Source organism: Scardinius erythrophthalmus (assembly GCF_964197995.2).
Source record: "Scardinius erythrophthalmus genome assembly, chromosome: 15".
Classification (NCBI taxonomy): domain Eukaryota; kingdom Metazoa; phylum Chordata; class Actinopteri; order Cypriniformes; family Leuciscidae; genus Scardinius; species Scardinius erythrophthalmus.
In genome coordinates, this window is record NC_138235.1 from 30,206,874 (window position 1) to 30,349,651 (window position 142,778).

Here is a 142,778-nt window from a genome sequence, read left to right on the forward strand (position 1 = left end):
AAAAGATTAATAAATAAGAAATAATAATTAAATCAATACATTTGTAAATTCTAGGGGTTATAAATAATGTATAAGTAAATCAATAAATTAGATTCAAATAAATAAAACATGATTTAAATATTATATATTAACAAAATTTCAATATTAGTTATTAATCTCTTAAATAGATTGAATAAAATTAAATAACCAAACAAATAAAAACTACATTTAACAGTATAGTGAGTATAAGAAAATATATAATAAAGTTACATTTTTAGAAATGTATTAATTATAAATTTTTCAGTGTATAAATTGGGTGTTTATAAAAGATAGATGCCTTTTAAATTTTAGGAAGTCCCTCACAGGAGGATAATCATATTTGGGGTCTCCTGGCATCTAAGATTGAAAACGTTATGTAATATAAATACTTAATATAAAGTGGGACCAGATGTTTTAATGCTTTTGGAAATAAATGTTTTGAACGAAATATAATTTTCCTCCCATCTCATTGCTTGTCACTTTAGGGGCTTCATAAACACTCACGCGTTCAACAGTTTTCTCTGCAACAAACAAACCTCTTAAAGGAGAACTCCGGTCAATTTTAACATTGGGCTAATTTTTTTGTACATTTGGAGTGCTGTCAATACAGAGAACAACGACAAAAATCGGTGTTGCCTACACCGTGTTATCCTCTTTTTAAAATTTGCACCCTGTTGACTTCAATGGGGCAAGTTTTAAACCTGCTTTTAGCCTCTTAACATCCTTGATGTGTCATTACAAGTGCCCAGCCATGTGAGTGATTCCTTCAGAGTGATCAAGGGTGAATCTGACTGCAGTAGATGTGAAAGATATGAATAAAAATGATGTTAATTCAGCCAGCGCACATACCTGTATTTACATCCTTTTTTCGGTCGAAGTCCGTAGTAATCGATTGTCGAGTTCACACGCATAGGTTTAGTTACCTATGATCACACGCGTGAACTCGACAATCGATTACTATGGACTTCGACCGAAAACAGGATGTAAATACAGTATGTGCGCTGGCTGAAATAACATCATTTTTATTCATATCTTTCACATCTACTGCAGTCAGATTCATCCGCGTTCACTCTGAAGGAATCACTCACATGGCTGGACACTTGTAATGACACATAAAGGATGTTAAGACGCTAAAAGCAGGTTTAAAACTTGCCCCATTGAAGTCAACAGGGTGCAAATTTTAAAAAGAGGATAACTCGGTGTAGGCAACACCGATTTTTGTCGTTGTTCTCTGTATTGACAGCACTCCAAATTTACAAAAAAAATTTAAATTGACCGGAGTTCTCCTTTAAAAAATAATTTCAGCGAACTCATTTTCACTTTTCTTCTGTCTTGTTTTTATTATTGCTGACTCACTTCTACATTCCCTATCACTCCTCCAGTAAATGATAAAGTCACTCCACAGCACCAGTCAGCAGTCTGCTCTTTTACCACTGTTTTACGGCTGATCACCTCTGGATCTTCTTTATACAAATGCTGTGGTTTGGCTGACCTTCATCGATCAGTGCAGGCCTTTCTTATAACAGGCTTTAGAACAGGAACACGAAGAAAGAAGCAGAATTGGGGGTGGGAAACAGCAGAAGCATTGTCTCCTCGGTCACAGGCAGCACCTCAGCTTCAGCTTTTGGTTTTGAATCCCACCGACTTTGAACAGGCAAAAATCTAAAGAGAGATAGCGACCGCAAACACATGACTTGCCACAAGAACCCTTCCTTGTTCTTCCTCTGCACAGGTCATGCAAATGCTGTTTGCATCCCAGCGGTGACATCACCAGCGGTGGTCCCCGTCGCCCGTGTCGCGTGTCACCAGCACAGGATTCCTCAGTATTCTGGAGCGCTGAGCCAGAAGCCGATTTGCATGTGCTTTCGCGGTAAACAGACACAACGTGTTACCCTACGCTAGGCAAATCGGTGGTACAGGTGGGCCGAGGATACTATTCCCCTCCTACTACCTTTTCCTTGAAATGCAGTATCTTAGCGTCTGGGAGACACCTGAGCATGTAGGTGGGGATTCCCGTATTACTATCGGCTCATCGCAGTCGCTGGGCTTGCCCCGTGCGTCTGTAGGTGTGTGACATGTAAAACTCACGGATTTCCCCCGCTAAACCTTCACAACTTATCCAAATGCACAGATCCACAGTGTTGAACCTGCTGAGCTTCCTCGTGACTGATGCGCGCACCTTTTCCCTGTTCACCTGTGTGGTTTGTTGTTATCCAACAGGTCAGAAGAGAGGATTCCCACGTTAATCTGCATGTGGTTAGATTGATCCTATAGTATTAGGATTGCTTCCTCGCAATAATGATGCAACTTCACGCCATTTTGTCAGAGCATCAAACTTTAATGTTGTGCTCGTTACATGCTTATCATATGTTGAATACACAACGGTGGCTAAGCAGTGAGGGCCATACTGCCACAAATGCAACTGTAAATGTTGTTTCCTTGAGTATAGATTGATGTATGTGGCTGGTTGACCTGCATATCATACTTGATCAGCCACCTGAGACTTTATATAGTAGTCCATAAATGATTTTATGACTGATAAGTTATCTTGTGCAAGTCATTTTAATTATACCAGTGCAACAAAATGACTGTCATGAACTCCATAAACTTGTGTGAAACCTATTGATCATGTTCTCCAGCATGACTTGAAAATGATCCGAAATGCAAATGGAAGCATCTGTACACATTTAGGAAAATGTAAAAAATGTAATATAATTTCTTATTCATTTTACATTTTTTTATTGTTTTTTGTTGTAAATTGTAAAAAAAAAAAAAAAAAATCTAAACATTTCAGATTATTTCCAGCTTTAAATTAGAATTTGAATCCTTTATTTTCAATGTGGTCTCAGACTTTTGTTCCCCAATCTGCATACTCTCAATTTTGTATTGTGAACAAACATGATCCATGCAGACATAATGTGATAATAATGTGTGTTTACCTTGGCATTTACTTCAAATTGGAATGTTTCATGAAATGATGAAATAAATAAATACAGGAAATCGAATATAACCAGTGCTCAGCAAAAAAACAACAACTAACCAATGAACTAAGTAAAATGCTTCAAGGGAAACCAAATTTTGCACAATCACACATTATCACAGATCTTTGTTTTGCATTTTTGGCGAAAATGAAATGATAAATGCAGTAACACAGTTCAGATTAAACTCAAAACAGATGTGTTTTCCTATTGATTCTAACACATCTTAATAACTGCAGTTACCCACGTTATATACTAGAACACTGACAAAAACAATCTGAATATTATAATTCAGCACTATCATGTTTTGACTCCACAGTGGCAGAGCTTGTTGTGGGATTATGCAAAGGGATCCTTAACACAAGTAATATCAGCGGATGATAATTGGCACATTGTCTGTTGCAATGTAGTCAAAACGTCCTTAAACTTGATAAATCTAGAAAGTATTTTGATGAAAAGAAATTACAGACATAAGATTGGATTAAAAAAAACACACACCAAGATTGAGTAAACCTGAGCATGGAAGGCCTTTTTTTTTTTAAATAATGTACTTGAGTCCAGTGCAGTTTTGATTCCTTAAGTCTCTACGGCTTTGGACCAAGGAAGCATCATGTGGAGAATAAAGGAACTTCAGTCATCTCATCTCCATGATGCTACGTCCCCTCCATGAATGGATCATATCAGTACTTATTTATACCAAATAGACGAACTCCGTGAAACTGAGGCAACTTTGGAAGGAGGACGCTTAGTAGCGAGCCCGTGTTGACTAGGAAATGGGTGGTATCATATTTAGTGTAGAAGCTGGCCAAGATGTACCTATGAAAACATAACAACAATTATTGTAAATTGAATGATTATACAGTTAAAAATGATATATAATTGAGAATGTAATAACATCATAAAAACTGAATTTCTTAATACATATAAAAAATTGTTTATGTTGTATGTTTAACATTTATGTTATATATATACAGTGCAATGCATAAGTTAATACACCCATGCTAAAGTTGACTAAAAAGAGGAATAAAAAATCATATTTTGGAAATTGAACTTAATGCCTTAATTTAAAAAATTAGGAAAAATCCAACCTTTTAGGACACCAATTTTCTTTGTGAATGAATAATGTATCGTAAATAAATAAATGTTCTTCCTTAAAATACATGGTGCATAAGTGTGTACATACAGGTGTATGTACACACTTATCTGACTTGCTTATCTTATCTTGACTTACACTTATCTTTGTGCACTATCATGCTGATACATGGCACCCCACTTCAGGGTACAATATATGAACCAATAGGTGCACATGAATGTTTCGGTAGTCCCTGGCAGTGGGCAACAGTAGGGAATGCCATGATATTGCAGCCCAAACCATCACTGATCCACCCTGTAACTCACGGATATGGGAAAGACAGTGAAGGTGGACCCATCAGAGAGCAATACATGTTTCACATGGTCCACAGCCCAAGATTTACACTGTTGGCGCTAATTAAACCTACATTTGGCATTGGCACGAGTGACCAAAGGTTTGGCTATTGCAGCCAATGAATATTAACTCAGTGGAGTTCCCGACAAACAGTTTTGGTGGACACAGGTGAGTGGAGGTGCGCATTTAATTCTGCAGTGAGTTCGGTAGATGGGGTTTTATGTTTTTTGGATACAGGTTAGTACCAGGACATCCCTTTCAGACAGCTTCCTATTGCGTCGACAGTTACTCCTGTTGGATGTGGTTTGTCCTATGTGGCGGTTTGCCAATATTACCCTGGATGCCATAGCTCTCGATACACCACAAAGACTTGCTGTCCTGGTCACTGATATGTCTCCTATTATGTTGTGAGGATTGCAGTGGTTTATGTACATCTGTGCTATTGCTCTGCTAATTCAACCTTCACACTCTGCTCTACCAGGCTGCACATATATAGGTGTGAAACCTCCAACACTATATTGGCCAGTGTTTTAGTTTAATTGTCCAACTCCTGTATATACACTGCCTGGAGTCGCAAAACTGTAGAACTCATGGCTGTGTTTCATAGTGAAAGTACGAGTATTTCCACATGCACAATGTGAAGGGTGCATTTCCACATGCACAGAGTGATGGGCGCATCAGGGTAAGAAGAGAGGCGCAGCAATCCAACTCTCCCATCATCAATACAAATCTTGGCGATAAATTAATGCAACTCTGGACAGAAATAAATGCTCTGATATTGCATAAGCTAATCGAAACAATGCAATGGTGAATGCGTCCCGTAATCAAAGCAAAAGGTGGCCTAACGAAATATTAGAGTCTGTGACCTTTTTTGGCCAGGCAGTGCATGTGTGTGTGTGTGTGTGTGTATACATTATGTGTGTGTGAGTGACTTGTCACAGGGTGATGTGATGCGACTAGTGCAGCAGTTGCTGCCACTGGCTAGCCTTTATGGTGAACAGGGAAGCAGCCTATTAGTCTCCCCCTGCCAGTACATAGCCTCTCCATTTCCAAGACTCCCACCAGGCCTCCTCGTGGCCACACACGGAAACTGGGTGCTTCGCGGCTCCAGGCTAACTTGGTGGGGGATCTCGGAGTTGCAGTGGTCCCCAGAGGTCGTTCATGGCCAGCCACTGCCCTGCTGCCTTGCAGGTTAGTCTATTGAGATCAAGGCTACGGGAGCATACCCTGAGAGGAAAAAGCATGTGTCGGAGGCGCACATTAGGCTGTCTCCTGACAGTCGGAAGTTCCAGCAGCCTCCTGCAACTATATTTTGGAACTGGTCGTCTTGGGTCACCCATGCCACCGGGATATTCCAAACTATGGTGAAGATAGTGTTACTGGGGCCTGTGCACCCCCTATGGCACTTTAAAAACTTTCCCTTTGCGCAGGTCTCCACCTCTGACCACGGTGTAAAATACTCTGATCTCATATTTGGTTGAAGTCTGGCGGCGATGGGGTATCTGGTGACGGGAGCAGGGAAGAATGGCCTGGAAGCTTCTAGCTAGAACTCTACACGGCAGCGGCATGGGGTATATGGTCGCTAGCAGCTTGGATTGAGTGGATGCTGCTTTCGGCAGCCCCCCGTGCGACTGAGCAGCCCTATTTAGGGGCCACACTGCTCACCCTATTTGGGAAGGGCCTAGAAAAGGTGGCCTAAAAATTGCCCACTCTACAATCTCCTGGGTAGGTTACCGCGCCTACTGGGAATTCCAACTTGCGGTCGAAATAAGAAAATAATTCCTTTTAAATTGGCAACATGGAATGTCAGGACTCTCCTGGACAATGAGGGTAACAGACCTCGTAGGAGGACTGCACTGATCTCTGAGGAACTGAAGCGCTATAATGTGGATATCGCTGCCCTTAGTGAGAGGCTGCTGGGTGAAGGCTCGCTGAAAGAAGAGAGAGGAGGATAGCGTCTCAGGAAATCCACCAAAAAGCAACTGAATTGTGCTATGCTAAAGTCAGCTTCACCAAGGAATAGGCTCCGCCGTTCAATAGGTATGAGGTCATCAGAGTGTGAGTCCATTCTGTGTTCTGATTACACCATAGATCAGAAATGGGCATCCATTGCCTTAATGTTACATGAAACGGCAGTCGATTCTATAGGCTACAAAACCAGAAAACATCAGGACTGGTTTGATGAGAACTCTGATGCCATCATGTCCATGCTGGAAACTAAGCGCAGAGCATACAGGGCTTTCATCAGCTGCCCTGCATCCACCATCCTTCGGCAGCAATGGCAAACAGCACGCAAGGAGGTACAGACAACTTTACGTACTCTACAGAATTCATGGTGGTTGAACAAGGCTCAAGAAATTCAATCATATGCTGATAAGAATGATATGTATAACTTCTACAACTCTTTAAAAGTCATATATGGACCTAGGAATTGTTCTATTACACCTTTAAAAGCAGCAGATGGACTAACAATTTTAAAATGATTATCTTCCAACATTTCTAGAGGTGCTAGCAGCGATCAACTCCCTCAAAGATAATAAGTCCCCTGGCAATGATGGCATCCCATCGGAGCTCCTTAAACAGGGTGGCTACCTGTGTACCAGGATGATTCATCAGGTCTGGGAACAGGAGTGTGTCCCTCAACAATGGAGAGATGCAAACATTGTCACTTTATATAAAAACAAGGGTAAAAAATCTATTTGTAGCAACAGTCGAGGTATATCGCTGCTAGCAGTCGCAGGTAAGGTCCTGGCAAAAATCATGCTACGTAGGCTGGTGGAAAACCTAACCGAACATTTGTTGCCAGAGTCACAGTGTGGCTTCAGAAAGAATCGGAGTACTGTGGACATGATTTTCACAGTGAGACAGCTCCAAGAAAAATGCCGTGAACAACATCAGGACCTCTTCATGGCATTTGTCGATCTCTCCAAAGCATTCGACACTGTGAATCGAGAGCTGCCCTGGGACATCTTAACAAAATTTGGCTGTCCAAAAAAGTTTTGTAACATCCTGTCACAGTTCCATGAAGGGATGGTAGCTCGTGTGACCACAGGTGGTCAGGAGTCAGAACCTTTTGGAGTACGCACTGGGGTAAGACAAGGATGTGTGCTGGCACCGGTACTTTTTAATATCTACCTCCTTTGTGTCACAAAGCTTCTGTGCGATAAGCTTGAAAGCAGTATTGGGATCACGGTTGACTTCAGGTTGGATGGAAATCTCTTTAATATTCGAAGGTTCCAGGCCGCCACTAAGATCTCAGTAATGCGGGTCCTTGAGTTGCAGTATGCTGACGACTGCATGTTCGTGGCACATACCCCAGAAGACCTGCAAATTATCCTTGATGCTGCTGTGAAGACCTATAGCAGATTGGGTTTGTCAGTTAATACCACCAAAACTGAAGTGATATGCCAATGGAGGCTTAACCCTCAACCTACCATGCCTGTTTTTACCATAGAACAACAACCACTTACAATAGTGCCATCCTTTAAGTATCTAGGCAGCATTGTATCAGAGGACTGCAATCTCGATTACGAAATAAATAATCAGATAAGGCAAGCTTCTGCAGCCTTTGGCAAATTTCGACGCAAGGTCTTTCAAAATAAGCACCTTCAATTGGGCACTAAAGTTACCATCTATAAAGCTGTGTGCATCACCACTCTTCTTTACAGCTGTGAAGCCTGGGTCATATACAGCCATCACCTAAGGTTGCTGGAGCGTTTCCATATAAGGTGTTTGCAGCGAATCTTGGGGATCACATGCTATGACCATGTACCACATTCTGAAGTGCTTGCTAGAACAAACTGCAAGAGTATGGAGGCAACAGTCACTGAACATCAACTACGCTGGCTGGGGCATGTTATTAGGATGCCTCAAGATCGTCTACCACGATAAATACTTTATGGTCAGCTGCACTATGGCCGCCGTTCTGCAGGGGGTCAGAAAAAGCGGTACAAAGACCAACTAAAAACATCACTAAGAAAGTGTCAAATTAATCCATCATGCCTTGAAGAATTCGCAGCAAACCGAACCACCTGGAAACAGCTCTGCCACACAGGAATAGTGCAGCTGGAATCGGAGAGGAATATAAGGAAACAACAAAAAAGACTACGGAGACATGCAACCATGTCTGCCTCTACAAACTCAGACTTTACATGCCCAATATGTAATAAAATTTGTGGATCAAGGATTGGACTCTACAGTCATAAAAGAGTACACCGCAAATGAAGTGGAATGTCATCATCGGATACGATGGACTACCAAGAGAGAGTGTATACATTACCGGTCAAAAGTTTGGAAACATAACTATTTTTAATATTTTTAAAAGAAGTCTCTTATGCTCATTAAGCCTGCATTTATTTGATCAAAAATACAGAAAACAAACAGTAATATTGTGAAAAATGTATACAATTTAAAATAATGCTTTTCTATTTTAATATACTTTAAAATATAATATATTTATATGATGCAAAGCTGAATTTTCATTAGCCATTACACCAGTCTTCAGTGTCACATGATTCTTCAGAAATAGTTCTAATATAAGAAATTTATAATTTTTATTTGTCAATGAATCCTGAAAAAAAATATCACAGGTTCCAAAAAAATATTGAGCAGCACAACTGTTTCCAACATTGATAATAAATCAGCATATACGAGTGATTTCTGAAGGATTATGTGACACTGAAGACTGGAGTGATGGCTAATAAATTCAGCTTTGCACCAAATAAATAAATTAAATTTTATAAAGTATATTAAAATAGAGGGCCATTATTTTAAATCGTAATAATATTTCACAATATTACAGTTTTTTCTGTATTTTTGATCAAATAAATGCAGGTTTGATGAGCATAAGAGAATTCTTATTAAAAAAAATTCAAAATAGTAATGTTTCCAAACTTTTGACCGGTACTGTATATACACACACGGATGGATGGATGGACAGATGGACAGACGGATGGATGGATGATATGATTGGATGGATGGACGGACGGATGGATGGACGGATGGATGGACGGACGAATGGATGGAAGGATGGATGGATGGACGGATGGATGATATGATTGGATGGATGGATGGATGGATGATGGACGGATGGATGGATGATATGATTGGATGGATGGATGGATGGATGGACGGACGGACGGATGGATGGATGATATGATTGGATGGATGGATGGATGGATGGATGGACGGGTGGATGGATGGATGATATGATTGGATGGATGGATGGATGGACGGATGGATGGATGGATGATATGATTGGATGGATGGATGGATGGATGGACGGATGGATGGATATGATTGGATGGATGGACGGATGGATGAATGATATGATTGGATGGATGATATGATTGGATGGATGGATGGATGGATGGATGGATGGACGGATGGATGATATGATTGGATGGACGGATGGATGAATGATATGATTGGATGGATGGACGGATGGATGGATGATATGATTGGATGGATGGATGGATGGATGGATGGATGATATGATTGGATGGATGGATGGATGGACGGATGGACGGATGGATGATATGATTGGATGGATGGATGGATGGATGGAATGATTGCCAGTGCATGTTGACCCATCTCTGTTTCGGTCAGTATTAAGAGAATTACGATTATCACTCACAGCACAATGGGTGAGATGGTAAGGAACTTCCTTGATGCTGTGAACTGGATGCCGTAGTCCATCTGTTCCCAGTGAGTAAGCAAACGTGCTTTCCCTTGGTCAGGCGTCTCAAACGGTGTGCCTTTGACGGTGTGCAAAAACAGATACATCACCTAAATGGGAGAGAATTGCGTTAACAACAGACCACTAAACATAGGATACAACTTCTACATATTTTCATGACGTGGCTTTATTAATTCTACTAATTAAGCGATTTTTAAATGCTCACCAAGGCTGCATTTATTTGATCAAAATTACAGTAAAATTAGTAGAAATTCTGAAGGATAATGTGATACTGAAGACCATGGGAATAAATTACATTTTAAAATATATATTTTTAATTGTAATAATACATTTCACATTTCACAATATTAGTGTTTTTATTTAATTTTGTATCAAGCAAATGCAGCTTCGGGTGAGAATAAGAGACTTTATTTTTAAAATAAAATAAAAATCTTGATTATTCCAAACAGACCAGGTTGTGTATGACATTGGTGAGCGTCCACACCACAGGCACACTGAGGAAAGGGATGCTGAGTAAGACTACATGCAGGGCAGTGGTGAGCAGCAGGTAGGCCAGCCAGATCCCCCGGCTGTTCATCACCCGTGTGTTTGGGTTCACCTCGCTGTGAGCAACGCCCACATTCATCCTGCAGAAAAACAACAGCCGTAACATTCTTCACTCAAACACCCAAAGCCATTAAAAAACAAATAAGGATGCCCTTTAACAGGGTAGCAGTACACACTCTTTACAATGAATCACATGCGTTATCACGAAGACATTACAATAACTTCCCCGACGACAACCTGTTAGTGGTTTATTTAGGTGTGTATACCACGGACCGAGACTAGTGTGTACTTTGCGGGGTCTTAATGCGTAGTATGTACAACATCCATGATGATTTAACATCTGAACACTGTTAGCTATCCAGCTAATGTAGTACAATCGCTGCTGCTTATAAAAGCTGAAGAAAACCCGCCATGAAATATAGTGAGGTTTAAAGTCAAAATGAAGCAAGCAATGAACACAGCACAAAATACAAGTTAAAGAACGTTAAAGTTTTGTAAATAAAGAGCTAATGTTGTCACATGAGCCACCCACCTTGCGAAGTAACCAGGAAATAGAGCGTCTGCGGCTAGGTTTCAAAACCTAGCGAGTTAACTACGTAGACAGCATCCCGTGCGCGTGTAGGGCAGTGCGCGTGTGCGGTGACTAGCGCACTAGGTGTTGAAACACGGCCTCTCTCCGCCCTCTGACGGATATTTTATTTTATTTATGTATGTATTTCTTAAACTTCTGTTACCAGTGTTTCTTTTTTTGTTTTGTTTAATTGAGTTTATTGGATTTGTCTCAGCCAGCTTGTTGGGAATGTGTAATTAATTCTTTTATTTTCAGTCATTAGGGCCCGAGCACGCTCCGTTTATTCTTTATTCTTTTCTATAAATTAATTGAAATAAAATTGTAATAATCTAATTAAAAATCTACATTACAGTTTATATTGCTTTATTTGTATAGCTTGTGTGTTTTATTAAGTTTCAACAAGCACTGCAATTGTTGTTGTGGGTACATTTAAGATATTAAACTTCATATAGGCTGTATTAAAAATATTTCATGAGAAGTTATCAGAGATATCTAGAGGTTTAGGTTCTCTGGTATTGGCAATAGTCCTACTTCCTCTTCACATATACCCTGACCACAGGAAAATTTTGCACGTTTGCCATACTAATAAGAGTGACCGTATAGTTAAATAATTTAGAAGTGTAGTGTCAGAAAATGTCTGATGATGATGCACTCTATTATATTTGTAATTATTATTTTACTATTTCTTTATTGTTTTTGCCTCTTCCGTCTTTCCTGTCAAAAAAAACAACAAACTGTATTATCTGAAAAAGTCAATAACGTGTCCTCTGTCTTTGCTTGTCTTGTGTGTTTGTTGGTAAACCAAGTTCCCTTTTGTAGCTATGACATCATCCTTATGAGACAATACACGCATTCCTGAGAGAGCTGAGTTGTGGCAGCATCTGAGTTTGGGACATATTTTGCAGGAAGCTTCATGCCACCATAAAGAGTGTGAATGTTTATGGAAATCACATCTTCCCTCTCCTTTTACAGAGAGCTGTTGACTTCAGACTGGGAAATTTGACAGCATTAACTCTGTCATTTCCTTGTTGATTAGAGTTCTAGTACTAGTAAAAGTAATTAGCTCACATGTTAGTTCTTCAATGAATTTCTTTGTTCCCTTAAAGAACAATACGCAACAATGAAGACAACGAATACAGAGTTCTGAAATACTTGTTCATATATTTATTAGATTACACACCTTCTTGGAAGTTACGTAAAATCAACGAACAATAAATACAGAAATAAATAAAAACACAATAAATAGTTCTATAAATATATGTCACACATGAATTCTTAATGTTAATGCAACTTTGAGTTGTTATTAAATCTGTATTATTATAACACAGGAGAACCTTTGTAGAATGCAGCAAAAGCTGTTTGAACATTTTGACCAACATGATCACTACTAACATGTAGGTTATACCTCTCTTTCTTTCCTCTCAATCTAACACTGTTTCATCTCAACCATCGGAGCTACTGGGGATGCCAGAAAAGAGAAGACGCGTGCAGATATGATAGAGAAGGAGTAGAGCCTTTCCACACTGTCCAGGCACAGAGCGTTGTCGTACCATTCCACTGCAGTCAAAGGAACATCAACCACTGGTTCCTAATCATCAAGACAATAATGAAATTAAAAGGGTTTACTAGAGCAGTTGATAAAGTAACACATTTACATATGAAACTTTCCAGGAGGATAATAGATACGGATGTGGGAATAACTCTTTGCCTCTAGTTCTATGAAACGAGAAGGAAGTACATGAAACGATTTTCTAGCAAAGATTTTGAATAAAAACACACATACCTTAAGCACCCGCAGGATGCCTCTGGTGACATCAGAGATTGTGTTGGCCTGCTCTCTCCATCCACTGCAAGCTGGATTCTTAAACACACCGTCCTTGTGAAAAATTCGGGTGTAGTTTTTCAGAGCCAGAATAATTCGTGACTGACAGGTCTGAAAAGCAACAGACAGATTACAACATTTGACAACACTTTTATATAAGCACACTCTCAGAACAAATTATACAAAAGCGGTAGCCTACCCTTTAAAAAGGTTCCATTTAGGTACTAATATGAACACATTTGGTACCAATATGTACCTTTAAGGCACTTTTTAGGTACAAATGTGTGCCTTTTTTGAAAGAGTACTGCCCTAGTGACAGCTTTTGTAACTTTTTTCTGAAAGTGCAGTGCAGTGCACTATAAAACGTATGATCTACAACATGTGGAATCATTAATAGACCAATAAGAATGCATCTAAATTATCCTGTTACCTCTTTGTTGTTTTGGAGGCTCAAGGGATCACATGTGTCAGCTGGTCCTATAGACACTGGGGCGTCATCAATGATACTTGCAATTTTAGGAGATTCAACCTGCACAGAGCATACAATTGCTTTATTATAATCAACAACAACAAAAAAAAATTTTGCTTAAAAGGGTGTCTGAAACACTAAATAATGAATTTAGAAATTAAGAAAAATTTAAAATATATTTATACTGAATGTAGGCATTCGTACCTTGTTGTATAAATTCCTCGCCATCTCAGTTAGTTTCATAAAAAGCGCTCTACACTCCTTGTAATTCACTTCCCCAGATCCGGGACCAGGAGCTCCACTGACTAATGCTGTTATGGCCACGCAAATTATCAATAATGAAGAAAACATTCTTGAGGCGAATGTCTTGTGCAGTCCTGTTAGAGTTATCCTGACTTCTGAAGTGTTTGGAAGGTAAAGCTAGCCAATTGTAGTGACATTTATATAGGCCTAAATGTGAGTCATCAGGAGTTTCCCCGCGATCTCAGGTAAAGATCTAAGTGGTTTCGCTTTCATTAAAAATATTATTCCTCAAATACCAGTCTCCAAGATGCTCAACATAATGCTCGAGAAAACGCATTATTATTTTTAAAATCTTGTAAGTTATTAAAATAATAACTTACTATGCCTGATTTCGTTAATGGAAGGCCAAAAAAATAATGCTGGTGAATCGTAATAAATAATGACATACTAAGTCATAATTATGAGATAAAAAAATCGACATTTTGACATATCGAGTCATAATTATTACATTCTTAGTTATAATTCTGAGAATAAAAAGTATGACATAAAAATGTAGGCTATGGCATATATGCTACGAGGTCATATTGTCTAGTAAATTTCAAATAACAAAATTAAACATATAATAAAATGATATACCACGTTAAATTATGACATTCTATGACTTTGAATGTCATAATTTCTACTTTTTATGTCATAATTACGATTTACCAGCATGACCATGTGATGGAAAAAAATATGAAATGGGAGGGGGAAATGGAATTCAGTGCTTTTGCGTATACTCAATTTATTTGTTTATTTATTTATTGCAGTTTTCTCACACCTTTTGCAATCCCTCGCAAAATATATGACTTCTCCAGCAAAACCTTTGCGTTTCCCAAGAAACTTTGCGTTAGTTAGCAAACACCAATGTTTTTGTTTATTTATTTTGCTAGCGAATTAAAAGTGGGGAACGCAGACATTTTACGAGCGAAGGAAAAGTTTCTTGGAGAACACAAAACATGTGTGAGGTAGGCTACGAAAGCATAGCAAAATATTTTTTCCCCCATCACCATGTCCATGTTCCTAGGAGCTCCGTGACATTACCCGTTATTGTAATGAGTGCGCTTAACAGATGCATTCAAACAGAAGTCACGCAAACTAATTTCAGAATTGCTTGTGAGGCTGAATCATCTACAACATAATATAGAGAGACCTTTGATGAAAACAAAGGAAATATTTAAATACCATAGTAGGCCTAATTTCTAGCGAGAAATGACATAAAATTGGAAAAGGTTAGTAAAAATGTAGGCTACATTTACACAAACTGACCACCAACTTTCAGATGCCATCTTTATTTTATTGCTTAACTGTAACAGAATGCGGTATATCAAAGGTAGATCTATGCTGCCTAAAAAAATTGATCAGATGAAGGTATCTCAGGAGACGGGAAGCTAACATTGGATTCGGACGTGCCTTGATGCTTTAATTCCAGAAGCAGTTTAAGGCTTCAAATGCAGCAATACACAGACAGTCCAGTTTGCACTTGGTGTAAGCTTCCACGTTGGATTTACATCCAGGAATTATGTATCAATTAGTACTTTGATTCATTTATATATGTTAAAGTTAATATATAGGCTATATAGTTTTTTATTTCTCTGACAGAATCTTTTCCCCATGGTACTTCATGCTGATTGTGCCGTGAGTTTGTGGAATTTTCTTGAAAACTTGACCTCTGATTGATATTCTTACACATATTATGAGTCAACAGCTTCCTTTTTAGTGTGAAATGCAAAGAATGTCCACTATCGGTAGATAAGCAAACTTTGTGATGTACTAAAAAGAGGGCCATAACAAAAGCGTTACGGGAAGTGTGATGATGTAATAATTTGTAAATGTAATGCACCCAATGCTGAACCATTGCATAGTAACGTAACTAACAAATAACAAACTTGGCAGTAGCTCCTCCTGAATTTCTCATGATGTACTACTTCTGAACCAAGGTATTTTTGGAGTGCAACTCCATATTGCTGTTAAAAGTCACCATTACATTACTTAGAAGTCAGTATTATTTAGTTGCAGGAATTTTCTTCCACCTCAAGCACATAAGACATTCGTGAGAATTTGAGGTGGTAAATCTCTTCTAGATCTTCCCATTCACAATTTTTTCAGCATTTCATTGACATACGATGGAGTGAAACACAATTCTCCTATTTAGACAATCGAAATGATAGAACTTCCAAAGCTGTAAACCTATAACCACTCACTGTTCTTAGAATCCTGAATGAGATAGTTCCCCCATTTGAGAGTTTTTATTAGGCTATTAAAGGAAGTGAGACTATGTCCGCAAACCAAGCCTTCTGTCCTGAAGATGGCAGTCTGTTGTGGTATCATTTTTATGGATTTTCTGGTAATGTTTGTTCTGGCTTTACCTCAACTCACCACCAGACCTACCTCATTTCTCTCACTTTTTCATGAACATCATATTATTTAATTTTAGATGTCATGTTTTTTTTAAATAAGATGTCCTATGTCCTATGTATATCTTTTTTTTTTAGATTAAATTGTATTAACAAAAGACTCTGAGTCTACTGAAACAAAACATAGAGAAAACAGAGAGAGAGAGAGAGAGAGAGAGAGAGAGAGAGAGAGAGAGAGAGAGAGAGAGAGAGAGAGAGAGAGATAGATAATAGTAATAATTTAAATATTTTTCTACAACTTTTCCATAGCGGAACATTTACTGTTATTTGTTTATTTTTTCAGAATCAAAACATATTTCATTGACAGGCAGACAGACGAAATTATATTTTCATTTTAGCCACCGTTTTAGAGCCGATGATAATCCCGGATGCAGTTCGATCTCACCCGGAAGTGCGTGCTTGTTTTTGTTTTGACTGAAGGGAGTAGTGTGCACATGGATCCGAGGATAACTGTAGTCTAAAGGTATGATTTAACCTGTTAAATGTTCAAACTACACATTTTAAGGCCCTTCCTGTTACGCTGTCAAAAGGACTTTTTGCTATTTGAAATCGAGAGTGTAACGTTAGATGTCAGACGTTCCACGCAAAGAAAACAAATAGCGTTACTCTTTAATTCAGATGTTTAATGCACGCCCGATTTAAAACGATGTTCATATAACATTTGTCTTGTTTGCACTGCGGTAGGACACCGGAAAACTTTCGCAGACGGTAAAATAACGTCCCGTTTATTTACGCAGAGTCCAACAGTAACTTACTGTTGTGTTTCAAAACCTACAGAGCTGTCTAAGTTACCTAGACTGCCGTATTAGGTGTCATAGGGGTTTCACTCGGAATTGGAATGCGCTTATTGAACTCATGGTGCCCAAACATGATGTCTAGATAGGCAGCTCACTGTAGGGTTTGAAAAGAAGCACTTACGTCTCCACAACTGGGTCCATTATCTAAAAGGGTGCCTTTCCATTTTGAAAAGGTGATTTTAAAAAGTAACATTTCAGACATTTCTGGCTGGATGAAGGACCACCACCTTCAACTTAAGCTTGCGAAGACAGAGCTGCTTGTGTTCCCGGCCAACCCAACACTACACCACAACTTCTCCGTTCAGCTAGGTTCATCATCCATAACTTCATCAAGGTCAGCCAGGAACCTTGGAGTTGTGATTGATGATCAATTGAACTTCACAGACCACATTGCCAGAACTGCCTGGTCCTGCAGATTTGCCTCATACAACATTAGGAGGATCAGGCCCTTCCTATCAGAGCATGCTACACAACTCCTTGTTCTATCCAGACTGGACTATTGTAATGCTCTCCTGGCTGGTCTTCTAGCTTGCACTGTCAAACCTCTGCAACTGATCCAAAATTCTGCAGCTAGAGTGGTCTTCAACGAGCCGAAGAGAGCGCACGTCACTCCTCTCCTCTCAAAATTGCACTGGTTGCCAGTTGCCGCTCGTAACTAACGTTTGCCTACTGAACAACCACTGGCTCTGCTCCCTTTTACCTAAACTCATTACTGCAGACTTATGTGCCATCCAGAAATTGCGCTCTGCAAGCGAACGTCGTCTTGTGGTGCCATCTCAAAGAGGCACAAAATCTCTTTCTCGGACCTTTACTATGACTGTTCCCTGCTGGTGGAATGATCTGCCCAACTCAGCCAGAACTGCTGAATCCGTGGCCATTTTCAAGAAACGGCTGAAGATAAATCTTTTTCGGCAACACTCTTCTATTTTATATCTATTTATAAAAATTAAAAAAAGTACATGTACTGCGTTAGATTAAACTGAGAAGGGTCATCATAGCACTTGCATATTGTTGTCCTATTGTTAGTTTCACTGCTTTATTGTTCTCATTTGTAAGTCGCTTTGGATAAAAGCGTCTGCTAAATGAATGAATGTAAATGTAAATTTCTTTACTAACCTGATCAGTTTCATGACACTAACTAAAAAAAAATTTAATGCTAATTAATATTAGCAAAATATTAAATAAATTGGTAAAATGTATATATACAGTACAGGTCAAAAGTTTGAAAACATTACTATTTTTAATGTTTTTGAAAGAAGTTTCTTCTGCTCATCAAGCCTGCGTTTATTTAATCAAAAATACAGAAACAAATGTAATATTGTGAATGTGATATATTATTACAATTTAAAATAATTGGTTTTCAATTTATTATACTTTAAATTATCATTTATTTCTGTGATCATTACTCCGGTCTATCACATGATCCTTTAGAAATCATTCTAATATGATGATTCATTATCAAAGTTGGAAACAGTTCTGCTGCTTAATATTTTTTCATAACCTGTGATACTTTTTTAGGATACTTTGATGACTAAAAAGTAAAAAAAAAAAAAAAGCAGCAATTTTTTTAAAAATAGAAATCTTTTGTAACAACAATATACACTACTGGTCAGTAATTTTTTTTTTCTTTCTTTTTTTTGAAATAAATCAATACTTTTATTCAGCAAGGATGTGTTAAATTGATAAAAAGTGATAGTGAAGAAGATTTATATTATTAGAAAATACTTGTTTATTTTGAATAAATGCAGTTCTTTTTAACCTTTTATTCATCAAATATATTAGGCAGCAGAACAGTTTCCAACACTCATAATAAATCAGAATATTAGAAGGATTTCTAAAGGATCATGTGATAGACTGGATGTCGCATGTGACTCTGAAGACTAGAGTAATGATCCTGAAAATTCAGCTTTGCATCACAGGAATAAATTATTTTTTAAAGTATATTCAAATAGAAAACTCTTATTTTAAGTTGTAATAATATTTTACATTATTACTTTTTTTTCTGTATTTTTGATCAAATAAATGCAGCCTTGATAAGCATTAGAGACTTCTTTCAAAAATATTAAAAAAATGTAATGTTTTCAAACTTTTGACCTGTACTGTATATCAAATAAATATGAGCATTAAAAAACGCAAGGGGGGGGTATGATTTTATCATTCTTGATTTTAAGAAGAAATTGGATACATAGAGCTGGGAAACCGTGAAGCCATTTCATTAAGGAGGAGGATGAAAGTTAAATAAAAAGTTAATAGATTTTTTGTTGATGTATTAAGAACAATACCCTTAATAACACAGAAAAAAAAAAGAGTTAAAGCTTTTTGTTAAAGTCATTTTTCATAAGGGACACAAAAGGCACCCTTGACCTCATTCTGCTGTCCCTCTAACCCAGCATCACCATCCTCATGATGAACTTCGAGGGTCTGGACCCGGGCTTGGGCGAATACGCGCCCGGCATGCACGGCAGCCTGGAGCCCGGCCTGGACTCTTCCCTGGACCCGCGGCTCGACCCCGCGCTGATGCAGGGCGTGGAGCTCGACCCCGATGCGTTAGCCGTGCCGGTGTCCGACTCCGTGCACATAGTGGAGGGCATGTACTCGGAGCTGCACAGCGTGGCTGCTGAGGTCGGGATCCCTGTGACGGCCACACACTTTGACCTGCAGGAGGAGCTCCTGTGGATGGGGAACCACCGGGTGAAGTGACGCATTATATCTGCATTTATGTCATTTACCGAAAAAACACACTAAGCAAAACAACGAGACTACATCCAACATAGAAAGTGTTTTCACCAAAATTTTTGCATGAATGGATAAAGATTTCTATTGAAGTTGGGAGATTTAAAGCTAAAGTTTAATCTCGCTCCAAAAATTCAGCTGTGCTTTTGATAGTGATCGAATGCAGTGTCTCTGATGTACTTCCACATTGAGATGATGTCATTGTATTCACAAGCCTGAGCCGCATTACTGACGGTGTGTGTGTGTGTGTGTGTGGTTGTTCTTTCCTCTCTTTCATAACAGGGACATGCAAGTTCCTTTTTTGGTCCAACAATGGGCCGCTACTCCTCTTTCCAGGTACACATGACTGATGACATTCGCCACATCCAGAGTATGGACACGGGAGTGCTGTTTCTGACCAAAAACAACCTCAAATGCCTCACACGAGGAGGTTTTATTATGTTTGATTTTCCGTGAGTTGCACATCTACATATACTACATTTACATGTACAGATAAGCACTGGTGTGAGTCATAAGTCCTCAAAATGGGGTCATACAGAAAATACTGTGAATACTGTAATAAATGGTTTTATTTGCTTGTGTATGCCTTATGTGTGGGTGTTCATTCTATCATTTTGTTTTCAGAATGGAGGAGGGTGCAGATATGCACAGTTTGATTCTGAACGATAACAACACATTGTTAATGGGGGGTCTGCAGAACTATGTGGTAGAACTTGACCTCACCACAGTACAGGAAACACAAAAAGTAAGGTGATACAATACCACTTCGGTAATACTTTACTAGCTCTACCTATTTTTATAAAGCATTTATAAATAAACTTTTTAAATAATTTTTTTTTTTTACATTTTATAGGTAGTTAAAATAATGTATGTATGAAGAGTTCAGATGCAAAAGCCTCTAAGTGCCATCTGACATTTTCTTCTTGAATGATAATTTTTATCAAGCTCATTTATTTAAGTTCAGTAATTTCACTTAAATGACAATTAATAGGTCATTTTCATTGCCATTTAAGTGAAATTGCTGAACTTAAATATACAAGCTTCATAAAAATGATCATTCTTGAAGAAAATTTCAGATGGCACTTTGAGGCTTTTGCATCTGAACTCTTCATATATAATTCTATATTTTATTGATTTTTTTCTTATTGATCATTAAACAAATACAATCTCTAGAAAGCATATTTTCTTTGTTTCTTTTAGAAATAATGATAAAAAAATATAAAAATAAATTTTTATATTTTATAGTTCAGCTTTGTTTATAACTTTAATTTTTATCGTTTTATTGTTTTTTTATCTATATTTATTTATTTAATTTAATTTATATTTATTTTTAATGGCATTAATTTCATTCTTTTCAATTTATATTATTTTGTATATTATTTTTTAAATACTTTTTTTTAGATTAATACATCTATGGACGTTTTCAAGACTCATTTTACAACATTTATGATCTGATGTTTCAGAGATCTTTTTCTAAAGTGTTCATTTCATTTCTACTGTCATTCTAGTTTACCGTTGAAGTGCCTGGAGTCGCCATCATGAGACAGTCCAATCGCTTCTTTTTTTGCGGTCACACATCTGGCAAGGTGAGTGAAGGAGTAAAACGAAAATGGATGTGGAACACAACACACAGTTTCCTCCTTTCGCTTTTCCCACAGAAATAGAGGGATGTGGTGTGTGAAAAGTTTGCTGTTATCTCATGTTTCCCGTGCTGCCTACACTTAAGCTATGAACACGGGTAGAATACATAGGGCTTTTTCTTTTTGTTCATTCATACATTCCTAAATTTCTCACATGCAGATCAGCTCAGACTATTTGGTAGTTGGAATTTTCAGCTTGTCCACAAAATTAAGTGGAAGAGCTTTATGTGCATGGATCGATCTGTCTCACACAACAGTTTGTGTGATCACATTGCAGTTCAATGAAAATATTTATTTCGTTAGTAACTACAGCCATTGTCATTTGACAACATTTCTTTAAATATAGTATTTTAAGCAACATTTTTCTTAAAGTTTTTTTTTTAATCCATGCAGTTTTATGAATGAAGTACATATTTGTATACAGCAATAAAACTAAAAGGTGACTAACCTAAAATCTTAATGCTGCAAATAAATTTCATTTGTTTCTGGTGTAGATTTATAGATAATGAACGATTCCTCCAACCATTATTGTTGAATGCATTCATCAATATGCATACCCTTAATTAACGGTATATGTAAGTATATGGTATATAAGTATATGGTAAAAAAATATATAGTAATCAATGTTAAATTAATCTTTCCATTTTCATTTCTGAATTATTTGTCACAGGTGTCTCTGCGTGATGTACGTACATTTAAAATGGAGTATGAGTTTGACGCGTTCTCCGGAAGCCTGTCAGATTTCGACGTACACGGTAACCTGTTAGCGGCATGTGGTTTCTCGAGCCGTGGCCTGAATGGACTGTCATGTGACCGGTTCCTCATGGTGTATGACCTACGCATGATGAGGGCCATCAGCCCACTGCAGGTCCATGTGGACCCCGTTTTTCTCCGCTTTATCCCCACATACACCTCCCGTCTGGCTATCATTTCACAAACAGGTATGATGCACGTGTGTGTCTCAGAAGTGCTAGCACTGGTATTTACCTAACTATTACCACTAAAAAGAAAGCATTAAGTGGTTGCCACACCCCAGTCAACAGTCAACTGTCAAAAGCCAACTGAAATGTTGTGGGACTTTAATTTGCAACTTGCAAATGATTTTCATCAACCTATAGTGGTCTTCTTTGGGCTACCGTTGTTGTTCCCAGACTCATGTTGAATCTAGTTTTTTTTTTTATGAAGCTTGCTAATATTATATCTCCATTAGGTGCAGTTTTTCAGCATTTAAAAGTCCCACCTTGCTTTCATTTCCCTTTTTTGGTGGTTGTCATGTTGTCCACATAGATTTTCAGTCGGTGTGTCACATGAACTAATCTTGCTGAAGCAGCTCAACAGTGTCCCAGAAATGCATCGTAATGTCCTTGACTTGAAGACATTCTTACACAGCATAATGTGATGTATTTTCTAGTCGAAAAAGAACAATGTTGGCTGGAGTTTGATTTCTATCCTTTGGGGTTTGGTTGAAATCAGAAAAAAAGGAAAGAAAAGTTGTTAGAGAAGCAGAGTTCTTAAATATTTTTTAAAGATTGCACAGAGGTTAAACATATGACAATATGTGAGTATTTTGAAACTTGTTGCACAACTTACTTGCCTTTACAGTGCTCCAGACAGGTCGCAAATGTGCACAAAAAAATTGTGATAAATTAAAATGTATTTGGGAGAAGTCCATGTGTGGTTTTGTTAGATATCATCTCGCTAGAGTTTGCTACTATATGAACTATATGCAGATATTTTTATTCAGTTAAACTATACTGTATTTGAGAGAAAAATTAATTGGTTTGTAATTAAAAGATAAAAGATTGTAAAAACAAAGTAATTGATAACACTCTTTTACTTACTCTCTCACATACTGTACATATAGATGATGTGATGAATCTTAATCAGCATCAGTTTGATAAATATAACCTTTTTGAATGAGAAACATGGGAGGAACAGAATCTGATGGCGAGTAATTTAGCTGTTGAAAACCGTTTAGTTTTTTTGTGACTTAGAAGTTATTGATTCTATGCGGTGTGGGGATGGATCTTAATCAGTAACCAAACGCCTCTCGGGTTCTTTTTCATCTTAGTCAAAAAGATTCAAACAAAAAAACCCTTTGGTTTTTTGGTTTTGAATCAGGTTCCAAATAGACTCACTGATTTTTGAGATTGGTCACTTAGTGACCAATGAATCATTCAGAGTTTTTCCATTATATCATTTACTGTGATGTATTAGTCTATTAACTCACTAGTTGTTCATATGACAATGTATGATTGAAGATATCTGTTTACAACAGAGTTTCGGAAATTAATAATGGTATTCTAAAAAAATAAATTAATTAAATATTGCACAAAAATATTATTGCTTATTATTTGTCACTGAGGTCCTGATGTGTGTGTGTCGCTGTAGGTCAGTGTCAGTTCTGCGAGCCCACCGGCCTGGCCAGTCTGGCTGATATCTTCCACGTCAACACTGTGGGGCAGCTGCTGATGAGCTTTGATGTGTCGTCCAGCAAACAGGCGCTCTCCTTTGGGGACTCTGGTGGCGGTGTGCACCTGTGGTCCAGCGCCCCAGAGGTGTCCTTCAACAGTTACTCCAGGGAGACGGAGTTAGCCCTGCCCTGCCTGGTGGACTCCTTGCCCCAGCTGGATTGGAACCATGAGCTGATGCCTCTGTGCCTTCTGCCAATGCCCCTTACCAGCACAGAGCCCCTGCTCTCTGATTGGCCCACCGCCCTTATCACGCCCAGCCCCAGGTATGACTGAGCCTCATTCTGCCTTATATACGCTAATGCTCACCAAGGCTGCATTTATTTGATCAAAATACAGTAAAAACATTAATTTCAATATTACAATTTAAATAATAGTTTTAATACATTTTAAAATGTTAATTTATTTCTGTGATGGCAAAGCTGAATTTTCAGCATCATTACTCCAGTCTTCAGTGTCACATGATCCTTCAGAAATAATTCTAATATGCTGATTTGGTGCTTAAGAAACATTTTTGACTTTGGAAACGGTTGTACCACTTGATATTTTTGTGGAAAACATGCAGATTTTTGTCATGGTTCTGAACAACATTTATTTGAAATAGAAATATTTCTATAACATTGTAAATGTCTTTACTGTCACTTTTAATCAGTTTAATGCAATTTAATGCATCCTTACCAAATTATTTCTTTCTGACCCCAAACCTTTCAATGATAGTGCATATATAAATATTTAGAAATATTTTGTAAAGGATATAATGCTTGGATCCATGAGAATAAGGTTATTGTTTATATATTTATTGTTATGTATTATTTTATTATACATGTATTTATTTATATTTTTGTGTATATCATATATAAACTCTTATGTCACATTTCTAATCCAATTTTGTAGAAACATTGCCTGTTCAATCAAACTATAAGTAAAACAAGTTGGAAATTAAAGGTTGAACATACTTCATTGTGTTCTTTTGTATACTGCATGTTTTGGCAAATGTAGTAGGTCATGTTGGTATTCTATGCATACATCTATGCATACATTCAGTTCGCATACTGTGCACAATATGAATACTATTTTTTGCAGAATGTCATATAGTAGTATGGTATTTTGCACACATCCCCTGTGTTATTGAGTAATACTGCCCCCTTCAGTATGTCTCATTCTAGGTCATGACCATAAATACTAGAACTGGGTTTGTTGTGATATTCTTCAATTTGAGCAAAATTATATCTGGTATCTCACACTTTTTTTTTATTGACATCAATTTTATTTAGGTAGTTTATGAATATCAATTCCCTCCTCAACAAATGAGATGTGTGGCGGTTTGGTGATGTTGATTCTTTTCACTGTGTCAGACGAGCCCCTGCGGTAGATGCAGAGATCCTTAGGACTATGAAGACTGTGGGCTTTATTGGATATGCCCCCAATCCTAGAACCCGTCCCAGAAACCAGGCAAGCATGTGCTCTTTTCAAACTTGATTCTAGTTTATGTTTGAATCATCTAAAGATGGCAAAATGCCAGCATCATTTCAGCATCATTAAATGTGTAAACATGGTTACTAAACAATCATTGAGTAATTAAAATGAATCAAGACAAACATTTTCCATATTTTGTAAGAGTTAAGTAATATCTTACATTAATGTAGCTGATCCAGTGTCTTTGGTATGTTATTTGACAATGTGTCAATCATTTCAGTTCAGTAATGCTGTATAACCGGTAAATTCTTTACACATTTTATCTCTGTTTTCCCAGGTTCCTTATAAGATAAAAGACGTAGAACTTGAGTATGACAGCTATAATCAGGTCCCGGAGTCTCCTATTGGTCGAGATGAGGAGCCGCATCTTTACATGATTCCAAAGAAATACAGGAAGGTAGTGATGAGCCATTATTGTGCATAAACCAATGATCTTGGTGATGTTTTGTTATTAATTACATACCACTTGAGCTATTTTGTCCATTACAAATGTTTGCATGCAAATTCCTTTTAGATGAGATGATGTTATATATATTGTTTTTAGTACAAAAACTGAACTGAAGTCAAAGAAAGTTTGCTGCAGTTGAATAATAAAATATTAATAATTAATCACAATGCTCTATTGTGGGATCCGTAGTGATTCTCATGTTTATTAAATATGCCTGAAACACTGGCATAAGGCTGTTCTGATTATGTGACTTATGTTTATGTCAGGTGACCATTAAATATTCCAAACTGGGACTGGAAGACTTTGATTTTAAGCACTATAACCGGACTCTGTTTGCTGGTCTGGAGCCTCACATACCCAATGCTTACTGTAACTGCATGATCCAGGTGAAAACACACACACACACACACACACACACACACACACACACACACACACACACACACACACACACACACACACACACACACACACACACACACACACACAAACACACACTCTTTTACTGCAATATTATTATTATTATATGTATTAATAATTAAATATAACTATTAATCAATATACAAGTACATACATATTTTAAAGTAAAGTAAATGCATACATATTTTATATATTATATGTTTTAGTTATATATTTTAATTGAAATGCAATTTGAAGTTTGTCTGATGAATCTGAAAAAAAAAAAAAAAAGAAAAATCCCAATACGTCACATGCCGATTACTGTAAAAAGTCCTTGGGATTTTTTTGTGCTCTCTAAGGAATTTTGTGAATGCATAACTTTCACTTTGGATGTATTGGCCCTCTAGAATTGTATTAATAGTTAACCCTGTGTGTGCTGTGACAGGTGCTGTACTTTCTGGAGCCAATCAGGTGCCTGGTACAGAATCACTTGTGTCAGAAGGAGTTCTGCCTGGCCTGTGAGCTGGGGTTCCTTTTTCACATGCTGGACTTGAGTAGAGGAGACCCCTGCCAGGTATACGATAGAGCTTGTCATCCAATCAGAGTTCATCACCAGCTTTGGTTGCATATCTATTCCATCAGAGCTGTCAGTCATGCATAGCGTATGCACATGCACAGCGTATGCACATGCACAGAGCATTTGTTTTTTTTGTTTCCTTCACAGGCCAGTAATTTTCTCCGGGCTTTCCGGACAATTCCAGAGGCATCAGCGTTGGGTTTGATCCTGGCTGACTCTGATGAGCAGACAGGGAAAGCCCGTCTGGGACGTCTCATCCAGAGCTGGAATCGCTTTATTCTCGCACAGCTGCATCAGGAAACACTGGAGCAGGAAGGACCGCAGGCGTACAGAGGAGCCAGCAGCAGGTGTGGACTCCACAGTGGAGCTGCATCATTCATGAAACACAACCCCCATCAATTCAATGCAACAGATTACACAACACTGAGTTAAGAACAATTTGTGTTTTGTGTCACTGGCAGTGCGCTGGGTTCCACAGGCGAGTCTGTGATCGGTCGGTTGTTTGGCTGTGAAGTGGAGAACAGCAGTTTGTGTCGCTGTGGAAAGGAGACGGTTCGCGCTTCTTTGACTCTGCTGTTTACCATGCACTATCCGGAGCACAGCTCTCAGGGTCAGAACCACCACACATTATATTCACACATCTATATAGACCAGCATGGGCATGAATTACAGATGTTTTGCTAGAGTTTTTAAAGGTTTTGTGGAGAGTGGTTTGATTTAGATTTTTCTTGTTCTAGAAACTGAATGAATTAAATAATTGGATTGCTTTTTTAATTGGATGTGGACAGATAAGACGATAGAGGAATATGACTTCGCAGACATCCTGAAGAAGAGTATCTGTCTGGAACAGAGCACACAGGCCTGGTGTGAGAACTGTGAGAAATACCAGCCAACAGTAAGTCATTCCCTCTTTCTCTTACAAAATTTGATGAATGATTACAATGATTCTGAAGGATCATGTGACACTGAAGACTGAAGAAATGAAAAATCAGCTTTGCCATCACAGGAATAAATTACATTTTAAAATGTATTAAAATAGAAAACATTTATTTTAAATTGTAATAAAATGTAACAATATTGCTGTTTTACTGTCAAATAATTGCAGCCGTGTGTGTGCATAAGACACTCCTTTCAAAAACATTCAAAAAATATTACCCGAACGGTAGTGTACATACAGTATATGGCTAAATACTAAATGCATATCTATTTTTAGGTGCAGACCAGGAACATTCGCTGTCTGCCAGATGTTCTGGTGATCAACTGTGAGGTGAACAGTGCTAAAGAGGCAGAGTTCTGGAAGGCACAGACTGAGGTCAGACCCATATCCTTTTCTGTTGCCAGAATATATATTCATGTATTTACAGCCATAAATCTGCCCTTAAATGTTCTCTAATTCTTTACATATCCACTTGCGTCGTGAGTTAAAAATCCTCATCAGCAATGCAACAGCCTGTTCATTCTGCTGATTGGTGTATAATTGGTGTGAAAAACTCTAGGCACATTGATTTATCTTGATTTTCCATTCATTCAGCAATGAATACTCTTTTTGTTTATAGTATGCATTCAACAAAGCCCTGAAGAAAGAGGCTGCTGAACCTCACAAACCCAAAGAGCCTCTACCGACAGAATGGTGTTTAGAGTAAGTGTGATGATTGGAGAAACGCATATATATATGTGTGTGTGTGTGTGTGTGTGTGTGTGTGTGTGTGTGTGTGTGTGTGTGTGTATATGTATGTGTGTGTGTGTGTGTATATATATATATATATATATATATATATATATATATATATATATATATATATATATATATATATATATATATATATATATATATATATATATATATATATGTATATGTGATATTTTAGTTTTCATGTTATTTCTGGTTTAATTTTGTTTAATTTTGTCAATGTGCATTATGTGCATTTTAATAGTTTTTTTAAATAATACTATTTATTTGAATTATTTCCAGTTAATAATTTTAGTGCTTCAACTTAAACTTGCCAATGCAACATTTAAAATTTTCATTTAGATTAAGTTTTTCAACTAATGTTTATATTTTATTTCATCTTTATTTCAATTAACAGAAATATTGAAATAGTTTTAGTTAATGATACTAACCCTGATACATATATATTCTAATTATATATATGTGTGTGTGTGCACGTGTTGTGTACAGGGAAGAGCTGTGCAGTGTGGAGGGTTTGACATTTGACTCTCAGGCGGAGGACATGAGGCACGTGTGGATCCCTCTTAGTCTGAAGATGTGCATTAGTAAGTCTCAGGGCCTGGAGGTCAGCTGCCTGTCTGAGGGAGAGGAGGTGAGGAACGCCTTTTCACTCTTTCCAACAGAGGAACTTCATTAACCATATCAAAGATTGTCAAACCTCAGACAGATGACATTGGAGGTTATTAAAAGAAAACTCTGCTCAACCAAATTGTGACTTATTTCTTCTCATAGCTGACTGAAAGTGCAGAGGCAGATGGGGCTTCCGTCTATGACTTGGTCGTCACTGTGTCTCATATCCAAGATGCTCGGACCGGAGGAAACCTGGTGGCACACATCAAAGTGGGCGAGACCTACCATCAGAGGAAAGAAGTGAGCAAAGTCTTTTAAGCACTTATAGATATTCAACATGATATGTTGGACATGAACTGAGTTTTCTGTGTCTTGCTTTCAGGGAGTAACACACCAGCAGTGGTATCTGTTCAATGATTTTCTGATTGAGCCGATTGACAAGGTAAAAGTACCAAACATCAGTCAAATTTACACTTTACACACCCCATGTAATGTATTAGTTCAGTAAAAACTGTTTTTTCATTTTGTTTCATTTTATGACACTGAATTGTTTCACGAAATATATCTTCATTAGGCTGAATCAGCACAGTTTGATGCGAACTGGAAGGTTCCGGCTGTACTTTACTACATCAAGAGGAACTACAACGCCAAGTATGATTTGCGAAGTATGTGATACTTTATCTGATTTTAAATACATCTTCTGTTTAAATATGTATCAGTTATCACACACACACACACACACACACACACACACACACAAAAAACACATTTTGCTTGCATTTTATTATAATTATGTAACATTTGTATTATACATAGCAAGGATGCATTAAATCAATCAAAAGTGACAGTAAAGACTTATAATGTAAATCAATGCTTTCTATTAATCAAAGAATCATGAAAGATAAAAACAAGAATCCACAAAAATATTAAACAGCTCAACTGTTTCAACATTGATACAAATAATAAATGTTTCTTGAGCAGCAAATCAGTATATTAGAATGAATTCCCAAGGATGATGAAGACTGGAGTAATGAAGCTGAAAATACAGCTTTGCATCACAGGAATAAATTACAATTTAAAATGTATTCAAATAGAAAACGTTTATTTTTTTCATTTGTTATATTATTTCACAATATCACACAATAATTCAACTGTATTTTTGACCAAAAATACAGCATTGGTGAATATAAGACACTTTCAAAAACATTAAAAAACCTTTTGAACTGTACTATAGTGTAATCTTCTCAATAAAAATGTTTTAATGTTAGCACAAAAAGGTTATGAAGTTTGCTTGCATTTTATTATGATTATAAACCTTTATAATACACATGTATATTGTTTTTTTTGTGACATTTGTTTTGTTTTTGTATCATTTTAATTATTCCTGCATCTACTCCATTTCCTCATAGTTAAGAACCCTATTGAAGCCAGCGTCCTGCTGACGGAGGCCTCGTTGGCACGGAAACAGAGGAAGAGTCACGCCACCTTCATCCCCCTAATGATGAGCGAGATGCCGCAGGCTGGAGACCTTGTTGGATTAGACGCAGAGTTTGTCACACTCAACCAGGTCAGTAGGAAACACTAATATTCGGTAATTACTGACATTTTTTTAAACATTTTTTCCTACCCCAAATATTTAATGCTTACGTGTGCTTGAACAGGAAGAGGCAGAACTGCGCAGTGACGGGACCAAGTCCACCATTAAGCCCAGCCAGATGTCTGTCGCTCGTATCACATGCGTGAGAGGTCAGGGTCCCAATGAGGGAGTGCCGTTCATTGATGACTACATATCTACACAGGAACAGGTCAAGACTCTGTCAAAACATTCTAAGGACCTGTACACACTGTAAAGTTTCAGGAGTGACAACCGCATTTTAATATGGGAGTGAATCCCCTAAATTATCATTGTGTTTGTGTGTACTGAACACAACTCCTGAAACTGTGATGACACCTTGGTAATCATAGCAACAGTCTGGTATCTGTTATTTTACAAAAATAATGATATTATAACAACAAAAAACTCATTGGCTGTGTCCAAAATCACGTGCTCTCTTGAGTAGGCACTTATTTTGAATAAGTAATTACCTCACGACCACACAAAAAAAAATACGTTCTATATAGTATGAGTGTATTTAGTGTAATCTGGACTTACTACATTCGCCATGTTGTCATTATCATGTGACCTAACAGCGTCAGTTACATCTCTTCCGAAGCTCTCCAGAATAAGTATGTAATCCGAGAATTTTTTTGCCTACTCTTTCATGAGTACTGTGAATTGACATACTTTTTTTTTGTTACATACTGTTTTTTGCCTACTGTATATTAGGGAAGTTTGCGATTTCGTATGCAGCCGTTGTGTTTTGCAATTGAAACTGAACCACCCCCGACAGAGGTGTCGTGTTCACAGAGCGCTCTCTTGCAGTGTTGCCATGTCCACTTATTATAAGCGTTTTTGGGGTTGTTGTTTAAGCTTGGCTCATAAAACGTTCAAGTTTATAGAGTTATTAAAGTGGGAAGGTGAGAGTCACGACATTTTGATCTTATTTTCAATATAAAGCATTTGGATTTATTTCGGTTCATTATGAGCTTGTTTCTTGTTCAGTGTTTTTTTCCAGTCAAGGCCCATACTTCTTTCCCTGTGACTTTCCTGCACTGCACACATACAGAAGAGTAACGTGTGCGTTTAAATACAGCAGTAACAACAACTGTTCAGTTCGGTTGCGTACAAACTGCACATTTTTGTAAATGTGGTTGTCACTACCTGCATTTTTCTGGATTTAACTTGACTGTAGAATGCGGTTGTCATTCCTGTAAATTACTAAACTTTGTGTGTACAGAAAATATTTAAGCACTAAAAGCTGATTTTGTGTGTATGTGGCCAAAATGTAACTCGCATAATAGGGAAATTACCTTTGGAAATGATAAGGGCTTTTTAATGACCTCATAAAGTGAGAACCTCAGTTTTGTGCGTTATCAGGAGAGATCTGTTACCGTCACTATACCGGTCATTGTTTTTGAATAATTTAAGTGCAAGGTGAATCACTGTACTCGACTAATGACTAGTAGTTTGCTTTCGGTATTTTTTGTCAAAAACATGAAATCATGTTCAAAATGTTGGGAAAACACTTTCTGCTTCTTACTAGTTGCTTTGCATGTACAGGTGGTGGACTACCTGACTCAGTACTCTGGTATCAAACCTGGAGACCTGGATGCAAAGATTTCATCCAAACACTTGACTACTCTGAAGTCTACGTATCTTAAATTGCGATTTCTTATCGACACTGGCGTTCGCTTTGTCGGCCACGGCTTGCAGAAGGATTTTCGGGTCATTAACCTGATGGTGAGTTGAATTTGTGTAAGTTAATATATAATTTAGTATGTGGAAAGTAAGTTTAAAATGGAAACCAATATTAAGCCCCTCACATTTTTGTAGGTTCCAAAAGACCAGGTGATTGACACCGTCTACCTCTTCCACATGCCTAGGAAACGTATGATATCGCTGCGTTTCCTGGCATGGTACTTTCTAGGTGGGTTTCTCGCATTAACTTCCCTTATCTCCTGACCTCATATGTCATTTTCCGTGTATCAGCGTTTTATGGCTTTTTGAATATTTGTTTAGATCTGAACATCCAGGGTGAAACTCATGATAGCATTGAAGATGCACGGACTGCCCTACAGTTGTACAGGAAGTACCTGGAGCTGAGTCATAACGGAGGAAAGGAGGAGTTCCGGAAGGTTCTCAAGGCTCTTTATGAGAAAGGACGCAAGCAAGACTGGAAAGTCCCAGACATTGACTCTGCAGACGGTCAAGGTAGCCCAAAAAGTACGAATCAGTGACATGGCAGTGACATTATTTCACATAATATATATCATTGCTGATGTCTATATACAATAATATTTTTAGAGGGTGGTAAACTGTTTAGAAGTAAATATTTTGCAATGCATTCACAGTTGACCAGTATGGGTTTATCAAATGCTAATACTGATATCTTGTGAGCTAATTTGCTAATATACTGTATACATAATACAATGAAATACATTGAAATAATAAATGCACACTCATCTTATTTACTTACACGTCACATTATTCCTCATTTAAATCATTTCAGCCTAAGGCATACATGACAAAAATGGTCATAGTCAATTATCTTTCGGTAGATTTTTATATCTGACACAACGAGGAGGTAAATCTTCTGTAAACCGCCCAAAAAGGCAGAATATTGACCAAATATTGGCCAGTTAAACAAAAACCACATAACAAAGCATGTGCTTGTCTTTTTTAAAAACTCATTTCTTTTGTCCTGTTTGTCATTTTTATGTGTGCACAAGTTTAACAAATGTTGTTAGATGGACTTCTGATGCTCTTTTCCCTCTGCAGGAACAGCCGTGTTTCCCTCGGTTATGGGTTTATGATTCGACTCTCGTGTTGGTTATGTTCCTGCCAAACAGATGCCAGCTCACGTCATTTCTTGTACAGCCTTTCAGTGTTCACCATCATGTCTTGAGCCAAAATTGCCACTGAATAAATATATTTAATGTCATTAGGTAGCAAATCTGAAATAAGGCATGTTATTCTGTCATATAAAAAGTCTGTTTTGCCCTTTAAAAATTGGGGAATCAAAGGAAATGTAAAAAAAATGTCATCATGTTAGGGGGTTTCTCCACAGAATTGTGTATCCTTGTGGAAGAATATGAATAAGGGGGACAGATTTTTTTTTTCCAGGACTGAGACTTTAAATTGTGAATTTAAAATGTATGAACCAAGTGTTGACTTCTCGGTGGCCTTTTGCACCAGGGTATTTATATCGAGTCAGAAACTTCACTAATATGAATTACTGCACACAGACTATGGATGAGGCTCTCAATGGATTTACTGTTATTTTCTACTTTGTATCTATGATGTACATTTCCATGAAGTGGCAGCTGAATAAAGACTTTTGGGTAAATCTCCGAGTCCATCTGAGGGCTGATGTAGTTCTCAAAGTAAAAACCAAATGAAAATCTCTTTATGTTATAGTTACAGTATGTTCTCAAAGACCATATGCAAATGAAACTTACATTGCTTACATAAAACAGCAATAGAGTGCAACAATCGAGTTAAAATTGTTTTCCCGGCCTGGTTAAGTCACAATAATGAATTTTAAAAAAGTCATGGCAATTTATATAATTCATATACATTTTCTGGATATGCTCTGCTCTCTAAAATACTCAATAAGCTGGATATCATTCTTGTGCTGTGTATATTATGCTCACAAGAAATACTGATTTAGGAGTCAATCATTCTCTTGATTTTATCTCTCTCTTTTCAAATAAAGTAATATCTTTGATTTAGCAATAATTTATGATGGGCATGTACAGTACATGTTTCTGGTCTGGTTTTCTTATTTTTTGAAACCTGCTTACTGATCATCTTCTTCAAGTACCATTCAAAGTTTAGCACATTGTTCAATGTTGTTAACCAGAATTGTACTGCAATTTGCTTTGCTGCTGGGGAGATGTGAAGGATGTGAATATTTTTAGCACTTGACAAGATATGTTCTGCAATCTTGCTCTTAACTAGAGTGTAACATGGCAACAATGATATATTATTTCTGTATTATTGACTGAAAAATGCATGCATAATCTATTCCTTACCGGCAAGAAACTCTGCGATCTCAGTATAGTCTACACTAGAGACATTTATTTTCTTAGTCTATCCATATAATGTTCATTATGCCAACTAACAATCCATATTACTACACAATATTTAGTATGATTTTTTTAGTCTTCTATGCTTTATTAAACATGATTTGCTTGATTATCATGTTTTTTTGTTTTTTTTTTTCTGTGTGTTGAAATTTAAGTAAGCCATTAAGTACTCACAGGTAAGAGATGGTTGTTAGTAATTATATAAAGGTAAAAACTAGATGTGAGGTGTGCATATATATTTTTAAAAGACAACATTACACAATTACTGTAACCTTGCTTTAACATTCTCTTGCATTGATGCAAGTAAAAATAATTGAAAATGTCAAGAAAAAATTGTTTTTAAAAGCAGTCTTTGGCACAGCAAGTGTGATAGCTTTGTTTTATTTTGTTAAAGTCAAATAAATGCTATTATATGAATTTAATAGCATTTTTACAAATATTCTAAATGTGATTATGTCTGTTTTTAAATTAGTTAGTTTTCATTATCCACATTGAGAATATGAATATATAATTCTCTACAATACAGTAGTCAACATTTGAAGTGGATCAAAAAAGTTAATCAAAGTTGTCCTAAGACTTCAAAATTCATGTATAACTTTGATAAAAGGTTTTGATCCACTTAAAATGTTGCCTACTGTATATTACTTTAATTTATTCATAAAATAAATTATCATAATTCTTATAATAAATTGTTTACACTGGCTGAGCTTCTTCAATGAGCAATTACCGACTATAATAATATAACAATTTAAAGAACTTTCATACACAAATAATGTCTCTTGTCCTGACTGCTTTTTCTTATGCTACGTTCAGTTTCTTATAAGACTTTCCCGGATGCTATTGTTGCTCGTGGAAAATTATTTCATGATGGAAACTAAAACGCTCCATTGTGAAATGGAAACAACGTACGTTAGACTCATTAGGCTACATATATTCAAAATAAAAACGAAATTGTGCTAAACCTTACCTCAGAACAATTCATAATGAATTTAAAATGGAGGGAAACGTTGTGGTAAGTTTGTCATATTCGTTCCCGCGTGTAAAAGTTGCACTTGGTGCAACACACCTTTGGGACGTTGTAAATTAGTCGAATGATTATATATTAATGGTATCTTGTCAAATACAGTATTATTACTGATAATAATAAGATGGTAGCTAACTTATAAGTTAATTTTCAGAAACTTTAATTGTTCTTTATCTAGTAGCCTATAAGTTGAACTAGGCCTCCTTACTGTTTTTGAAAATTGCTATTTTGATTTGTTTTTTTAGTTTATTTATAGAACTCAAGGTAACGCCATGTGAGTGTTTGGGATATTTTAAATGCTGAAAAATAAGAGTGAAATCCAACCCTGAAAGTTGGCCAAAGTGGCTGACGTCACGTTCCCACAATGCACGCGCCCATCAAACTCGAGCTCGAGCGCTCGCCGCCGCTGTGTGTTTAGAGGGAAAGAAACAGCAGGCCCGAAAAATAGACACATTATTGAAAACAAAAATAAAGTATCCACTGCGAACAGTTCTCGAGAATTCATCGAGATATGGCTGAGAAACGATTTTTTTTATTTGCACCCATGTGAGATGTAGAATGGAGAATGCATGTGAAATGCAACTTTTGCGGGGATCAAAAGTTTCTGGTGAGCACAATACTGTTTTTTATGCAAATGTTATGTGTGAATTTAGGACCGCGTGGACTGTTTGCATTGATGTCCGAATGTTTGAAACCCTCATAGAGTTTCGTTGATAGTATTTTTAGACTTTTGAGAAGACAAATGTGTGTCATTTACCCATTTAAGAGGTTTAAATGTTGCGTGCATGAGCAAACAACATTAGCTACGCGACACTGTTAGTGCATTTAATGTATTTATTTTTTTAAAATGGTTTAACATGATGGAAAACGTGAATGGATAGTCTGATTTGTGTTGCTCTTAATTACGGATCCTTTCGATTTGACCATTTAATCACAATGTTCCGCGGTTCTTGAGAGATTTTGGTGAGCGAAACGTGCCACGGGTTTCTGACCTCGAAACGTGTCAGGAGTAAATATACAAAAAGATGCCAGTTAAATCTTTTTTTTTAAGTTATTATAAAATAAGACACGACTTTATATATCACTATAATAATTTTAGTGCAATTTGTTTGATATAATTTTAAATTAATCAGATTTACCACAAACATGTCATTTGAAAATATGTCATATTTGCATGAAACTGTGAAACGAAATGGGGAAATACTATGTAATTATCATAGCTACTTGATTGTAAGCCATTTGTGATTTTGGTAACACTACAATAAGGTCTCATTTGTTAATACATTACCTAATATGATTTAACAATAAGCAATATATTTTTACATAATTTATTAACCTTTGGTAATGTTAGTTAATAAAAATGCTCATGTTAGTCCACTGTGCATTAACTAATGTTAACAGATACAACTTTTGATCCTAAAAATGTAATAGAAAATGTTGAGATTAATAAATGCTGTAGTATTCTTAGTTTACGTTAACTAATGTGGTTAACTAATGTTAGCAACTTAAACCTTATTCTAAAGCGTTACTGTAATTTTAAATATTCAAAACTGATAGGCAAACATAATTTTTTTTAGTTATTAATTATTGTATTATGGTAATTATACTCTCTATCTACATGAACAGTTTTGTTTGAAAGTTAATACATAGAAGAAGCACATTTTGTCCCAACTGAACTCTCAAGCACCTACATTTATAACATTAAAACTAAATCTGAATATTGAAATAAAATAGTGTGGATTTATGCACATTAAAAATACTTGAAATGATTGCTTGAATGATGTCCATCCATTCTCTAAAAGGGAGGGAGTAATAGTGGACATGCATTATCCGGAGGTCTGTCAAGATAATGAATGTGCTTTTGTGAGAGTCGAAACAGGTAAACAAACCCTTTATAAATGTCACTAACCAATCATCATGACGTCCCTTCAGGGTGTTTTTAAGTTTCTTGTGTTGAAATCTGCTGCCATTCAGAAGCAATTTGGTTCAAAGTCTGCACTGCATTGCCATCAAGCACGTCAAGGTTTTGTTTAATTTGTATAAAAAAATACAAAAGGTTTTATAAATGAATACAAAGGTCTTTTATTGTTCAAATAAATTTTTAAAATGACACAAAAAGAGTAAATCAATTGCAAATCCTTTGTCTGTAATATTTTTTTTACAGATTTATTAAGCGAAACAAATTATCTTCATGATTTGAATTTTTTTTATAATTCTTTACCAAATGAAAAAATTCCATATCAGAAATTCTCAAGTGGACCTTTTTACTTTTCAGAAATGTGTTCTCTAAATAATATTTGTTGAAAGGAGACAATAGAAATTGATACATGTATGTGCTCCAGGAATTTTAAAACAAATTTTGTATAGAAGCATATATATATAAAATTGTTTTATCATTATATTGCATACAATTAATTAGTTTTTAAAAATAGTTTTTGTTTGTATAATCTGACAACATTATGGCTGTACCTTGCATATATATTTTTAAATAATTGTTTTTGTTTGTTAGTTTACCCAAAAATGAAAATTCGATCATTTACTCATCGTTCTTCTGTGGAACACAAAAGTTATTTTGAAGGACGTTGGTAATCAAACCTTTTTGGTAACCATTAACTTACATTGTGTGGACAATTTTTCCCCCAAAATGACTTATTTTATGTTCCACAGAAAAAAATTCATACAGGTTTGGAACGACATAACGGTGAGTAAATTGACAGAATTTTCATTTTTTGACAAACTATCCCTTTAACGAAGCACATAAATCCATTGTGGCTTAATTTTTTTAGATGCACATATGCATTATAGAACCTTATGGTAAAAACAAAAATCCTCAACAGCTGCGTCTTTGTGTTTGTATGCAGAATTTTGAACATGCAAAAAAACCACCAAGAAAAATCACCTGTTGGAGCTTCTTCTCAGGTACTTGTGAAATGTCTTTAAAACAATGTATGACTGATTATGATTGGTACTCTCTCTTTAACCTTGAATTATTGTGGTAACTGATCTTTGGCTTTTCCCAGAGTGACATATGCCCTGAAAACTACACATATAAATGAGAAAATGTTCCATGGCAAAGACCAGCTGAACGGACACCTGCAGAACCACGACCCCAACAAGCAGGAACTGCAGTGTGAGGAATGTGGAAAGTGTTACAACACTCGCCTGGGTCTGAGACGCCACGTGGCCACACATGCCACCTCTGCCGGCGGTGACCTCACCTGTAAGGTCTGTCGTCAGGTATTCGAGAGCATGCCGGCGTTACTCGAGCACCTGAGTACACACACTGGCCGGCCGCCCCCGGGGACTGTGGTTCGGGAAAGGAAGCATCAGTGCGAGCGGTGCGGCCGGCGCTTCTTCACTCGCAAAGATGTAAGGCGTCACGCAGTGGTGCACACCGGCCGGCGGGACTTCCTGTGCCCGCGTTGCGCCCAGCGATTCGGCCGTCGTGACCACCTCACCCGACACCTGAAGAAAAGCCACGCGCAAGAGTTGGAGACCCTGCCGCCGATACCCATTAAGGAGGAGCCTAGTCCCACCATGTGCTCTGTCGGATCTCCGAAAGATGCCACAGAAGCGTTTTCCATGGCCATGTTCAACCCGCAAGGCTTCCCGAACGCATCTACCTCAGGGGTCAATCATCATCATCATCACACGATGGTGTCTGGCCCCCTGTCCAGCCCCATGGGTGTGGGCTGCTACCTCGAGCCAAACAAGCCTCCGCCGCAGCAGTACCAGCAGGCTCCCAGATATCAGCCGAGCTGCACTACCTCATTTCTAAAAACCGAGATGGAGAACTTCTTGACCGAACTCCAGTGCGGGCCTATGCCGCCGCAGGCCGCCGTGGCGACTGCTGTCTCCCGGCCAGGCGACCTCCTCCCCGAGGGTCTGGGAGCTCAGAGTGCCCATTTCACCCTCAGAAACTCGGCGTTCACCTCCGCCGAGCCGCCCACCACCTCCGCCAACATGGACCTTTCGCACCTGCTGGGCTTCCTGCCGTTCGGCCTGCCTCCCTACAGCACTCCCCTGGGATACTCCACCACCACCAGCGCCGTGTCCCAAAGCCCTACCTCTCAGTTCTCTGGGCCACTTACCTCATTTCAGCCACAGTCACTGCATGAGCCTCAGGCTTCAGGGCACTTAAACCAGCTCTCTGGTTTCTCACCAACTCTACCTCGATTCCATCAGGCCTTCCAGCAATGATGTTGCCTGTGTCCACTATGACCTGCCAGTCAAATGCAACAGATCTGTTGCGTCATTGCCAAGTAGCTTAAAGGTAATGAACTGGATAAATTAAGTGGGTGCGAGGTCTTCAAATGGATCCTGTAGAAATAGATGAAATGATCACCTGGATAGATGGAGTTTTGCTTTTAGAATAGTTTTAACTTTGTGGTTTTTCCTAGAGGGTCTTTTGAGTAACTGTTTTGTAGTGTTAAATGAACTCAAAAAATTCACGAAACTGAATAGTTAGCAAAAAAATACCTCAATATTTTTTGTCACGAAGGAAAATAATGCTATTACAGTGTTCTCCGTTGTAAAACGAAGCACTTTTTTTTTTATCAACGGCACTTCTGACTAAAGGTGTGGTCACATTTTTGATTGCTCTGCGAATTTTTGCCAACGAAATACTGTCATTTAAATAGAAATCCACGTGGGGATTTCGCATGAGGGCGAACGACCAACATTGCCGCGTTGATCAACAGAAAGCTGCTTGGTGTGACACTGACTTCTGTGAAAGCGGTGCTTCATACATCTGCACTATTGACAAATAAAATAGTTTTGCCCGTGAAATTTTGCAGAAAATTCGCTAATGTGATCGCACCATAAGAGTCAAGTTGAACTGTGGCCGTAGATGTACCTCTCAGCTCACGGTCACACAACACAAAAAACCTACCTCTCTAAGCTGAACTCTTGTCATGAAAAGGATTCAACCATTTGACAAGAAATGAAGCAAATCCTCACGCCAATTGCGTGAAGAACATTATCTCGTTTTGTTTTTGTTTTTTTTAGAAAGCTCAATGGTTTTAGTTATGAAAACTTTAGAGTCAGGTGATTGATTAGCATTTAATTAATTAGCTTGTGTTGATTTTAGACTTTAGATAAAAGTTTTTAGGTGCTGTTGTGTTCACATCCTTAATGCTTATGAAAGGAATCACACTTATGTGTGGAGACTCGTCTCCTGTAAATCCCCATCTCTCTCTGTTCATTCCAGAGTTATTTTGCAAGTGAAATGCAAAAAAAAAAGAATAAGTATTGTTTATTGGAATTGAAAATCATAATGATAAGTGAACATTTGTTTAAAATTAGCCCATCCTGACAAATTCTCAATATGGGAACTAAGTATAATATAAACTTTTTGTTGTTGTTGTTTAGTAATAAACAAGAATTGATCATATATATGCCCTGCATATCGCTGTAAAAAGTATCTTGGGCAAATAATTGGTAATTACACAAATGATTCTCACACTACCAAGTTTTCCCGAATGTTTTGCCTGGATTCAGTATTTTCAGACAACTTAAGCTTAGCACAAACCCTGTTATTGCTGAAGCACTTCATGTATCTCTCCATGCAAAACCAGGAGCACTGTCTGGAGAAAAAAAGTGTTTGTTTTTTTCATGTAAATTTGAATGGCATTTTAGCACTGCTTCACTGTCTATTCTTTTGGCTCAGTGTTATATGCACCAGTGACCTATAAGGTAACTGTTGGTATATGTTGTTGTCAACTCCATTTTGTTTATGCCATCTGAAGGGGGTGAATTCATTTCATGAGATCCTTCTGTTGATCATCATTACAAATCATGCCAATTGCATTTCCTCCTTTGGCTGAACTGAAATGGAATTGGCCTCAACTCAACTGTGATGTTTAGACTCAGACTAATCTACCTCAGTGAGATGCACAGCTGTACTGTACCTTTAGTGAGAAATGTAAAGTTTCCGTGGCTGTTTAGCTGGAGTAAACAGGTGTTTTACATCTTTAAAATTCCAAGCATTGGCATTTTTGTGTTTCAAGGACTGTTTGTATTCATAAACATTCTGAAAGCAAAAGTGAATGAGTGAGAGATGAAGGTGCATGCAGAAACAATGTTAAGGATGAATTAAAAAATAAAGCATCTAGTAGAACTTGAGTTTCTGGTGTGTGTGTGTTTCATTCATTATTTACTGTTGGTAAAACAAAGTTTTTAGCAAGCCCACTGAATTTTTTGTATTTATGACATTTATATTTAGGTTATTGCCTACCTAGGTGGCTTTTAAAAGAAATTTTAATTCGAAATGTAAACTACTATCATGGTTGCATGGCATTGCAACAGGCTACTGAAACATTTTAAAGGCTTAATGATATATAAAAGATAAATACATACAATTAGACGACAATGATTGTAAATAAATTCATTTAGTTTTACACATCAATCGTTTCTATTTTTTTTTATTATAACTGAACCACTATTTTATAAAATACAATAGAATTGTATGAACACTAACACTGTAATGTGCACAAGTATTGATAGTTGCGAGTCCTCAATTTAGTAAACCAATTTTAGTAAAAGTCAATCGGTTGTTCGTGACTTCACTTTTCCATACTTAATTCCCGTTCTTATATTTAAATCGAGAGAGAAATCGGTTTCCAAATAGAGAGAAAAGCAAATTCACATTCAGGCAAATACAAGGGCAGCTAATTCTCAGGCAAACAGGAAGTGGAACAGATGTGAAGGAGGACCCTATTAATAACAAGCAGTCGAATACACCGGCGAAATATTTGAATTTAATTGATATATTCACACAATGAATGGCGCATGTTTACTGAAGTAGCAGCTGATTTATACCTGTAGTCAGTTTGTGTCGTACGGCCGTTGTTTGTCGCCTGTCAGCTTCAGTCTGGCTTTGGCTGAACTGGCTTGAGATGGCAGACGAGGCTCTCTTTCAGTTCCTGCACAGTGAAATTATCCAGTATGTCAACAGTGCAGAAACTGGGGAATCGGTAAGAGCTGGAGATATACTGAAAACACTGTCACAGAAACGTAGAATAGCGTATTAAAACTGAGTAAGCCAAGCACAATAATAAAGCAACTATTGCTGGAATGTTGCGTGTCGAAGTAATGTAGTGTACTTCTGTGCACAGGAGAATGGACGATGTGTTTCTAAACTTGAGAACATGGGGTTTCGTGTGGGACAAGGACTTATTGAGAGGTATCATGACAGATATTTACATCCTATTCATAATCCAATCAGATCATCTGATGACATCCTATATGTTTTTTTTTGACATCCTTTTTTAGTTTTGTACTGGAGCAGATTGTCACTTGAATATCCAGACTTTAACTCTGAACAAGTAAATGGGTTGTTTTAAATCAGTTCGCAGAAATGTAATAGACCGTTTAAGTGGTAAAAATATCATTTTTTTTCTTGAGAAGATGTCTCAACAGCCATAATTTCTGTTTGCAGGTTTACCAAAGACACGCCACGTTTCAAAGATGAGCTTGATGTCATGAAGTTCATCTGCAAAGATTTTTGGACCAGTGTTTTTAAGAAGCAGATTGACAACCTGAGAACAAACCACCAGGTGTGTACAATATCATGGAAGTCCAGCTGTTTTTTTTTCCAAAAACATCATTGTTATGTCAATTTCATATAGCATAGTGAATGTCTTTATTGAATAACATGACAAAATTGTTTGTAGGGTATTTATGTGCTACAAGATAACAAGTTCCGTCTGCTGACCCAACTGTCTGCTGGCAAACAGTATCTGGAACATGCGCCGAAGGTATAAACATAAACAACATATTTTAAAGTGAAACTACAGAATCAATATCTTTACACATATCATTTATATATATATGATTCTCATTTATTTATGTCTACAGTTTTTAGCCTTCACCTGTGGACTGGTCCGAGGAGCACTTTCAAACCTTGGTGTGAAAAGTATAGTCACGGCGGAAGTGTCAGTCATGCCTGCCTGTAAGGAACAAATTATATGCAAAAAATATAATAAATAACTACTAGATTATTGTACTTTTTCTTTTATGATATTACTCAATCTGTAACTGATCAGCAATGAAGTTATTTTTCCATCAAGCTCTAATTAATTGCTTCTTACTTGTCTCTCTCCATCCCTCTTTCTCTGCACCTTGTTTGTTCTTAGGTAAATTCCAGGTGATGATCCAGAAGATTTGATTCACTACAAAGAAGAGTATTGCTCATAACACGTGCATCTGTTTTATTGCCTTGCCATTTTTTATTGCCTTGTCCATTTTATTGCTAATGTCACTGTGATTATTTTTTATTTGCAGTATCTTGACAACTACTGGCATTAAAAGTGTTTTGGCATGCATCGTCAAGCCTTATTGTACTGTATTTTGTTAGTGTTTTGATAAGTCATTATTCTCTGCCCAAATTCACTTTGTTTTGAAAATTAATTTGCACTGATAACATTAAAGCTGGAATCCTGATATGAGTTTGTGGTTCATTTTTGGAAAATTAAAAATATTGGGAATTAAGATTAAATGTAGGAAAATATTTGATGTTAACAATAAGGATTAATTTGGTAACATTAGTTAACTATATAAGTTAAAATGAACTAACAATGAACAATCCTAGCATTTATTAATCTTAGTTCATGTTAATCTCAACATGTACTAAAATATTTATGAGGTCAAATGTGTTTACAATGCGTTGTGAACTAACACGAACATTTTTATTAACTAATATTAACAAAAGTTAATAAATTGTGTAAAAATGTTAGTTTGTGCATTAGCTCCTGTTAAATGATACATACTGTAAAGTGTGAACAATGTTTTCTAATAGCAAGTTATCACAAAAAGATCACTTTGTAAAACAGTAGAAGACTATAATCCGTATTTAAAACAATTACTCATATATTTAAAAACATTACAGTCGGTTTTTTAAATGTCCTTCGTTTATGCTGCTGAGCTAGTCACGTGGTTATTGCGTTCTAAACGTCACAAGCGCGGAGCTAATAGGAAACGAGACGCGCCGCGTTAAGCACTCTGATTGGCTGGTTTGTAAACTCAGTTCTAACGGCACCAACATTCAAAAAGCATTCGCTTCGAGTTGTTTGTGAGTGCAGGATACGAGCTGTCTGCTGTTTAAACATTGTAATATATCATTTTCAGCCTTTCAGGTTGCGATAGGAGACGGAGGCATTGATTTGAACTGTAAGTGTTTATGCATTTTGATGGGTTGTGATGTTTTATTTGACACGACTGCTGTGTTTAAGTAAAGATTAACGTCAAATTGGTGCGGTCGTTTTGGGCCGTAATCGTAACGTTAGATAACCAAGCTTTTTATTGTTTGATGAAATATAACGACTGAATTGAAAGTTTATCTCCTCGTTTTATTACTGCGATCTTAATCCATATGATTATATTATTTAGACTAACAGTTACGTTAGTTTTAAGTTTTAGTTTACGTTACCCTTTTTTCGTGCTGATGAGTAATGCAAGATACAGACTTTTCTTTCATAAGAACTGGTTTTCAAATGAAACTGTAAAATGCTAGTCTGTCATTTTAATATTAATTATAGTATTGATACACTATATAAATAAATAAATATGATATCCTTAACTGGCCGATACTGCTGCTATTACAGGCTAGGCCTTTAGTCTGAGCTCGGCCATTAACTGCCATTTTGCGCCACTCTGCAGGAAATGCAGTTCAAGTGTTCTTCTTCATGTCCCTTTATGACTTATTTGATGTAAAATATTGTTATAGATGCAGTTTAACTGTGAAAATACTTGATTTTTACAGGAGATTCGACGTTGTGAATATGGAAGGGGGCTCTGCTGATGCATACACATGGGATGCCCCTTCTCATGTTATAGAGTCTATAGATGATTTTGTCCTGGACCCTCAGGATAATGCAGACCAGTGGTTTGGTAAGGCTCTTTAAGCATAATATACATATTTTTGTTCCTGTCATGAATTGTGATATACAGAAAATGGTTTATATTTTGTTAAAATGTTTAGAAATTATCTTTAAAACAATATTATCCTGTAGTGTGACTTCCTGAACACCTTCAGCACAATTTTTCACTGTATTATTGTATATGCAGGCTTGATATCTCAGTAATCGTAGGACTTTTATATGAAATATTTGTAATCATGAAATCAAAATGTTTACTAAACTGGTGTAAATTTCTTGTTCTGTTTTAATTTTAGAATTGAAGGCCGCTCCTAAAAGCGGTGCTGTGGAACAGCTCACCACCCCTTTACGGACTGCAAATCCTTTTGATGAAAACCATGATACAAACAGGCCAAAAGCTTTGGTATCTCCTATGGTCAAACAAGTTGAGATAACATGCTCAGGTTGGAAAAAACTGCGTTTTTCACTTAGAAATCTCTCTTCAGTATGGAAGCTCATTTCAGTTTTGGAATAAATAAAGATAATAGTGACTTTTTATCCCATAATTCTGAAATTGTGAGATAGTCACACTGACTTTATTTATTCCATGGTGGAAACAAGCTTAGATACTTGAGGCCTGTTTACACTGAGAATAACTGAAAATATGATTACAGTTTTATCCATAACATAAATGCATGACAGCGTTCCGTTTATTATAAGCGAGATCGTTATAGTAGTTGTGTTGTGCACTTCCCTATTCTCAGAATTGGAATGATTATTAAAACTTTATAGTAATTGTCCTTGGTGTGTACAGGCCTTTAGAAACCATTTGAAAAGGTGTTTTTGCATGTCTATTCTTAACATCTACTCTGTTTCCGATGTCACAGAAAGCTCCTCTTCAGAGGTCCCATCTAATATAGTCACATCATGGGGGAACAGCAGACCCACTACAGCTCCTGGCCAGGGCCAGAAATCTGTTCCTGCTCAACCACGCAGGTAAAGAGAGATCTGCTTATTAGAGATGCACCAGTTGACCGTCAAGAAATCAGAACTGGCTGGTTTTTGCTTTCTTTTCTTTTTTTGTGGCCGATCTCTATTACGGACTTGCACATAAACTGCATTGCGATCATTAACCTAAATGTAATTTATGTGGAAATATTGTGAAGTCTTTAAACAGGACGTTAACACAGGCCAGTGACAGAACCTGCTGAAGACAGGTGCAAAGAGAACAGTGATGTGCCAGCAGAGAAAATACTGTAACAGGCACAGCAAGCTCACGGTTTGCGATGCCTGAAATGTTAAATTGTTTTTTTAATTTATTAATGTAGCTCTAAAAGCAACTGTCTATCTTAAGAAAACTTTCAATGGCATTTTCTTACCTCTGTATAATGCCTGTTTATCAGTGCCTATACAACTAGTACATTTTTGTTCTCACTCTCTTCTAACTTTAGCTATGTTTCCATCCATCTATTTTTATGTTCATAAATTAAAAAATGCGCATTAAAATCGTACGCTCGTTTGAGTCGGATAAATTGATCCGATAAGTAAACGCGGGCATAAACTACGATGGAAACACATTTACAGAGTAAATTCCTTGATGCGCATTTAAAAAAAAAAAAAAAAAAAAATTTAACTGCAATGGGACGACATGACCAGTGTACTGATCTCGTTTCACCGTATCTGAAAACCTGTTTGGGTTGTTCTCAAATGCCTGAGCAAAGTGTTGGTTTGGTATAATTCCCTCCCAGCAGAACTCTTACATAAATGCATTCCCAAACAGCAGCAGCTGCCTCTGAAAGCAAGATAACGTCTTTATTGCGTTCCGTTTGCCTGCTCTGAGACACGTAATTTATTACAGGAAAATTATTATATACAGTGGCTTCTCCTACTTTTCTTAGTGATATTCAGCACCAGTTTGTCAGCAAGTGAAGTTTTTCTTCTCTTCGGTGAACTGGAACGGTGCTTTATTCGCAAATGTTTTATGCAATATCACAATTTTGCACATAAGTTAAATTCACTTTGAATGGAAACATGGCTACTATCAGTTTACTTTTCTTCCTGCAGAGTGTCTAAACGGCCAGTGGCAAGAAATGAAAATCCTACAGCCATTTCAACACCCCCTGTTGTTAAGAAAAGAAGGTATGTGTTCCTGGTATTTGGATTCATTGTAGTATATTACAGAGTGCTCAATTAGCCGCTTTGTCTTGCTGCATAGAGTTGTACCAACTGCCACTGTGAGGAGAGTTTTTGATCAGCGGCGAAGGTAAAACTAGACGGCACCTAGTGGGGATTTAGTAGACTTCACTGGTGAACTGGCTAGTAATGTGGGGTGTTACTTGAAAGTAACAATATTTTGTTATTTTACTGTTGTTGTTTTATCCCCTCATAGAAGCTCAACATCCAGAACTGTGCGACGCAGTGGTGCTGGTGCGAGGAGCAGTGTCCGGCTGAGGAGCAAACCAGCCATTGCCTCCAAGACCTCAAATAATGCTTCTGCCTCCAACACTAAACAGTAAGTGAGAATCTTATTAGACTGCATACAGTTAGCAAAGTCAAACTACGCTACAGTTCAAAAGTAACTTTGAGTTTTATTAAAAGAAATGAATTATTTTATTTAGCAAGGATGCATTAATTTTTTCCCCAGTTGTTTACAAAAGATTCCCATTTCAAATGAATTGCTGTTCTTTTGTAGCCTGGCTAACGTCAGACTTCTTCTCATGGAGACGTGGTCTGGGAACCATATGTTCATTTTCTCGTATTTGAGGCATGGTTTATGAATGCCCAGAGCCGTTTATTAGGCGATACAAATGTCTATCAAATGCGCCTGAGCGTAGCTCATAGCCAATCGTTTCAATCATACCAGATGATGTATGTAGAGCGACAGAAATTCGACGAGGAAGACGACGAAATAAACTTGCGTTCTAAACTACTTAGAACACTATCTAAGGCTGCATCGAAAGGTAACTTCGTGTCTGATGCCATGTTGGATCCATAGATATAATCAAACTGCTTCGGTGTGTCGCATAGACGTCGTCATCATCTTGCTGCTCCCTCCCGTTCTGTGATTGGTTCCCTTATGGAGGGGAAAATCTGGTCCATGGTGTCCAGGCTGCCTAGCAGTGTGAATAAAATCGCGCTGCGCTCAAGGCAGCATGGGGAAACCCAATCTAGTTCTTTTGAACTTTCTATTAATCAAAGATCCTGAGAAACAAGTTTCCAACATATTAAATTAAGCAGCACAACTTTTCAACATTTACAGTAAGATATGTTTCTTGAGAATTTCTGAGGGATCATTTGACACTGGATTAATGGCTACTGAATATTCAGCTTTGTCATCACAGGAATAAATCAGTTATACAGTTTGATTTCTTTTTTTTATTAAAAAAAGACAAAGTACATTTTCTTTTTTTATTCTTAAGGAACTGAAACTTGCCTTAATGTCTTGTCAAATGATGTATACAATCTTGAAAGTTTTTATATATATATATATATATATATATATATATATATATTTATATTATTTTTTTTATATTTTTTTTTTTTAAGTAAATAGTTAAACTGTTTTCTTTGAACTTCAGACAGAAAAGCACAGAGCAGCAGGAGCTGGAGCGCATCGAGGCTCTGCAGAAAGAGGTGGCAGAACACCGTCGTAAGAACGAGGCCAGCTACAGGGCTGCCCTGGCAGGAAGTGAGTCATTGGCAAAACTTAATTCATCAACTATTTGTAATGAAATACTGCTTTTTTAATATGTTGTGCTGGTATCTTCTTAAAGGTCAGCCTCTTAAGAAGCAAGTGCTGTCCACCACCATTCCCAAAGAGTTCAACTTCCGCTCTGATAGCAGGCTGAAGAACCACACGGATGGAGGCTCTGCAGATGACAATTCGTATAGGGAGATAAATTTCACCTCTCAGCTCCGCAAGCACCCATCTTCCCCTGTGAGTGCCATCACTAGGATGGGTCTGGATGATATGTTGGATTAAGTTGCTTGATTATTTTAAGGAATTTGAATGCTGTCGTCATTCTGTAGTTGAAGGCTCCAAAGGGAACAACCATTCCCAAACCCTTCAACCTCTCCAGAGGCAAGAGGAAGCATGATGAGGCAGGAGCCTACGTGCCAATGGCCCAGCAGATTGAGCAGTTCCAGAATCGCACACCCACCCGCTATCACCTGCGCAGTCGCCAGAGCCAGGAGAGAGGTGAGACCCTGTTTCTGGTGGCTTTGAATATTGTTAGCATTGCATTCTCATAGCATTAAATCATTCAATTTATTTCCTAAAATATGATCCTTAATTTCCCCTTTTGAATAACTTTGCCTGTATTTATTTTGCAGGACCATCACCACTGAAGACAGAGAAGCCAAAAATCACACACCCCAAAACGCCACAGCTAATGACTCGCCAGCGACATCGTCCCACTATGGTGAAAAGCTCTGCAGAGATTGAGGCTGAGGAAACAGAAAAACTGCAGCAGTAAGCTTCGCTCAGATGTTTTGCACATACTTTTGAGCTTCAATAATGCTTCATTTTAATGTGGCATGAGTAAACCTGTTCAAAATTTCCTTCTGTCCCCTCAGGTTTAAGTTCAAAGCTCTAGAACTCAACAGAAAGATTCTGGAAGGAGCTCTGGTTCCCAAAAAGCCTGCTAGTAAAGGAGTCACCAAGTCTGAAGGCTTCCAGCTGGAGATTGAGAAGCGACTTCAGGAGAGGCAGGCCAGTAGGAAGCCTGAGGAAAAAGAGGACCACACATTCCATCCCAGACCGTTACCAACACGAATTCTGGAGGAAGTTGTGGTTGGTAACAGTTCCTTCAACCCTCTTTTAAACATGTGCCAAATTAATGTCATTTTAATAATTCTTTAATTCTTAAAGGGTGTCCCAGAGAAGAAAGTTCTACATCCAACCGTTCCAGAATCACCTGCGTTTGCTCTTAAAAACCGTGTGCGAATTGAAAAGAAAAAAGAAGAGGTACATTGTTAATGTATGCTTTATATGGAATATAATGAAACTGATATTTGAGTCTCAACTAATTTCCTTGCACTTCCAGGAAAAGCCTCCTGCTCCTATTAAGGCACTTGCTGTGCCCCACTTCCTGCCCTTTCAGCCCAAACCTCCAGTCAAGAGCCAGGTAGAAATGTGCCCTTTCTCATTTGAGGAACGTGAGCGTGAACGAAGGGTCATGAAGGAGAAGAAACTGGAGGAACTGAGACATGAAGAGGTATTTTTTGTCTGGACCTGAAAGTGTCTTGACACCAAGAACCTTTATAGTTTATATTGTGCCTAAATGCACTGCCACGCCAAATCTTACAGGTGCCAAAGTTCAAGGCCCAACCCCTTCCTGACTTCCATGAAGTGCACCTCCCTGAGAAAAAGGTAGCAGAGCCCACCAAACCCGCTCCTTTCAAGCTGATGGTTGACGAACGAGGAACTGCAAAGGGAGAGCGCTGGGAACAGATGGTAAGATCTTTTGCCATTTCTCTTCATCTTCCATTGCTGAATGCTTTGTTCTACTGGACCACACACATCCAATGTGTTGACTTAGCAGTTGTTTGCATACTTTCAACTAGTTAGCCAGTGGAACATCACTTTAAATTTGTTGCCTGTGCTTTTAAGTGGCATTACAGTCTGTATTTTAACAGGTTCATTCCATTTAAAATGTTTCTCCAGATGAAAGAGGAGTTGAAACGTCAGGCTGAATCAGCATGTTTTAAAGCACGGCCAAACAATGTAACTCACAAAGAGCCATTTGTTCCAAGGAAGGAGAATCGTTCAATCCTAGGTATGCTGTGGATGGTTTTTGTGATCTTACCACTGTGTTGTACTGTCTCCAGTCTGAACTTCCCTTGGGCTTGTTGGCTCTGTGTGTTTTGATTTTGAAGTGCAGAGTTAACTCCAAAAACAATTCTTGCTTCCTTCCAACTTTCACTGCTGCATCACTGCTCTATCACTGCTCTCACCTCTACCTGACCGGTTCACCTGGTCCTCTTTGTTCACATTTGGCACTTTCTTAAGCCAATACTACTAATTCTACAGTTCCGGAGGGCTTCCATTTGGCAACGGAGCGGAGAGCCATGGAGCGCCTAGAGTTCGAAAAGGAGATGAGCGAGAAGGAGTCCCTGAAGGCTCGCATGGAAGAGGAGCGGGCTAGAGAACGAGAGGAGCAGGAAAAGGAGGAGATTGCAAGGCTACGTCAGGAGCAGGTAAGAGATTCCAGAATGAATTGTGCTAAATCAGAATTTCTTTTTCCCTGTAGGACTAGAAATTCAAATCTTAAAGGGATAGTTCACCCAAAAATGTCACCTCACTCACCCTCAGAGTTGTTCCAAACCTGAATTTCTGTTGAACACAAAAGATATTTTAAAGAATGTTGGAAATCAAACAGACACAGTTGATGGTAGACATTGACTTCTGTAGTAGGAAAACAAAATATTATGGAAGTCAATGGCTACCATGAACCGTCTAGTTACAAATGTTCCTTAAAATATCATCTTTTGTGTTCAACTTGAGGGTGTGTAAGTGATGACAGCTTTTGCTTTTTGGTGAACTGTCCATTTAAGTCATCTGACTTATTTGTGCTAATTAGTGTTTTTTTTTTTTTTGTTTTGTTTTTAACTGTTTGACATTGAAAGTTACTTTTATTTTTAATTGAATCCATTTTTTTCTTTTCAAAAGGTGCGAAAGGCCCAGCCAATAAGACGCTACAAGCCGATAGAGCTGAAGAAGAGTGACGTGTCCCTCACAGTGCCCCAATCTCCAAACTTTTCTGATCGTTTCCGCATGTAAATGCGGAACAGTTACATTGACTTAATTGTACATAGTCCTTTTATGTTTTGATATTTTGTTTTATATCACTCTTTGATGTCTTTGTGAACATTTAGAGTAGTTTTTTATCTCTGTGGCTGATGCATTAATCCTTTTGTAGTCAAGTCAAACGATTTTGCAGTTGGGTGTGGTGCTTGCCCCAACTAAATTTCTTAACTTTTCCTGTATATTGCAGATTAATTTTTCCTGTCCTTTTTTAGCTTTTCTTCTGTAACTCACAATAAAGAGTATTTGGTGTATAAATGTTGTGTATGTGGTTAATGATTAGTGCCTCAACTCAAATAAAATGGTTTATTTGGTCCCAAAAACGACCACAGATGGGACAATTCTATAGAAGCAGTTTTTGCTTAAAGGAAAATTTACTCACTCTCAAATTGTTCAAAACCTGTATGAATTTCAACGTTAAGGAATATATTTTGAAGAATGTCATTAACCAGACAGTTGATGGACCCTATTGACTTCCATAGTTGGGGGGGAAAAATACTATGGAAGTCAGTGAGGTACATCAACTGGTTAACGACAATCTTCAAAATATCTTCCTTTTGTGTTTAGCAGAAGAAATAAATTCATACAGGTTTGGAACAATAGGTAATTCATGTTAATTCAGTAAAGGGAACAGCTTTTATTGCGTTAATGACATGACTGCTAGCATTGCATGGTTGGGTGCTAGAGGTACGTGTCTCGCATTCGTTCAACTCGTGCATTGCTGTCTACTCTTTTTGTCTTGGAAAGACTTTGTGCCCCCTCCCCTGGGCCAGCTCTGCGTGCCTCTATTATCAGTTTACTGTTTGCGAGCCCCCCTTCTCTGGTCTGCCTATTTCTGGTGAGGTGGCCATGGAGTGGAGATAAAAGAGGAATCTGACACACTGGCACTCTGTGAGCTTCCACAAAACGCCAGAGATCAATCTGTCCAAACACTTGGCGAAAAGCATATGTACTTTACGCTGGGCTTCTCATTCTGCACTAACATCTTTACAGGTGGGTGTAAAATATCTTTTGAGTTGTAAAGATTATTGTAATTTCAGTCAGTTACTCTAAGGTTGAAAAGCTATACTTTTTTGTGCAGTCTTTTTATCATTCTTGTGTAGTTTTTGTAACTCCATGGAATATTTCTACTTTTAAAAAGTTAATTTATCATACCAGAGGGCAGAAACATTGGTGGCCAGTTAGAGCACCTAAAATTAGTTTTCTATATGCATTTATATTTTAGCTTAAAGACTGTTTACTCCCATAAATATTTCTATTAAGTAAAATTGGTAATATAAATTAATATTAACTTGGTTTTTAGTTAACTAATTAGTTAAAATAATACAATTTTATAAAAATGTTATACGCCATCTCTATCGAAAAATGTTTACGATAGAGATGGCTCATTCAGGTTGAGTTAAGCTTGATGCATTTTTCAATTAAATATAGTGACTTAAAGTGTGGTCTACCAAATGGTAGAGTAGTACCTTAAAGGGTTAATAAATAAAAGCTCAAAGGTCCATGTTTTTTCTGTCAGCTATACATGCAAAATTTCATTGTCCACCTAGGCTTTAGTTCCCCGCTTATATAACTAACCTGGTCTCTCATTCTGGTCTTTTGGCTGGTTTTAAAGGGGTTTTGTTCTCTTCAGCTTGCCATGCTGAGAGACCGTCTAGGACCAGCAAACAAAAATAGTCTGGTTTAAATGGAAATATTTCAGTAGAGTTTATACTGAAAGTTTGGAGTAAAATCTGAAGGCCTAATTGCAAATTTGACCTCAAAAGTACTTTTTGCCTAATATCTGTATATTTGTCTCTCCCTCTTGCACAGCTTTAATTCCATGTCTGTCAAAGGCTCTATGAAATGCCCTGTGCCTCCGTCCAATCCCACAACCCTGGAGGCCAAGGTTGATGACCTGCGGTTTAAAGTGGAGCAGCTCCTTCAGAGCCCAGGGAAAAGTTGTCCCATGTGTGCGACCTGCGTCCAGCACAACACACTGCAGGAGACTGTGACCAGCCAGCTGTCAGCTCAGACCAGACTCCTGGATTCTCTTGAAAGGAAAGTCTTGGAGATGAGATCAGCCTTGGAGGACCTGGCACGTGGTATGGGAATCAGAATGCGATGACATTCAGGTTTTCAAGTGGGTCTCGGTTTAAAAATTATTATATTTTTACTTTTCTGTTCTGTCTCTTAAAAATGAAAGGTCTGGAGGACAGACAGTGTGAGAGAGTGTCTGTGCCTTTAGTGGCTCTACAGAGACGGAAATCCCTGCCTGTTCGAACCTCTGCGGTCAGTGGAAAGGACTAGATCCAGAAACTGTTACATTAACTTGTACAGTTATTGCATTAATCAACATGGCATAAATGACATTTATCATGTGCTTAATATCTGTTTGTAAACTCTTTTTCTCTATTGACAGGAGGAAGTCTATGTTCGCTTAGACAGAGACCATAAAATGGTGCCCCATTCCTTTAATAAACCCTCAGAGAAAGGTACTACGATATTACTCTATATATGCTGGGCAGCATTCATTAGTAATGACAGGTGGAGCGTGGCCATGCCATGGGATTGTCATGGTCAGTTTTGATGGACATAAATCTGAATGACGGGCTTGTTAGTGTGTTATCTATTTATGAACTACAGAATGACAGAGAACCACAAATCACCTGACTAAGGAAACAAACAGTAATAGCTCTTTATGCCGATCGTCACATAAACAAACAGGAAAACTGGTCAGAAGCTGATGGTGATATCTATGGAATTATAAGGCAATCAGAAAACCTAGCTAGTTTTTCATTGTTGCTATTTTATTTGATTTAAATATCTAAATGTTCATGAGAAGAAAAAAAATGCAGTGGACATTGGTCATGCGAATCTTTACTCGCTGCTTTAAAAGGTAGTGAGTATCTTGAGTAAAATGGCTCTATTTAAATAAAGCACATACAAAAGACCTGAACCAGAAGCAATGCAACCTGTTTCTCATAACCTCCCATTAAAAGTTTCAACCTGAACCTACCATTAAAAAGTTATACCAAAAAACAATGACGTTGGGGTAATGAGGTATACAATATTGTCAAATATTTGCTTTGAATGATAGATTTAAACTTAATTCTATTAATTAAATAGGTTTTTTTTATATTAATTTGGGATATTTTGCAAAAAAGAAAGTGAGTTTGTAAGGCTTAAAGGGTTAGTTCACCCAAAAATTTAAATTATCCCATAAATAACTTACCCTCAAGCCATCCTAGGTAAATGATTTACTTCTTTCAGCCAAACACAATTGGAGTTATTAAAAAAGAAAAATCCTGGCTCTTCCAAGCTTTATGGGAGTGAATAGTACTTGTAATTTTGAAGGCCAAGAAAGCACGTGCATTCATCATAAAAGTAATTCATATGGATCCAGGGGGTTAATAAAGGGCCGTTTATTATGTGTTTGCGTTTTTGTGAAAAAATATCCATATTTATAACTTTATAAACTTTAATCACTGGCTTCTGGTAACGGCGGTACACTAGTCTAGTTCTGGCGGAAGAGTGACCTCTGACCCGAGGTAGGAGTAGCGTAAGCCTCGGTGAGAGTTCAGACAAATAGGGCTGGGCAACAAACTCAAGCTCCTCCAACATTTCGCTTTTAAAAAAAATGTTTTAGACTTCTAATTCATGACCAGTGTTTTGTTTTGCTCTATCGTCTGCGCATGCAGTTTTCTTGTCTCAGCAGGATGGATTCTGATTGGCTGTAAATGTTTTTATCATTCATCAGTTGAGAATTTTTTTTCTGAAAGTGATTCAACGGTATTGTTCCTCTAATTCATTATCGTTATGCTGTTATAGTTCTTTTATAATATATAATATACCGTTATGGTCCTTGGTGCAAACATGCCTTTATATTGTTTATTCTGTGTGTTTGTGCAGGTGTTTTGCTAGAAGTCAATGAAAACAATGGAACGAGAAGAGAGGACCATCAAGCTAGAAAAGATTCAACAGAGGTCAAAGTTCAACATGAACCTAAATTGCAAATCAAAGGAGAAAGAGAAATATCCACAGTACCCCCAAGATCGAACCTATCTCAATGTCATGAGCAAACACAGAAAATGAATAAGCTTGATAATAAGAACCAAAATGACGTCCTGATACCCGTCATTGCTGCTTCAACATTGATCCAGAGGACTTCTGGTATTGCTCCACCAAAATCAGAAGCCCAAGATGACAGGAAAGTGTCACTGTTAAAAACTAAAGCACCAAAGATGACATCAGCATCTGTTCCTGTGACAATAGCTCTTTTGCCCAACACAATCAGACCGAAGCATACTGAAACAGTGAATGTAACCCTACCGAATCATACCATACCAAAGACAACTGGACCGGTTGCTCCATGTACGGCTTCATTGGTACCCAACAACCTTCCCAAGCTGACTTTAATGGAAGTCCCTACAGATTCAACACCAACCCAAAAAGTTCCCCAAACAAGTCTGGTTCTTCCTGCAGCAACTGCGCAGAGTTCGGGAAAATCATCAGTAAATACACCTACCACAAAAATGACAACGTCACAAGATGCGACATTGTTTCCGCCAAGCCACAAACCACCAAAAACAGTGGGTTTGAATGTGACCACAGCAACAAAAGAGGCTTTCTCCCTTCGACAAGTGCACAGCTGCCCTAACTCTTTACAGAGGTAAAACCAGCAAGGGATGCGTTGCTTTTACGAAAATTTCAAATGCAATTTATCACTGTTGCAGCAGCTGATTGATATGGTACATGTAGTAGTATACATAAATTATGTATAATCTCATGCAACTAAACCAAACCAAGTCCTAACCCTAATGTATGTACATGTAGTTACTTAATATTACGCGCAGTATTTAAATGTATAATTACACTGTAACAAAGACACCTTCAAATAAAGTGTAACCAATCGTAAAAAGACATTTAAAGACATTAACTGGTAAAACCACACACGATTGGTATCAATGTTTTATGGAGACATTCCATTGACAATTCTATCACCTAAACTTAAACAACCCTCACAGAAAACTTTCTGCAATTTTACATTTTCAAAAAAAATCTTTAGTCTGTTAGTTATGATTTATAAGCTGTTTTCCTCATGGGGACCAGAAATGTCCCCACAAGGTCAAAGATTTCTGGTATTGTGAGACTTGGAGACATTTTGTCCTCACAAAGTAGGGATTACACACACAATACCTTTAAAAAGTTTGGGATCAGTTAGTTTAAAAAAAAAGAAATTTATAATAAAAAATGACAGTATAGACATTTATAATGTTACTAAAAAAAATTATTTCAGCTGTTCTTTTAAACTTTCTAATCATCAAAGAATCCTGAAAAGTGAATCACGGTTTCCACAAAAATATACAGTTTTCAACATCGATAATAAAAAATATTTTTGAGCCCCAAATCAGCATATTAGAATGATTTCTAAAGGATCATGTGACACTGAAGTAATGATGCTGAAAATTCAGCTTTGCCAACAGGAACATCTTAAAATATATTGAAATAGAATTTTTTCACAAGAGACTTCTTTCAAAGACGATACTAAATATTACCCTAATTATTTGAGCATTAATATACAATATATACATGTATATATGTATATAAATATCAATGTTTTTCTTATGCAGATTACAGGTCACTGGAGGAAAGGCAGATTTGGTCCACATGGTGACGGCACCGCTGGCTAAGAAAGCGACTGAAGCAGTTGGAGCCGCAAACCACGTATCTGCTGGAATACAGATTAAAATAAGTCCAGCTACAGACAAGAATCCAGAAAAGATGAAGAGCAATATTCCTTTAAAAACGTTTTTTAAAGTAATAGGTAAGTAACATTTTATGTTTATTTTATTTTTTTAAACAATGTTTATGATAAAAAAAATCTAAGAAGGATATTCGTAATTGACCATGCCAGTTTTCTTCTTTTCCTGAAGTGATCATCATAACCACAAAATGACCATTTCCAGTTGTGTAAATTTGTTTTCAAAGGTTAAGCTGACTGAAGGGCTAATATAGCCTGACCTTAGAAATCTGAAGTATCTGGAATATGATAATCCTTTGTCCCTGGCACATTATTGCCCTATTCTCCCCTGCAGCTGTTCCCACTCCAACCCAACATGAAGAGAGCATTATAGATCAGATATCAACACCATTAACATCTCATAGTGATCTCTGACACAAGATTCCCAATGAAGTAGACTGTCTGAAAGATTGTTGTCTGAAAGAACACTTGTCACTAATAGTGTGGCTCTTTTCAGATGATGTTTCACCTCAGCCTGCCCCTTTTCCTCACCGGTTTGTGTCGCTGAAGTCGAACCCTCCACCCTGTGATACCTTCAGTATCCACACCAGAGAAGTGCTGGGAGGGTGAGCTGAAAGCTAGCAGTAACTGCTATGGAGTTATTCTACATTTATTTCACTTAAGTTATTTTACTAGCAAAATATTGTCGTAGTAACCAGTCATCCTAACCTTTAACCATCACATTAAATTGTCAGCGGTCGTTTTGGCAAGGTGCACAAATGTACCGAGATTAAGACAGGGATGAGGCTTGCTGCTAAAATCATCAACACAAGAAATGCTAGAGAAAGGGTAAGTTGACCATATCTGTGCTGTGCTACTTCACAATATTTCTGACAGCATTTGCACATTAATTAGTGCACTAGAAAGTGCCATCTCATAGGCTTTCAAACTAGTATTTTACCACTATCAAAATTCAATTTTTTACCAACATAATTGATTCCTGTGATGAATTTTCAGCTTCATTACTCCAGTCTTCAGTGTCACATGATCCTTCAGAAATCATTCTAATATGCTGATTTTCTGCTCAAGAAACATGTTGAAAACAGTTACTTTTGTGAAAACTGTGATACTTTTTTTCCCCCAGGATTCTCTGATGAATAAAGTTGCAGACAAGTTCAGAAAGACTGTCAATTTTGATCAATTTAATGCATCCTTGATAAATAAGTGTTAAATTCTTTAAAAAATCGTAACTTCATATTTTGACTGGTATAGTGTACATAATATATTGTCTCTAGATATATCAACAGATATCCATTTATATAAACTGAATTTAGCACATATTTTCAGCTGTTCCAAATTAGCAAACATATTCTTCCACTTGACAATGTCTCTTCTAGTCTTGCTGAGTCCTGAAATGTTCATATTCTGGATCTGTATTATTAATTATGCTTTATTTACCTGACACTAGATACCTTCTTTAGCACAGATAATAACACAAAAGGAACAAAAATAACTTATTTACTGAAAATAACTTATTTACTGTTGTTTTGTTTCTGTTGTTTTGCAGGACATGGCACTGAATGAGATGACGGTCATGAACCAGCTCAGTCACCCTAACATCCTCCAACTTTATGAAGCCTTTGAGGTCAAGAATCAAGTTGTGCTGATTTTGGAGTTGTAAGTAGACCCAGATCTCAACTTATTAAGCAAAAAAAAAATACAAGGAGCTAAAGCGCAACATGTGAAGGATGAAACCAGAGATGGTCCTGTCTCTTCTTTTTTATTCAGTGTTGAGGGAGGCGAATTGTTCGAGAGAATTGTGGATGAGAGCTGTCCGCTGACTGAGGTGGATGCCATGGTGTTCGTGAAACAGATCTGTGAGGGTGTCCAGTACATGCACCAAATGTATGTACTTCACCTGGACCTCAAGGTAAGAGGTCTTTTATTTGCTTTTATGTATTAAAAATTATTTATGGATTTCTTAAACTGATGTATCAATATTTCATATGATAACTGAGGGTGGCCTCATATTTACAGCTTTCATTCATAGTTTCTTTGACATCCTGAAAACAGTTTATCACTTCTTTTTTCTCAGCCAGAGAACATCCTCCTCGTTAATCACTCGAGCCACCAGGTGAAAATTATTGACTTTGGACTAGCAAGGAGGTATGATTTATACTTTTACACTTCTATTGTATTGTGCTGGTCCATTGTTCAAATCAAGATTAGTGTTGTCATCAGCCATTTTGGCATATGACATTTGCCTTACATACTTTTCCAATGACCACTGTGTATTTCTGAATGTGTTGATCCTCTGAGAGTTCAGATATTACAGTCAAGGCTTACTTTTATGGTTTAAAGTGACTCTTCTCCTTATTCTCCTTCAGATATAAACCTCGAGAGAAGCTCAAAGTTTCATTCGGAACGCCTGAATTTTTAGCTCCGGAGGTGGTGAACTTCGATTTTGTCTCCTTCCCTACAGATATGTGGACTTTGGGAGTCGTCACATATATGCTGTAAATCACAATAAGCTGTGTGCATTAACATACACCAGAATTAAATATCATTTTGATTAATCTTCTACATTTGAATTTAAAATCACCATAACACTGCAAAAGACTCAAACGGGCCTTGATTACAAACATTAAAATTAGTTTCATAGATTGGCTAACATTGCCAAAGCATCAAACAAGGCAGTAAATGACCATCCAGAGTCACTCAGTCAACTGCTTCTAATTAAAGCAATACCGGTGTTGTGGTGTATTATGGGTAGTCTCCAAAACAGAAAAAGGAACTTGTGCAACCCTGTTAGCCCCATGTTAACTGAACTGTTGAACTGGAGAAACAATAAAAATCATAATTTCTGTTGTTGTAGCTTAAGTGGCCTCTCTCCTTTTCTGGGGGATGATGATGGACAGACCCTCAACAATGTGCTTCTGGGCAACTGGTAGGCCACTATTATATTAATTCTATACAAAACACAGCATTAGCTACTCACAAAGAAAAATATTTTTACAAGTCATACCCCCGGTTTCACAGACAAGGCTTAAGCCTAGTCCCAGACTAAAATAAAAATGTTTGAGTTGTTTTAACTGAAAGCAACTTGCACTGATATCTTAAAATATGTCAGTGTCACTGTTTTTTCTCAATGCACACCAGTAATACTTTTTTCTAAGACATGTTTATAAAAGCTACTTAAATGCCCTAAATGAACCAAGGCCTAATCCTGGCTTAATCTAAGCCCTGTCTGTGAAACCAGGCCGTAAATTCTATGGAGCCCAGAACATGACAATTTATGCAGGTATATCTGGAAAATAAATACAAATTGTAAAAGAACACCCTCTGTTGGATGTGTGTAGGTACTTCGATGCGGATGCGTTTGAGCATGTGTCTGCTGAGGCTCGGGACTTCGTCTCCAACCTGCTTATCAGAGAAAGAAGGTGACATTTATAATACACTTACAAGTACACTTAGTCCAAAAACTTCCGAGTGACTTGGAATGTTTTACAGAATGTGCGAGCTGCTCATTTCCATACATTGAAAGCATACAGTGACTGCATTCAAGCTTCCAAAGGGATTTCAAAAGAACCATAAATCACACACGATAAAAGTAACATTTCATACAATTTATGTTATATATTCCAAGTCTTCTGAAGATGTCTCCTCTTGTTTTACAGTGGTCGAATGAGTGCTACACAGAGTCTCAAACACCCGTGGCTCAACAACATCAGTGAGAAAGCCAAGAGCAGCAACATCGTGCTCAAGTCACAGGTTCTCCTCAAGAAGTATATGGCCAGGCGGATGTGGAAGGTGAAACGCTGAGGAAACATTATGGTTTACCACTTCAACACTGTTTTAAGATACTAAATACTTTCTCCATTTCTCCTCCTTCCTCTTCCACCTCACTCCTTTGTACAGAAAAACTACATAGCCATTGCTGCGGCCAATAGGTTTAAGAAGATCGGAAGTTCAGGTTCCCTGACGGCGCTTGAATTCTGAGAGTATCCTGTGCTGCAGATCATGTCTTTGTATTGCTGCGCTGCATTGCCACCCACCATTCATATCTGAACACTCACTGGCTGCCAATATAATCATTTAATTGCTTTGGTAAAACATACCAATCTGTAACATGCATTAAAATGTGTTAACAAAATACATTTCCTTTCTGCATCATATTATTTAACACTGATGTTTATCAGTGATTCAATAATTTATCACTTTTGTCTTTTCCAAAAATGTAATTCTGATTAAATAAGCATGTGGATGGAATGATATTCATGTTTTGAAAGGTATTTTATTTATTTACCTTTATTTTACCAGGAAGTCTCATAGTATAGTAGAGGAATACCAGTGGTGTGATCATTAAAATAGTTTCGTCCAAAACTATGAGGGAATACTGATGGCCTTAGTCGTATTTTAAGTTTTTAAGAGGACGTGTAAGCTCATGAACAGGAAATATAAAAGGGAAGTTTAAAACGCTGCTATCACCACCATCACATTAATACAATGCAGAAGAACCTGTTTTTGAAATATGGCAAAACATTTGTCAATATTTGTCTGATTAAACTAATAAAATGCTCTTTTCTTTTCCTTGCTATCAAAATAAAGGAATATTATGGGTTAAATAAGCACTGTCATGCCCATTCAAATTGCACATACGCTGCTCAGATTTTGAATGCAACTTCACAAAAAGAAATTCTTTTTTTCTTTTCAACTATTTGAAGTAACTATTTTTCAAATAACGATACAATGATGCAACTATTTTTCAAATAGTTAGTCATTACTCATTCATTTATAATTAAGCATCAACAGAGACATTGGGGAATGTGTTGTGTAAAAAAAAAAAAGGAAAATAAAAGTCACACATGGTATCTTAAAAGAGAACTTGCAGACATTCAGAATTTCCCTGGAATTAAAATTGCACCATTGATGATGTCATCCATGACTGCTAGGTCATAATTCAGTGTAAATGATGCTGATCTTAACTGACTCAAGCTGTGTCTCAATCCGAGGGCTGCATCCTCCAGAGGTCAGAGGATGTCTCATTTCAGGACAGGAACCATTATAAAATTGACCGTTATTCCATTTGAAGCATAGATTGTTGTAACTTTTTAATGACTTTGGAAGGTCGTGGTGAGTTTACTGAAATGAAGCAGCCTCATTGACATACGGCCGACAAATTCTGCAGAGCTGTTTTATAGCTGAATTGAACTCATTTCATAATGGATGTACTCAGATATTGAATCAACACTGAACTGACTAATGACTGTTGTCTTTTCAGAGCTGCTTTACAGCAGAATTGAATTCTGTTTGCATCATTGAATCGTTATTTTCCTGTTTATCACTGTAAAGCTGCTTTAAAACACTCTGTATTGTAAAAAGCACCACATAAATAAAGGGGTCGTTTCTGGGATAAGGTACTCTAAAAAATGCTGGGTTGTTTTAACCCAATGTTGAGTCAAATATAGACTAACCCAACGTTGGGTTAAAAAAGGCAGTTTAAAAATGGACAAATTGCATTTTGGACAAAAATCAAAAATGCAATTTAAAAATGGACAAATTGCATTGGTTACATTAAAAATGTAACCTCACGGCTGGATTTGTCCATTTTTAAATTGCATTTTTAACCCAACGTTGGGTTAGTCCATATTTGACCCAACATTGGGTTAAAATAACCCAGCATTTTTTAGAGTCAAACTAGAATAAAATTTCTAAATATCCCACATCAATAGGCACATTTTTTCAGGTATTTTTCCCGTATTTTAAACACCTTTTATTCTCAACCCCGAAACGGACAAGATGGAATTGTTTTTTTAAAAAAAAATTATTTTACGTAAAACTAACATGTACCTACTGATTTTCACATATTTTCACATTTGGATTGGATTGGAGTCAAATAAAATGTATTTAGATGTTTAACTAAAACCACAATTTCATTGTGTTAGTTAACATGTCAGGTGGTAATCAGCAAGAAATGCCTTCATTTTTAATCGTCTTCACGATTTTTTTTCCAAAGAGAATAGCGTGATGGAGTTGAAGACTGTAAGAGGTGAGACGGGAGACATTGCTTGACGATGTTTAAGTGGATACATCACATCAATTATTCCATTTAGAACAGTTGTCATGGTTTTGGAAAGTATATCTTTACTGAAACCATGACTTATATATTTTTCATTAAAAATATTAATAAATGAAGTTAAAAACTCAACCCTGTCACAAGTTTACAACCCTTGTGATGGGGTTGAGTGTGATGGTGTTGAGTTTTTTTTTTTTTTGTTAAAAATGCCCACTTCTCCTCGTAGAGTAGAATAGACCATACAAGCCAATGAAATAAGTACATTGTATATACTTATGGATTAAAATAAAATGTTGAAAAATAATCATTTTCTATCCTAATTTTATATGATGGGGCTGAGTTGTTAGGCTTCACAATACCCACACAAGAAAGTAACACAAATAAAATACTTACAATATTGCCAAAAAATTGCAAAGCACAAATTCAGTGAAGTGCCTCAGGGACATGACAAAATGCTTAGTGTATGATAGAAATTATTTTATGATAAAACACTATTTTTAAAGACATTATTTTATGATAAAAAGGATTTAATTGCAATAATTATTGCAAAAATTATTTTCATTGATTATAATAGACATACCAGCTTTTCATTTTGGTGAACCACCACTTTAAAAAGTCTGGGGGACTGAAATAATTACTGAATCCTGGGAATGAGCCAAAGGTGATTTAATTTGACTTAACTGTGAAAAACACTAATCTAATTAAACCTGAAAGTCTTCTACATTTGTTAGAGTATGTAAAAACTCTTAAAAAGAATGGCTCTGATTAAGTTTAATGAAGAATTCTCTTTCCATGACAGCACACGCCTCTAGATAAGGTTGGCTTCCTTCAAATGATTGTAGTACATTTCATCCATTCCAGTGGTCTGTTAAAATGATTTTATCTGGCCATGACAATGTAGCAATAAAATGATATCACACTGGGTGTGAATGTGTAACGAGAAAGATGAAGGTAAATGGCTTCTAATCTCTGCTTGTGTCTTCAATATGTCAAATGATATTTACAAAACTGTAATAAAATGATAGATTGACTTAAGTTATCATAACGACTATAACTCTTAACACATTTATTAGTGGTATTGACTTGTTAGGGTTTTATATTTGATATCAAAATCTTGATGTGACATCTTTAATTTGATATGTTTAGCTTTTTTTGTCTCAGTGGTTTTGGACTATTCCTTTTGGTGAGGACATTAAGTTTTTTTACTAATAAAACTTGCATCCATATAATAGGCTACACATTCTTATAAACACATATAGTCTATGTTACATTTACTTTTTTATACTTCCATTGCTGGCATTGGCTGTTCATGGGATGTCACATGGTGGTGGTCATGAAAGGCTATTTTCATGATCATATTATGTGATTATACATAATTTCTTATAAGTGCAGTCTTGTCTTTATGAGTAAGACTTTTAATTTCGTTAAAAACAGCAACATCAACAACAACAATTGAGTAAAATGTGACGCTTGTATTGTTGTTGATAACATCTGTCAACCATTATAATACCATTTTAAGTGTTTATATATATACATGCAAAAGTCTCTAAGTGCCATCTGAAATTTTCTTCTAGAATGATCATTTTGATCAAGCTCGTATATTTAAGTTCAGTAATTTCATTTAAATGGTAATGAAAATGACCTATTAATCATCATTTACATGAAATTACTGAACTTAAATATATGAGCTTGATCAAAATGATTATTCTAGAAGAAAATTTCAGATGGAACTCTTCATATATATATATATATATATATATATATATATATATATATATATATATATATATATATATATATATATATATATATCTGACTGACTATATCTACATGATTTTCTTTGCTAAGTTCAGTCTCATGCAGTAAGGGGTGGGGTGCAGTTATAGGAGGGATCACATTTACACAGCGCACACATCGACTTATCATATCCGTGTACTGTTGCTTCTTGCTTGGATAGAAAGCATCCAATTTTCACTCCACAGGTTTCCTGTACGCTATACTGAACATTTTAACCCGAGGTAAGCCTTCTCTCACCGATTAACGATATTTTCTCGGCAGGCGCGAGACACCTCTGATTTTAAAATTAACGTAATTTTTTCAAGTAACTTTGTCTCGAGACTGAAGCGAAGGCCACGTTTTTTCTTCGTTTGGGAATACTTCGTTTGGGTTTCTTGTTTTCTTAAGTAATTAGTTTTGACTGGTAATCCTCGAAATTACACGCGGGGTGTAATTTAGTTTACCAAATGAATGGCCATATTGTTTCCTGTCCTTCGCGAGCGAGCGTCTTATGTCGTAGACTGAATTTCAACATGCTCGTCTTTTCTTTGAGAGCGAGGCTCTAAAACTCTTCAAAACTTCAGACATATTGGTGGATTTCTTTGTAACATGCGAAAACTTTATTCTATCAGATTTAAAACGCCATGATGTAAAACTTTTAAAGTTGATAAATTGGCGTAGGAGTTGAAAAATAAGACGTTTGTATAACGCAAGAGGAGGGGATTATGAAAACAAGAAATACCTAAGTATTTTGTCAACAAGTGTCATCATCATCATCATCTTAAACATTTATTTATTTACAACTGGTTTACTGACGCAGTTAAATATAATGTAGGCATTTGAAAGCTAATAAAAAAAAGCATTTAAAACATGGAACTAAACTCTGACTGTTAATCTCGTGACCGCAGTCAGATGACGTTAAAACAGGTTACGCTTTCTCACGGTTTTACTTACTGAAGACATGTCAATAGTTATAGCATTTCTCATTTTACCTAATTAATATTCTGTTCGCTTGGCTAAAGCGAATGAGGACTATTATTACATTAGGCTACACACTGCTTTACCTCCAAAACCCATATTTTACCTACATTTATTTTGATTACGGGTGTTTTTCGTTGTATCAAATTTCGTTGTACTGTATACCATGCAATGACAATAAAGGTATAACTAAACTAAATAAACTTATTTTGTCTACAAAATTTTACAGAAGAAGCTTTGAAATTTCCAATTTCTTCAAATACAGTAAAAAACACAATGTATGGTGATTTTATGGTGACTTTTGTTTGTCTCTTGAGTTACTGTCTTGTAATCCTTTGTCCTATAAGAACTGTCATCACACACTGGATGAGACATTGGGTGCGTCTCAATCAGCTCTCTAGTTCACTATGGGGCACTGATTAGGGAGTCAGTCATTTCAAATCGCAAAATCTCTCCCTAAAAAAAATCCCAGAATGCACCGCAAAAACATTACCTTACATTTCTGAAGTGAAACAAAACACATCAGCCAACTCAATAAATATAATGACATGCGATAGAAGATTTTGAAAAGACAAACCGCTTTTTTATTATATGTCCGCATAAATACACATCACTGGACCGGTAGCGAACACGTCTAGTTAACATTTCTAATTAACATTCGCCTGAAATGTAAGGATATGTATCAAAACAATGTGTTTAAACCGCATAAAAATAATATAAAAAACATACAGGTTTTTGTGCCTGTTGTTGGGAGCTGATTGATACACACCCATTGTATTTTAGTCATGCGGTATAACATGTCCACCCTGGAAACTCTTCGGGGAAAGAATAGCCTATAATTTTTGAAAAAGGATATAGTCATCTGTACTGTTTTCTTTTTCAATCACTGCTTAATAATATCAACAAGAAATATGGACATTTCAATTAAATGGTATAGAAGGATAAAGTTCTACATGGGCACTTTTTATTTTTTTAATGACCCTTATATTGTTTATACTTTATTTCTTCTTTACATATTCTTGCCTTTTGACACTGTTTTAGTTTTTTATTTTGATGTTTTGTTTCAATTGCTTGAAAAGGATATTTGACTTTCCACAATATACAGTTAATTATTAGCCTCATTTAGCTTGTGTCAGAAAACTGACCTATATTGTTCCAGCATGTTTTAACCTTGCAGGTACTAAGGGCAGTAGGTGTGGTCGTAGGTACTTTCGTTTATGTGTTTTTACCTTCATTTTATTTTCAGGACTTTTATGAAAGGCGCCATGGCTGTAGACGGAGGAGCAAAATGTGTCAAATACCTGCTCTTTTTCTTTAATTTCATCTTCTGGGTGAGTAACAACTAATGTCTGTATTATTAATGTCATATTTCGCATTAGCCAGGGCATGTGCCATAACTGCTGACCGTTTCCCTGATTTGTCGTTGACTTTATTGTGAAAGATTTAGACCAAACCCTTCTTTCCTAACACTTCCTTTTTACAATTCACGCTTGCGTGTGTCACCTTCACTTTAGTTTAGCTACTGTGAGAGGCTTTGACGTGAAAGGAGAAACAAAATAGACTTTTTTTCCTCTACTTCTCAAATAAGTCTTATAGTAAATGCATAAATCACCTCACAAAGTTTTAAGAGTTTCTAGTAACTAATGGCGCTCACTTTTGCCAGTCAAGGAGTTCAGGGGGCCTCCACAGGGGGAGTTCTGTTTTCTCTTATGGTGACTAAGACATTTCCCAGCAATCAGGGAAACATGTTTCCTGGCTATGCCAGATGACTGGAAAACCATCAGTTTGTGTTGACATGTAGATCAAATATGGATGTAGATCTATTGCTTATGAACATGGGTTTACGCAGAAAGTGGATAAACCTTCTTGTTGGCACATTGCATGCTTAAAGGAAATGGAAATATTGTGGTGAACTCAAAATAAACTACACTGATGCACAATTAATGTGGCCCAACTTTTGCAAAGACACAATGCAGCCATTTACAGGTGTGAAATTTAAATGTGCATAATGCAAAAATGTTTTTTTATTTTTTTTATTTTTATTAGAGTGTTTATGACTGTCCTTTAGCAGTTAGCTGATAATGTAGGCTTCCTTTTAGGTAATAGAAACATAGCACTTCATCCTAGCAAGTTTGTTTGATCACACAAAGCACTGCTTGTTCCACATACTCATCTTGTGCTGTTGGTGTTGACATTGTTTGGTGTCTAAGCGTTCCCTGGTGTAAGCGTGCACACCACACACTCTGTTTACAGTGTAACCTGAGCATTAAGTGGAATGTTTCCTGAAGAAAAAAAAAAAACATTCTTGCGTGTGCAGCGCTCTGTTCTTCAAATTGACAACATAGCTGCAGCTGCTAATGGCCTTTACTTGTTTGAGTTGAGCTTGTTACAAGTATAGAAATACAAACTATATTTATCAAATATAGCTCATTTCGCACCTACACAATCTATGCTTCCTGTGATCACACACAGTCATGCTGACTTTGGACAGTTTCAATTTTCTAAACAACATTTAAGCTTTTTAAGATGGTCTGAGATGAAAGATGAACTGAACACACTTATAGACTTTTTCCAATGACTGGAGAAGATTTTAAACACTGACTGTGAACAACGCAACTTTCTCTGACTCGGCGCGTTTGGGCATTATCAGTCATGTATCAAATGACATTCATAATCGGCCTTACAGTTGTTAAGTACGTCTCTGGCTTAAGGTGAGTGTATTAGTTATCTGGATGTGTATGTTAGTGGATTTAAATGATTAATTCTGTTTTATTATATATTACAGCATTATGTATATTATTAAGGGAAGGAATTATTTAGGGATGTTGATGTTCTGAGCTAGCCTAGAAATCTAGACGCACCCTAGCGGCAGCAAAATGTATTTCGCAGCCAGGTACGTCTAGCAACTCTCAATAAACCTTCTCGCTGCAAAAACCCAGATTGGGTCAGGCCAATCACGTTGTGTATAGAGTAGGCGGGGGCGGGCTTAACATACACGACAGAGTTGCGACGGTTACCTGGCTGCTGCTACTTGAAAACAAAGAATGGCTGCTGATGGAGAACAACGGTCTTTCGAATCGGCTTTGGCCGCGACTCTGGAGGACTTGGAGTTCATTTTTTCTTTGAGAAAAGAGCAAAGAACGGCACTTAAGTCATTCTTAAAAAAAGGAAGATGTGTTCGTCGTTTTGCCGGCCAGATATGGCAAAAGTTGAATCTATCAACTAAGCTCCGCTGTTGGGAAAACGCTCTGGTTGGTTAACTGTCCTATTGCGTGCAGAGGGAATTTGAAAGACAGCCGTTTATCCCGCCCCTCGGATTGAGCCGTGACTATGGTGAGTTTCCAGACCTAACATCTTGATGTAGGTCTGGCTTGCCAGGCTAGTTCTGAGCAGTTTCTGGAATTCTTAAATGAACACTCCACCGTTTTTTGAAAAAGGGCTTATTCACCTTCTTTCCTACATTTAGATAGGTGGGCAAATGCATTTTTGTCTCAGTGCATGCATTGTTTTAGTTTGACAGGGTCGGCGCTAGCTTAGCTTAGCATAATGAATGGAATCCTTTGTTGCCAGCTAGCATGTCCTGAGTAAAAGTAATATAAAAAAAAAAAAAACACCTAATTACTTCTTGTGGCCTGCGTATTCACAACGAGTACAAATAGCGATGCAGATTAACACTAGACGATTTCCTAGGCAGATATTGACTTATATATTAAGGACTATATTAGGGGGAAGCACAGGCGATATCTCTGCGCCCAAGTAGCAGTGCTTCGCCTGTGCTTCGCCTGTGCTTTGCCTGTGCTTCGCCCTAATATAGTCCCAAGTCAATATCTGCCTAGGAAATCGCCTAGTGTTAATCTGCATCGCTATTTGTACTCGTTGTGAATACGCAGTCCACAAGAAGTAATTAGGTGTTTTAAAAAAAAAAATGTATATTACTTTTACTCAGGACATGCTAGCTGGCAACAAAGGATTCCATTCATTATGCTAAGCTAAGCTAGCGCCGATCCTGTCAAACTAAAACAATGCATGCACTGAGACAAAAATGCATTTGCCCACCTATCTAAACGTAGGAAAAGAAGGTGAATAAGCCCTATTTCAAAAAACGGTGGAGTGTTCCTTTAAGTTTTAGATTTCATTTACTCACAAGTTTTTAAACAGGTGAAAATCACTAATGAAGATGCAACATATTTAATATGTTGCATCTTCATAAGGGAATTTCACCTTTAATAATTAAAAAAATGTAAATGAATTGTGTGCCACAAAAATAGCTTTAATTATGGTATTCAATGAACATAAAAATAATGCTGTGAAAATGTCCACAATCACAAAGAAATTGGAATAGGAAACAATAGGAAATTGTATCCACAAGTTTTACAGAGGTTGTGTGGGAAGAACACAGATGTGTACAGTACTATTCAGATGGGTTTGAAAACAGTACATGTGTGAAGCGAATGTACTTAACTTTCCCAGGGAAAATTTGTTCCGTCTGGAAATTACTATTCTACATGGAGTACATTTCACATGTTTCGTACTGTTTTTTTTTTTTTAAATAATTAAACAATTTAAGTAAACGTCTTTTGAACTACATTTACATTGGCTGGATTTCCTGATACAAACCAGACTTGCAACCTTTAACAATTCCAGTGACATACAGAGAATAACAGTTGTGTTTGCTTTCTGAACTAGAAAAGAAAATTGTGGTGCAGGTTTGTGCTGGGAATTTGGTAGTGAGAGATTGTAAAGTTCAGCCTAAGTCATGTGATTGATCTTCCTATTTACGATGGCATCATGTGATGTGACTTCTCCATACGAGTTTCAACGTTCATCTGTGACACATTCAGTCAAGTAATGCCAAAGGCCACCTGGAATATGGTTGGACACCGCTCCTTATTTAGGACATTGTCATGTGTTTCTTTGTAATAATAGACACTCCTGGCAATTTCACTACATATCTTTATTTCATTCAGCAAATGAAACAGGATTCCTCCTGCTATTGTTTCCTCTTTGTCTGTGCCATACGGGTGCCTACCTGCTGCCACTTATTACCCTCAAATATTTACACTGGTGTTGCTTTGTATGTTTAGCCGGACCAGTGTAGTCATTAAAGTTGTTGACTAGCCGTGACGCCCATATATTCTACATTTGTACAGCTGACACATACATATTACTAAACATCCTTTACACTTTCTCAGTGGTGCAGTTCAGTACTAATTTACTTGGAATATTTACACAGTACGTTATCTGTGTGATGATGGCACGTCATTTTCTGATCGCTGACAAACCACACCTAATTACAACTCATTTTTTAAATTGAATATCTCTCTTTAATGCTCACCAACATCCTTTTTTACTTCTCTTATAAAACAGCATTTTCTTTCGGTGTACACTCTAAAAATAGATCAATCCAAAACAAATGTTTAATGGCAAACATGTTGAAGATTAGCTGATAGACTGTCGATTCATGAAATAAGCTGCTTTTGCTAACCTTGGAGGCTTGCCTTAAAGCAACTTTGCTCCATGACCTTAAATGGTTGTTTCAGATAACTGTGCGTTAACACCGCCGCCGGCGAGAGTGTCAAAGTGGCTGGAAGTCATTCATTTTCAATGCGAGTCAGTGGCGAGCTCCGGCGAGAAGAGTTGAAGTCCAATTGGAATGTAGAAGTCCTCCGCTTGTGAGGATTCCAGAGAACGCAGTCAAGTAATTCGATCTACGTCAGAGCGTCCCCGCATCTTTCTACGGTGTCGTTGGCAGGGCGGCGAGAGCGAATTTTGTCACTCTCGCCAGCGGCGATGTGAACACACAGTAAGAGAGACATCAAAAATGTACTCCAGGGTAGGGAAACATTGAATAGGCCATCAGAATTGGTCATTTTAATAACTGGATAATTTGAGAATGCAAATACATGATATGTCTTCTGTTCACTGTTTTTCACACTGACTTTTCCACTCTCTCACTGTCTCTCATCCCCAGCTGTGTGGCCTGGCCTTAATAGTTGTGGGGACATTGGTCCGTGTTTCATTCGTCAACACGGCCATCCTCAAAGAATACTCTGGCTCTCCTCTAGTAGTGATAATAGTGGGAGTCGTCATCTTCTTCATCGCATTCTTTGGCTGCTGTGGCGCTTGGAAGGAGAATCACTGCATGGTCACCACGGTAAGGATATGTGACAAATATTTGTGTTCTAGTGCATGGATTGGTATTTTATTTACAGTGATTCTAGTAGATGTGAACTAGTCATTGTTCAGACTTTTTTGCTAAGATAAAGGAAATGGTCTACTGGGTAGGGTTGCTTCAGCCATTTGTAAGGTCTTAAAGGTATAGCGGAGGATGTTTTACTTCCTGGTGGGTAACCTAAACTATTGGTCCTCCTAATTGTCAATCATTCTGGTCAATCAATCAAACTTTTCAAAAAGTGAAGAGTCTTATCTAAAATTTGGAAAGATCCTCCGCTATACCTTTAACATTTACACTAGGGGCTACTTAATTTGTTTGCACCATTTATTCTTAATGCTTAGCTAGTAGGTATAAGATCTTCATAAACAAATGCTTAGTCAGAGTATGACATGACATTTACCTTTATTGATTATCCAACTTAAAAATGTAAATAGGAGGTCATGCACTTCAGTTTTAACTTGTTAGGTTTGTTTTAATCTAATTTACCTCATGTGGGACCAACATTTCTGTAATAAATGCTGTAATCTCATTTGAATATATATATATATATATATATATATATATATATATAAATGCATCCACATCCCCCCCCCCCAATTTTTCCGGATTTTATCAAAAGTATTAACAAAAAGATTAATTTCATATAAATATTTCCAATTTGTCTATTATTATTATTTATTTTGATCTATTACTGATTTAATTATTTCCATATTTTATTGTACAATACATTTAAATATGTAAAGATAATAAAGATTCAGGAAGTACATTTTAAAATAATCAGGAGCAATAAATAAAACTAATAATAGATAATACTAATGCAATAAATAATAGTAATGTGCAAATTGACAAATGTTTATTTTATTATTAAAATCTGGCATGCATTGCGGTAGAGAAAATGAAAATTTTCATGAAACTGGAACCAGTGACAAGTAAATGTATAGGATTGTATATGTCAACTACTCTGAAATATTAAGTTTATATGTGGGGTTATGTTTTAAATAAGTTTAGTGGTGCAGCACACTAATATGTAGTATTGCCCAAGTAATTTAGTACACATATAAACACATTATTTCCAATAAGTTGCTGCTGATGCTTTTGTTTAAATGCTGACTGCTGTAAAACCGCTGTATGTCTGTTAATGCTGTTGACATGGTCAACACATCGCCAACAGGTTAAACCAGATTCCTTCTTACACAACACTTAATTTTAAGAATAGATATGTATCTGCATATATGACTGAAATGGAAAACAACCCAACACTGACCAGCTCTCAATAAAATCATTCAATTCTTTAAGATGTAATTTCTTGACTTGTCATTCCTCACTTTTATCATTCACCTCTCCTCTCTTTGTTTTCTCCTAGTTTGCTGTTGTTGTCTCCCTCATCATCATCATTGAAATTGGAATTGCCATTGCTGGATATGTCCTCCGCGCAAAAGTGAGTACTCTTCTAATTTCTACTTTATTACTATCAACCTGTTTTCCAGGACCATTTGGCTCCTAATAATCTCTGTGTTTCTGCAGCTGCCTGATGCTGCGGATAAAACCATCGAGTTCCTGATCGCAAAATACAACAACACAAAAGACGATCGTGACGCCGTCGATACTATGCAGAAGGGGGTTAGTAAACCCAAATCTATCACGTTTCGGAAAGTCCAAAAAGCCTGCTTGTCTGAACAAGGCCTGTGATCCTGCTCTGATTTCCATTTTCATGTGAATGACGCGTGTCTCGAGTCTCCCCAGCCTTGTTTGCTTATGCCATCTGTTGATGTTAAACTGACATCCTGCTTCCTCTTGTGCCGTCATGTGGCTAAACTTCAGTTTAGACCCTGTGGTGTACTTGCTCTCTACATTTTTGAATGGTTTTTAGTTCAGTGAATCCATTCTGCTGGATCATATGGTCTCTTTAGGTGATCTCTGCTTTTGAAGGGAAATGTATTAATGGATTCACTCTATGTAAAATGATGTGTTTATTTGTTTCTGTGTTGTAATTTAATTTAGGGCTGTCAAATAGATTAAAATAACTACGTTTTGCCATTTAAACAATCAGCTCTTTTTTTATATACACACACCAGACAGTGTATTTTAAATTGACTGAATATGAATTTATGTCTTTCTTATAGCTCAAGTGCTGCGGAGGAAACTCCTCTGAAGATTGGGTGAACTTCAGCGCCACTCACAAATCGGTCCCAGACTCCTGCTGTATAAATGTCACCAAGGACTGTGGTATTGGAGCTCTTGGCGATACCAAAAAAATCTACACAGAAGTAAGAAACTCTTTGTTCTTTGTCATTGAAATAGTACACTAGGTTTTGGCTACTTGACTCTTCTGTACTGTGGCATTTTCACACAGTCTAAAAACATTAAAAACATTTTTTTTTTTATAACGTTCAAAATGTTTGGACAGAACATGTGAGACACTAGAGACTAAGACTTTGTGTTTGTTTAATACAGGGATGTAAAGCCGCTTTGGAGAAATTAATAAAGGATAACATTCTGTGGTTTGCTGTGGGAGCTCTGGTCGTTGCGTTTGTGCAGGTGAGACCTGTAATTTTGTTTTACCTGTTGTCTGCACACAAGAACGTCAGTGCAAACTCCCCTTCTTCGTTCACTGATCATTTTTTTTTGTTTTTTGTAGGTCACGGGGGTTGTGCTGGCCTGCATTCTGATGCGAGCCATCCGCAGCGGCTATGAGGTCATGTGATCACATCCAGTCACTTAAAGCTTAAAGACTACTCAGTTTTTTTTTTTCTTTTTTTTTAACCATTATATAAATGCAAATTATTTTCCCTCTTGCTGTGTAAGTTGACAATACACATTTTCACTGAGAGTGAAATACATATGATATCTTTTTCTATGACTAATCCAGTAGATTAGTCTCCTGTTAAGTCTGATTTATTCTTAAGTATTCTGTCTTTACTACCATGTTGATATTCCTTTGGGTTATAGGACAACAATGAATTACTGAAATGCCAAATTTTATACATTTACAGAACATCGTCAAATAAAAGAAAGAAATGTTCTAAACAAGTTTGTCCTATTTAAGTTAATTTTATTATATTTGAGTTACTTGCTACAACTGTAGTTTCTGAATCAGTGCTAGGTTGATAAGGGATGCAAACAGAGACCATTAAGTTTGAAGTCTTTTAATAGAAGTTCTGATATTTTCACGTTGCGTTGACTATGTACTATCATACTTTTCAGTGACATGTTAACACTGAACCAAACAGCATTCTATTTATATATAAAATACAAAATAATGCAACACATTTGGCAACATAAAAAAGATAACAGCATGTATTGCACCGTGTTTATAGCTGTGTTCTTAAGTAAAAAGGCACCTGTTAAAAGGCTGAATAAGATCATTTTAGAATCTGACAAAACATAACTTTAATGCTTTGACCAAACAGCCCAGTGCACACAGCAAACAACTTCTTATTAGATAGAACAAATAACAAGGTGCAATAATCTTTGTGTAATTTTGGGATCTCAAAAATAAATATTAACATAAACTTATTTAAAATGAGTATATGCGGCATTATAGAACTTAGCTTCATATATTAAAGAATACACTTTATCTCCAGTATCCAGGCTTTGTAAACCTCTTTCCAGTTTTAACATCGGATTTAAACCATAAAAACTGGGTTGCTTTACATATTAAACGTCCCAATAGTGATTGTTTGTCTTACTAATACACAAGAAAAATGAACAAGATAGGTGATACTTGTCCTTGGTTCAGTGCTGATTTTAAACGTATACAAAATGCCACAAAACATTTCACAAATGATTGTGCTCCACGAACAACTATATTTAGAATGAATGTCTCAAGACCAATGAGCTTTAATTCCAAATGGATGCATTTGGCACATGTTCAGTGTGCTTTTTGTAGCGTGATCTCAGTGTATTGTTTTGCAGTGTATTGTCACCCTGTCTCTATGGAAGAAAAATGAATGAAATTATTCCAGAATCTCAATTGCATCTTTCAATGACAATGTCTCTCCTGTCTGTTCCTCACTCAAGTAAACAAAATCTCCAAAAAACAAATTTAAAGCACAGCACATTTAAAATGGAATTATTCAGAAACATAAAATTCCTTTGATTACAAAAGTAACATAACTAAGCCAAAGGACTGGTATAATAAAGCTTGTGTTGCGCTGCTTCAATTTGCATACAAGATTATTTTGTTCCCATGGTGCATTTTGGGTGTGGTGGTGGAGTCATCTGCTTCCTCTCGAGGTCAGTGACGTTGGTGTTTAGGGTAGTTTACAGTGAGCAGTACCATACAGTGCAGATAGAGGGAGGTCTCTGACTCTGATCAAACAGGAAGGAAACGCAATGCCACAATGAATGTGCGACACAATTGTCATGTCAATAGTTTCAAAAGCAAAACAATGGTTTACTCTGTAATATTTTTCATGCCATTAAACAAAAACTCATAGTGACCCATTAAAAATGATTCATTCATCACACTGCATTGCATTGTGGGATACAGTATCCAGGGCAATGCACTGTGTTGTAAACTAGACATTTTGTCAAATGGTTATTGCATACAGCAAATTTACATACAGTGCACAGTATACACACTGCATAAATGGTAATCTTGCATTCACACCATGTCGGAATTACCGTAATTATGAGATTCAGATTTGTAAAGTGTTCCCCAAATTGTACCACCTGACCACTGAAAAAGTCACATGGATGGAACCATTCCAAATGGTGGTGGCTTCAGCAGAAAAATGTAGTTTAGTAGTTAAGTCAATTTCTGTTTAATAATTCCTTTAATTGACTATTGATAATGTCTTACAAATGCCAGATTAATCTAAAAATAATTGAAAGACATACAATACAGTTTGAACGCAATATAATATATATATGAACGCAATATAAGCATAGTATGCTAGCACTCTCTTGTGAACATAGCTTTGATTTCATGGCCTACGTACCTTTGAGATGTGTTGAGAACTGCAACCACTGTGTGAGCCATTCCCGGCACTGTGCGGGACTCAGAAGCTCTGGATTCAGCCCTCTCACGTAACATGCCTAGGAGACGTGACGGAAAAGTGACACATTATCCTTCAAAAATCACAAAATAAAGGCTGCTGACAGAATGTAATGGGCAAAATAAGTAGCGACCTCTGACCTCTCTGAGCTCTGTGTCGTTTAACTGATGCAAGCCTAATTGAACAATGCTGCGGTCAAGCTGCATGAGCTCTAAGGCATGACTGTTCAAGCGTCGACCAATCCAGAAGCCTGGGAGGCGGGGCGTCAGGAACAGCAATGGACAGAGGTGTCTCTGCAAATATATTTATATGTTTGCATTTAGCAGACTTAAAAAAGGAACAAAAGCAATCTGTCAAAGAGACAATGTAATATTCAGTCAGGTTTATTAGACAACTAGATTAGGAAGCAAGCTATAAAAGTTGTTTTTGTTTACAATTTAAAGACATTTTTAAGTCATGATGAAACGGAAGTAGAGACAGAGCTTTTCTTCCATTATGTGGCGTACATCTAAGTGTAACGGATTATCGAAAAAAGGTAGGGACTAGGTTCTATGCATCGTTGTTGATTGGATTTTGAGATTTGCACTGAAGGCAGATGAACGTAAGCTAGCAGAGGAGGGGTTTAAGTGGACTAAGGGTACATGTACGACAATGATGTACTAAAAACGGAAAAGTTTCCTTTGCATTTTACATTTTTTTGCATACAGACAACAACGTTGTCAAAAGGATCCCCGTTCACCCGGAGCCGCAAAAAACGACAAACAGCGCTGTATTAAGCATGACAGGACAGTATTTGTCGATGTTGCCTTGTAAAGAAACACTACGCGCCAATAGACTGAACACATAATATGCATTCGCATGATGTCACCGTTTTCACAAATTCATGCTTTTATAGTTTACATGGAGACGATAATGGTATTGTTTTTAAAAACTTGCATTTTCACCATTGTCGTGTAATTGAACGGCCAAAACGCATAAAAAGTTTTCCGTTTTTAGTTGAAATTGAGTCGTCTAAACGCCCCCTAAAGGACTGGGGAGGTCCTGCAAATGTCACCAGAGAGAAGTCTTTTGTTTTCACCTGAAGGTCCAGTTGACTAGATGAATGAAACATGCACAGATGAATTGTTCACAATACGATTTATAACATACATTTAGGAAATAGTTTTAAAAACTTTTAAAATGCAATTCATGGTGCGGCTGGCTGATTATTTGGAGCTCACCATCTGATCTGCATACATTTTCTTGATACCTAAGGGAGGTCCGGAGAACAATGTTCTCACTGCGTGGACATCAGACACTACAGGATGGACTCCATGTCGCACCTGCAGACACATATTTATATTTATTATAAAGTCAACATCTGAATAAAACAACTCAAAAAGGCTATGATTATACACATGAGTAATATCATGACTTAGTTCAGGCTACCTTACTGCAGAGCTCCATGAGGCGGCTTTTAAGTCGGCTGTCTTGGACAGAAGAGGACGTGCTCTCCAGCCCCTTTACTATAGGCCAGTGGTGCTGTGCCCTCTGGGAGTGGTACACCCTCTGAAACTCCACCAGCTGCTGTGGGGTCCAGAAGTGCCGGATCAGAAGCTGGCGAGGATATAAGTACCTAGAGGGCAGAATTGTGGAGGAAAACAGAAGCAAAACAACACCCTCCATTCAGTATGGCTATACAACAATTGTTATTATTATTCAAAATAATTTTATTTCATTATTATTAAAATTAAAAAAATTAAATCAATAAAGAAATATTACACTGCAATAATACTATAAAATAAAAAGCAGAATATTTAATAATAATTATTATAATAATAAACATTAATATTACAAATATTTTTCTTTTCTTATTAAAATGTTAAACATTAAACAAATCATTAAAGAAATATTACTATTGCAATAATACTGTAAAATAAAGAGCAGAATATTTTATAATTATAACTAACTATTTTTATTATTATAATATTTTATTATTACATTTTAAAAATTAAATCAATAAAAAAACTATTGTACTGTAACATTAAAAGCGTATTTATTAATGATAATGAATTTATTTTAAAACACATCCATTTTTCCCTTGGATTTACACTCTTCACATCCCTGAGGATGAACGGATTATTGAATCAATGAATGGAAGAGTGACAGATAATAAAGCAAACATTTAATACTCAATATTCATCAATCAGTATCAAAGATACAGAAATACTTCATAATTGCAAAAAACACAGAAGTGTTACATGATAAATACTCACATTAGGATAAAGACCAGATAGTTGGCGAAAGGAGGTACTGATATGATGACCAAGGGAATGGCTTTGATTAAGTCCCTGCGGACCTGAAAGCAACACATAAAAAATGACATTTTAATAAAACTTACGACAGCAATATATCCCGTAAATGTCTGCTTCAGTTCTTCAACCCACCTGCCTGAGTTTCTCCAAATCACGGTAAGGCACATTCTGGTGCTCTACGCTGTCACTGAACATGCGAGTCATGATTCTTCTCACTTCTTGAGCATCTTGAAACAGGAGCCGGAACCCTTTATACAGAAACACAAAACCTATATCACAACACATCTCCCGGAGATGGTTTGAGGTTTAATAATCCAGTAATAATTTTAAATATACCTTTCATAAAAGTGTGATAGAGAGCATAAAAGCGAGGAAAGCGCCGCTGCAAGAATCTCTCATACTTCTCATTGACCCACTTCAGCCTGGACACAATGCTTCCACCAATTCCACGTCTTGCTTGTGAAGGTGAGTAGTGTCTAACAAACCACAAACTACTAGACAGACAGAAATAAATATAAATAAATAGATAATAAAAGATGATGTGTTGCTGTCACAACAGGGCAGGGAATGTACTGTATTTCCTGATTAACCCAATGCATTTTATTCTATTTCTACAAAAACTAAAGGGAGAATAGACTATGAGAAATACTTAATGTTGTCTAGTACTATTTATCATATTCAGACTCATTTTATAACGACTAATCTACATGCAAACTCTCCTAGCTAAGGGAGTATGCCTTCAAATGATCGATGCCTATAAATGATAATTTATATGAACTTATTATAAATAGTACCTGGATTTTGTGGAAGCCAATCTAGGTGTGCAGAGACTTGCTTTGACCCCGACAGGTTGTTTTCCATACAGTAAGATCACAGAAGCCCCGCGACATACCCCTCTACAGGACAGCGCCATCTTGGACTGAGCAGCTGACAGTTTTACGTGGGCGTGTCTTCAGAGAATGGAATGCGGATGCGGCACTGTGATTGGCTGCTGCAATAACCACATAAACAGTAACCAATGCGCACCAAGTTTTTTTTTTTTTTGTCGTTGACCGGAGTATTTGTGTGATAGGAGTCTTTATTTCAAAACTGATGATGAGCAAAAAACAAGCACACTAATGAGGTTTATCACTTATAACACATAGCCTAATGATAACCAATATCTTACAGATTAATGAGGTAATACTTTTTGGCTGAAACCTAAGACTTTTAAAAAAGAACTCACCACACTAAAAAAAAAAAGTTCTCCCATTTGTAGCCATCTAATTTAACTTAGTTAAATATTTGAATTGTTTTATTTGTATTTTATATAAACCCGTTTAGGTATATTTTTGTTTGTTTCATGTCTGAATTTGGAAATACAGTATTGACTATAGTACATAATTATGACATTAATACAATAATGATGAAACATATTAAGGCTTTAAGTAGAGCATTTAAATTTAGAGTTAAGGTTCCATTAGAATTTTAAATCAATTGAAGACTGTTTTGTGATGATCATAATTTTTTTTTTTTGCCTGGCCAGTCAGATAAGGTATTTTCACTGTGGAGAAGCAAAGGACTGACCATGATTAATAGTCCAGTCATTTTAAGCCAAAATGGGGGTCAACCTTGAACAAATTGCAACAGAAGCAAACTCAACTGATTTTGTATCCTCAATATGTCCTGAGTAAGGAAAAAAAAGTCCCGAAGAATCCCATTAGGGGAAAGTTTCGAAAAGACCCAAATATATCCTATTCATCATACGCCTATTCATTCTTTCTCTCACGTGAATAGGGTAAACATTTTAACCTTTAGATATCATCATGAAAATTACTGAGTTGATTACTTACATCAAGACAAACAAAAAATGTATTACAAGTTTTTTTAAATTGTTTGTTAACATGGACAAACGGTGCATAATCTAATTACGTATGTGCTAATTTGCATAAATACCACAACAGATCTAAACATTGGGTATAGCCAGGTGAAAATGTTTTGTTGAATCTTGTTGACACATAACAGTAAAATACTTAATATTAAGGTCTGAATGGAACCCATTTAGGCTACCCATGAGCATTAATACACTAGAGGCAGGAAGAAGTACTTTAAACCAGCCTTTATTCTTATTGCAGAGATGGGGTTTGGGGCTGGGTCCGTGGGACTGTTTCTGGGGATTCACTTTTTATTTTGCCTATGTCTTCTGCATTCTCCTTACCATTGTCTCCTGTTCTTCCCTCAGACTCGTCCCCCAGAAACAGTCCCACAGACCCAACCTCAAACCCAATCTCTTAAAAATTAATAAAGGCTGGTTTCTAAAGTATTTCTTCCTGCCTCTAGTGTATTAATGCTCATGGGTAGCCTAAATGGGTTCCATTCAGACTTTAACATTAAGTATTTTACTGTTATTATGTGTCAACAAGATTCAACAAGACATTTTCACCTGGCTAGACCCAATGTTTAGATCTGTGGTGGTATTTATGCAAATTAGCACATACGTAATTAGATTATGCACCGTTTGTCCATGTTAACAAACAATTTCAAACTTGTAATACATTTTTTGTTTGTCTTGATATAATCAACTCAGTAATTTTCATGGTGATATCTAAAGGTTAAAATTTTTACCCTATTCACGTAAGAAAAAGAATGAATAGGCGTATGAATAGGATATATTTGGGTCTTTTTCGAAACTTTCCCCTAATGGGATTCTTCGGGACTTTTTTTTCCCTTAATCAGGACATATTGAGGATACAAACTCAGTTGAGTTTGCTTCTGTTGCAATTTGTTCAACATTTTTTCATAAAATGACTGGACTATAAGGACTTCTATATTGATGGAAAATTTGCCACTTTCGAGCACTTGTATAAAACCTTTGATCTTTCCCAATCACAATTTTTCCGATATTTATAGGTGCGCCACTACATTAAACATTCTTTTACTGAGTTTCAGGAGTTACCTCAGGATCATTATCTGTATGATCTTTTTGGTCAACCCCCTAATGCCAAACAGTTGGTGACTCGGTTTGTTTCTTTGTTTGCATCTCATTTTTCAGTCTCTTCAGATCACATCAAAGCAGCATGGGAAAATGATAGCGGAATTAATATCTCAAACGAGATTTGGGAAGAAGGACTGAAGCGAATCCATACCTGTTGTTAATGCAAGATTACCACTTATTCAGTTTAAAGTGTTGCATAGATTGTCAAATCTAAAAACTTAATAAAATGTACCCTTCAGTTTCCCCGTTATGCGACAGATGCAAGAGCTCTGATGCTCATACTTTTTGGTTTTGTCCTGACCCAATACTGTAAAACTCGACGTACATTCACATCACATGTTAATGCAGCGGTAGAGTTACACCAGGGGTCGGCAACCCGCGGCTCTAGAGCCGCATGCGGCTCTTAAGCGCCGCCCTAGTGGCTCCCTGGAGCTTTTTCAAAAATATGAAAATGGAAAAAATATTTTTTCTTTTAATATAATTTCTGTAGGAGGAAAAACATGACAAACATTCTTAACCCTTTCGCACGTACGATCACATCGGTCGGTGTGATTAGAACGGTCAGTGCATCACGTGATCAACTGCTAAATTCAAATGTGCTCTCGCGCGTTGGCTGGCGCTGAGCCAGAGACAGGCGCGCTCAGAGCTGTCATATAACACAACTTTTCAGTGTTTTCAACCACATAATGTTTATTTTAGGTTTCAGACATATAATACTAAAAAAAAAAATACATTTAGAGTTTGTAAAATACATACTGATGTTAAAGGAAGAGGCAATAATAACCATTTCCATTATAATTAGACACGTTTTATTCATATTAGATACACATTGTGTAAGTAACTTTAAAGTTTACTCTATTCTTCTCCCATTTCACCAGCCACTTACTTTTATGTATTTCGGGAGAAGTGGATGAATTCACGTGTTGTAAATCCAACAGATCCGACAGCTCAACTAACGCGATCGTTATAAAGGTGTTTAAACAACAAAACGCTTCCACTTATGGGGCGCCGTTTGTAAAGCGGCTCACGCTGAAAATAACAGCAACATTTTGTCACATTTAGCTTCAAACAATGTTAAAAAAACTGGTATGAATTTTTGATGGTCACTTTTTACCACATTTACAACAATATTTGTCAACTTAGAGATATTTTAAATAGTTAAATCTAAATATTAAATGTTACACCTAAATGTTAAATATTAAATCTAAATGCTAAATCTAAATCTAAATGTTAAATCTAAATCTAAATGTTAAATCTAAATCTAAATGTTAAATGTTAAATCTAAATCTAAATGTTAAATCTAAATATTAAATCTAAATCTAAATGTTAAATCTAAATGTTAAATCTAAATCTAAATGTTAAATCTAAATATTAAATCTAAATCTAAATGTTAAATCTAAATGTTAAATGTTAAATCTAAATCTAAATGTTAAATCTAAATATTAAATCTAAATCTAAATGTTAAATATAAATGTTAAATCTAAATCTAAATGTTAAATCTTAATGTTAAATCTAAATCTAAATCTAAATGTTGAATCTAAATCTAAATGTTGAATCTAAATGTTTTGGGTGAAACTAAATATTTAACTAATATGCAAATTCAAAATGCCGGAAGTGGCAAAATAAAAGCTCGAGGTGGTCAGTGTGTGTTTATAGCATGGTTTATAGTGTCAAATAATGAATAAAAACCATCTCATAATAATAACTATAATATAACGATAATAACTTCCTAAAATAATAAACACGTTTGGAGAAACTGTAGAGTATCGTGATGAGAGTAATGACATGACATTCAGTCAAAGTGAGACCCCTAGTGGCTGGCTATTATGGCTACAGGTCATAAGTCCCGCACTTTTCATAAAAGTGACACTAGCCAACTCTTCAAATACAGTTTCTCCAAACGTGTTTATTATTTTAGGTAGTTATTATCACGATAATCTATGTCCAAGAGTCCATTTCCTCGGATGAGATGGTTTTTATTCGTTATTTGACACTATAAACCATGCTATAAACACACACTGACCACCTCGAGCTTTTATTTTGGCACTTCCTGTTACCGGCATTTTGAATTTGCATATTAGTTAAATATTTAGTTTCAACCCAAACATTTAGATTCAACATTTAGATTTAGATTCAACATTTAGATTTAGATTCAGATTTAACATTTAGATTTAACATTTATATTTAGATTCAACATTTAGATTTAGATTTAGATTTAACATTTAGATTTAACATTTAGATTTAACATTTAGATTTAGATTTAACATTTAGATTTAACATTTAGATTTAGATTTAATATTTAGATTTAACATTTAGATTTAGATTTAACATTTAGATTTAACATTTAGATTTATATTTATATTTAACATTTAGATTTAGATTTAACATTTAGATTTAGATTTAGCATTTAGATTTAATATTTAGATTTAACATTTAGATTTAGATTTAACATTTAGATTTAGATTTAACATTTAGATTTAGATTTAGCATTTAGATTTAATATTTAACATTTAGGTGTAACATTTAATATTTAGATTTAACTTTTTAAAATATCTCTAAGTTGACAAATATTATTGTAAATGTGGTAAAAAGTGACCGTCAAAAATGCATACCAGTTTTTTAAACATTGTTTGAAGCTAAATGTGACAAAATGTTGCTGTTATTTTCAGCGTGAGCCTCTTTACAAACGGCGCCCCATATCCACTTGCATATATTTGACAATCGGAATATCAGATATTTCATGCCATATCTAACAAATTTGTGAATATTTTGAATAAAAAAGGAAAAATGACATAAAAGCAGATCATCATTCATTCAGCTCTGTTGCTGCTGCGGTGTGTCACGTGACACGCAATGACGCGTCACCATGGAAACCATAAAGTGACATTCTAAATAATGGTCGCCTTGAAAAACTCATGCAGGGGGGAATCAGTAGAATACTGAATACTGTTAGTCAGAATATTTTAAACTGACGTGTGAAAGGGTTAAAGTTTTTCAACGTTGTAAACATAATACACGAATAAATAAATCGAAACATAATACATTAAAATGATAATGGAAGTTAAACTTAAAGCACGATTGTACAGCAGATTAGTCACGTGGTGCGTCATTCTCTCCAGGATGTGCTGCAGGGAAAATAAACATTTAATAATGAATGCTCATTATGTATTTGTAGCCTACTTATCATTTTGATACTAGGGGGCTAATAAAGCTAATATAGACACTTACAGCATGTGTTGCCTTCATTATAAGGCTTATAAGGCTTTTAATTTTTTGCGGCTCCAGACAGATTTTTTTTTTTTTTCGGTCCAATATGGCTCTTTCAACATTTTGGGTTGCCGACCCCTGAGTTACACTCACACTGCACGTATTCGCAATCACAAAAGTTCATGCTCGTGCTTTAAAGCTTTGCCGGGTAAACATTCTAACATGATGTACTTTTTCTGAGCATTTAACGTTACGCCCGAAGCGCGCGAACAGTAAACTGGATTTTTGTTGGGTCAGACCATCTGCTAGCGATGGGAGGGCTGAGACTGAGAGAGCTACATGGAGCTACATGGAAAATATGCACCAAACAAGCCACTTTGAAATTTTTCTGTCGTGTCGAAGTTTTCTTGAATACAAACGTTGGGTGACCCTCCCCCTAGACTAAAAAAAGTTGGATGACGCTCCCCTCAACAAAGGATAAAAAGATATCACCCTATTTTCCTCCGGTGGTCCATTCCATAAATACCGAACGGTCCCTAAAAGCAATTGATTGACAATCTCAATTGATTGCAGGCAGCAGGTAAGCACGCGCAATTCCTCAAGACTACAAAAAAGTTGTAAGTTAAGAGCTTTTAGACTACGAAAGTATTTCCAGTTTTGTTTTTTGTTTTTAAATGCGAATGTTTTTGTTTTAAATTCACTGACTTTTGGCCTCGCTTTTTCCCAAGTGGTTTGACCGTCCTGCTCAGCACGTGCCGCTTTTCTACTGATTAGTGTGTGTTGCTGGTGTTTTATTTGGTTTAATTTCACATTTGGCGTGTTTCCTTTAGGGTGCCATTTTTATCAGAGCTAACGGAAGACGCAAGGCCACAACCACCCAGACCTCCAGAGGACGCAAGCATGGCCACTTATAGATTCGGAAGTAGCGTTGGCCCGTCTGGAGTAAACTCTGAAAATCAGCCGCGCAGCTGGAATGAACAGAGCGGTAATTTAATAGTTGGACTTGCTATATCACTACGTTTACATGGACAACAATATTCCGATATTATTCCTGATTACATCAATCCGGATGAAGTTATACTCGAAGTAAACACAAATCGAATTAAGACAGTTTGAGTATTCGCATTTTAGGCGCATATATTAAAATACGTCACGCTATTAAAATTAGTGTGCGAGTTTTCGCCGCATTTGGCGACAGGATATAACAAGGGATCATAGCTTCAGAATTTGTATCCGCCCTCGCCTATTTGCACGAATAGAATGACAAATAATGAACTGCACTTGAAGCTTTCGTACAATAAAAAACCTAAAACTGTATATGGCATTAATCGATCTAACGTTATGTTATAACATGTAAAGCGGGAACATGAAAGGAATATTCTAAAAGCAGTTCATAAACACCTTAATCAGAATATTATCTTATTCAGAATAAGGCCAATAATTAGATTACTGCTGTCCATGTAAATGCTGGTAAGTCACATTAATCAATTTATCAAAATTGATCATATGCTTCTTTTGAAAGCAAATAAGTACAGTTTCTATGTTGCATTTGATGGCACATCTTGTTTCCAAAGCTTATGGTGAAGACGCTTGCACTGATGATGCCGACCCCAACAGGATTGTGCAGTGCCCATATGACAAAAACCACCAGATCAGAGCCTCTCGCTTCCCTTATCATGTTCTCAAGTGCAGGAAGGTCGGTGATGGCACGGGAAACGTTCTTCATTTGTTTCATGCATTTATTTTACTTCTGCCTTGGTTTGTTTTAACTTTATACGTCTACTTAATTTGTTTCAGAACCACCCCAAACTGGCCAGTGAGCTGAAGACCTGCCCCTTCAATGCCAGACACTTGATTCGCAAGCATGAGTTGTCTCATCACATATCAAACTGTGAGGACAAGAGGTCTCTGAATGCTGAAGAGGGTTAGTGTTGCATGTGTGAATGTGACCCTCTTGTCGTTGCAATCCAGTAAGACTTTCGTTCATCTTCGGAACACAAATGAAGATCCTTTTAATGAAATTTGAGATCTTTCTGTGCACTAGCGGCGCCAGGAAACTGGATGGGCCAGTTAAAATAAGCCCAAAAAAAACGGGTTCCCTTCATCTCCGTTTCAGCGCTTTTCTGCGGCACTGAGGACAGCGACTCACTAGCCTACCTGAATTTAATGCGTAATTATCATAGGTTTGCTGCTTTTTTTTAATACAATTACAATTTAATTTTAATTTATTGTTTAATAAAATTATAGGCCTCTTATTTTTAGTTTATTAAAGGTGCATTAAGCAAGTCTCTGAGTTTTTGCAGAACTATGCCCCCTCTGGCGGCAAGCGAAACTGCAACCAGAGGTGTGCACGCTCACGGACAAAAGTTTTCTTTTTTTTTCTTTTACGTGGAGTTTGCGTTGGTGTTTGAAATGAACTATAAGCAGGTCTCTTACAATCCATCTTCTACGGAGAATGCCGGCGAATACTCAAACCTGCCAGGCATAGCTATGTGAGCGTGCCGTGAACGCGCATGACGTCATGCCCAGTCTAAAATTCCGGCCCGAATCCCTCTTATTTATTTTACTTTACAGGATTATAGAGACAATCTCAGTGATCAGAGAAGGGCTCATTCAGCCCATCAGGCAATTGTTTAAGCATGTATGGGTTAGAAAATGGGTATTTTTAACATGAAAAGTTGCTTAATGCACCTTTAACAGCAACAACAGCTGTAAAGATGAAGTTGACGATCGCCATCTCCGTATAGTGAACGCGCCTATAGAGAGAAATGCACATCATGGATTACATAATCAGAGAGTAGCCTTTTTCTTTTCGTTTTAAATAGTTAAAGACATTTCAAGCTTTCTTAAAGGGCACCTATTATGCAAAATTCACTTTTACATGGTGTTTGAACATAAATGTGTGTTGGCAGTGTGTGAGCAAAACCACCCTAGAATGATAAAAATCCACCCAGTAGTTTTTTTACTATCTCAATAAATCATAAGCACTGTCTCAGAACGCCCTGTTCTAGATTTCCCTCACTGTGACGTAGAAATGAGCTAAGCCCCACCGACGTGATTTGATTGACATCTGGTTTTGGCATAGACCCCGCCCTCTGTGATCTGCATCCTCCATTGTTTCAACGACAGCCGGTAATGTCTCCTAAGAAGTGTAGGTGTTCTGTTGTGGGATGTAAGAATGGACATACTAGTCTTCACTGACATCAGAGCCACTGAAAACGCAGCGGATGGATTTTATTTATGAAGAAAAGGCACCACTTAAACTTCCTAAATACGAGATTCATTTTCTGACTGACTGTTTAGTGAAATAGGGTCAAAGTTAATCCTCAAGTGTGGATCGTTGCCTACAGTTCGCGATCCAACGTCACCTCCAGAAGAAGTAAGTGTATTTTATGATTTATGAGCAAATAGTCATTTCAATCGATGTCAGCCAGTTCAACAACAAATGCGTCTAAAGCTATTTATTGTCGTCGTCATAGGATGTCTCAACAAACAACGTCAGACAGTTTTATGTCACGTAGGCATTTTTTTTGCAGCATTTACAAATGTAAATAAATTAAGGTCTGCTCTATCTCCATAGACCAGGGGTCGGCAACCCGCGGCTCTAGAGCTGCATGCGGCTCTTAAGCGCCGCCCTAGTGGCTCCCTGGAGCTTTTTCAAAAATATGAAAATGGAAAAAATATTTTTTGTTTTAATATAATTTCTGTGGGAGGAAAAACATGACAAACATTCTTAACCCTTTCGCACGTACGATCACATCGGTCGGTGTGATTAGAACGGTCAGTGCATCACGTGATCAACTGCTAAATTCAAATGTGCTCTCGCGCGTTGGCTGGCGCTGAGCCAGAGACAGGCGCGCTCAGAGCTGTCATATAACACAACTTTTCAGTGTTTTCAACCACAATGTTTATTTTAGGTTTCAGACATATAATACTAAAAAAAAAAAAAAATACATTTAGAGTTTGTAAAATACATACTGATGTTAAAGGAAGAGGCAATAATAACCATTTCCATTATAATTAGACACGTTTTATTCATATTAGATACACATTGTGTAAGTAACTTTAAAGTTTACTCTATTCTTCTCCCATTTCACCAGCCACTTACTTTTATGTATTTCGGGAGAAGTGGATGAATTCACGTGTTGTAAATCCAACAGATCCGACAGCTCAACTAACGCGATCGTTATAAAGGTGTTTAAACAACAAAACGCTTCCACTTGCATATATTTGACAATCAGAATATCAGATATTTCATGCCATATCTAACAAATTTGTGAATATTTTGAATAAAAAAGGAAAAATGACATAAAAGCAGATCATCATTCATTCAGCTCTGTTGCTGCTGCGGTGTGTCACGTGACACGCAATGACGCGTCACCATGGAAACCATAAAGTGACATTCTAAATAATGGTCGCCTTGAAAAACTCATGCAGGGGGGAATCAGTAGAATACTGAATACTGTCAGTCAGAATATTTTAAACTTACGTGTGAAAGGGTTAAAGTTTTTCAACGTTGTAAACATAATACACGAATAAATAAATCGAAACATAATACATTAAAATGATAATGGAAGTTAAACTTAAAGCACGATTGTACAGCAGATTAGTCACGTGGTGCGTCATTCTCTCCAGGATGTGCTGCAGGGAAAATAAACATTTAATAATGAATGCTCATTATGTATTTGTAGCCTACTTATCGTTTTGATACTAGGGGGCTAATAAAGCTAATATAGACACTTACAGCATGTGTTGCCTTCATTATAAGGCTTATAAGGCTTTTAATTTTTTGCGGCTCCAGACAGATTTTTTTTTTTTTTTTTGGTCCAATATGGCTCTTTCAACATTTTGGGTTGCCGACCCCTGCCATAGACAGTAGGCTATATAAACGTCTATCTCCCTCCCCTTAAGAAAAAAATAAATAAATCGTTTGTACTTAGCAAACGTTATCTCAGGTGTGTGTGTGTGTGTGTGTGTGTGTGTGTGTGTGGTTTCAAAAAATTGCGCGAACGTTATCACAGTTCGTGTGTGTGTGTTTGTTGCACATCCATAATGGCAAAGGGGACGCGATTAAAACTTTGTAAGTACATTAATGTATCAAATAACCATTCCGAGACGTTTAGTCCATTCTCATTCCTGTTTATTCTGTGCCGGAGTCTCTTCATCATCTGGGTCCAGCAGCAGGGCGGGGATATGCAGCTCATTTACATTTAAAGTGGTAGACGCCAAAACAGCTCTTTTTAAAACAGGCCCCAAAAATGACATTTTCAAATGGTTATAATAAATTAACTGTGGGGTATTTTGTGCTGAAACTTCACAAATGCCTTCTGGGGACACCCAAGACCAATATTACATCTTCTAAAAAGGGGCATAATAGGTGCCCTTTAAGATATATTTCATGTCTGTGAGGCATACGTTGAGTTTCGTTACGTTAGGATGAGATGCGCTCCTGTTCACGAGCAATGTCACTTGCATTGCTCGTGAACAGGAGCGCATCTCATCCTAACGTAACGAAACTCAACGTGCGCGGCGCCTCCATGATTTTATTGTCTGCTTTATTTGCTTCTTATTAAATCCAGGCAATTGGTTGATAAAAAAATTATTAAAATTAAGATACAATTTATACAAAACGAAATTCACTTAAAGGCTTTCTACAAGACAAAAAGTGGTCAAAATCATGTCTGACCCACATCTCTCGATATATTGCGCATCCTGTCTTACTCGTGCGGTTTACTTTTCATAATCAACATAGATAAAAAATTACATTATAATATTTTAACAAATATGAAACTAAATGAGCTTATTTAATGGCTACAACACATAGTAGGCCTACAGACTCTCTATTTGTACAAATTGCTGCACATTTATTTTATTCTGAATTTTGCACGCATAAGTTGAAAGGCATTTGTTGGCATGCATAGTAAAACATACCTGCAACATTTATCAAGTTCACTGATAATTATGCGTTATTAATTATTATCTTAATGAATAATATAACAAGGATGAAGCATGTAAACTGCGTTGTTTGTTTAGAATGGAATGGATCGCAAATAGATCCGAATGAAGAAACGTACAAGACCATAGTAGAAAATGGATGGGCCCGGACCTAAAATCGGGCCCAATGGTAGCGCCGCGGCTGTTTCTGTCCCTCCATTGGCTGCTACACAACTACCACTTTTGACGCTTCAAAAAGTTCATAAAGAGATTGTAAAACTAATCCATATCAATTGAGCGGTTAAGTCCAAATATTCTGAAGAGACACGACAGATTTATATGATGAACGGATTGAATTTAAGCTTCAATTCACAAAAACATTCATCAACTCACACATCAGTTGTGGGAAACGGAAGCTCAAGCATGTTCGCTTGACGTGCGAGAACCAATGAGGTTCATTCTCGTGTTACGCAGCACGTTTGAGCTCCAGCAAGAACCAATGAGGTTCATTCTCGTGGTACGCAGCACGTTTGAGCTTCAGGAAGAACCAATATGTGCATAGAACCAATATTGAGCATTATGTTTATGTTTTCTTATCAGTGTTTAAATGTGAAAAGCCTAAATTTAATCTGTTTATCATATAAAGCGATCAAGTCTCCAGAATATTTGGACTAAACCGTTCAATTTATACGGATTAGTTTTACAATCCCTTTAGGAAAAGTGTCATAATAGTAGTTGCGTAGGAGCTGTCAATGGAGGGACAAAAAGCTCTCAGATTTCATCAAAATATCTTGTGTTCCAAAGATGAACGAAAGTCTTACGGGCTGGGAACAACATGAGGGTGAGTAATTTATTTTTGGGGGAACTATCCCTTTAAATTATATTTGTTGAAATGTGATTCATAGAAAAATGTAGTAGTCCATTTATAGTTGTCACAGAAGATTTGTATCTTAAATATTACAAATTAAACTTGAATGATTTCTAAATGTTAGCTTTAAAGCTATACATCTGGCAGGTCATGCAATGTGATTTTTTTGGGAAACTTTATTGTGCATGCTGTTTTAATGACTTAAGATTAAAATGAACTGAAATGGTGAAATCAAAAGGTCTTTTTTATATTTTTTTTATATAAATTTATAGTTAAAATTAATTTTATCTGTGATCTTTGCATTGAAAATGCATTAATACACGTTTTGTCAATCTTTTTTTTTTTTTTTTTTCTTGTCCAGGGAATATAGAGGTCCTGGAGAAGTTCCAGGTGCCTATTAACACCTGCACAAACCCTTCACCTAATGAGGACTGGGAAACAGGTCTGTGATCATACATATTTATTTGTTTATTTTTAATGCATTTGTTCTATCGTAGATATTAACCTAAACCTAACTACCTGGGTCGTCTCCAATCGACGTTCCCTATGTAGTCTACCTGGGTCATCTCCAATTGATGTTTAATATATAGTCTACCTAACTAACTTGCTTCCCTAGCTAGCTTTCCTGCTGCGCAGCAATGATCGACAAACAGACTTCAGCAAATGTCCTATAAATGCTTTAATCATGGCCGGGAGATCTCAGAGCAGTTCTCCAGAGCTTCTCCCAAGAAGAAGCAAGGCCGGAGGATCTCAGACAAATTCCATTGAGAATCCCACCAGCTAACTTGAATACAACAGTTTTTATAGATTGGAGGGGTATGGCAAAATGATATGAATTTGATTGGTTCTTCATATGCAAACCCTTCTGTTACTAGGTAAAGCAAACTTTGTTTTAATGATTACTTAATTGTTAATCACAAGGTTCTAACCTAGTCATCTGTCTAGTTTCATTTCCCATATTTATTTTTACTCACACAACCAAAGTCAAGGGGTATGGCAACACAACATACAGCATTCAAAAATACAGGACAGAACGTTTTAGTACATTGTTTAGTGTTAGTTTTGTTAGGCCTAAAAAAGGGAAGTAAGGTTAGATGTTAGAGTTAATATTAGTTTGATATACAGTTTACTATTTTTATTCATTAAAAATCCACCACAGTTTTCTTATTTTAGGTCTCTACTCTAGATCTACTTTGGCATTGCCACTCTACCTTATTTACTATGTACAGTTTCTGAATTATGTGTTTGGTTTTGGTTCAAATGAATAAATCCCCACTTTCTGGATGATTCCTTTTTTGGGGGGGGCATGTAATTGCAGAGGCTGATGATAATGCTGCCTTGTTTGTCTGGGGTGAATCCAACAATCAGCTTGCTCAAAACAGGTGAGTCCTTGTGCTTTTTTTTTTTTTTTTTTTTTTTTTTTTCTTTCTTTGTTATAACATTTAGTTTGAGTTTGAAAATCTTTATTCATGGCACATATATTCAAGATGGTGTGAGTTTAAGTTTGATTCCTATAACACTAACCACAAGTATATGAACTGTACAAATCGAAAAAGGGGCATATAAATGTTTATTTGAAGCGTTCAGTTATTTCTGCATCACAAATGGAACTGCAAAAAATGCTTTTAAAAACAACCATCCTGGATAAACAGGTGAACAAGCAGTTTCTGAGCACTGTTTTTTGGAGAAATGTTTGTTTATAGTTGTCTCTACACAAACCAGTATAGAAGTGATTTTAATGGCAAAATGTGTAATATTTGCTTTACGGAGATCTGTGCTCATATTTTTGTTAGGCCAGAGCCATCTACCACCATCAGTTTATCCGATGGACTGCGGGCACCACGGACTCTGCCATGGAAACTCTGTAAGCACTTGAACACTCAATTTTAACCAGAGGTGCATCCCAATTTGCATACTTGTGCACTTTTCTTGTGTTATAAATAGTGTGGGTAGTGTGTTCACACTGAAAATTCCAAAAAGAGAAAGTACACTTAATTAACCGAAAAAAACCAACACTGCGTCTGAAATAGAATGCTTCCCTACTAATTAGTATGCGAAAAACAGTATGCCAACAGAGTAGTATGTCCGAATGCATAATATTAAAAAAAACTTTCGACGAAAAGTCTGTGGATGACCTACTACTACCGGCGAGATTCTGAAGTGCGCGTTTGCCGGACACTTTACTATCCCATGAGGCCACAGGGTGTATCGCGTCAGTAGCTGCTTCATATTCATCTTTTATGTGGCGTTGGCTATGCATCGATGTGTAATGGGGCCTCCGTTATGGAGATGCACATCCCTACTGTGAAGAGACTCAGCTGATGCTGGTAGGTCACGTGACGGTAACATGGCAAGATGTTCTATGTCTGAATTTCATTCATATTAAATAGAACGATTTTGAATAAGATTTTGCAAGTGTGGAACGTTGGACGCTTCATGCACTCAACCGTCGAAGGTTTAATAACCTAGTAAAGGGGCCATCAGACTCCAATGCTGAATGACAAAATAACCTTGCAACATTTATACACTAGATGGTTCAGTACATAGTGCTTAGTTTATAGTGCATAATTTGGGTCACAACTCGTGTTTTTTGTGTGTGCTTTTGAACAAGTGCTCTTCTGAGTTACAAATGCACCAGTAGATGGCAGCAACACTCTTACCTGATTCAAACAGTTCTGTTTTGTTTTCTTAGTTCTGTGTGTGGAAACATTGTCATTCATACATTACCTTTCCCCCTCTTTACAAAGGATATGTCACCACTGGACGGACTTCAGCAGAAAAGCTTACTTTTTAGAATACTTTAAGCACTGTGTGGTTTCTAGCTTAACCTGTTTATAGTCTACTTATCTTTTAAAGCTTTTAATTTTGAAGTGTTGTGAAATAATAAAAATATTTCCCTTTTTCTATTTTCTAAAAGTTAATGCACATCTGTAACCGGCTAGCCCCTTATACATTTTAGTATTTCATCTTTCAAAGAAACCATAAGTATACATCTTTCTGGACTATTTGTTTAGACACTTTTGCATTTCCCAGCAATGGTAACCTTTAATTTTGACCTGTATGATTCATTAAAGGTTTCTTTAAGTGTAAACATCTGTCTGTTGCATTTCTTTTACCATGCAGTTAAAGCAACAGAGATTAAAATAAAAAATGTAATCATTACTTTTGAGGATTTGATTATTAATTTAGCTTCACATATAACCATATTTACTGAAATTGTTAACCGAGTGATTTTAATAAGTTACGCTAATGAGATTGTAATGCTTTGTAATTTACAGTTGACAAATTGCTGTTTTGATAATGTAAAACACAATTTTAACATTTTGGTGAAACTTTACTGTAAGGTCTCATTTGTTAGCATTAATGCATTAGTGAACATGAATTAAATTGAGCAATATATTTGTAAAGTATTTATGAACCTTTGTTGATACTAGTTAAAACAATTGTTCACAGTGCAGTAAATAAGATGCAACTTTGTTTTAAAAAATGTAGAAAGTTCTGAAATCAACATTAAGGTTAAAAAGTGTTGAGCAATTGTTCATTGTTCTTAACAAATGAAACCTTAAGTGTTAACCAAGTTTTAAACCTCTTGCACATGAAGTATAGAATATATTTATACACTTTGCAGTACATCGTGCAATATATTGAATGTGTTTTTAAATGCAGATAAAATATAATTTGTCACATTAATCAATTATCAGACATTCACAATGGTGGCTTCTTGATAGCTAATGAATTAAAGTAAAATCAACTTTATTCTTTTGAAAAGGAAGTGTGTTTTAGCAGCCAATGAATTTGTTTTAATTATCCACTTTGTATTACAGTAAGGAGTCATTATTGCAATTTCTTGTGAGAACCTGATGTTCTCTCTGTGCGCTTTTTGAGCATTTTTAATTAGTGCGTGAACGTTCTGTCCTTTTTTCCCATTACAGTGGCTGGTTTGAGTTACTGAGGCGATAGCTAGTGTAACCCTGTGTCTGTCAATATGAATGGAGCATGAGTTAGTGTGGCAGGGCCACAGGTCTGCCCCCTCTTCCTCATCTCCCGTGCCTCGTTTAACCCGCACAGACAGCTGGCCACACCAGCTCTCCCCTGCTAGCTGCACTGACAACAGACATTTGCACAAATGACTGTGTGTGTGTGTGTGTGTGTGTGCTTGCGTTTGTGTGGGCAGGACTGTTTGCTCGCCCCCCTCTGGCATCTCTGTATCTGTATGCCTGTTAAACGCAGCTGTGTAGCGCTTCCTTAAATGCACTGTTGCTTCAAGGAGCAGTTTACAATCTCAGTTTCATTTTTAAACTTCGCACTTTCGGCATGTGTGAGCAAATGAAATACAACAAAATGCCAAGAATGTTTTCTTGTGCATCTTCGGTTGATTGAAATTCAAGCAGTTTCCTGCAAGATGATATCCTATACGTCATAAGATATTTAATTTAATTTAATTTAATTTAATTTAATTTTATCTGTTTTATTGCAACTTTTTTTCTTTTAAATGCTTGTATAATTATACATGCGTTTTTTATTTTTTTACTATTTAGACTGTTTTTAGACAGCCTGGAGTATTTGTACATATACAAATGTCACTGCAGGACCTTTTAAATTAACTGTAAATGGCTACAAGAATTATAAAACTTGGTCACTGTTTTTGTTTCATCATTTAAAATACACTCACTACTATTTAAAAGTTTGGTATGCTCACCGAGGCTAAATTTATTTGATCAAATACAGTAAAAACAGGAATATTATGAAATATTATTACAACTTAAAATAACTTTATATTTAAATATTTGAAGAAAAATTATTTTCAATTTTGAAAAGTGTTGTGCAGCTGTATATTTTTTGTGGAAAACATGATACATTGTTTTTAGAATTCTTTGATAAATAGAAAGTTTAAAAGAAGAAAAAATATTTGAATTAGAAAACTTGGTTCATTATAAATGTATACTGTCACCTTTGATCAATTTAATGCATCCCAGAATAAATATTAATTACTTTCAAGAGTTCTCACTGACCCAAACTTTTGAACAGTAGTGTACTAGTTCTGCATTAATTCCCATAAAATTGAGCAGTACATTTCTCACATGATTTTATTTTATTTTTATAATGTAGTTTCATGAATGGTATTTGGGAAATGCCAAAAATAACTTGATGGGACCAGAGCATTTTTCACCCATAGCTCATTAATATGGGAAAGAAAATTGCCCCTCTCCTCAATTCTTTAATCTTAAACCCTAACTAAAGTAGAAGCTAATCTGATTACATGCAAGACATACTGCAACGTGACTCACAATAAAGACCCCTCATTTGCATCTGGTTTTCTGTCCTGCAACAGATGCTGAAATTACCCAGCGTCATGCTAGTCTCTCACACGTTTCCATTTTGCTCAGCGTTGTGTGCTTTGACACGAGCGTGTCCGTTAATCATTAGCCTGTGCCTTGCATCAATGACACTCAGCAGAATGGGGCCGCTATGTGTGGAGCTGACTAGAAATGGGTCACTTCAGCCTGTCAGCTATGCTGAAAGAAAAATAATGCAATAATGTAGAACTAATGTTTTTGTCGCATTCATCTGGATTTTAATGGGGGTCATTAATAGGCTTTTCCTAGTTGATAAAATTGGACATGAATGCATCTTCTGAAGCAAAATACAGAATTATTGTATGAATGCCCTTTCTCTGGAATGCTGTAAAGTATTCATGAGGTGCAAATATATTCTGTCCTTCAATTAATTTTCCCCAAAGAGCAATTCTACCAGCCCATGCTTTGCCTTTCCGTTCTGCAGGCGTTTGTTGCATCAGAGAGCGCCTAACATTAGTGTTTCAATGCTGTTTACTGGACCAATAATAGTAATTTAGTAGAACTTCATTGTTCTGTGTTATTTTATTTGGTGAAAACTTTTTCTCACTGCGTACTTCAGAGCATACTTAAAAAAACAAACAAATTGTGATAGTTGTAGCTACATGAAACCTATGGAAGCTTAGTAAATTATAACTGTCATACCTGACCTTTTATCTCTTTATGACTTATGTAATTTCGACTGACTCATCATTTCGACTTTTAATGTCATGGTTTTGACTGACAATTTTGGCATGACATAATTATGACTTGGTGTCTTCATTTTGACCTTTTATGTCATAAGTGTGACATTTAATGTCATAACTATAATTTATCAAAGCCTACACAGAACACATGCAATGAAATGTAGAATGCTGCGGTGTCACATTACTGCATTGCATGTATAATTCAGTAAGTGGCATCCAGTTCTCATCTCAAACTTTTACATTAAAATTTTATATTTTATTTCAATGGTCTACTTTAGACATTCTACTAACTATAACATAACTTTACAACTACATATCAACTAACTCTCATTAGAGTATTAATAGACTGCTTAATATCTGCTAACTGTATTTTGATGGTCCCCCAACAGACATTCTACTGACTAGAAGTAAATTTGCTTGCATGGACTTATTCTCCCTACGTGATCCCTATCACCGAATTCTAACCTTACAGTCTACTAATACTCTACTGAGAGTTAGTTGACATGTACAGTAGGGCTGTGTATTGGCAAGAATCTGGCGATACGATACGTATCACGATACATGGATCACGATTCAATATATTGCAATATATTTCAATACTGTGCATAAGGCGATATATTGGGATTTTTTTAAAGTAGGACTATAATTTTAGAAAAAATAATATTTAAAAAAAAGACATGATGTGCATAAAAGTTAAAGAAGTTTACTTTAGGTAAACAATTCAGTTTCTCAGAAAATCAGACTGCCAGTTTGGTATTGTGGTTCACAGGTTCTTAGTGAGCAAATTTTTATATTTCTCAAGTAGGCCATAATAAAAGAAAATACATAGCCCCTGTCAAAATACAAAACAACAATGTGAACTGGACGAAAATGAATGAAAGTGAACAAAATGAATGTGTCATATAGGCCTATTGAAATCAAGTTTTTATGTGATAAAAGATTTTAAAAGAACTGGACGCGCGAATGAGGCGAAAGCGTCTGCCGCGCTAAATGCCTCATTCGCGCCACAGGACCTCCAGACTCGCGTAAACGCGTCTTTGCATTAACTTAACATTGAAATCACTCGCGCCAGACGTTCTATTCGCGTTTGGTGTGAACGCAGCTTCACGGTGCGCGTCCAGCGGCAAAACTACGCTCGGTGCCGCTGGCAACGCTGTAACGTCTCCGCTTTGGGGTGTGTCTGTTACGAGTGTGTTTGTTTTTTTTCAACACACGGACAGTATAATCATCATGCATGCGATTACATTTAGAAATAGACAAGCTTTGTTTCCAAATGCACCAAGCAAAGATCCTTTCAATTTTATAAACCCAGCCAAAATAATAAAAATAAACACATCCAAAATAAAATCTTTAACATATAAACAACTGCAAAGCGTCTAATTTGTAAACAAAATGATTTATGCACTAAATCCATCATAAACTGCCGACCGCGTTTTTCGCTTGATATTTGCATAAAGTCGAGAACTGCCCAACCTTTTGACGCTCTCAGTCGCTCTCAACGCTTTCTCCGGTCCGCTGTCAATCCCAAAATGCACTGCTGAGCGTGAAGCTCGACTTCCATAGGAATGAATTGAAAACGCTTGCTCCGCTCGCTCCATGCCAGTGGACACGCACCGTTCGGCGAGCCTTTTAAACAACATAAACGTGAACCACCGTCTTACCATGAATATTTTTGGACGTAAAAAAAAAAAAAAATTCGATATTGCATTTTTGAAAATCGATACAGTATTGCAAAAAAAATATCGCGATACTCATGTGTATCGATTTTTTTCTTACACCCCTAATGTACAGTAGTTGCAAAGTCATAGTTTGTAGAATGTCTTTAGTGGACCATCACATTGACGTGTCAATTTTTTCTATATTGAGATTAATACATCAACTAAAAGCTTAATAAATAAGCTCCCCACTGATGTGTGGTTTGTGAGGATAGGACAATATTTGGCCGAGATACGACTATTTGAAAATATGGAATCTGAGGGTGCAAAAAAAATTGAAACATTGAGAAAATGGCCTTTAAATTTGTCCATTTATGTTCGTGATTGTGCTGCATCCACTCACAAAAGTAAATTTCTTATATACTGTATTTACGGTCGGAAACTTACAAAATATCTTCATGGAACATGATCTTTACTTAATATCCTAATTGTTTTTGGCATAAAAGAAAAATCAATAATTTTGACCCATGCAATGTGTATTGTTGGCTATTCCCACAAATATACCTGTGCTACTTGTGACTGGTTTTGTGATCCAGAGTCTCACAGTCTTGTGTGATTTTATTTAAAGTATAATCTTTGGTTGTTTGATCAAGCCATGAAATCTATTAATTCGTGGAAGGTATTAAGCACATTGCACTGTGCTGTTAATTGGCATATTTTGGCAAATGTATAAATCATCTGTATATTTTATTTGTACAGATACATCAGCCCACGTTATACAAAGTGCATACTGCAAAAATAGTATGAACAAAGCCTTACTAAAGCTATTTGTCTGGTGCAACTTATGTTTCCTGTTACCTCAATTAATGCCGAGCAGTGATGTACTTAAATCAATGTCATGCACTTAAAGCATTCAATATTTACTTGGATCTCTCTAATTGTTAGTGTTCTTGAAGCACAGATGGTAAATCAGTTGGGCAAGGACACTTAATAAAGGTTCATTATTTGCATGCAAATGTTAACTGAAGGACTTAGAGCTTAGGTCGAAGTCTCAGCACTGTCTGGGTCACGATCTGCGTAAGCACTGTGAAAGGGCCTCTCAGCAGGACTCGACGTGCTGTAGTTTGAGACTGCATGTTTGAAAAGGTTTAGCAAGACATTTATGACAGAAACCCATGGGAAGCACAGTCATGCAGAGCGAGAGCGAGTGGGTGGACATCCAGCAAGAATTTGATTACATCACCGTTTCTTAAGACTCAAGTCTAAGTTGCCTTATCTTACTATTTAACATGATTGTTTTTGTCATTTATCACACAGCTTTCTGGAATGCTTGATTCTGATTGGTCAATCATGGCATACAGCTTTTCCAGGTAACCAAAACTGGCGTGTCTCTAGTATCACTCCACGGACTCACGGTGTCTTGTTTCATACAAACACAACTCGCACCATCTTGCATCTTGTCGATTGTAGTAAAAAAAAAAAAAGTATTTTGCTGTAATATTGTTTTAATGTTACCTAGGCCTACATCTGATATAGATGTGCAGTAAATGGAGAGAACAATAAAAATAAATAAAACTTTAATAATTAGTTATAACTTTTCCACATATGGAAGATTTTGAGAAATGCAAGCACGTTTTGCACTCAAATACGAAACCTAGAATTATTTCAAAGCAAATGATGTCTACTTCAGATGACCTTGATATAAACACCCATAAAACTTTATAGCATGCCTTTCATCAGAAAATAAAATTTCTAACTATACGCAGGCAGTAACTCAAGCTGTCAATTGTCATTAAAATCTTGTTATACAATATTTGGTGTGCTGTACAAACATTTTCGCTTTGCAGAACTGTGGCTGGGCTTAAAATGCCTTTTGCTGTCAATCATATTTAGACTCATTGGACTGAACAAAAAGGAAGGGGGGGGGGGGTGAACAGTCTGTCACTTCCTGTTCCTCACACACCACTGGAGTGATGGGTCACTCTGTCCTGACTGTGATGGAAAGGTATTGCAGCTGTTACTCCCAAATGCTGAGCGAAAGTCTGGGCCTCGTGGGTCGACGGGGATCGTGTTAGAGCGTTTGCATTTGTGCATGCAAAACAGAGATAGGCATTCATAGGGAGAGAGAACAATACCAACAAAGATGTCGACAAAATAACTGAATTAAAAAGGACGAGAGAGAGCGGCCAGGTTCACTGTCTGGACATCATGGTGTCTCATGTCAGTTATTAAAGCATCTGTGGGAGTATGATTAATGCCATACTAAAGCATTATTCAATTAAAGTCTATTTTAAGATCTTTAAATACTGGCCAATATGTTGTTTCTCTCAATGCTTGCAGTAATAAGAGATGCTTTTGTGGAACACTAATAATTTGGCTTATTCAACAGATAACTGATGTAATTGATTCAATTGATGTGTGTGTCATGGAGCCAAAACATGCAGGCATCAGTGATGAGCTCACCCATTATTTTACCACAATTACAGTTATCACATACTAAGATTTTGCTAAATATATAACATTTGACAGTGAAAATTCAATCATTCATGCGAACACATTAATGACACCAAAACTTCTCCAAAGAACTCTACTCTAGAATTCTTCCAAATGAAGGATTCTGTATAGAGAACGTAGAGTGTCAGTCTAGGGTTACTGAAGCGAGATGGTGTGATTAAATGCAACAAGTTTTACTCCCATTGTTATGCAGTTAGTCTCCAGAGAGGCTTTTTTTAGACCTTGTCCCTTGTGGCTTTTCAGCAGACTCTTGATTTTGTATAACATCTGTCAACGATGAATGAAAATACTGATTACTTTTGGGAGTTAAAGCTGTCAGATATGATCTAAAAAGAAGAGATTTCATAGATGGTGAATGGTTTTGGATTCGGCATCTTTATATTGTTTTTCTCAGTGAGGTTTGGTGGCAAACAGTGACTTCCTGTGTACTACTATAAAACTCCTTGAGTTTTACACAATCGCTTGTTGCGTAACAGTTAAGGTGGTTGCAGCCCACCTAGTCCCTTTTTTTTTAATGCTAACATGTATTGTAGGGACCTCACGTTTTTTCCCTTCTTTTATACTCTGACATTTCCCCTGTTCCATAGCCTTTCTATAGCTCTGTCAGTTTGTAATGCCACGTCACTTCTCAGGACCGTACCGCTGTCTGACAGCCACTACCACCGGGAGTGACCTTTTCTTCCATTCCTTTCATCCATGCTTGCACTCGCTCTCCCCCTATCTTTAAAGAAGGGCTGAAGAAATATAAAGCAATCACGGCATCAATCATTCAGTGCCTCTCTGAGGAAAATTCATGAGAACCCGTAACAAGATTCTCTCTTTTTAGCTTCACCATGATCTTTGTGATATTCTGAGAAGAAAAATAAGATATGCAGGCTTATAAAAGTTTATATTATTTATTTCATAACTTGAAAAATGTAAAACATTTAAACAAAAGATGTGTATAAAGATACGTACCCATTATATATACATTCATTCTAGACAGGCCCATATGAAATCTGCAATAGTTTTGTTTTTTAAGAAACCAAACTTAGCCAAAAAAACTATTTAACAAAGACATCAATAAACGATCATAGAAAGTTTATTAATACACATTTGAGTGATTCTGAGAATGTAAAATTGATGAGAAATGAAAAATATCAAAGTGGCTCTAAACATTTGTACACTGTACAGCCACTCAAGAACATTCCACGACTGATCCCTGAACCAAACTTGAGTAGATTTGGGTGTATACTTTGGGATGGCTGTCCTGCAGGAAAGTCCATTGATCATCAAGCTTCAGTCTGTGCACCGAAGGCATCGCCATCTTTGCCAAAATGGCGTGACACTTTAAAGAATTCATGATTTTCTACATACAGTCAAGATTTCCACTTCCTGCAACAGCAATGCTGTTTGACCATAGAGATGCGTTATTCTGCCCATAGGCTTTGCCTTTTGTGCACCAGACATACCGCTGATCCATGGGTCCAAAAAGTTCCAGTTTGGTCACGTCACTCCATAAAACATTATTCCATAACACCACAAATATATTCAAATGAAATTTAGCATATTCATGTCGACCTTTTGTTCTTCTTGGTCAAGAGTGGCATTTGGCAAGATGTCCCAACTTGAAGGTCATGCTTGTCTAGTGTTCTTCTTATACTCTGCATTGGAGGACAAAGGGCCATAATCCAGATTAGAGATTAGAAATTAGAGATGTGTGTGTGTGTGTGTGTGTGTGTGTGTATATGTGTATACAAAGCTGAAAATTATTTTTATTTTTTTTTATATCATGTATATTATTTATTTTTTAATGCTATTGATTCCTGTAATAGCAAAGCTGAATTTTTAGCATCATTACTCCAGTCTTCAGTGTCACATGATCCTTCAGAAACCATTTTGATGAATAGAAAGTTCATTAATTTGAAACTGACTTTTTTAACCAACATAAATGTTGTTAATAAAAGTAAACAAAAGTAATCATTTATTTTCAAATAGATACTGCCCGGGCCTTGTCATGGCTTGTTTATGAATGAAAAGCGGAATAAACTTGAATAATGTTCTTTATGGTATTATATCCAACACGTATATGGTATAGTGGTGCATTACAAGCTTCATTAAAAGCACTGGGATTTAAAAAATCAACAGCGTTCGGTTACATATGTCCGGATGGGGTCTTATTAGCTGAATGTCCTAGGATTGGGGTCAGTGATATAGCACACAGCCTTAATCTCTAATTTGGATTATGGCCCTTGTCCTCCAATGCATGTACTGTATTTCGGCACCATCTTTAAGGCAGTGACTTTATAGTAACGTCTTTGGCATGTTCTGAGCTGTCACATGTATTGCATAGCAGTGTGTGTACAAATAAAGAGGACAGGGTTTTACCGAATTGATTTTAGAGAATTATGCAACATTTCCGTAATGCTACTTATAGGTTTTGGTTTAATAACACCGATATACACTCACCTAAAAGATTATTAGGAACACTTGTTCAATTTCTCATTAATGCAATTATCTAATCAACCAATCACATGGCAGTTGCTTCAATGTCTTGACCAGGACCACACCCCTAAATGCAATCTCCTGAACTCCAAACTGAATGTCAGAATGGGAAAGAAAAGTGATTTAAGCCATTTTGAGCGTGGCATGGTTGTTGGTGCCAGACGGGCCGGTCTGAGTATTTCACAATCTGCTCAGTTACTGGGATTTTCATGCACAACCATTTCTAGGGTTTACAAAGAATGGTGTGAAAAGGGAAAAGCATCCAGTATACGGCAGTCCTGTGGGCGAAAATGCCTTGTTGATGCTAGAGATCAGAGGAGAATGGGCCGACTGATTCAAGCTGATAGAAGAGCAACTTTGACTGAAATAACCACTCGTTACAACCGAGGTATGCAGCAAAGCATTTGTGAAGCCACAACACGCACAACCTTGAGGCGGATGGGCTACAACAGCAGAAGACCCCACCGGGTACCACTCATCTCCACTACAAATAGGAAAAAGAGGCTACAATTTGCACGAGCTCACCAAAATTGGATAGTTGAAGACTGGAAAAATGTTGCCTGGTCTGATGAGTCTCGATTTCTGTTGAGACATTCAGATGGTAAAGTCAGAATTTGGCGTAAACAGAATGAGAACATGGATCCATCATGCCTTGTTACCACTGTGCAGGCTGGTGGTGGTGGTGTAATGGTGTGGGGGATGTTTTCTTGGCACACTTTAGGCCCGTTAGTGCCAATTGGGCATCGTTTAAATGCCACGGCCTACCTGAGCATTGTTTCTAACCATGTCCATCCCTTTATGACCACCATGTACCCATCCTCTGATGGCTACTTCCAGCAGGATAATGCACCATGTCACAAAGCTCGAATCATTTCAAATTGGTTTCTTGAACATGACAATGAGTTCACTGTACTAAAATGGCCCCCACAGTCACCAGATCTCAACCCAATAGAGCATCTTTGGGATGTGGTGGAACGGGAGCTTCGTGCCCTGGATGTGCATCCCACAAATCTCCATCAACTGCAAGATGCTATCCTATCAATATGGGCCAACATTTCTAAAGAATGCTTTCAGCACCTTGTTGAATCAATGCCACGTAGAATTAAGGCAATTCTGAAGGCGAAAGGGGGTCAAACACAGTATTAGTATGGTGTTCCTAATAATCCTTTAGGTGAGTGTACAATGATATTTATGCAAATAAAACAAGGCTGCTGTTTTTGCAGTTTGTTAACCCTCAGAGGTCGGCAATCACGCCGGCGTGATCTGCACGCTTTTTTCCTTATGAGTTGAATTGAGACCCTAAATACTCTTTTGACTTTGATTTTACAAAACAAGTTTCATACATCAATCGATTCTGTTAAATGTGTATTATTTTTGTGTATACTCACAATAAAAACAAAGTGTTGTGCTTTTTGCCAAATAAAGAAAAATAAACACGAAGCGAGTTCTGCCTTCTCTCTGCCAGTGTAGTCCATTCTGAAACGCGTCCGAAAATGAGCAATAACTCAGTGAATACTCAGTCAAACAGGCATACAGTCACACAGGCATGAAGATTGAATTCTCTTCTTTTAAATGAAGTAATTTATATAAAAAACAAATATTCTCATCTTGTGAAATCTGTATTAAAAGAGAGCGATTCCAGTCGACCTCATTAGAGCTAATTCAAATGTAATGTGACTCCGCCCACGGAGAGCGCGTGCTATTCAAACGCAAATGGCTGAGGTAATCCGCGCAATCCTGTGAACGCCCCCATCAGCTCGAGAACACCAAAACACAAGTTTATTCAGATCATTACTTGTTTACAACGCAGCGCTGTGAGGAATAATGAGGAATATGAGGTATACGAGCTGAGGAATACTAGTAAGTTTTTCCTTCTCGGGTTTCTGTTTATGAATGAATGAACGGCATAGATGCGTGCTGTTTACCACAGCTGGCAAAAAACAATATTACGTTCTCCATTATGGATGCGAGCGCTCTAAAAAAAGCACTACAAGACTTTCAAACTTTCACAGAGACCTCAAAACAGAAAGTACAAATCCTTTCTTTAAAACGAATTTCGTTTTGTATCAATTGTATCTTAATTTTAATATTTTTTTTATTAACAAATTTCCTGGATTTAAAGTAAATTATGCTAGCAATCACTACATAAGGTGCTTGAACTGGACTCTCTCCTCTTGAACTAGCCTACTCGCCTCACATGTCTAAAAAATGTGAAATATATTTACAGAAAGCTGGTTCTAAACAAAACCATCCAAAACAAAAAACTATGTAGCCTAATAAATGTGCATTTCTCCGGTGCGTTCACTACTGCGAAGAATGCGAGTCAATAGCCTATATCGTCAACTTCATCTTTGCCAGAAGTTAAATTTAAATCGCGTGTGTGAATGAATGATGATGTTTTAGCAAACTGTATTGCTATACTGAGATGAGTAAAAATCGACTGAAATATGTTGAAATAAAATGTAGGCTATTTGTATAAGCAACGTATTAAACTGCAAATTAACAATATGCCCTAATATTTCATGAAAACAACGTTACAGTCAGGCGAAATATGAAAGATAACATCTTGTTGACTAGATTTGGGTACAGTTTTTACTGTAGAATACACTGCCACACTTTTGTTTAGCAATTTCTATATATAAATTACTATTTTTGTCAAAAATAAGTCATCAACTAAGATGTTAGCTGTTCCAATGTTGACTAAATTCAAACAAATGAATACATAGATAAAATGTAGGCCTATAATCATTTATTTTTTACAAAGAAAGAGTACACTTGAAATATTGTTGAAATTGTAATTATTGTTGTAATTGTAACCTTTTAAATAAAATAGCAAAACATATTTACAAGATAGATGTAAGCAAAATCTTAAATGGTCAATATAAGTCTTCTAAATATATCTGTTGTCCTTGTATTGTGGCTCAGTCAGTTTCACACCTGAGTGAATGGCTCATCATTATGCAGAGTGGGTGGGACAATGTAATCTAAGGTGTAAACTACTCCTCCCCCTCGCATATTGGCTTTCCAAGCAAAACCTGTTTTACATCAATTTAAATCAATGTATGGTTTTATGTGAACGATAAAGCAAGACTATTTTCACATAATTTTGAAGAAAAAATTCTAGGCGAGGACATCCATTAGTTAAAAGTCTTATTGACACATATTTACTATGTGTTTTGTGGCCTTATTTCAGAAATTGTATTTTTTAGTCTTTTCAATATCCATGCATAAACATTATTCTCTCAAAAATTAAAACATGTACATACACGTGGCTCACATATTATTGTAGCCCTGTTTGTGCTTTATAGAGTGAATTTACACCTTTGCCATTAATATGTTTATAAGCAACTGAAAAAAGCACAAATGTCAGGGCATGTCAGAACATCTCAAGGGCCCCAAAAACAGCCCAGACCCCAGAGGGTTAATGTGCTTTGCATGCTGAGAGCCAGGTTAAATTACATAATGTATAGTTTACACAGCTACTAAGAAATGTATTAAGAGCTCTGTGGTGGAATGCAGCTACGAGCTACAGCAAAAGGAATAGATGGAACATCGGGCCTCCATTGTATGTTTACTCGTTTATTGTCTAATCTTTCTTTTAATTAATTTTCATTCTTTTCTCGTAGAACTTGATTCACATTCTTGCTCTGCTGAAGACACTTTATGGTTGGACCTCTTCGACAGACCTGCAGAAAGGCTGAATATATTCATGTGTATTCTGATAAAAGATGCCAAATTACTGTTATATAATTAAAATAATCATGTTTTTGTCAAAAACCTGGAACGTGATGACAGCTCAACATGATGGACAGATGTTATATAATTAATTGGTTTGTTTTGATTCGGCCTGATTCAAAGGTTCCGTTTGAAAAATTCCAAAAATGTCCTTTAGAAACTAAAATAATGTTTTAGAATGCAGAATGAAATTCATGTTTAATTTCATTTCAATCCATTTTTTTGCATGCAAGTTCACACATGCAAGTTCACACAATGTTCTTTCTCCAACCCATTAAAAATGATCTAATTATTTCAATTGAATCAATATATGCAAATTATGAGTCACATAAATCAGATACAAAACATTGAAATTGTCATTCCTGGATTAATGAATTTGGTTATCGTTGTCTGGTCTTCTTGTTTCAGGTGATGTGTATTGATTGAATATATAGACAAATATTTAACACAACACATGTTTGACCTTTAAAAAAAAGTAATTGTCAAAGGTTCTGGTCCAAGATGAAATGGCCTATATAAAATCCCTTTAGTTCTGACATGGAAATCATACCAACAGGAGTCTTTCATTATGACCAGTTTGTGTCAGTTAAGTCATTGGTGATTCCACTCATGCAGCAATCATAATAATTTCCGCGTCTTTAGAAGGTCTTCTGTCCTCCACCAGCAGGTTGATCATACTCTCGGACTTGATGAGTAGATTGCACCCTAGGAAGAAGATGCCGAAAACGACTGTCAGTGACAGCACACAGAGAACCGCTATCTGCACCAAACGCATGATGAACTGATCGCGCTCGTCCTGAATCGGTGAACCGAACCCGTCGCTGGTGGTGACCACCGAGAAGTTGCAGCATCCTCGGACGCTTTCCAAAGGATGCTTCGCTGTAGAGATCGTCCGGTTCAGTAGTCCGTGTGAAACATTCATGACGATTTTTTTGTGGCGTGTCCAACGAGTAGCTATTGATGTTTTAAAACTTCCACAGGATACCGGGTTTGCCAAAGTCACTTGTGCGTTTCCATGGATATCATGTTTTAAAAGTAACAAACAGTCGTTAAGGCGTCTGTACGTGGAAGATAGTCTGATTTATTTGTGTTGTATGATAGAATGCAACATCCAAGCATCTCCGCAGCGATCTTAGTGATGTCTGGGAGAGCGCGCACTCCGCTATTTGAGCGCGCGCTGAGAGGCGCGGCCACGCGCACACACTTTCCTCTGAACTCACAGACCATAGATGTTTGGAGGGAGGGGTGTCTTAAAAGTACGTGTATAGGCTACAAATAACTGTTTTGAAAGCATTTTCAAACAAAATGCTGTAACCACGCAAGGTGCATTATATGGCTCTGAATTCGCTGTTTGTAATGACCACAATTTTTATTAAATTCTCGTATAAAGGTAAGTGAAGAGAGACCTCTGGTCTGATTCGCTGTTGATTGTACTATTCTTTAAGAACGCCTTTATATAAAATGTGTGTATAAAATATATACAATTATCCTACCTATAAAATGTGTGAAAATGCAAGATACATCAAGGTAGCCTAAATATCACTTGTGAACAGAATATTTGTTTCGTGCGTCATTTCGAATCTAGATGCTGCCTAATTTATTTCAATTTGCATAAAGTGTGAAGATGGCTTAAAGTAAGGCCTATTATTTACTTGTGCGTATTTAGGATGCTAGCTATAAAATTAGCCTTAGTAAGAAACGAGTCCAAAAATGAGTGAAATAAAATTTCCACTACCAATATTTTGAGATGTGGTGAACATTTGTGGTGAAAAGTTTCAATTCTGCAGTGACGATCCACTGGCGAAAATTGTTTGTTAAAAATATGAAATAATTTAATGAATGTGGGGTCTTGCTCGCATTTGAAGAGCCATCTCGCTTAGTTATGTACGTAGCCACATATTAATGGCGTATTCAAATAACTTGGTGTATATCTCAGCAGAACGCTAGATGGCAGTATTACCTTGCTTTACCAGTGTAATTGGCTGTACTCAGAGCCATGTAGAGATATGGCTCTAGCTGTACCTAGGCGTGTAGACTCCAAACAGTGTCAGTTCACCTAGAATGCTTAATATGAAAACTCATTTTAGTTATAAAACATGTCATAGCAAAAGCGCAGTATAGCTTAACCAACTGTAACTGTGAAATCTTTTTTTTTTTATGTTAGAAAATCCAAGAAAATGTTAAGCAAGCAGTGCATACGTTAAGCAAGCAGTGCATACGTCAGTTTAATCAATTAAAAAAGCAACATAAGAATTTAATAAATTAGCTATATGTCTGCTTTGGTATAGCCATACACTTTTACAACATGGAGATACAAATGTGCACAGGTTCAGAATTGTTTTTTAAAAAAAATTGTGTGCATAATTTCATTTAGGAATAGCATTATATGCACATACATTTCATTGTGTTTTTTTGTTATATTGCATTTAAATCCCTAATAGCATAACTTATTTGAATGCCAAAGTAGCAGAAAAGAATGCACAAATGTGACTTTCAAGTGTTTTCCTGCATACTTGATGGAAAACATCAAACAATGTTTGTTTGATTGTGTCTCTCCTCTGTACAATAAAGCACATCTGCAGTTCATCGCAAGCATATACATAATGCTTATTCTTACATAAAGTTATGTAATTTGAACTTTTTGAATGTTTAAACAGCAATCATGTTGTACTTTAATCGCACTGATGACTACATTGCTTTCATCAGCCATGAATCTAGATGATACACATCCTCATGCCAGCAGTGCCGAGAAATGCTCCTTCAGCCTTTTGCTTTCTAGAGCAACATATGTAATTGCTGGTTTACAGTTACTCTCCTAGAAGAGGCTAATGATCTTCACTGATACATGACACATCCTTTTGACATTATACAGGATAAATAATATTATACAACAGTTTGCTCCCATCCTTCAAAAAGATTGGCAGAGCGTCGTGCCAAGAGTGCTGAAATACACTCAGGACTTTTCAATCTTTGTTAATGTTAGTTAATAAAAACTGTTCATTGTTAGTTCATGTTAGCTCAGGCCCAATAAATATTAATAGATACCGCTATTAATAATTTAAATAATGTATTAGTAAAGGTTGAAATTAGCATTAACTAAGAATAATATATGCTTTAGAATATGTATTAGTTAATTGTTGGTTTATGTTAACTAAAGTGGTTAATTAACAGTGTTGGTAAAGTTACCTTTAAAAGGAATGCATTATAATATTGCGTTACTCCCTAAAAACTTAATTTATTATATTACAATATTGCGTTACTCCCTAGTCCCTAAAAAAGTATTTAATTATGTTATTAGTTACTTTCTATGGTAACGTGTTACTTTTTCTCACCCGGGCTGGGACTGCTTGTTTTTAATAATGGAAAAAAAGTTGGGGGGAAAAACCCAGTGAAATGATTAAGAATCAGGCTGAAGGAAATTCAATTTAATTTGTGGGAACAATGGAAAATAATTTTCTGCAACATATTAGAAGTGTGAACCCGGAATATTGGTGGCTGGTAAAGTAGTCAACACCATGTTGTTAGCAACTTGTTTCCGTTTTACCTTGGTGCAGGATTTTCCTCATGTCCAGGTGAGAGAATGGTGTCACTTACACTTGCCAAGTGTGATAATCCCAGAGGGGCATGACTTCGCAAACACGCACTCTGTTACATCTAAGTGCTGTTATTGATTTCATGTGATGAGAGGTTATTTTTAAACTCAAGGCTAATGTTAGGGACTGGCAATCCCCAGCCATGACACCCTTCTGAAAGCCCAAAATATTCCTCTGGGGAACAACGTGTACACTGAGAGGAATCTACGCCTGTAGTGTGGAAGAGATGTGTATTAGCAGGTTAATTAGTTTGCAGGTAATAAGCAAACTAATATTATTTATTATTTCTTTCAAAAAAAAAAAAAAAACAGTGGAAAACAAGCAGTTCAGGTTCAATACTATTTTATATTTATGTTTTACTTTTCCTTCATTTGCATTTTGTAAAAGAATAAACCTGCTCTGCCAGTTTCATAGAAGTCCTGAGACGAGAACCTGCCTATTGTTGGTTGACAAAACATGTGAAATGTGTGAAATGCCATGTTAATACAAACAGAGAAATTTTTACTATACATCACATGAAATGTACAACATTCCTTTCTGTCCTCACTGTCTCTCGTGGTCAAGCTGGTTTTCTAACAGCTGTGTTTTAACAATGCCGTTGCTGGGTGAACAGTCCTCACTGTACACATTTGAGCATTCCCTGCGGACGTGCTGCTCTGAGAGGGGGTTCCTTCCTACGTGACCAGCTGAGCATTATTATTTCCATTATATGCATGTATGCCATTTACTAAAGAATTACATTTTCCTAAAAAGTAAAAGTGACTAGTTCTGAATTTGTCAGAACAGATCAACACATGATTGTCCAAGTGGATCTTATACTCAGTATTATAGATCATTGTTATTTATTAATATATTAATAATTATATTATTAATCACTCAGAAGTGATTTCTGAGAAACGCTGTTGAAAGTGGATTGGACCAAGCACCAAAATTGTAGCCAATCAACAGGTGGGGGCGTAAACATTAACAAGGGGGGGGGGGCTTGTGTTGCATAGCCTGTTCTTGAATTTGGGGGTGGAGCTATTAAGATGGGGTGTGATCCTTTTGGTTAGGTGCATGTTTGTTTTGGTGATTTCAAATATACCTTATTATTTCCGGTTGTTTAAGCTGTCATTTCCTAATGAATTAATTTTTATATGACAAAAACTTAATATACTAAAAATGACTTACTATTGTAGTCCATTATAACATCTATAAAGACAGTCTTCATGCTTTCAATATGGAATAGGCAAAGCTAGACAGACTTTCTTTTCGAATATTATAAACAGCAACTTAAACAACACATGCACTCTTTTTGCTACTGTAAAACCCCCAAAGTCACATTCCCAGTGAAATGCTCTCAGACAGCAAATGCAGTGAGTTTGCTTCCTTCTTCTCTGAGAAAATCAATAATATCAGAAAGGTGATCAGCACATCCTTGAGTTGCGCTGGGGTCAGACAGATCACACCACCTGAGAAAGTAGTTAATATGTCTGATTTTGAAGAAATTCATGGCAACATTTTGGAAGAAACCGTACAGCACCTTAAAACATCAACCTGCGCTCTTGACACACTTCCCACATCTTTTTTCAAAAGTGTGTTAAACTGTTTAAAAACAGATCTCCTAGAAGTGGTAAATGCCTCACTTCTCTCTGGGAGTTTTCCAAACTCCCTGAAAACTGCAGTTGTCAAGCCCCTCCTGAAAAAGAACAATCTGGATAAGACCATATTAAGCAACTATAGACCGATCTCAAATCTTCCTTTCATAGGCAAGATCATTGAAAAAGTTGTCTTCAATCAGCTGAACAAATTCTTAAGCTCGGATGGATACTTTGACAATTTTCAATCTGGTTTCCGACCGCATCACAGCACAGAGACAGTGCTCATAAAGATAATAAGCGATATTCGCTTAAATACTGATACAGGCAAATTATCAGTGCTGGTACTATTTGATCTCAGTGCAGCATTTGACACTGTCGATCATAACATACTTCTTGACAGGCTGGAAAACTGGGTGGGGCTTTCTGGGATAGTCCTAAAATGGTTCAGGTCATACTTAGATGGGAGAGGTTATTATGTGAGTATAGGAGATCGTAAGTCTGAGTGGACATCCATGACATGCGGAGTCCCTCAAGGCTCAATTCTTGCGCCACTCCTGTTCAATCTGTATATGCTCCCAATGAGCCAAATAATGAGAAAGAACCAAATTGCTTACCACAGCTATGCAGACGACACACAGATTTACTTAGCCCTATCGCCTAACGATTACAGCCCCATTGACTCCTTGTGCCAATGCATTGATGAAGTCAACAGTTGGATGTGCCAAAACTTTCTTCAGTTAAACAAAGACAAAACTGAAATCATTCTGTTTGGAAACAAAGATGAAGTTCTCAAGGTGAACGCATACCTTGACGCTAGTGGTCAAACAACTAAAAATCAAGTCAGGAATCTCGGTGTGATTCTGGAGTCAGACCTTAGTTTCAGTAATCATTTCAAAGCAATAACTAAATCAGGATACTATCATCTGAAAAATGTTTCCAGTCAAGACTTAGAGAAACTTGTGCATGCTTTCATCATCAGCAGGGTGGATTATTGTAATGGACTCCTCACTGGCCTTCCCAAAAAGACCATAAGACAGGTCTCTACACTGGCTCCCAGTTAAATTTAGGATTGATTTCAAAGGTGCTCTAAGCAATGTCACACGTTTTTTAGGCCGAAACATTTTTTGTCACATACAGCAAACATCTCCTCACTATCCGCTAGCTGCATGTCCCCTGAACACACTGTAAAAAAACGCGGTCTCTGTAGACAGCCCAGGCTCCACAAACGGCAAGAAAAACAAACTGGGCCAACCTGGACCACGAAACATAACAAACAGTGTTCCAGCCAATAACCGACAAGAATGATTTGGGGGTGGGGGTTGGGGGGGTTAGTGCGCATACACATAAAGGGGGGTTGGCGGAGTGGAGGAGAGAGAAGCATGAAGAGGGAAGTTAGCTAGAGGAAAGATGTCCTAGACAACGTTCTGATGAACAAATAGCAAAGAAGAGGGAAAAGGAGAAGGAACGCGCAAAGTCTCGAATTTACATCGGAAAAGCGTTCAAAAGGTGGCGAGAACTCCGCCGGCAGAAGGGCTTCCAATCCGAAATTCAAGTGGCTCTGTATTGGCTGGACAGGTGGGTAAATCCAGTTTGTTTTTTCTAAATGGTTCATGACTGTTTTAGGAAGCAGAAGGGAGGGGGAGGGGACGGGAGGAGGAGGAGGAGGGAGGGTCGACCTAGCTTCTGTTTTGTTTGACAATACTTTGAACGTCAACAAAAAGTGACGTCACCCAACATCGCTTAGAGCACCTTTAAAGTATTATTACTGGTATATAAATCACTCAATGGCCTAGGACCTCAATACATTGCAGAAATGCTCACTGAATAGAAACCTAACAGATTTCAAATTTAAAGATTTACATTTAAAACATAACATTCAAGGGGAGATTGGCGAACAAGACACACCTGGGAACAATCATGAACTAATCAACAAGAAAAACTACAAAGGACTACAAAACAAATCATGGCACAGAAAAGAAAATCAATCATGACAGCATGCTTGTAAGTTTATTTGATATAAACACTAATGAACATGTTCTCATTCAGTCTCCCACCGAGATCACACTACATTATTTTGCATGAATATTTGGCGAATTGTCTCCCATTTCAGGCAGGAGAATGAACTGATAGTGTAGACTTGTAAGAGCTGAATTGTGGTGTTTGGAATCAAGAATTCTTGTGATTATTCTCGAGAATAAGGCTTTCTCTGTTGAGTGGGAAGGCTCATGTCCGGGAGCTGTTCTGTGATTTCTTTTATTATCTGTCCAAGCATTCATTCGAATGGAACGATTGAGTGTTGAATTGAAACAAGTGCTGGATGGAAATGACTAGAGAATCCTCATTTTTAACACTTGAGTCATACAACATTCCTTTATCTTTATCTACATCCTTCTATCCTATCTTACTCCGTTATAAGTATTATATCTCTCTCTCACCCTCTCAACACCCCTAATTTACAACCAGCCATATTAGCATAGATGAAACATGACACATTTTCACACTGCATGATATCCATGATATACCACATGATGCTCAATCTGGATTGGTTTAGCATGTTCAGACTGAGTCATGAGTTCAGTGTGTACAGTAAATGTTCCCTCTGCTTTATGCTCCGCTCACTCTCGATCATATGGCCACTGCACCTGTTTGGTGCATGCAAGTCGTCAACAACACTGTCAACTCTTTCACTGAATCTACATGGGCTCACAGTTTATAAAAATAGCCTTGGTGTCTGTCCCCAAGTGAGAAAGGCCGCAGGCATTGGGAATGAATCGGAAAAGAATTATATTACAAATAATACAGTTGCTAATGCATATTTTAGGCTTAAAAATATACTTGGTAGTGCACTGTGCACACAGTGTCCTTGGATGTTGATTTGTCAGATTTATTTGCAAGCAGCGTAGCTCACAACTTGAAAGGCTACTTCAATGGCTATCTTATATATTCACACCTGTTATGTGGTTATTAGGGTCTTGCATGTGGTCATTCTGTGCCTCCTTGTTCTTGGGCTTTGGAAGACCTTAGAACAACCTTTGGGATCTTTTCCAAAACTTGCAGCTCTCCATCGAAGCTTGAGCCACCCCTGTCGGTCTTGTTTTATATCCCAGCATTCTCATGTTCTCAAGGCTATCTGTGACCAGTACCGGAGATTGGTGGAGGTTTATATATATATATATATATATATATATATATATATATATATATATATATATATACTAAATGTATTCTTTGGAGTTAAAGCAGTGTTGATAAATTGTCACCATGGAAATGTGCTTTTCAACACCTTGTTTTGACGTTGCACCAAAAAACTTTAACATAGTAAACCAAACATGGAAACTGTGGATATTTTTGTATGTTGTCCCTGGCCCTGCCCACATAACTGCTGTAATCGGAGTGATAGTGACTTTATCCAATTACTTCTTGTGGATGAGCTCTGGTATTTTTAATTAGGGTACTGCCATGTCCTTCAGATGTTCCTATAAGGTTGCCAGGCAATTTCATAACAGTTTTATAGGTATATCTATATGTCTGTCTGTCTGTCTTAATGAACTCATTTCATAATACTACATAAACCAGAAAAATGTCTCTTCCCCTCTCATTCATCATTGTCAAATTGACAATGGAGCAGATTGGGTTACACGCCACAATAATGAGCTAAATGTATTTACCACAGGGTTTCCTCTTTCCTCTCACTGTCTGTGCAAGGTGCTCACAAGAGCTTTGTGATTCTTTACAAAAATATAAACATTTACTCCAGACAAGTGGTTTATACAGACATATAGTTCACTGAAGAAGAGAGTTTTAACAACAAACTATGCACATAATTATATAATATAAAGTGTTTCAACGGCCAGGTGTCAGAAAACTCATTGTTTCTTGGGATATCCCTTTTCTGTAATGACTCACTTCATGAGGTGTACTGTAAGCCACTTTCAGGCCCATTTCATTGCCACCACCCAGATATTATGTAGCCTATTATATAGTTAAATTTAGAATGGCCTGGGATATTACATAACATTTCTGCCCAGGGTCACTAATGTTGAGGATCCTTCTCAATTTAAGCCCCAGAATGCATCTGTTGGTCTGGGCTGCTAAACCAAGGTGTCACACAGAGTCCCTGGCACTTACTCTGTCTGCTCAGTTGTACTTTCCTTGGTGGTACCATCAGTCACATACCTTGGCCCAAAATTAGGCTACAGAATTCAATGTTCTCTGGGGAGGAGGGGATATGTGATACCCTGCAAGCCTTGTGGTGTGTAACGTGACAGTCAGCCATCAGGCTCAGTGTTTTGAAGCTACCGTACAAAATGATTTAAAATACCTTTTAAAGACAGAGGTTTCCTCTGAAGTCTGTTGTGATGGTTGACATGGAGTTGCTATATGGAAGTACTTCTTTACCGTGTTGCTATTTGGTATATGCTGTTATAGGTGGGTGTTGTGATGGTTGCTAACAAACCCATGTCTTATCATTAGATATGGTCCAGATCCCTCCTTCAATGCAAGTCTATGTTTTTTTATTTTTATTATTATACCTTTATTTAACCAGGATGTCCCATTGAGATTCAAAATCTCTTTTACAAGAGAGACCTGGCCAAGGTAGCAGCCAAATCACAACAAATGCATACATAACAAACACCAAATTACATTTTTACGATAAAAGAAGTACAAAATGTTAAAAAATAAAAATATAAAACACAATGAGACTCTTAAGAAAAACAAGAACATGTCTCCATCACAACACTCTTTACAGTAGTTTTAAATTCATTTATGGACATAAGGGTTTCTAACTTTAGCTCTTTTTGTAGATTATTCCACCCCCAAGGTGCTAAATAAGAAAAAGCAGTTTTTCCCAATTCGGTTGTAACTCGTGGCACGTTAAAAAGCAACCACTTTGAGGAGCGTAGCTGATACAGTAGGTACCAGAGCAAACAGAGAGGAGGTTACAGAGGTACAGTGGAAATTTTCCAAGTATAGCTTTATAAATAAATAAAGATATACCAGTGCTGTTGTCCAGGAATTTTAAGTGATGTCCAACCAACTAAATCATAAAGAATGCAGTGATGGGTAAGGGACTTTGTATTTGTTATGAATCGTAGTGATGCATGGTAAACTGAATCAACATGACGCAGGATGGAAAATGCAGCATGCATGTACAATATATCTCCATAATCAATTACAGGCAGAAAAGTAGCTTCCACAAGTTTCTTCTTAGCACTAAAAATAAAGCAAGATTTGTTTCTGTAACAGAAGCCGAGCTTGACTTTAAGTTTCTTAACTAAAGCAGTAATGTGTTCATTGAAGGAAAGCTTATCATCTATCCATATCCCCAAGTACTTGTCTGAAGACACTCTCAATTGATTTCCCATCTAATGACAAAAGGCCACAATTGTCAAGTAGCTGTGCTCGAGCTTTAGAGAAGCCCATAAACTTTGTTTTTAAAACCAGTTTTAGACTCAATAATGTGTATTGCAATGCCTGAAATGCAGTCTGAAGTTCCTGCACTGCTACTGAAATGGTGGAAGCCTGGGTGTAAACCACTGTATCATCAGCGTATAAATGTAATTTGGCTTGAACATCTCTATCCAAATCATTTATAAAAATTGAAAACAGAATGGGTCCTAAGATTGATCCTTGAGGGACACCTTTAGTTATCTCAAGAAAATCTGATTTATAACCTTCAGCATAAACACATTGAGTACGATCTACAAAATAATTCTGGAACCATGCAACACCCTTTTCACTTAAACCGACTGAACGTAGTTTGGTCAATAACAATCCATGATCAACCGAATCAAATGCCTTAGAAAGATCAACAAATAATGCAGCAGAATGTTGCCCCAATAATATCATTTGTCACCAATGTAGCAGCAGTGATAGTGCTATGGCCAGTTCTGAACCCTGACTGAAAATTATTTAAAATATTTTTGTCAGTCAAATACTGTTTTAACTGTACATTCACAAATGATTCCAAGATCTTTGACAAAACAGAAAGTTTTTATTTTGGACGGTAATTATTCAATTCTGATGGGTCTCCACCTTTATGTAAAGGGAGAACATAGGCTGCTTTCCAACTTTTAGGAATGGAGTTAGAAAGAAGACTCAAATTAAAAATATGCGCTATGGGCTCAGCAATAATATCAGCTGCCACTTTTAACGGAAAGGGATCCAGATTATGTGTACCTGCTGACTTTTTGTGATCAATGTCTCTGAGGGCTTTATGAACTTCTGAAACTGAAATCGGTTTAAAATTAAACAATTCCCGATTTACATTTTCAGATGCTGACATGGCAGGACATGGAACAGATTTATTTATGATTTGATTAAATATGAATCCAGCCTGAATAAAGTGTTTATTAAACTGATTGACTGTCTATGACTGCTTTGTCTTTTATTTCATCTGAACCAATAAGAATCTGTTCTGGGAGGTTTAAGGTCACACGTGCACCCGATAAAGATTTAATTGATTTCCAAAACTTTAAAGGATTGTTTAAGTTTTCTGTGGTTTCTTACAGTTCTAAATGCAGTCCAATCAGCAAAAGAGTCGGAAAATCTGGCTTGTGCCCACATTTTATTTCTCAAACAGATTAGCTCTGATAGGCTGTCTGAAAACCAATGCTTTGTCCTTACCACTGATCCTAAACTTTTTGATTGGTAGGCTATATAAAAATAAAATTTGAATGAAAAAAATCCCAATCCATTTCAGCATCCGAAAACAAAGACACCCTGCTGAGTTGACTATGATACAGATCATGCAGAAAAGCCTGTTGTTCAAAACCTTTAAAATGTCTTTTTAGGATCATGCGCGGTTTTACCTTAGGGATTTTTGTATTTCTTACACAATCGACTGCACAATGGTCACTGACGTCATTACAAAATACAGCAGTTGAGGTGTGTTTATGAACTGAGTTTGTTACGATTAGATCTAGGAGAGTAGATATTATTTCTGCTTTGGGATTTATTCTTGTCGGTTCATTAATAACTTGCACTAAATTTAAGTCATTACATAAGTCTTTAAAACAACCAGAGTTCCCAGACAGCCAGTCCCAATTCATATCACCCATAAGAATAAATTCAGAATCATTAATTTCATATAATATTTCGGATATAGATTGGAAAGCATCCTTTGAAGCAGATGGAGGTCTATAGCACCCAACTACTGTAATATCAGCGTCTTTTGAAATATTCACTTTCACGGTCAGAATTTCAAACTGTTTAGCTTTAGTTAGTGAAAGGGTTACCGAGCTTATAAACTTGGATTTCACATATATGGCAACCCCACCTCCTTTGCCAACCCGATCAGTTCTATAAACTTTAAAACCTTCAATAGAAATAAGTTCATCAGATAAAGATTTTTTAAGCCAGGTTTCAGAGATAATAATGATTTCAGCATTGGTTGTATTAGCCCAGATCTTAATCATCCATTTTAAGGACTAGGCTTCTAACGTTTAAATGTATAAAACCAAGGCCATGTCTGCTTTTGAAATCTGAAGGAGTGGCTAAGGATTGCAAAGTATAGAGCTGGTAAGTCCCGCCCATCCGTAAAACCCCAAGTGGACCTCTAGGTTGAAAAATCGTCAATGCAAGTGAATGGGAGAAAATAATTATTTTCTGGTCCCGTTTGAATTGTGCCATGAATGTAAACATATGTTGTCTGTCAATTTTTTATATAACTTTTCATGTTAAGAGTTTGACAGTATATGGTATGATTCTTCGGCTAGCAGCTGTGTCTTTGGTGCACTTCACCGCCTTCTTTCAGGGAGAGGACAAAATCGTTGAGGTTGGCGAAAACCACGGGTAAGTCAACTTTATGGGGTGACGTCACATAGGCGACATGTAGTCTTTCTCGTTATGTCTCTTCCACAACTGCTAGCCGAAGAATCATACCATATACTGTCAAACTCGTAACATGAAAAGTTATATAAAAAATTCACAGACAACATATGTTCACATTCATGGCACAATTCAAACGGGACCAGAAAATAATTATTTTCTCCCATTCACTTGCATTGACGATTTTTCAACCTAGAGGTCCACTTGGGGTTTTACGGATGGGCGGGACTTACCAGCTCTATTAAGAAGACCAAGAACAGGACCAGGATTGGGCTGAACATTACCAGATAACATCAATAAAAACATAATCAAACAACGTAGTTTTTGTTTGGCTGGGTAATATTTATCATTACCACTGTCCTCTATGAACTGAGAAAGAGTAATCTGAGACAGTAAAATGATCATTTAACAACAGTAAGTTCTGGAGATACAGGGTGTTATTAATTTGTGAACATTTTATTTTTTGGTTACACAGGTTGATTTGCTGGCGGTACATCTGATAATGACTTGTAGATGAAATTGAGAAATGACCATAATTTAACTGTATCAGTATACTACTACTCATTTTGGGCATATTAAATTCATCTAGTATAGGGCTGGACTGTAAAAGTATGAAGAGTATAAACAAATGCATGATGTCAAGTTACCAGGTTTAGTTGAAGACAGCCTTAACAGGGCTGAACAGTAGCTTGGAGTCAAAAAGTCAGGGCTATAGGATGGAGGCTAGCAGGGAGGCTTCCAGGTGATAGCTAGCAAGCAAGGCTGATAGTAGCAGGCTAGGAGTAGGGCTATCAGTAACAAAACAAGCAGCAGGACATCCAGGTGGTGGCTAGCTATGGGGCTAACAGCAGAGCATCCATGTAGTGGCTAGCAAGTGGGACCAGCAACAAGGCATCCGGAAGGTGGCTAGCAAGTGAAGCTAGCAGCAGGGCATCATTTTTGATTTTTGATTTTTTGATGTGATTTTTTTGCTTGCTTTATCATCCGCCACACACACAAAAAAAAGGCCTAAATTGAAGATTTATGTATTTGAAATGCATACAAAATTTTGTCAGATATAATTGAAAAAGGTAAGAAAAAGTAAGATTTCTATAATAACTTAATATGTTTTAAATACACAATAACAAGTTTATATATTACCACAGATAGCCATATTTTAACCATGCTCATACTTTTTAACTGAACAAATTTTATTGTTTTCACAACGAACAGATTTATTCTGATTCTAAGGACTTTGAATAGATGTATTTTGAAAATATGATTATTTAAATAAAATCAAATACATGCAAATAGTTAATAATACACTGCAATTTATTTATGCATAAAACTTTCATACCTGTTTTATTTATTTAAGTCTGACAAATATGCATCACATTAAGTTTATTAGTATATTAGTATTTGTGTCAAAACTATGTCATTTAATGGATATTTTGAATTCGCATGTGTAGCACATTGCAAAGAACTTTGCTCCAAATGAATAGTGTAAAATCTGACCCTTTACCTAAAGTTTATCCTTCAGAGTCAGGGGTATGTTGAAAATCCCTTACACAAAATATGAGCAATAGATATTTCACTGCTATTTTTGACCTCATAAAGCAATATAATGACGCATGTGATAATCTGGTTAAAAATAGCCTGATGATAAAAACGTAAAACACTTTCAAGATCACCGTCAAACTGATGTGACCTCAGAACTTCAGGTCTGAATCATTCACTTGACACAGATTACCAGACTAACTTCATAATGAGGAATGTTTAAAATCATAACTTCTTTCTAAATGGGGAAAGCTCTTCACCTTGAAGTAATCAAGATGACATCATTAAAGTGTAATTAATAACACCCTGTATCTTAATAGAGCATTTTAGTTTCTTTAAGCTATATAGGCTATTTGGGCTATATGATAAAGAAATAGAAATCATCATGTTGTTCTAAACTTGTTGTTCTCTGACTTTCTTTCTTCTGTAGAACCACAATGGTTCAATTTGGCCACTCCCAAAATGACAAAAAATGTAATAATAATCATGCTTCTATCCATGAGATGGCTTAGTGTGCAAAACAGACTGAATTTTAAGACATTATTTATATTGTCTTTTACTAGGTTTCTTTGGCATGCTCATTAGAATGATTCATGAATGATTCGGTTACACTTTATTTTAAGGTGTCGTTGTTACAGTGTAATTACATATTTAAGTACTGAGTATTAAGCAACTACATGTACTTACTATGGTTAGGGTAGGATTAGGATTTGGTCAGCTGCATGTAATTATGCATAATGTACTGTTATTTTTATGGTACGTACATATGTAACAAGGACACTGTAAAATAAAGTGATTCTTTTGAATCAGATATTTTCATTGAATCCCAGTTCACAAAACATGATTTGTTCACAAATCAGCTTCACTGACAACATAAACTTATACTGGTTTGTCAGAGAAATGACTTCAGAAGAATTAGAATAGAATAGAAAAGTTATAAATAAAGGCTTGTTTTATATTTCATAGAAGAAAGAAAAGCATGGTTCGGATTGGCATAAGGGGGAGTAAATGATAACAGAAACCCTTTAACCATTACAGAAGAAAACAGTGCAAATCTTGCTTGATCTGTCTCATCGATAAACCAATTTTAGTTTCAAAGGCTATAATGTAAAGAAATGTTTAGAAGCACCATGGTTTTTATTCAAATTTTATTTTATGTAGAGAGCTGCACAAAATCAATGAAAGATAAGCAATACCTCTCATTTTATGTAAAAAATTCAGAATGCCCGATCTTGATTTTGTCATTGTGAGAAAAAGAGTTACAGTCTGTAGGAGCTCTACTCATACCTCTACATCCTTAAAATACATACATACAAATATAATTACTCTAAGGTTTGACTGGTACACTAAACTAAGTCAGGCATCTGTAATAATACTCAAAGTATTTGCATGAAAGAGGCTGTACGTGGTACATGTACAGTAGCTGCACTGGATCTCTTGTGACCTTTTAGAAAATAATTCATTAGCTGTCAAATTACACTTTTTAGACAATTTTGTCATTGCATCTGAAATATTAGAAAAGTGTACCACAGTCCTCGAATGCAGTCACATCAGTCCTGTACTCAAGTGTATCAGTGTATCTCTGTTTTCAGTGTAAGCACTTTGGTGCATGTTTTTGAGCATGTTCAAGGGAGATAATGCTTGGGTACTTGAGAATATTTAAGGCTTTGTATGATCATTTAAACATCCAAGAAAATGCTGTTTCTGCTCCCTGTTTTGGTCCATGGCCTTTCTAACTTGAAGTTGGAAGATGTTTTACTGGATTCTTGGACGCTTTCTATTTGGAATATGCCCTCTGAACATTGCTTTAATACTGACGGGAATATCAATTCTTTCATTCAGAGGATCCAACTAGAGCATTTGATTTGCACCATTGGCATGAAATGCTACCAACTCAAGCCACCAATTTATATGAGGATTTGAAACCCCATGTCTGTTTAGAGTTACCAAAATGTTCCACCAAATGCATTTTTCTCGTTATGTGTCTGTTAGTGAGTTCAATCTTGAAGACTATGTAATGAAGGTTCCCAAATTCAGGCCCAAGTAGAATGTAATCTTTCTCTGATTCCATTCCAAGAAAGCAGAGAACAGTAAGCGATACAGTCCTTTGACTAGTAAAACCATCAAGAGTTCCCCAAACATCTCATATCCAGTTCTTTCATCAGTTTGTCCATTTATAAAATCTCTTTGGCGCATTCAGAATGGCAATGTGTCCATGAAGATTTTATCCACAATGGGTGGAGGTGGGACCAAGTCTTCCAGTTTGAGATAGAAGATTCGCTGGAGGCCCTGGGTGCACAGTGTTCTCAGCTCCGGAAGCTTGCCCAGGAGTCGGGACAGGTAGTTGGGCCGGGTGGCCTCAGGGGCACTTGTGGAGACGTGGTCTCTGAGACACGTGACCAGGCGGTTTTGGAGGTCTTCGATCCGTCTGGGCTCTTTCAGGCCGTGTCGATCTGTTGGTCACAATCAGGGTTAGAGATTTGTTTGGGATAAAACATATTTCTATATCCTGTGAAGAAAAAATAGAAACAGACTAAAAGACAGTAATTACCTGTGATTATGACCAGTGTGGCAAGACAGGAGAAAGACGACAAATCCAAGTTCAAGCGATGTAAACTCTGAGAGAAGTCCATAATGGAGTCAATCCAGTCACCAAAGCTTCGTACGCACTGCGTCCGGTGCAAAACCACACCGTTGCAGAAAATAAGTTTATCTGTCTCAGGGTTTGACCTAAATGAGATAAATGAATTCTTAGTCACCTCACACATAGTACTATTTAAATACTGAATTTATTGTCATATGAACTGACTTGTACCTGTAAGCTAGCCGAAGTATGAAGAGCTCGACAAATGCTGACTCAAGAAGAAGCTCTTGGTCCTCCTTACAGAAGGCATTGAATCCAGGGATGTTTCCAGCCCACTTCCTGATCACATCCATTGACCCAGTTAGCAGGTCATAAAATTGCTTTATGTCATTGGCATCCTCCTTCTCAGACAATCCAGATACTGATTCCTGATACTAGACAAAGACCAAAAATACAATATATGAATTAACATTGCAAGTGTACAGAAATATGACAATCATTTTATTTCAGACTTATGAGGGTTAAAACACTAAGCAAGCTTAAATTTTGCTGTCAGATTGTTCTGTCCTCACCTTTGAATAGTCTAGAGTTCCACTGGCAGGGTTTGAGTCCATATGGGCAGTGACGAGAGAGGCAATGATGTTCACAGGTGAAGAGACAGACAATGAGTCCTGAACAGCTTTTGGCTTGGACGGAAGACGACCTCTTCTACCTTTCAGGCTGTCTGTTCTCACAACTTGAGGGAAAATATGTACACTTATTAAAATTGCTTTGATGGTATGTGGGTACTTTAATTTAAAAATATATATATATACATATTCTCACCTTCTTTCACCATCCCCACACCTAGGCACTTTTGGAAGCGGCAGAACTGGCACCTGTTTCGCCGCCTTTTGTCCACTGGGCAGTCCTTGTTGGCGAGGCAAACATACTTGGCGTTTTTCTGTACTGTGCGCTAAAAAAACAGAAAGAAAACCTTGTCATCAAAATGAGCTTAATGCCCAAAAAACAAAATGCTGAGGTGAGTTAACATGACATGATTAGCAAGATTAATTTTATCATCTCTCTCACCTTAAAAAAGCCTTTGCATCCTTCACAGGTTCGCACTCCGTAATGCTGACAGGAAGCGTTGTCTCCACACACTGCGCAGCGTCCCTCGTTTCCTGTGGGGCTCCTTATTTTAGGAGACAGTTGTCCATCCATCAGTCCTGAGCCATCCCGGCTGCCCTGCTCCAGGCCGAGTGGGCTGAAGGGAAGCGGAGAACCGTGTTGCTGGGTCTGAGAAAAGGGATCCTGATCTGGAAGCTGTGGCTGCAGCGAGCCGTGATGAGAAAGCTCGTCGACTGTGACGTGCCCGAACGTGAAGAAAGAGGCACTCTGGTTCAGGGGCTTCTCTGAACCCCAGCATCCCTCATCGGGGGAGCAGGGACCGAATGTGCTGTCCCAGGCAGACATGTGCTGGAACCCCGGGGTAGAGGGTGACGGCGCAGACGCCGGACTTCCAAAGCAGTTTGACCCACCTGAAGAAGACAACGTCTCATCAAGGTAACTCAAAGCGAATGTGCCTGGGTAACAGCCGTACACCTGGAGGTCGTCCAGCTTGAACGAGTCTTGCCCAGAGGTGCCACCAGCAAAGGTAGAAGCGGCGCCTGTTGCGATCTGGCACGAGTAGGTATCAAACTCGCCAACGTAGCCTCCGACCAGAGAGGTGATGCTGGGCAGGGAGGGTGCAGAGAGCTGGTCCAGCTGGTCAGTCACATCCATGGCCAACCTGGAGGTGAAGTCAGGATTCAAAAACTCTGAGCTGAAGAGGGAACTCTCATAGGTCTGGACTCCATGTTGACTTTGAACACAGGTCATTTCTGTAGAACAGAACCACAACATCTACTTTTCAATACCGTAGATATTGCTGCGGAAAAGTCAAATGCCTCGAGAGCTGAACACCGCTTTCTAACCTATACCTAGACAGACTTGCTTGCCGGCCAAAAGGTGTATAGACACAGTTCTCTGAAGTGCCTTGATATTTCTGAGAAAGCTTAGAGAGCCGTCTGGCTGGAAAGAGCAGCCATGCTTATTGTGTTACCACATTAAGAATGTCAGACGAACATGACATGTGGGTTGCCTCACTGAGAGGGCGTGTGTGTTTGTGAGGGCGCATGTGAGTGGGTGGTGTATGTATATGGAACTTTTTTTAGATAGACTCAAATTTCCCCAGCTAAATCAGACATAGTGTTCCATATCGTAAATGATAGGATAAAATAAGGAGGGAAAACTGTTTGCAGTGAAGAAATGCTTGTATACAATCATATTACATTTCTAACATTACTGCGCCACATGGGTTAAATCTTTAGACTGGCAATTAAAACATTTCTAAAATGTGCCAATATCAGTTGTAAACGTATTTTAAAAGAGTAATTCTTCAGAAAGTATTTTAAAGCACTATGCAAATGTGAAAGATAATTATGGCTCAGCAGTTTGACAGACATGCATGACCTTGCACACAGAGCAAGGTGAGAACATGATACCTAATGATCATCTGACCCCTAAACATTTCATATATTGAATAAACCAGTCAATGCGTTTGCAATAGATCTTAAAGGCAAAATGAATAGGTGGTGTAACTGTCTGGAAATTGTAAAAAAAAAAAAAAAAAAAAAAAAAGTTGAAAAAAGTTGATCAAATGTTTATCTTAACCTCTTTATAAAATGACTCGTTTTGTTCAGATGTGATTAATTCTAAGAAAACTTCCTTATATTCAGAACTCAAAATTATATTGGTAAAACAAGATTAGCTTGACACGTTTCTTTTCATTATTGTTGTGTGTCAAATGAAGGTGTGTGATGTGAACCGTGTAATAGATATGTGTATTATTTAAATAGCCAAAGTACAGTCTCCTAAGTAAAGGACAGTGTGCAGCTAAGTTGCTCGAGCACCTGTTGCATCGTGACACTGCGCATGCAGAAGCGCACCACTGTACCACACACACACCCCCCTCTTAGTCTAGTTATTCATTTCGTACGGTTTCTCAAATGCGTATGTATATATCCAAATTGTTTTACATTTTTATAATGCCAAAAGCCAACTCATTTTGCGCATTGAACTGTGGCGGATACGCACTGTTCCATTAGTTTCGGAATAAATCGTGCGCAACATGTAGTAAACCATTCAAAATTCATTAAATTAGAGCCTTAATTATTTCAATTCTTCAACACAAACACATACGTTGGGTAACTAAAAACACATTTGCTGTTCGTATAGGATTTAAAAGAAGCATAAAAAACAGAAAGAGGAGAGTATTAACTGACCTCAGAATTTTGAAAGCAAAAATACTTACGTACCTGAAAGTGTATTGTGGTGAAGGGCTTGTCAGCGTCCGTATTCCAACTGATGGATAGTCATGTATAACGTTCCCGGCAGACAACAAGACGGTTTTCTCATATTTCTGTGAGCGAGCAGATATATAAGCGACTACTTTATTGTGCCGTTACGTCAGAGGTGCATCCTCTCGAGGCGTTCCACTGACAAATATGGCCATGCAGGGGCGGAGATCCTCGGCAAATCTTTCCGCCTGCCGACCAATCAGAGCGCTCGCTGTCAAGAGACATGACGCACACACGGGATTCCATTGACGCAAGCAATCCGCACGTTTATTGTTCTAATTATATCAGCGTACTGCTGTGCAACTGGCTGAATTTAGTTAAAAATAGTGAGGAGAAGACACAAATAACTAGCAGATAGCAAAGATGAGCAACAGAAAGAGTAAAAATAAACACATTAACAACTTTTAATCTTTTAAACAGGATTCACTGAGTGGATTGAGGAAAATGTAAAAAATATTATTTTATTTTTTAATAAAATTTGAAGTAGCCTATATATATACATATATGTGTGTGTGTGTGTGTGTGTGTGTTGTTAATAAAATATATACTATATATCTATAGGTTACTTATTCTCAGTTATAAATTCTCAGTTATTATAACTGCTACTGAATAAGACATTTTCCTCCCCAAGAAAACCACAAAGGGCCCACGAGGAGAGGGTAGGGCTACACCTGCACAAGCTGAACGTGTCAAAACATGAAAGTGCGTGAAGAAAAAATGAAACCAGAAGTCAGCGCTGTCTGAAGTACTACAATGCAGGGTGTGTGAGGGATTGACAGTGCCAGTAAATGGCACATCTTGTGTGCCATGTGGTGATTCTCAAGCTCAAATGTTATCCTTTTAACTAAGAATAAAAAAGTAAGCATAACTTTAAGTCACAAAAAAAAAAAAAAATGCACTCGAGCAAAAAAAAAAAAAAAAAAAAAAAGAATGTAACAAGATAATCAATCTAAGGGGGAACCAGATGTAAAATTGTAAGAATCTGACATTGAAAAAAACATTGAATATATGGTGGTTATGGCCCTGTCTGCCATATCTACAGACATCTAAACCTTATGTGTGCCATAGGCCTACCTCCATTTCACTTTAACTTGCAGATATAACTCATAAGACGAAAGACATCCTGGCTCTGCATGTAGTAGGTCAGGAGTACATTTTCATATTAGTAAACAATAGGAGGAAAATTTTTGGCAAGCTTTTGGGTACAATAAATCAACAGCCAGCCATGACTTTCTGAAGGTGAGATGCTTGTGCTGCTATTTTAAAGAGCATGTCCAGTTCCAGAATTGCCTTCTGTGCTTTTTGAGTGTGATATATAGACACCATGTCCATATCGGTTGTTTCTCACCATAATTTCACGCCTAAGATGCACAGTGTCATAATCCATTTTTCTCTGCCAATAACCTTTCAGTAAATCGCAGTGAGCGAGTGACCCATTCTTGCTGAATAGGTTGATTCGAGTGTGGCCAAGTAACATGAAATGCAGGCTGACACATATCCAGCTTAGGTATTTAAAAACAAGGACAACGGGTCTTCAGAGGAATTCAGAGCAGGCCAACATGGTAGCAGGTTGGCAAGTTGACAAGTTTATTCTCATTTATATACAGCATGGAGCTATTTCAGTGATCTTTATTCTTCTTAAACGTTGATTCTATTGTCCAAGTAAAATTTCAAACCAAAATAAATAAATATAAAAAATATCCATAAAAAAGCCTATATATAGGAAAAATATAGGCAATACAACAAATAGCCTTCAGTAGCCTAATGATGTACACATCCACACACACACACACACACACACACACACACACACACACACACACACACACACACATATATATATATATATATATATATATATATATATATATATATATATATATATATATATATATATATAGGCTATTAATAAATTATTCTAAAAGCAAATTTTAATAGGTTATATTATTTCCTTCTTGTGATTTTGGGGTTAAAATATGACATGCTCTTGGAGGGTTTCACCGTAAAACACACTTTATCGAAGTGAAGTCTTTCTTTAATCGGTCTTTCCTGACATTCTTGGTGTTTTTGCCTATTTCCATCACGCAGTCTGTATACTCAGAATTGGCTTTACCGCTTCTTTCCCCCATTATCACAAGCTGGTATCTTGTTCCTGATCAAAGACTTTTGCTCACGAGATTGTTATTTCTTAAGGCAGCCGCGGAATCTCCTCCTTTCTTCCATCTGTGATGCGCAGATAGGACCGGGAGCCGCGCGCGCATCGATGTTTGTGTAGATTCGCTTTTCCTCTTTTGACCATGCGGTTGGAGAAAAGAAAGGATGTGTCTGTCTCTGTCACTGAGACCAAAAAGAGGAAGCTCCGCCAATGACGCAATGAAGCGCTTTGGCTGACGTAGCAGGAATCCCTTCCGCGCGCGCACTGCCGCGCAGCCATTTGGGGAAGCCCAGCCGAATACTGCAGAAGAGCTTGTTGCTAAATGACGCGACATTTTCCATCCCTGCGTCCATTTATATCGTGCCGTAAGCCGGATCACGAGCTTAATTACTTTTAAAATAAACCTTTTTCGAACTGATGATAAGGTAAACGAGTACCGAGGGACAGTTACAGTTCAATTATCTTACAGCTGCTGAGCTGTTGGCACATAGAGCTTGTGTTGTTGAGCTGAGCTGTCACGAGGGGCGGGATAGGAAAAAGACGACGAGGAAGTGGTCACAAGACCATGAGAAAAACATTGTGCTGACACGCAGTAAGCGATCAGATCGGAACAGGTGTTACGAGAAAAAAAAGACAACCTACCTAGTTTAAATCAGTAAGAAAATAGTATTTTTCAGAACTCAACGGGACATGCAAGTCACTATATTGATTTCACATAGTTTGGCCAAGTCTTAAGTAAACATTCAAAACCATTCTGTTTTGGGCCATTCTGGTGCACTCAGTACACACATTAGTTGTGGAACTCTCTCCCCCTATCACTCTGTTGTGTTAATACTATTTCTGAATTCAAAACTATGCTCAAAACTCACTTATTTTCTGAATATTCTTAAGTTGTATTACATTTCGTTGTGTCTGATTGTATTCTGCTGTATGCTGCCCCGTCTTCATAATTCTCCTTTACTGTACTTTTACTCTCATCTACCTACTGTTGTTTTGTTTGTTATCATTGTCCATTGCCATTATTGTTGCTTGTTCATTGCAAAGCGTCCTTGAGCCCTAGCTTTTTTATATAAATAAAATGTATTATTATAATTATTATTAGTTTTACACAAACCACACTTTATAATAAATATCTTTAAAAAATTATAGATTCACACTCCACTTTCTAGGCAACCGAAAAAGCTGCAGAGCGAATGGATGTCTTAAAAACCACAACCCTGGTGTTGAACATTTCAAAACCATGGACATTAATAGGGGATTGGTTCTCCCTCACCACTTCCACTGTTCTGGCAAGACTTTCCATTAGATGTTGGAACATGGCTGTGGGGATTTGCACACTTTGAGATACAAGAAGACACCAGTGTAGTCAGGCGCTGATGTTGGGTAATGGGTCTGGCTTGCAGTCTGCGTTCCAATTCATCCCAAAGGTGTACAGTAGGGTTCAGGTTTGGCCTTTATGGAAGCTCTTCTGCACTGCAACATGAATGTGCCACGTTAAAAGTCTGAGCTCTTCCATACTGAAAATGTTTGTCTTAGGAGATTACATACTTGAGTTCATGCAACCGTTAGCTTTGGCTTTATAGTGGAAAAACCCAAACCTAATTAATTATGAAGGGGTGTCCACATATCTATGCATGTTATGTATTTACCAAAAGTACTATTCATTTCTTTTTATTAAAATATTTTTTTTTTAGTTGACAAAATACTTTGTTAAATCGTCTTTTTAGCAGAGGCATTGCTTAGCCAATTCAACACACACACACACACACACACACACACACACACACACACACACACACACACACACACACACACACACACACACACACACACACACACACACACGTAATCAAAACGATTCAACCCCATTGCAATGAACAAATCAAACTAAAGTAATTGAAATAGCTCAACACAACAAATGTTTCAAGTGGTTTCCCCAAATTCAACTGCAAATGCAACTTTTAATGACTTCTGCAGTCTCAAAATTATTCCACCCCTTAATGCAAGCATCTTTAGTACTTAGTAGAACACCCCTTTGTTGTTATAACCTGCTGTAAAACGAGATGTGTAACCAGACACCAGCTTCTGGCAGCGTTTCTGAGGAATCTTCGCTCATTCCTCATGAGCTAGCCTCCAGTTCAGTACGTGCTGCAACAGCCTTCCTCAAATCTACCCACAGATTGTCTTTGGGGTTCAAGTCAAGTGACTGTGATGCCACTGTAGAATCTTCCAGGACTTCTTCTGCAACCAAGTCTTGGTGGAATTTGAGGTATGCTTGGGATCATTGTCTTGTTGGAACGTCCAATGACAAGCTTCAGCTTCCTCACTGACGACATGACGTTTTCTCCTAGGATTTTCTGATACTTCAATTAATTCATCTAGTCACACGCTGCAGGTTTCCAGAGCCAAAAGATGCAAAGCAGCCCCAGAGCATCACTGGGTCACCATCATGCTGAACTGTAGGCAGAGTGTTCTTTTCAGCATATGCTTCATTCTTCTTGGAAACCACATGCGTTCAGTACGCGCCTTACAGTGCAGCTGAAATCTCAGTATCTGTTCATTGCTAGGTCTTCTGCAGTCACTCGAGGGTTTTTCTGACCCCGCCTTCTCAGAAATCTGGTTGCAGCCGTTGATAGCTTCCTATTTCTGCCCTGTCCAGGTAGTATAACCACTGTTCCTTCAACTCTGAACTTGCAAACTATGCTTCCAATGGTGTCTCTATAGGAACATTTAGTGCCTTCACTATCTTTTTGTATCTTGTTCCTTGCTTGTGAAAGGCGATGATATCTTCTCTTAACTTTTTGGATCATTCTTTTGACTTAGCCATATTTCTAACATGTAGTCAAACGTGACACTCAACAAACCTAGTCAGTTCAGGTATTTCATGTGTTCTAGCTCAAGCACACCTGGTGCAACTAATGAAGCCCTTGATTAGCTGCATCAGGTGTGCTTGGGACAACACATGTTTTGCAGATTTGTGCTGTTGTGAGGGATTCTATTCAGGGGGTTGAATAATTTTGAGACTGTAGAAGTCATTAAAGGTCCCGTTATATGCCACTTTTCACAAGATGTAAAATAAGTCTCTGATGTCCCCAGAGTGTGTATGTGAAGTTTCAGCTCAAAATACCCAACAGATCATTTTTTACAGCATGTTTAAATTGACATTTTTTGGGGCTCAGAAAAACGACCTGTTTCAGTGTGTGCCCTTTAAATGCAAATGAGGTGCTGCTGGACGACACAGGGGGCGGAGCTTCATGAGCTCGCGCTCAGTCTGTCAGGAAAAATTCATCTCACGGAATGATGATAATATCAGAAACTCTCAGTAACGTGTTCAGTTCGAGTCGGACAATAATGCCTACAGAGTCAGAGTGCTGTATAGAGATGAAACAGGTATGGTTTAGTAGTTTAATTACGGTTATTATAACGTATTTGTCATCTGCTTGTATGTATCCATTATTTATTAACAGCCTACAAGTCTGCTGTTTCGGACCAGGTCTGAATGATGATCAAACATGTACTGATGAGTTTAATAAAGTTTATTGTACATCACACAAAAGATGAAGCGTCAGTTTTACTTCAGAAAATCACCGTAAGAGCTGAGTAAACACAGTAGCCTAAGTTATAAGAAGTGCGCAAGTAGCCAGTAGAGTTGAGGGAGCATTCCTGTGGGCGGAGGTTAGTCAAAACACGGTTCTGGTGATGTCACTAAAGAAGGAAGTAGAGGGGTGTAGTCCAATCGAGCCGTTTTTTGTAGTCAACTTCTGTTAAATAAAATATCTCGCTTGGCATTGAACTTTGAGCTTTATAATTTTACAGATATTATTTATGCTCTAACAGCAACATTACACACTAACTAAAGTTTGAAACATGGGATCACGCAGAACGGGACCTTTAAAAGTTGCATTTTCAGTTGAATTTGGGGAAACCACTTGAAACATTTGTTGTGTTGAGCCATTTCAATCAGTTTTGTTTGATTTGTTCATTGCAAACAGCTGAAAGTCAACATTTTGCTAATAAACCTGATTTGCAATGGGGGTTAAATAATTTTGATTACAACTGTGTGTGTGTATGTAGCTATATACCGGTCAAAAATATAATGCTAACAAATGAGACCTTATTGTAAAGTGTTACTAAGAAATCTATATTTTAGTTTAGCAAGGATTCATTACATTGATAAAAAAATGACAGTAAAGACTTCGTTACAAAAACAATCTATTAAACATGTATCATGTTTATCACAAAAACATTAATAATTTTAATACATGTTTCTTGAGCAGCAAATCAGCATATTAGAATGATTTCTGAAGGATCCTGTGACACTGAAGACTGGAGTAATGATGCTGAAAATACAGCTTTGCCATGACAGGAATAAATTACATTTTAAAATGTATAACATTGTTTATTATTAAAACAGAGTTTAAGAGAATTGTTCCAGTGCACTGTTCATTTTTTGAAGGTCTTCTTGGATGTTTCTGGTCATGCAGCTGCTTTTTTTGGATGAGCACATACCGTTTCATTTCATTTGAGTAACATTATGCATTAAAGAACATCGCGCACTGGTCATTGAAACATATAGCATGTATACATGTATACATACCCGGTTTCTGCATTCATTCAGGCACCTGTTGTTAGATCAAAGTGATTTACGTACAGCTGTTAGCTTGCAGGACAGAGCAAGCTCTCCCTGACTGTATGTCCGTAACAGAATCATGTGGCTCTCCACAATCCAGCATGCTTGGAGAGCCTTGAACGCAGCCTGGCTTTTGAATCAAATCAAGTGCATATCACCCTTGAATAGTTGTCTCGAGTGAACTGTAGCTTAGCACACTGATTATGTAATGATATGGAAATGTAGTAAGATAAGGTCTCTTGACTTTGGCTGGATCTTAAACTTGCCCTTGTCAGGACATTGACTGCAAGCACAAGTCCCAAAAGGCTTAGCCGATGCCAGACAGCTGCCTTGTACCTCCAAGCTAAAGCTATCAAATGTGAACCACCAACTTGATCACTTTATTTTTATTTCAACCTTATAATGAGGACATGCGCTGCTCTTGCATTATTGTTCAAGTCTAATTTTTTACACACAATATTCAGTAGGCCTAAAATCTTGTCATCCGCACTAGCTCTGACTGGCAAATTTGTGAGAGAAATTAAGTCTAATTTCAGAACAAATAATTGTTCATAAAACTGGTCTAGAAAATTCACTCGAAATCGGATACTTCTCTTCTACATAGTATCGAAAAACAGTTTGCCAACATAGTATGTCCAAATAGTATTCGAAAACAGTATGACCTAATACTTCCGCTGAGATTCGGAAAGTGCGTATTTACAGTCTATGGTATTTACTATCCCATGAGACCATGGCAAAAGGATTTGTGAATGGCGGTGAAGTGACGTGAAGTCCTTTCTTATGGAGTTTGCATGTTCTCCTTGTCTCTGCCTGGGTTTCCTCCGGGTGCTCCAGTTTCCCCCACAATCCGAAACAACCTGGTCCCAACCCTACCCTACCTACTCTGGAAAAATCATTGGCAAGAAAATTCATTAACAGTTTCTCGCATATAGCAAGATATGGCTATAGAATCACCAAGAGTCGGATACGACTGTAATGGTAATGGAAAAATAGACACACATTCATACTAAACATGCAGTCGAGAAGTAAGTTTCAAACCAAAAGTTTTAAACCAAAATTTTTAAGAAACAGCTAAAAAGTTTTTGTTTTTTCCTCAAACAAATTTACCAGAGGGCTTCAGAAGTTGTACAAAATATCACAGATCACATGCACAACCTTTGCTTTTTTGGGAGGTATTTGTCAGCTCTAGTCTTAATTTACTTCCATTCTATAGGAACTACATTCAAGAAAAGGTTCTATAAAGAACCATTAAGGGTTCTGTCAGGAGCTTCGAATATAGAATATTTTAGGGGTTCCCAAATGGGATCATTTTTATGGATTAGTTTTAATTTGTTTTAATACATTTTGTAGTTTTATTTAAAATCTATGAATGAAACTCGAAACTCAAAAACTTGCTTTATGGCTAGAAAAATGTGGGGGAAAACCCATGCATTAAACATGAAAGTATTATAAAATCATTTAAAACATTTAATGATGACGAACATTTTTGAATTCTTTAAAAGTGAGTCAAAATCCTCGGGTTCTACACAGAACCCCACTGAACCAAATTTTGTCTCAAAGAGTTCACTTTGAACTGGACCAGCATTATTGTGTTGGTGACCACTGCCACTGATGCTTCCTAGAGTTCAGGCATTCCTCCAGCAGTCTTAATTCACCATTCACCTTATCCAGTTCCACTCCTGGCACTCCAGAAAATAGATAGGAGGCCATCTTTAAATATAGACTACATAAATTACACCAGTGAGCTCGTTAGGGGACCACAAGATACTGAGTCTCAGCTCTGTAGTCCACTGTGAATTCTGCTGATTGGCTGAAGACACTATCATTGCCCAAGATTACATAAACACAGTGTAATTTGGGTAGGGGGAAGGTGGCGAAGTAGACAATGACTTTAAATCATTTTTAGGTTAATTCATTTGGGATATCAAAAATTCAGAACAATAATGTTTTATATAAGTAAAGATATTATATTAAGTAAGTAATAACGAAAAAAATTAAAGCTGCAAGCAGCATTTATCGGGGTTCAAGCATTTAAGGCCTTTAAGCACATAAGCATTTAAGACATTAAGATTTATTTAGAAAGCTTTTAACCACTGAAATAATAGCTGGAAAAGTCCATTTACAGCCAATACAGGCAATTGCAGGCAATATATGGTTTTCAAAGCTTTTTAACAGTTATAGCACCACCTATGGTCCGATCTACATGAAATTTTGCATGCTTGTTTAGAATGTTATGGCACATAGGCTCACCAATGACTAAAACCGGAGATAGTCATTTTGTCCGCCTTGAGCCAAGGATTCCAACGATATAAGACACTTGATCCTGGGACAAACGGTCTAAGAGTTATGAGCAATTTTGAACTTTTGGTTGCTGTAGCGCCACCTATGGGCCAATCGGGGTCATACTCTGATAGGTTGTCCCCAAATTGAGGCCTACCATCTGGCCAGGTTTCAAGTCTCTAGGCCTTACGGTTTGTCCTGCACGATGCGTTTTACAAATCCTTACAATTACAATAGGGTTTCAGCATTTCATGCTTGAACCCCTAATAAGAATGAAGGCTTTTTGCCAGTTATAGCGCCACCTATGGTCCGATCACCATGAAACACTGCATGCTTCCTCGCCATGTTCTGACACATATGCTCATCAATTTTTGTGAAGTTCTGAGTTTTCCTTTGGGATTTATAGGCTTTGGAGTGTATTTTGCCACGCCCCTTTTCTAAATGACCCCGTTACAGCCACCCAAATGCCAAAGTTCAACTTTTTTTGATAATTATTGATCTAGAGAGTCCAGAGAATTGTCCTAGACTGGTTTGGTTCCGATCGGGCGAAAAACCAGGGACTAGTTCGCAAAAGTAGGTTTTGGACAAAATTCGACATAGCAGAACATTTTCCCTGCCTACATCCAAATCGGAGATAGCCATTTTGTCCGCCTTGAGCCAAGGATTCCACCGATATAAGACACTTGATCATGGGACAAACGGTCTAAGAGTTATGAGCGATATGAGCGATTTTGAACTTTTGGCTGCTGTAGCGCCACCTATGGGCCAATCGGGGTCATACTCTGATAGGTTGTCCACAAATTCCAGTAGCACCTCAATGCAGTACACAAGATCCGGGGGAAGGAGTCGGATCTTGTATAAGGGGTGGAGATTGGTAGGTTTAGGGGTGGAGATGGGTAGGTTTAGGGGTGGGTTTAGGGATCAGGGGGTGGAGATTGGTAGGTTTAGGTATGTAAGGTGGGAGGAGTTGGATCTGGATCCGACTCCTCCCCGTGGATTTCATGTTCTGCATTGAGGACCATCTCACAAATTGAGGCCTACCATCTGGCCAGGTTTCAAGTCTCTAGGCCTTACGGTTTGTCCTGCACGATGCGTTTTACAAATCCTTACAATTACAATAGGGTTTCAGCATTTCATGCTTGAACCCCTAAAAATCGATATACCTGTTGTATCTTTTGGAAGGTTTTGCATTCTGTTGGTGGCTTTTGCACTTATTGGCCATTCATTTATCATTTGACATTAAGCTACCTCTACAGGACTCATTTTAGAGCCGTTATAGATCTTATACGCCCTCTGCTGGTGACTTGTGCAATAAGTTCAGCTCTCAAATGAGAAGGATGTCTTTCCAAAGCCTTTGACACTTGATTCGTGTGGACATTTAGCACGTGGTTTAGCAGCGTTGGTGTGAATTCATAACCATATTAGACCCCGGTGTGCCCTTTTTGAAACCCTAGAGTTTTCTAGCGCCTGAAAATGTCCTACTGGCTGAAACCAAACTACATCTGGAAATAGAGAGAAAGTGTGTGTGTGTGTGTGTGTGTGTGTGTGTGTGTGTGAGAGTGTGTGTGTGTGTGTGAGAGAGAGAGAGAGAGAGAGAGAGAGATGTTACAAACGATTTCAATTTCAAATAAATGCTGCTTTTTTTAAATTTTTATTCTTCAAAGAATTCTGAAAAAAAAGTTGACCGATTTCAACAAAAAAATCAGCTTTGTATGTAGGCTATTAGCAGCAGTCTTTCCCTTTATTTTTCCTCATTACATCAAATCCGTAAATACATATAATAGTTGAATATTTATGCACTTTCATGTAACCTAAAATTACCCCTAGGATTATCTATCCATCTGTGGATGACCACTGTGCTACATGAGGATACACACTGCCATGTTGGAATAGTGTTAAGAGCTTGGCTCTTAGTTAGTGTTCATCAGGCTAAATTTCCCATAAACACTGGTTTATTTTGCTGTGTTGGATTTCTGCTCGGGGCAGCACAAGGTCAGGCGTCTCAGCTGTGGGAGAAGAACTAGTCCTCAAGTTACACAGCTACTGCTGCTAATACTCCCTTAGAATCGCTTCAGGATGCATCGGAGTGGAAAAATAGGGGCTGGAAACTGTACAAACACTATAAACAGAACCATATTCAGCATACCGTCATATGATTTGACAGAGTGAATACATACACAAACAGCAAATATAGAGAAGCACTTTAGTTATGAAGAACTTTCCATATCATTTTCATATGTTTCGAAGCATTCTGTCATTACTAATCCAACTCTACTTGTATGACGTTCTATTTTTCTGTGGAACAAAATTAAAAGTTTAGCAGATTGTCTTGGGCTCTTCCATATAATATCATGACAATACAAAAATAAATAATGAATGACAATATAAGTTAGACTTTGTAGTCTTCTCTGAAGTGTTATAACTGCACGATTGATTTGATCCACTAGAGGGCAGTCTGTGATCAAGTGCGTGAAGTTTACTCCACAATTCGGTTCAAGTTTACAGTGCTGTTTACTGACTCTGTTGCAACATATATGTAATTTTATGTCCTCTTTGTGTCTTTAAAAAAAAAAAAAAAAGTTTAATATAATGTTAAAATTTTTCAAGCCGGTTACAACTATTTCAATTACTGAGTATAGACTATCTTTCCTTTTAGGCCGGTCTTACGTGCAACATGCTTTACAATCCTACAGCCAAGGCCGGACTTACCATTGGGCTTGACTGGGCTCAAGCCCATGGGCCCCGCCCAATAGGTGGCCCCGCCCGTTTACGTTTGATTTTTTCAATAATATGTCAGTCATTTAATTTTTCATTTAAAGTTTGTTGATTGGTCTAGCATTGTTACCTGGCCCTGCCCTGCAATGAAAATTTTAATTTAATTCACTAAATTAAATGTCAGTCATCTTGAGGTTTGCTGATTGGTTATTGGCAGTTACGTAGTGCCTCGTTTACTGCCGAACCGTTGAAAAAACCTGTCTGCATTAGACAGTAGCCGCGTTTCCATTACCCTTCAAATTGCGCAAATTGAAATTGCGAATTGAAAATAAGCACAATGGAAACACGTAAATTTCGCAAAAACTCCAGTTTTTCGCAAAAAAAAAAAAAAAAAATTACGCTCGCATGAGGTGGTTTTTCAGGCAATTTGAAAAAGGAATATTTCGCAAAACTGCAATGGAAACAGTTTTTGCGCATTTACAGTCAACTGAGTTAGAAGACGCAGTGTGTTTGAGGTCCATGTATAGCTACGCAAATAATAATATTTTTATATTATTTAATTATAACATTTAATAGGCTATATTTAGAAGACGCTTTTATGCAAAAAAGGAACAAAGCTGAGTGT

The 142,778-nt window shown here is 37.1% G+C and overlaps 11 protein-coding genes across 34 annotated transcripts; 7 read left to right on the plus strand and 4 right to left on the minus strand.

Annotated features, from left to right (window-relative positions):
* Nucleotides 1–2,339: 2,339 nt before the first annotated feature.
* ormdl2 (ORMDL sphingolipid biosynthesis regulator 2) lies at nt 2,340–11,348 on the minus strand. 3 transcript variants are annotated; one of them, XM_081385669.1, is made up of 4 exons: nt 11,199–11,348; nt 10,572–10,746; nt 10,058–10,209; nt 2,340–3,812 (listed from the first exon to the last, which is right to left on the minus strand). In XM_081385669.1, the coding sequence occupies exons 2-4, from the start codon at nt 10,743–10,745 to the stop codon at nt 3,677–3,679; spliced, it is 462 nt and encodes a 153-aa protein (XP_081241795.1). In that variant the 5' UTR covers nt 10,746; nt 11,199–11,348; the 3' UTR covers nt 2,340–3,676. The 3 variants fall into 3 exon arrangements, with proteins under 3 accessions (XP_081241795.1, XP_081241797.1, XP_081241796.1); XM_081385671.1 differs by lacking the exon at nt 11,199–11,348 and adding an exon at nt 10,940–11,192; XM_081385670.1 differs by lacking the exon at nt 11,199–11,348 and adding an exon at nt 10,843–11,192.
* A 5,233-nt stretch (nt 11,349–16,581) lies between these two features.
* pan2 (poly(A) specific ribonuclease subunit PAN2) lies at nt 16,582–35,079 on the plus strand. 2 transcript variants are annotated; one of them, XM_081387438.1, is made up of 26 exons: nt 16,582–16,690; nt 19,415–19,715; nt 20,040–20,209; nt 20,382–20,502; nt 21,266–21,343; nt 22,068–22,338; nt 23,789–24,134; nt 25,224–25,320; nt 25,622–25,741; nt 26,059–26,178; nt 26,637–26,765; nt 26,916–27,115; nt 27,230–27,378; nt 27,557–27,663; nt 27,982–28,080; nt 28,325–28,407; nt 28,948–29,089; nt 29,230–29,367; nt 29,450–29,509; nt 29,642–29,732; nt 30,477–30,634; nt 30,729–30,872; nt 32,228–32,407; nt 32,501–32,594; nt 32,687–32,878; nt 33,446–34,866. In XM_081387438.1, exons 2-26 carry the CDS (start codon nt 19,428–19,430, stop codon nt 33,478–33,480), a joined length of 3,612 nt encoding a protein of 1,203 aa, XP_081243564.1. In that variant the 5' UTR covers nt 16,582–16,690; nt 19,415–19,427; the 3' UTR covers nt 33,481–34,866. The 2 variants fall into 2 exon arrangements, with proteins under 2 accessions (XP_081243564.1, XP_081243563.1); XM_081387437.1 differs by having other exon boundaries at nt 16,610–16,690; nt 32,687–32,890; nt 33,446–35,079.
* A 978-nt stretch (nt 35,080–36,057) lies between these two features.
* plagx (pleiomorphic adenoma gene X) lies at nt 36,058–41,901 on the plus strand. Of its 4 annotated transcripts, XM_081385788.1 has the most exons (5): nt 36,058–36,386; nt 37,582–37,658; nt 38,447–38,480; nt 38,641–38,698; nt 38,800–41,901. In XM_081385788.1, exon 5 carries the CDS (start codon nt 38,840–38,842, stop codon nt 39,977–39,979), a length of 1,140 nt encoding a protein of 379 aa, XP_081241914.1. In that variant the 5' UTR covers nt 36,058–36,386; nt 37,582–37,658; nt 38,447–38,480; nt 38,641–38,698; nt 38,800–38,839; the 3' UTR covers nt 39,980–41,901. The 4 variants fall into 4 exon arrangements, with proteins under 4 accessions (XP_081241914.1, XP_081241915.1, XP_081241913.1 ...); XM_081385789.1 differs by lacking the exon at nt 38,447–38,480 and having other exon boundaries at nt 36,137–36,386; XM_081385790.1 differs by lacking the exon at nt 37,582–37,658 and having other exon boundaries at nt 36,185–36,386.
* A 504-nt stretch (nt 41,902–42,405) lies between these two features.
* On the plus strand, nt 42,406–44,444 carry trappc6b (trafficking protein particle complex subunit 6B). Its single transcript, XM_081387439.1, has 6 exons — nt 42,406–42,753; nt 42,895–42,962; nt 43,218–43,335; nt 43,453–43,536; nt 43,637–43,730; nt 43,915–44,444. Exons 1-6 carry the CDS (start codon nt 42,676–42,678, stop codon nt 43,944–43,946), a joined length of 474 nt encoding a protein of 157 aa, XP_081243565.1. The 5' UTR covers nt 42,406–42,675; the 3' UTR covers nt 43,947–44,444.
* Nucleotides 44,445–44,733: 289 nt separating this feature from the next.
* Nucleotides 44,734–52,802, plus strand: tpx2 (TPX2 microtubule nucleation factor). Of its 7 annotated transcripts, none has more exons than XM_081387121.1 (19): nt 44,777–44,947; nt 45,540–45,667; nt 45,951–46,097; nt 46,521–46,629; nt 47,698–47,772; nt 47,849–47,896; nt 48,023–48,145; nt 49,212–49,321; nt 49,407–49,570; nt 49,663–49,831; nt 49,966–50,104; nt 50,209–50,295; nt 50,353–50,425; nt 50,504–50,599; nt 50,679–50,849; nt 50,942–51,088; nt 51,299–51,410; nt 51,644–51,831; nt 52,304–52,783. In XM_081387121.1, exons 2-19 carry the CDS (start codon nt 45,559–45,561, stop codon nt 52,412–52,414), a joined length of 2,178 nt encoding a protein of 725 aa, XP_081243247.1. In that variant the 5' UTR covers nt 44,777–44,947; nt 45,540–45,558; the 3' UTR covers nt 52,415–52,783. The 7 variants fall into 7 exon arrangements, with proteins under 7 accessions (XP_081243248.1, XP_081243247.1, XP_081243249.1 ...); XM_081387123.1 differs by having other exon boundaries at nt 51,665–51,831; nt 52,304–52,756; XM_081387119.1 differs by having other exon boundaries at nt 50,209–50,425; nt 51,665–51,831; nt 52,304–52,802.
* A 463-nt stretch (nt 52,803–53,265) lies between these two features.
* On the plus strand, nt 53,266–62,995 carry mylk2 (myosin light chain kinase 2). 2 transcript variants are annotated; one of them, XR_014031733.1, is made up of 16 exons: nt 53,266–53,431; nt 54,251–54,522; nt 54,624–54,709; nt 54,840–54,912; nt 56,330–57,089; nt 58,051–58,244; nt 58,678–58,786; nt 58,916–59,009; nt 59,728–59,837; nt 59,949–60,090; nt 60,256–60,326; nt 60,548–60,608; nt 61,036–61,107; nt 61,520–61,600; nt 61,838–61,970; nt 62,079–62,306. XR_014031733.1 is itself a non-coding variant. In XM_081387400.1 (16 exons), exons 2-16 carry the CDS (start codon nt 54,261–54,263, stop codon nt 62,157–62,159), a joined length of 2,397 nt encoding a protein of 798 aa, XP_081243526.1. In that variant the 5' UTR covers nt 53,266–53,431; nt 54,251–54,260; the 3' UTR covers nt 62,160–62,995. The 2 variants fall into 2 exon arrangements, 1 of the variants encoding a protein (XP_081243526.1); XM_081387400.1 differs by having other exon boundaries at nt 60,548–60,676; nt 62,079–62,995.
* A 3,091-nt stretch (nt 62,996–66,086) lies between these two features.
* cd63 (CD63 molecule) lies at nt 66,087–77,134 on the plus strand. The gene is made up of 8 exons (XM_081387444.1): nt 66,087–66,254; nt 68,237–68,321; nt 72,962–73,144; nt 74,529–74,603; nt 74,690–74,785; nt 75,289–75,432; nt 75,620–75,703; nt 75,804–77,134. The coding sequence occupies exons 2-8, from the start codon at nt 68,244–68,246 to the stop codon at nt 75,867–75,869; spliced, it is 726 nt and encodes a 241-aa protein (XP_081243570.1). The 5' UTR covers nt 66,087–66,254; nt 68,237–68,243; the 3' UTR covers nt 75,870–77,134.
* On the minus strand, nt 76,202–81,407 carry letmd1 (LETM1 domain containing 1). Of its 2 annotated transcripts, XR_014031735.1 has the most exons (10): nt 81,254–81,378; nt 80,796–80,953; nt 80,592–80,707; nt 80,421–80,503; nt 79,594–79,780; nt 79,386–79,487; nt 78,306–78,458; nt 78,109–78,205; nt 77,338–77,476; nt 76,298–77,098 (listed from the first exon to the last, which is right to left on the minus strand). XR_014031735.1 is itself a non-coding variant. In XM_081387440.1 (9 exons), exons 1-9 carry the CDS (start codon nt 81,370–81,372, stop codon nt 77,403–77,405), a joined length of 1,089 nt encoding a protein of 362 aa, XP_081243566.1. In that variant the 5' UTR covers nt 81,373–81,407; the 3' UTR covers nt 76,202–77,402. The 2 variants fall into 2 exon arrangements, 1 of the variants encoding a protein (XP_081243566.1); XM_081387440.1 differs by having other exon boundaries at nt 76,202–77,476; nt 81,254–81,407.
* gtsf1 (gametocyte specific factor 1) lies at nt 80,592–110,362 on the plus strand. 10 transcript variants are annotated; one of them, XM_081387449.1, is made up of 9 exons: nt 87,178–87,220; nt 87,471–87,625; nt 88,215–88,336; nt 88,438–88,564; nt 93,804–93,884; nt 94,761–94,824; nt 95,236–95,306; nt 102,455–102,507; nt 109,762–110,288. In XM_081387449.1, the coding sequence occupies exons 2-8, from the start codon at nt 87,541–87,543 to the stop codon at nt 102,469–102,471; spliced, it is 567 nt and encodes a 188-aa protein (XP_081243575.1). In that variant the 5' UTR covers nt 87,178–87,220; nt 87,471–87,540; the 3' UTR covers nt 102,472–102,507; nt 109,762–110,288. The 10 variants fall into 10 exon arrangements, with proteins under 10 accessions (XP_081243579.1, XP_081243577.1, XP_081243575.1 ...); XM_081387453.1 differs by lacking the exons at nt 87,178–87,220; nt 102,455–102,507; nt 109,762–110,288 and adding exons at nt 80,592–80,924; nt 96,190–96,603; XM_081387451.1 differs by lacking the exons at nt 102,455–102,507; nt 109,762–110,288 and adding an exon at nt 96,190–96,603 and having other exon boundaries at nt 87,146–87,220.
* Nucleotides 110,363–110,477: 115 nt separating this feature from the next.
* On the minus strand, nt 110,478–110,792 carry rprm3 (reprimo, TP53 dependent G2 arrest mediator homolog 3; the record flags this gene model as incomplete). The annotated part of the gene is made up of 1 exon (XM_081387455.1): nt 110,478–110,792. One exon carries the CDS (start codon nt 110,790–110,792, stop codon nt 110,478–110,480), a length of 315 nt encoding a protein of 104 aa, XP_081243581.1.
* Nucleotides 110,793–125,007: 14,215 nt separating this feature from the next.
* On the minus strand, nt 125,008–130,484 carry nr4a1 (nuclear receptor subfamily 4, group A, member 1). Its single transcript, XM_081386679.1, has 7 exons — nt 130,332–130,484; nt 128,065–128,855; nt 127,819–127,948; nt 127,566–127,729; nt 127,225–127,427; nt 126,961–127,139; nt 125,008–126,862 (listed from the first exon to the last, which is right to left on the minus strand). Exons 2-7 carry the CDS (start codon nt 128,851–128,853, stop codon nt 126,606–126,608), a joined length of 1,722 nt encoding a protein of 573 aa, XP_081242805.1. The 5' UTR covers nt 128,854–128,855; nt 130,332–130,484; the 3' UTR covers nt 125,008–126,605.
* Nucleotides 130,485–142,778: the final 12,294 nt, after the last annotated feature.

Excerpts from the sequence above, each read along its gene's own strand:
- plagx (XM_081385788.1), top strand. The coding sequence starts at position 38,840 with ATGTTCCATGGCAAAGACCAGCTGAACGGACACCTGCAGAACCACGAC.
- tpx2 (XM_081387118.1), top strand. The coding sequence starts at position 45,559 with ATGGAAGGGGGCTCTGCTGATGCATACACATGGGATGCCCCTTCTCAT. Across the intron at positions 47,897-48,022 it reads GTTTTTGATCAGCGGCGAAG|AAGCTCAACATCCAGAACTG; the intron begins GTAAAACTAGAC and ends ATCCCCTCATAG. Across the intron at positions 50,600-50,678 it reads TTGAAAAGAAAAAAGAAGAG|GAAAAGCCTCCTGCTCCTAT; the intron begins GTACATTGTTAA and ends TTGCACTTCCAG.
- mylk2 (XM_081387400.1), top strand. The coding sequence starts at position 54,261 with ATGTCTGTCAAAGGCTCTATGAAATGCCCTGTGCCTCCGTCCAATCCC. Across the intron at positions 54,913-56,329 it reads TAATAAACCCTCAGAGAAAG|GTGTTTTGCTAGAAGTCAAT; the intron begins GTACTACGATAT and ends GTGTTTGTGCAG. Across the intron at positions 61,601-61,837 it reads CTGCTTATCAGAGAAAGAAG|TGGTCGAATGAGTGCTACAC; the intron begins GTGACATTTATA and ends CTTGTTTTACAG.
- trappc6b (XM_081387439.1), top strand. The coding sequence starts at position 42,676 with ATGGCAGACGAGGCTCTCTTTCAGTTCCTGCACAGTGAAATTATCCAG. Across the intron at positions 42,754-42,894 it reads GTGCAGAAACTGGGGAATCG|GAGAATGGACGATGTGTTTC; the intron begins GTAAGAGCTGGA and ends TTCTGTGCACAG. Across the intron at positions 43,731-43,914 it reads AGTGTCAGTCATGCCTGCCT|GTAAATTCCAGGTGATGATC; the intron begins GTAAGGAACAAA and ends GTTTGTTCTTAG.
- letmd1 (XM_081387440.1), bottom strand. The coding sequence starts at position 81,372 with ATGGCGCTGTCCTGTAGAGGGGTATGTCGCGGGGCTTCTGTGATCTTA. Across the intron at positions 79,488-79,593 it reads TCATGGAGCTCTGCAGTAAG|GTGCGACATGGAGTCCATCC; the intron begins GTAGCCTGAACT and ends ATGTGTCTGCAG. Across the intron at positions 78,459-79,385 it reads AAATGTATGCAGATCAGATG|AGACACCTCTGTCCATTGCT; the intron begins GTGAGCTCCAAA and ends ATATATTTGCAG.
- nr4a1 (XM_081386679.1), bottom strand. The coding sequence starts at position 128,853 with ATGACCTGTGTTCAAAGTCAACATGGAGTCCAGACCTATGAGAGTTCC. Across the intron at positions 127,730-127,818 it reads TGTGGGGATGGTGAAAGAAG|TTGTGAGAACAGACAGCCTG; the intron begins GTGAGAATATGT and ends TTTTCCCTCAAG. Across the intron at positions 126,863-126,960 it reads CACACTGGTCATAATCACAG|ATCGACACGGCCTGAAAGAG; the intron begins GTAATTACTGTC and ends TGTGACCAACAG.
- ormdl2 (XM_081385670.1), bottom strand. The coding sequence starts at position 11,006 with ATGTTAAATCATCATGGATGTTGTACATACTACGCATTAAGACCCCGC. Across the intron at positions 10,747-10,842 it reads CATGTGATTCATTGTAAAGA|GATGAATGTGGGCGTTGCTC; the intron begins GTGTGTACTGCT and ends GTTTTTCTGCAG. Across the intron at positions 10,210-10,571 it reads CCAATGTCATACACAACCTG|GTGATGTATCTGTTTTTGCA; the intron begins GTCTGTTTGGAA and ends TCTCCCATTTAG.
- cd63 (XM_081387444.1), top strand. The coding sequence starts at position 68,244 with ATGAAAGGCGCCATGGCTGTAGACGGAGGAGCAAAATGTGTCAAATAC. Across the intron at positions 74,604-74,689 it reads GATATGTCCTCCGCGCAAAA|CTGCCTGATGCTGCGGATAA; the intron begins GTGAGTACTCTT and ends GTGTTTCTGCAG. Across the intron at positions 75,704-75,803 it reads TGGTCGTTGCGTTTGTGCAG|GTCACGGGGGTTGTGCTGGC; the intron begins GTGAGACCTGTA and ends TGTTTTTTGTAG.
- gtsf1 (XM_081387445.1), top strand. The coding sequence starts at position 87,541 with ATGGCCACTTATAGATTCGGAAGTAGCGTTGGCCCGTCTGGAGTAAAC. Across the intron at positions 87,626-88,214 it reads CAGCTGGAATGAACAGAGCG|CTTATGGTGAAGACGCTTGC; the intron begins GTAATTTAATAG and ends TTGTTTCCAAAG. Across the intron at positions 94,825-95,235 it reads AATCAGCTTGCTCAAAACAG|GCCAGAGCCATCTACCACCA; the intron begins GTGAGTCCTTGT and ends TATTTTTGTTAG.
- pan2 (XM_081387437.1), top strand. The coding sequence starts at position 19,428 with ATGATGAACTTCGAGGGTCTGGACCCGGGCTTGGGCGAATACGCGCCC. Across the intron at positions 24,135-25,223 it reads CTTATCACGCCCAGCCCCAG|ACGAGCCCCTGCGGTAGATG; the intron begins GTATGACTGAGC and ends TCACTGTGTCAG. Across the intron at positions 29,733-30,476 it reads CGCCAAGTATGATTTGCGAA|TTAAGAACCCTATTGAAGCC; the intron begins GTATGTGATACT and ends ATTTCCTCATAG.